We start from the raw sequence: 144,179 nt of genomic DNA on the forward strand, positions 1-144,179 counted from the left end.
AGTTAGCATTAGTCAGTCAGTGGGCTAATAAGATTAGTTTTTTTTTTTATTTTATTTTATCTTTATAGTTGTGTATATACAATGCCACATTCAATTTAAAACCTTTATTCAGTTTGCTTGTTGAGGGCTTTGGTCATGTGACAAATCCAGTGAACATCCGTCATGTTCAGTTTGAAGAGTTCTTTTAAACATCGGGTGTAGCATTTGTTGTACCGGAAAAATATTTGAAAATGTGATTGATCCATACTATATTATAATCATATGTGAATATTTTAGCCATACTAAAATAATAAATAAACTATAAATAAATACTAATACGAGAAATAATAATACCAGAAACTATAACAGAAACTTTGCATAAAGTAGCCTGTAGTCATAATTATACAGTTTCATTAAATACAAACATTATTATTTCACTGTCTTAATTATTTTACAATTATCATATATTCTAAATATGAAATAGCCAAGCATTAGTAAGTAAAATGCAGACGTGCTTGTTCAACCAGCTGAGATAGAAACAGAGCTGCAAATGAAAAATCACAGAAGAGAATAATGTGTTAAAAAACACGGCTATCAAAAGTTGCAAAAATAAGTTACTTATGCGGTGTAAATAACCCTGTCATGCTAAAGTTTCTCTTCAATGGACAATGCAGAGTCGTAGACATTTTTTACATGCAGTTACATGCAGTGACCACAAGAGGACAGCAGATTGTTTAATCACGTTTCCCTGTATAAGCTTTCATGTTCAAAATAGAACATGTCCAACACAGAAGAGAGGGAATCAACATAGCTAGGCTAAGAATAGAACACACAGGGATAAATTAAAGTTTTAAGATAATAGACAAAAACCCAACTGGAGAATGCAAATTTTGTGGACAAATAGAGACAGTAACACTTATATTAACAAACTGTAAAATATATGAAAAAGAAAGACAGGAACTCAGAGAAACCATGGAAAAGGATGAAGTAGAATCAGCATCAGAAAACATACTAGGGAAGATGAACTGGAAAATGTAAAAAGTCTGTTAAATTACCTAAACAAAACTGGCCTAGTAGATAAAATTGATGGAAACTTGAGCATTTGTAAGTTGGTCTGAATACGAGTGTCTGCCCAATATATAATACAGTAAATGTAGAGTACAGTAGTTTGGTTTCAAGATACAGTAGATAAATACTGTATGCTTGACCTTAGGTAAGCTCACTCACTTATCATCTCTACTGCTTTATCCCATATACAGGGTCACTATATACTGGAACCTATCCCAAGAGAGGGCACGAGGTGGGATACAACCCTGGATAGGGTTCCAATCCATTGCAGGGCACACACGCATGCACACACTACAGGCAACTTGAGAACCACCAGTTAGCTTAATCTGCAAGTCTTTGGACAGTAAGAGGAAATCCACCAAGCACATGAAGATAACATGAAAACTTCATGCAGGGAGACCCATATTGGGAACTGAACCTGAAACCTGGAGGTGCAAGGCGACAGTGCTAATCACTAAGCCACCATGTCGCCACCTTAGGTAAGCAGATTTTGTATTTTCTTCTCTTTTTTTCTTTAGTGGCAACCTCTGACACAAAAAGTACAACAATAAATAAACATGGCCACAGGTGGAAAGCATTACAAGTTACTTGCTGGTTTCACCCATCCCTCTCTGTCTCGACCGCACCCAAATGACAAACAGGAAGCTAAATAACAGGGTGGGGATTATATGTAAAAGGTGAAGTTGATCTTTGTGATCACTTAATCTTATTGTGCAAGATTAGCACTCAAACCAAAAAGGAGAATTTGAACAGGTATTGGTGAGTAACCAGTACATGGTGTTTAGTTAACGATTATGGGTAAATATCTGGTGTGTGAAATCCCTTTTTTCATTTGAACTGCAAACAGTACCAGGAAAGTGTGTTGGACACAACTAATATCACATAAATTTACAATGACGATTAATAGCTGCAAATGTTTGATGGTACACCCCAGGCTGTAGACAGGAAGTATGTGGTTACTCCTTTCCTCATAGTTTTAAGGAAATATTTGGTGTTTCTCTTTGAACTGCAGATATTAACCTTGTGTACAAACGTTTGACTGGTAGTTTATACAGTATATTGTATATAAAACAGCTAGTACTAGGAAAGACTGTGGTCATTCTTCTTTATTGGTTAGGCATAGCAAAAATAGCTTGTGTTTAATGGGTATGATAGCTACAATATTATATATGCAGGGGCTCATAATTAGTACATAATGTTTTTTACATAACTAAAAATCCACTGCATCATGTTTGTCAAATGATGTCAAATATAATGTAGCTAATCGGAACATGCCACATGTTAAGGATGCATTATTTAATAAACTGTGCATAATAAAACAGATTTCATTGATGTTCATTACAATAGCTTAGCTAAAAGCTAATGCAGGAACAGCGGGGATGAGAAGGCTGACTCAATAGTGAATGTATGAGAGCTGGATGTCTCCTTGTACCTCCATCATATCAATCTGATTGTAAGCCTGGAAACGGTGGTAGAAATTACACATGTGCTGCCCATTGACATACACCTTAAACTTGTCTTCACCACAGCGAATGGAGATCTGCAAATGGCAATGCAAATGAAAGAAAATAAGACTGGTTCTTGATAGATGCTAGCTAGAACAAGTAGAAGGACAAATGAAAACATCAAAATGAATGAATCCTTACCTCAAAGTACTGCCCCTCCATGAAGGGGTTGAAGTTGATATCTATTTCTTCTTCACCCCAGAAGCCACCAATATAGCTGTTACGAACTATCACCCCTTCTGTAATGCGAGGGTTGAGCTGAAAGGCTATGTCTCGTGAGGCTCCAACTAACAAATTAATGCAAAATCTGCAAGGTATAGAAAAAATACAATTATCATGCAAATATATGTCTTTCATTTCCGAAGAAGAGATTTCTTAATGTGTTCTGATTAATTTTTATGGTAGATCACCACACACTAATATTTAGCCTAGGATACAGATATACTGTATAAGGGAAAAATTACAGGTTTTAGCCAAATTTAATGATCTACATACCTGCTAGCTCCGTATGGCACCATGCCTCTAATGATAATGGTCCTTTCAGATACCATTCCACCAGGGATCATATCGGAGTAGGGAATTGCCTAATCATATAAATTAAAACAACAGCTAAGATTTAATATGCTGTACACTTACCTGTTCTTACAAGATGATCTTGTTCATTAATATCACAATGTTATTCCCTCAAGAAATTCTAATGCTGTAACCTTCTATTTAGCTGTTTTTGAATGTCATGAAATACAACCAAAATGTCTGCTTTCATATATTTTTCAAGGTATACCAAACATGGTGTGTGACAGTTGAAACACCATCCAAATAAAACATTTTTTTCTACTTACAGGGTTGAAGATAGGCTGCATTCCCATTACCTAATGGCAAATAAAAGGAAACAAACTGTGTTACTTTGTATGTACATATTATAATACATATGCTTATTTCATGCGCATAATTCTCATATTATAATATACACATAATTAGATCCTCAAATGCATATTTCCTTTAAACTTACTGGCAGATTTCCTCCTTGAAATCCCATGTTTCCCCCCTTTAAGAAACAGGTTTTAATTATTATTACAAATATATCAAGACAAGTACTGGATACGCAAAAATGTCCACAATGATTTTTTTACCATCTGTCACAATGTTTTAACAATCATTAATATATCATTTAATAGATCAGTTACTGTGTAAAGCACTCCTGTCATGTACATAAAAAGATATAAATCCATAAAAAGATTAGGTCACCTGAAATCCAGATCCTGGATAACCTCCCTAACAAAGAAAAAAAACATTATATATATATACAGTATAAAATAGCAAAAAAATGCTTTTAAATGGAATATATATATATATATATATATATATATATATATATATATATATATATAATTTATTTATTTATTTTTATTTGTATTTTTTTTCGGTTGGAATTTTAGGCTGGATGCCCTTTCTGATGCAACCTATTTTATCTGGACCTGGGACCGACACTGCAAACAGTGGCTGGGTGTCATGAGGTGTGGCAACCCACTCACAGTGGGTACTCTTAAAACCTATTTTCTTAGATACTCATTTTGTTACTGTTGTTCTTGTTACCATTTATAATCATAATTATAATTAAGAAAATCTTCCCAGAAATTCTTGCAGGCATTGGAAGGAAATGCAGTTTAAAAGACCCAATTTTGACTAGCAGCTGGACTGCATTTTATAATGAGCGCAGTAATTATTATTGTTATTATTATTATTAGTAGTAGTAGTGGTATATAGAATAATGCATTGGAACCCTGGGTTACGCGCATAATTCGTTCCGGAAGCGGGCTTGTATTCCAAAACACTCATAAACCAAATTTAATTTTCTCATAAGAAATTAGTTTAGCTGTATTAGTTCCACAGCTTAAATAAAATACCTAAAAATAATTAACACAAAATATAAAGTAAAAATAAAACAAATTAACCTGCACTTTACCTTTAAAAAAATCCTAATCCCAACAGATTAGTGTCTGTATTATCCGTTTATGCGCGCAGGCGCTGTCTGTCTGTGTGTGTGTGTGTGAGAGAAGCCCCTGCCGTCCCGGGAGAGAGTGTGTGAACCGGCACGGTGTCAAATTACCCGCATGCACACACGAGAGGCTGAGGGGAAAAAAATGATTTTTAATCTTCTGAGACTTTCTTACACAGTAAACCTTTCTCCTCTCTTATTTGAATTTCACATAAACACACATTAACAGAAAGACGTTTAGTCGGAAAAAATTAGCAAGGAATATCGCTAATGGCGCTCGTGTGAATGCATACTAACGGAATAACTGCTGTATAGTAAAACAAAAACAAATGAACTGGCACTTTACCTTTGAAAAGAATCGCGACAGAGCAGTGTTTCTGTGAAGAGCAGAGAGTGTGTGCACACAAACACACACACACGCACAAAAGGCGAGAGAGTGTGTGATACATAATATCTGGTCTTCGTAAACCAAGACTTGCTCGTTATTCAAGTCAAAATTTCTTAAGAATCTTTGCAAACTGCAAACCGTGTTACTCGCAATCCGAGGTTTCACTGTATAGGTAACATTATACAGTAGCAAATTGCCATTTGTTAAATTTGTACAAATCATGTTTGCACCTAATTAGACACAAGTTTGATTCCAGCTTCCAGCAAGATACAAAAATACAAATAGATATTGATACAGCATGGTAACAGGAAAGAAAGACTTACATCAACTACACCTCCAGGATAACCTCCCTGCAGCAGGTAAGCAGATTAGTAGATATTTATAACTTTTTCATGATTTACATGATGACAATAGTTACAGTTAATCACAGTCAATTATGTCATCAAGTTTGTCTTAATACATGTGCTAATTTAGATATATAGATAAAGATAGATCTCCACTATTTTTTTCTACACTGTGAACCAATGCTGATAGCATCCAAAATATGTAATAATCTCCTTTGAACAGTTAATGTTGAGAAATATCTACTACTTATGATCTGTAACTCCTACATACAATGGGTCTAATTCGAGGTGCTGTTTGTTAATTGGTGATTTCTGAGGCTGGTAACTGGCTGGTAAAGTGACCATTCTCTGTAGCAAAGGTAAGTTTTGGTCTTGCTTTCCTAGGGTGGTCTTCATGAGAGCCAGTTTCATGATGATCCTTTATAGATTTTGCAAGTGCACTTGACAATACTGTTCTTGCATTTCAGAAACTCTGACCTCCATGTCTTAAAATAACAACTGACTCTTGTTGTTGTTTTGTTGTTACATGACTACCTAAATTCCATATGTGTTATTTTATAGTTTTGAAATCTGCAATATTATTGTAGAATGTAAAAATTTAATAACTGAAAAAATTAAGAAATGTGCCAGTGATTCCAAACTTTTAAGCAGTAGTGTATACTAGACTGAACTGAAAGTGAAAAAATTGCCAAAAATGTTCTTCAGGCGGACTAGAGAGCTATTCTTTAAGACTATATTTTAAAAAAAAATCACTTTGCAAAGATGATACAATGAAACTGGCACATTTGTAAAATAAAAAAGCACCAACACAGCCACATGAACCGGGCCAGTATTGTCTAATCTATATTATAATGATAATACTATGTGACTATAAAAAAGTTGGTTTTATATTTCTTTCTTTCTAAACATAGCACTTTTTTGTGGTTTTTACAGTACTTTTACATGACTTACTTAATTTAAATATTATGTTTTATTCTGTATCCTGTATAACTAAATATTCATTTATTTGTCTTGTTCTGTTTATTTTTTAAAGATTACAATAAATTGGAGAATCCTATGCTAAAGAAATAATGTCTGTATGCTTAAAGCTGTAATGACACCCTACAATGCATTGTGCTGACTTTTTATATTGGAATTAAAAATTATATAATTTGAAAGTGCAAGACCTTGAAAAATACTCACCGCCATGCCCTGCATGCCCTAAAAGAAAAAATGTGAATTGTGTAAAGAATCATGTAGTAACAGTTTTGGTACAATTAAACATTTATTAAAATTAAAAAATATATACAATCAATTAATTAATCAGTAAAAAAAAGCATAGTTCATCCTTACACCGATGATGTTGATACTATCAATGGACATATCTCCCCCAATATCCAAGGCACACACCCGTTCCAGAGGTATTCTGTGCTGAAAGAGGTAGAACTCTCGGCCATTCACATTCACCTGTATGTTAATGACAGCCTATGTATGAGTTTTATATGCATATTTCTGATTATTAAATAGAACAAATAAAACCTGACTAAATAATAGCATCCCGAATCTACCATTCCAAAGATAAAAAATGATTTTACAAAAAACACCTGATAGCCCTCCATGCTGACAACAATAACCATCTCGAAATGCTCTCCCTTGTGGAATGGCATGTGATGGACTTTCTCCTCTCCTTCCCATATGCCATTCTGGAAAGTGTTGAAGACCACCTTGTCCCAAAAACGAGGGTTTATGTGCAAAGCAATATCGGATCCATCAAATTCACCACATTTCAGATTCACATGAAACCTGTTAAGTGGTAACATAGAGGGCTAGAATTATTTACTTTCATCAAACATACATACTGACAAAGTGATTAATCCTCTCTTGTGTAACAGACCATACAGTCACCATGGTATAGAAAGCAAGATGAAATCTTTTGCTTATCAGTTCTGTTTTAATGTGAGCTTGGTAGTTTCTTTGTATTTGTTATGTTTGATTATTACCAACGTCATGCTCTCATTGTGATATGAAAAACAAACTGAAACACCTTTTAGTACACAGACTGACTAGTGATTTTGTGGTATTTATATGGAGGTATAATCATTCCTACAGTAGTTTCATAGACACACTATATACAGCATATAATACAGTACACAATATATACATATAACTGCACAATACTGGGTTAGCGTTGGGGTAACTATAATTTTTTGTTATATAAAAAAGACTCTCTTTTATGAAACCAATTATTATTATTGGCAATGATTAAAATAAAAAATATAATGCAATGTAATATAATGGCATGAATACCAACATGTTTTATCTCTCTTTTTTCTTAGAATGCTTACCTGCTAATATGATGATGAATCTTTCCCTGGATGTACAGTGACATTCCTGGCCTGAGACCACCCCAGATTGGACCTATGTATGGGATGGTCTAAATAACACATGAACAAACACACACAAACAATTATATTCTATACAGTTTTTACTAAAGACATTAAATCTACAGAAAATAATTTGACAAAGATAGACATTACATATTTACTCACTGGATTATAAATAGGCTGGTAGCCTGGTGGTGCCACAAAAGCCATGCTTCCTAGATGTTAACTCTATGTCCAGATTCTGGGAACAAAGGAAGAAATGTGCTGCCTGGCACACTGAAACAGGAGCAAACTCAGTAACTTGATTTTATATCTATGCGTAATGGGTGGTACATTGCCCTATGTAACTATATTCACAACCTTATTTGCACTAACACCATTATCAGCATGCTTGACTGACCAGGTAGATAAGCAGACAAAGGTAAGCAGCTGGGGAAACTAGCCAGTTCTTGTATGGGTTTTTTGCGAGGTGTGTCTGTAACATTACATTCACATAGAAAGCGTGGCAACATTTTCACTTATCAATTAATGCATTATTTAGATGTTGGACTACATGCCCATTTCTTTATTGTACACAGAACAGGTACAATTCTAAACATTAGTAAAATTATGATCAATTAATGAATTATTCAGACCTGATCTGACAAAACAGGGCAGAGTTACACAGTTCAAGATTATTATTTATGGGAAAATGTGGGCTGAGTTTTGACAAGGCAGAGAGAATTTACACTCAATTACTGTACATTACGGGGATTGTATCAAACATAGGCTGTTTGGGTTTCAGGTGCACACTCCTGCCAGGTGTACGTCTTGTTTCTTCATTATTCTGTTATTATGTCATAAAGAATTGAGTCTGGATGGAATCTTTAGCCTCCAAGAAAAACGAAGCTGCCATCCATGGGTGCTGGCCGACAGCAAATATTTCCTTGGATGAAATTTCCAGGGTGGTGTAGTAGGACTTCCATATATGGATATACACATACTTCTTATACCTCACTTCCATGCATCCCACCTACTTCTTGTGTTGCCACAGCATGTATACTATTATTCATACCACTTGGATGTGTGTGTCTATACATTTTAATCTGTTTATACATAAAACTATCTCATCTTCTAGAATTCTACCATTATTGCTTCCAAGTGCCAGAGAGTCTGCTTAGAAAGCTTATCAAAAATGAATGGTCATTTAACTGATATGCATTCTGATGTTGCATAATATTATTTAATGATTAGTTTCACTGCCCTGACTTGGTTGTTGCTTAATTTTATGTCAAAGGTGTTAAATACCAAGAACCAGTGACACATCATTTTTTATGAAAAAAATACATTAATTAGATAATTAAAAATAAAACTGGTATTTTAGAAAATATTTGACATCTCTCACTCTTCCCACAGACATGTAAGTAAGTGTGTTACTATGTGATGTTAAAAGACTTCTGTGTTTGTGCTGATTGCATTGAAGTAGTGAATTAGAAATATAGAACAAAATAGTAGAAATATGGAGACTGATTAAGTCATAACAATTGTTTATTTGCACATGATAAAACAGTTTCAGAATGTGGGAAAAAAATCCTATAAAACCCTGCCAGTAATCATAATCATATTAATGTGGACTGCAAAGTTTCATTTTTACAAACAATAAGTAATCACAAAATATATATTTTTTTAAAAAACTGTTTGAATAAAAAAATGTAGCATATAAAAATGTCGCAATAACGCAGCAGCGCCCCCTCGTGGGTAACTCGCAGAAAATTATTATTGGACTGGTTTAAGTTTAAACAGTCTTACCCTCCAAACAAGATCTATTACTGTTTAATACAAAATGCAGTAGTTTAAAAATACAGTACATGGTATGACATCAGACGACAGTAGTGTCCTCAGAGCTCTTTGGAAATCCTGTCATGTTAGCTTGTATCAGCTGATAGTCATTAGCATTGAATATTTTAATCATTCATAGTTATGATTCAAAAATCCTGCCTGTTTAGCCCATATTATTTAAATGGTTAGCATTATCTATAAATCCATGTACTAATTTATGAGAAATCCTGTTAGGTTATCACTGAGAGGATTAGAAATATTACTTAAAAATCTTGTCATAAGTAGCAAAAAAAGGTTTTTAATAATTTTTTATATTACCAAATACCTGTGAGAAACACTGTCCTCTTGGTACAGTTTAGCTATAATAATAGTTTTAGCATGGAGGATAATCTGCTCATATTTTGAACATTGTCTTCAACCTCAACAAAATAATTTTGGGTGGAAAGTTTCAGTAGAATTTTTTTTATTTTTAAGATTTTAAGATTTGCACCCTTTTTAAGGAGTGTGATGCTAAAAATGATGATAGTATCTAATTGTTTTTTTTTTTTTAAACGCATTGCATATCCCCTGTTATTGAAGTCAATTCAATTTAATACACGCTATACCTGAGGAGAAGCATCAAAGAAGCTCATGGGGGTACACTTGTATGGTCTCAATAGGAAAACCTATTTTTCAAAAAATTTATTTCTTGATTACGCAAAGTTGAAACATGGTTTGGATCAAAATGCTATAAAGAAATACAGTGAGGTCAATGAGTATTTGATCACCTTGTGATTTTGCAAGTTCTCTTAGTTAGAAATCATGGAGGGGCCTACAATTTTCACCATAGGTGCATTTCCACTGTGAGAGACAGAATCTAAAAAGAAAAATCCGGAAATCAAAGTAATTTGTTTGTGAATTACTGTGTCAAATAAGTATTTAATTACTTGCTTATCAGCCAGATTTCTGACCCTCAAAGACCAGTTATTTTGCTTTTAAACAGTCCATATGCTTCTTACGGAGCCAGGACCATTGTCATTACCAAATGCCATGTCTGCACAATATATATATATAATATAAATGAGTATGTATTCACCCAGTGAGTGTGTTACCCTCTGCTGCCCAACAATGGAATGTCAGACAGTCACAAACCACTGCATCAGTACACTGGGTTTTAGGGTTTCACCACCTGCCAAATCCCACTGTAACCCCTTTTAATTAGTGTAAAGAATATATTTACCCACACACTCAATTTAAAGGGTCAGCAAAGGAGCACTTAATACCCTTAAAAACACAATAATCACACAATCATATATGAACCAAACCAGGTAATTTTAGGTGAAATATTTTATATTATGCATTTGCTTCTAGTTATTAACTTTCTTCTAAATGTTAATTGGTTAAAACCATTGAATGCACTTTGAATGCACTTTCTGTATACACCTGTAATGTTCAGCAGGGTTACCTTAATTATATTGTATAATCCACAGCTCAAGATTTTAGAAACAAAGAGCTCCTAATGCGAGGTAATGAGTTAGTGAATGTTGTTTGCTTCTATCAGTTTTAGAGCTACATTATCCTAAATTATACAGAATTCTATGCTCCTTGTATATGCCGTATTTAAATGAAAAGATCTTAGCAAAATGGGAAAGAACAGAGAAATGTGGTAGAGCATGGATTTAAGTAACTAAAAGGATAGTGAGGCGTGGGGCTCAGGAGATTTAATGTGTTCTACAGTACCTGTCCTGCATAGAAGCTCATCAGCTCCCTCCATCACCAATCTAACATCAACAATAAAGTTCAAGGTTCTTCAAATTGAACAATGACCCAAGTATAGTTCCAAATGTAAGGAGAATTGACTTAATGACTTAAGTCGTGGTTCTGACCTCAATCCAACAGAAAATTTGTGGAAAGAACTGAAAATGTCAGCTTAGCATCTTTTATCTGTCAGCTTAGCATGTTTTGGCTGTTATGGAATATAAGCAATTTAGAATATCACTTATACATCCTGTCATAAATAATACTGTCAATAAAATTTTTTAAGTAATATAGATATGACTTATAATTCCTTATGGAAATCCTGTCAGGGACATTAGTACATTAGTTAGTAAATTGATAAACATGGATGATTATCTGCCCTTGACACAGTTATAATAATATTGAAGAATAAACAACTGGGAGACACCCGTGGAAGCACAAAGAAACATATTCAATTTACTGCTAATAACAAATGAGACTTTAGGATATTAAAGTACTACCAGAAGAAAGCGTTTTTTCAACATTATTTACCCAGTGTTTTGTCAATCGTGCAACTTTGAGTAAAATTATATGCCAGTTGAGCAACTGTAGAATGTCGTGAGAATGCTAAACATTGTAACAACATGTAGAAATATATCTGAATGAAGTCATGGGAACAGTTACATTAAAATGAGTTATACCTGAATGACAGAGAGATTTAGTTCTCATTAAATGATAAATCTCGACATGTTACACATCCCATATCTGAAAAGTCATGAAGTGATTTAATGGGAAGGTATAGATTACAGCTAGTAGTAGGGACGTCTGTGGTTAGCCACAAGGGTTTTTTTTTTTTTTTTTTTACCAATAGCAAAAGAAAATAGTGTTCAATAGTTATGGTGCATTGTCTCGAATTTAATATTTGCATGTACTAGGTTGTAGCAGAGGCTTGTAATAAATAGCCAGGAAGTCTCTTTGACCTACATTGCTGGCTTCATTGTTATCACTGATTGTTATCACCAGTATAGTAACAAAACAAAAAAAAAAACACTGAAACATGTATGTATCTGTTAAACTAAATTTAATCTAGCTAATCTGAACACACCACACGTATAGGTTGCATTATCTGTGCATAGTAAAACAGGTTTCATTGCTGTTCATTACACTGATGTTGCTACTGTAAAAGCTAACGCAGGAACAGTGAGGTGCACCGAGAAGGCAAATTCAGTAGTGGATGTATGAGAGCTGGACATCTCCCTGTACCTCCAGCATATCAATCTGATTGTAAGCCTGGAATCGGTGGTAGAAATTACACATGTGCTGCCCATTGACATACACCTTAAACTTGTCTTCACCACAGCGAATAGAGATCTGCAAATACCAATGCAAATGAAAGAAAATGAGATTGATTATTGATGGAACTACAACACCGAGAAGAATAAATAAAAAATATCTTGCTTTAGATTCATTACTGTACCTCAAAGTACTGTCCTTCCATGAAGGGGTTGAAGTTGATATCTACTTCTTCTGTACCCCAGAAGCCGCCAATACAGCTGTTACGGACTACCACTCCCTCTCTAATGCGAGGGCTGATGTGAAAAGCTATGTCTCGTGATCCTCCAACTACAAAATTAATGCAAAATCTGCAAAGTACAGCAAAAATATACTCATAACTATTTTATTAGATATGACTAGGTGAGATGATCTAATATTTTATTGCTTGCTTTTTGTTTTGTCACCGGTGTTTTGAGACATTTATGTTGATATACACCTCAGGACCGCATTACTTAGCATACTGTACACTGCACTCCAGCCATGTTATTGTAATTATCTGTACCTGTCTAATTTACTTGATTAGACTGTCTATATATAGTCCTTGTTTAAGTTGGTTTCTTTGTCTTGTGTCTATTTGTCTTGTTTAATTTTTTGTACTGTTGAGTTTTGCTGTTTAGTTTATGTGAATTGTTTATGACTTATGTTGATTAGCATAAGCATTAGCACTAGCCCAGTCCATAGTTTCTAAATTATATATATAATGTTTAGAATATCACTTATAAATCCTGTCATTAATAGTACTGGCAAAGAAATAAATTAAGTAAAATAGATATGATTTTTTAAATTTCTTATTTCTTATTAAACTAAAACTTAATGACTTTCTCCACTTGCATGCTGCCTCTCCTCCATTTGAGAGATTAGAAAAATATGTCTATAATTTCCAAAGAAGCTATATACTTATGTACAGTTTACACTGCTTGACAAATAAATAAATAAATAAATAAATAAATAAATAAATAAATGAATGAATGAATGAATAAATGAATAATAAAAAAGGGTATGTATAATAGTGAAACAGGACTAAACAGCTATCTTGCCTTTAGAGTGAGGTGAGCCTAGATAAAATTATTTTCATGATTATTTTCATATTTTCACATTTTTATGACAATAAAAAATTGGCTAATAAAAGATTTAAAAAAGGACTCAATTTGCTAGGGAGTGTAAAGAATGTACTATAGAGAACTGGTGTGATCTGATGAGTCAAGATTTACCCTGTTCCAGATTAATAGGTGTCTGCATCTCGTGAAAAAAAGAGAGGCCGATGTAGTGATGCACCCATCATGCCTAATGCCAAATATGTTTTTGATCAGGTCTGGGTTTGACAACGTTATGCACCAACGATGAGATTTTTCCATCAAATAATTTTTTTCTTTCCTGATGGCACTGACATATTTAATGATAATGATGCCAGGATTCATTAAGCTTAAACAGTGAAAAAGTTGTTCATGGAGAATGAGACATCTTTTTTACACATGGCCTGTCCCCCATAAGGTGTAGACTTATCTAACCTCATTAAGAATCTTTTATATACAAGATTTTCGCAGAGAAAGTAAAGGTGACTCTGGATGAAAATAAATGTTGTGACATTGATGAGCTTATTAAAATGATTATGTGTGCTAAATATGTGCCACAATCAAAGTCAAAAAGGGCCAACAAAATATTAGTGTGTGTTATTTTTATTTGTATTTTTTTGGGGTGGGCATTGTGGGTCCCCACACAATAATAATTGGCCTAAGATTCAGAAATATAAAGGCAAAAACTGACATGTTTTAACCAAATTCAATTATCTACATACCTCCCCGCTCCATATGGCACAAAGCCTCTAAGGATAATGGTCCTTCTGGATACCATACCACCAGGGATCATATCTGAATAGGGAATGGCCTACATAAAAACAACAGTTAACATTTGACATACACTTGTTATGTAAAGTATATACAGAATATACTGTATTGTTTTATATATAGAAAAAATAATCCATGGTAAAGTCTTTAAGGGCATCAATGGCATGTTTTATGTATTATTACTTTCTAGTTAAGGTGTGAAGGGTTCATCTGCAAACAAACACATAAATGTCATTTAACGTGATCTTTAAAAACATGATCTGACAGTTGTGTACAGTTCTTTATATTTGCCACATTCTGAATCTTAAATCAGATAAGCCATTTTTACTTAATCAAATTTTATGGAACGCCTAATACAAAGTATGATTTGGGACAATTGATAAAAAAAACTATTTGAAAACTGTTTGAATGCTTTTTAAGTAACAGGTTTAGGTAAAGGTTATGGAATGTAATAAAAATGTCTGCTTTTATAGCCTTCATGGCTTTTTTCAAAGTTATTTCAAACATTATCCAAACCAAAAAATAAAACCATGTTTTTCTACGTACAGGGTTGAAGATAGGCTGCATTCCCATTACCTGATGGCAAATAAGCAAAAAATATATATATAGTATGAAATTCCATTAAACAATTTTGACACTGGCTTAAAATAAATCATTTTGCAGTACTGCTGCAACAAAGCAATTTCAAAGATAAGTTGATTTGGGTAGAAGCATCTGCTAAATTCTGTACGTAAATGTAAAGATACAGTATAGGCATTCATAACAGGGTGATGTTTATACTCAAGACTGAAATAAACCTCCAGTAGCATTTAGGTAAATTTTCATGTTTTCTTAAAATAAACTTGAGTGTATCCTTTAGTTGCAAAATAAATGAAAATCATACATAACATAATAATTATACATGGATATTTCTGACAAGGTCCAAGTTTTGGCTTCTGTTACGTGTTATACATATACTGTAGTATGTTGTGGTGCTGCACCTTTCACATACTGTAGATTCACACATCCGTTAACAGACCGGCATATCTACATACAACAGCTGCTAAGGGTGTGAGAACATGAGACAGCGAGAACATGCAAACTCCATGCACACAGACCAAGGTGAAATTCGAACCTGGACCCTGGAGGTGCAAGGTGACAGTGCTAACCACTAGGACATTGTGCCACCAGATGTAATAAATAAATAAATAGATAAATAAATAAATAAAAAGCACTGCCTGAATTCAATTAAGCAAATAATTAAGAGCCTTTTACTGGACATTATTAAGGCGATTAATATAGTTCAGCTTTAAAGAAACTACTTAATCCTAAATGATGCAGCAAGTAGCTTCTTATTTCTTAAGCAACCATGTCAGAAGCTATAAAAACACATTTTTAAAACCTGGAAGGAAAGTGGTAAACCATCATCTTAGATACTGTATGTTATTGGAAAAACATGTACTTACTGGCAGATTTGCTCCTGGAAACCCCATGCTTCCTCCCTTCAAGAATTTTTTTTTAGTTATTACAAATATATTAAAACAAGTACTGAATGTCTGTTTTGACAATCAATTAATACATAATTTGATAAACCAATTACTGTGTGGTGGATACCATGAATATAAACAGATAAACATTTATAGAAATCTCAGCTTACCTGAAATCCAGGTCCTGGATAACTTTCCTAAAAAAAGGGAAAAAAAGAAACAAAAATAATACATACATACATATATACATAGATACATAGTGTATCTAAAAAAAACGTTGTTTTTTTTTTTTCTCTGACTTAATATATGAAACTATCATATAGACCTAAAATCTATAGATGCAAAGTGAAATGTTTCAAGCCTTTGTTTTAATTTTAATGACTTACAGTTTAAAAATCCAATATATCAAAATACCTAAATGTTTTATTTTGAGTGGGTTACTATTCATACAGTATAAATACTTTATGAATGTCACGAGGGTGCCTGGGTTGGGCAGGCTGAAGGACTCAAAAGCAGACAGAACAGTAATGAATACAGTTCAGTATTCCAATTTATACAGTCACATTGAAGAGTTTAAGGTCAAGCCACATAATCTTAATCTAAGTCTAAACGTTGACTAGGCCACTCCAAAATCTTGATTTTTAATAGTTTAACGGAACGCACACCATCCAAAAGGTTCTACTATTTTTCCATCTATTCAATCTGAATATTTTGCCTAAAGTCTTAAGTATAAGAAAGATATTTCTGGCAAATATGAGACAGGAAATTGTGTTCTTTTTAATCAGCAGTGGATTATGCCCTGGAACTCTCCTATCGATGCCATTTTTGCCCAGTCTCTTTCTTAGTGTTAAATTACGAACACTGACCCTAACTAAGGCAGTTGTGGCCTGCAGTTCTCCTGGATGAGTCGTTGTTGTGCCTTTGGATTAATTTTGGTAGGCCGGCCACTTCTAGGAAGGTTCACCACTGTTCCAGGTTTTCTCCATTTGTGAAGCCTTTTCCAGGCTTATGCACATTAATTACACTTTTAGATTAGATAGATTGCAACATTATGTTGCTTTTTGAGATCTTTTAATATTTTTCATTTAGTCACAGTGGGTGTTTTCTTGATTCTTGGTCTGGCAGAATCAAGCAACCATAATAATTTTTATGAATTTATTTTTCAGTAAGAACACATTTTGTAGCAATTCTGACCAATCCAATTTAAGAACTTAACAGCACTGTCGTATAATTTATGGATTAATGTTATAAACAAACACACACACACACACACACACACACACACACACACACACACACACACACACACACACACACAGCATCTTACCATCATGCCACCCATTCCACCTCCTGGATAGCCTCCCTGCAAGCACAATATGTTAAGTATTTTGGGAGTTCGTTCATGCCTAAATATGAACAACTTATGGTATTATACACATACACACCTCTACTCCACCACCAGGATAATATACCTGTTAAAAATAAGTACTGATTAAAAAATGCCCCATATAAGAAATTCACATAGTATCACATGTCCAATGGGTTTTTTATCCGGGAGGTTTCTTGAAATATTGTACATACCATTTTAAGCACAACTCAAACTCAACTCAACTGATGTTACTGAAAGCTCAAAATCCATAAATTATGAAGCACTTTGGTTCCAATTGTAACCTTACTCTACATATATTGTAAACTGTTTCCAGCATACACATGTTTGCTAAAAAGTAAATTTAGAACAAGATCTAACAGGATAAAAGGAAAATAAATAAATAAATAAATTACTTACTACTTTTTTTCTTCTATATTTCTATATTTTGTAATATTTTTAGTATGCTCTTATTTGTACAGTTTATTTTACCTATTTTCTTTAGTATTTCTTTTTATTATATTTATTTCTAACGTGAACGTTATACGTATACACGGTCGTATAAGCATTTCACTGCATATCGTACTGTGTATAATTGTGTATGTGACAAATAATATTTAAATTTGAATAAAAAACAAGAACAAAAAACAATTTTGTATATTATCATGAGCATACATTAATCCTTACTACACCTGTCAAAAAAAAAAGAAAAAAAAATTAATTGGACCATTCATAAGTGCCCCTCTTTTAATTATTTTTTTTTTGGGTGGTAAAAACGTAATACAAATTATTTAATCACAGAGGTTTAATGTTGTTGTAAGTTTATGTTATTAATGTTAAGACATAATGTTTTTTACTGTGCCATAATTTATTTATTTTTAAAATAACACAAAAAAGAACAAAGATCATGTGGGCCATAGTAAGTAACCCCCTGATACAATAGCTTGTAGGTCCACCTTTAGCAGCAGTAACATGAAGTAATCAATCTCTTATATTATTTTGGTCCATTATTCTTTACAACATTGCTTTAGTTCATTGAGGTTTTTGGGCATTTGCCCATACACAGCTCTGTTAAGGTCCTGCTACAGAATTTTAAGTGGGTTGAGGTCTGAACTTTGACTCGGCAATTTTAGAACCTTGATTATTTCATTTTTTAGCTATTATGATGTGGATTGACTGACGTGCTTCAGATCATTTTCTTGTTGCGTGACCCACTTTCGACTAGCTGTCCACCAAATGGTCTCATATTTGCCTACAGAATACTCTGGTATCCAGAAGACTTCATGGTCGACTTAATGACTGCAACAAACCCAGGTCCTGTGGCTGCAAAAATAAGCCCCAAGCATTACCCCTCCACCGCTGTGTTCAACAGTGTATATGAGATGTTTCTGCTGAAATGCTGGGCATCAAGACAAGGTAACTTCACTTTGGTTTCGTTTTGTCCATAGAACATTGTTTCAGGAGCTTGTGATTTTTTTCAGATGCAGTTTTGTAATTCTTAGTCAGGCTTCCATGTTCCTTTTAGACAGGAGAGGTTCTCTCCCTATACTGAACTTGTTCAGTCTTCTTCTAATTGTGCTGCCATTGTTCCTCTGAAGGTATATTAATTTAATATATTTTTTTTTAATAAAATTAATAAATAAATGAAAAAGCGGGAACTAACTTTTATGCATGACTGTATTTAGGAGTTACAACATTGAAATATTTTAGCAGTGAAGGATGTACAGTATATATATAGAGCAAAAAAAATGAAGCGATTTTCAGCAAAACTTAACATAACTAACTACAACCACTTTTGCTCAATATTTTCAGGGAATAGACTTTTTTTTATTAAAAAAAAAAAGTCTACTCCCTGAAAAGAAAAGTCTAATCCCTGAATATTTTTGTGTGTGCATGGGGTGTTACAGTGCGAATATAATTCTTACAACATGTTTCTTTTAAATTCACAGCCAATTATTATTTATCAGTTTATATGTATGCTTTTGCAATGTTCTGGGAAGGTTTTCTTTTTTAAAAAATAATAATGGGGAATAGTAAGAAAATCTTCACAGAAATTCATGCAGGCGTTATAATGTTTTTTTTTTTTTTTTTTGGAACTTGACCCAAAAACAGGGGTGAATCTTGCCAGGACATTCTATAGAAAATATTGATTAGCCTAAGTTACTCACATAAAAAAAAAAAAAAAAAAAAAACCTAGTATAAGATAAATGATTACTTTCAACTTAATATACAAAAACACAAATGAATAATGATAGTACATTTTACAGATATGGTCATGTTAATTTTAAGGTAACAGAAAAAAATAGACTTACATCAGCGCCACCTCTAGGATAACCTCCCTGCAGCAGGTAAGCAAATTAGTATATAATTATAACATATCCTTGATTTAAATGATAACAAACTCAGACTTAGGCCATTAATTCATGCACTCACCCCCATGCCCATGCCACCTCCCATTCCACCTTGCCATCCTCCCTGTGTAGGCTGAAAAACAGAGAAACATTTTCATACCCTTCTGGCTTGTTACATTTATTCAGTGTCAAGTGCTGTATGTCATCAAGTTATGAAAAAATAATAATAACTCAATTAAACAAATTATTTAGAATTGACCTTTTATCCTGATATTTAGGAAATGTTCAACTTTACTTTCACACATGACTGTTTATCTACTATGTATCATATAAATAGTCATACTGTTCATAAGGATGAACATTACTGTTATTTACACTACCATGAACTCCCACACTTAACAGTATGTACATTTATCTGTTCTGTCTATATTGAATTAGATTCTGAAGCAATAACATCTTTAGGCAAAAAGCTATTATGAAACCCTACAATATATGTGCTGATACATTTTATATCAGCACACCTGTTCTTTTTTCCCCTCACCAAACCTGTTCTGTGACAAACCACAATGACTTTTAAAAGTGCTTTGTTTTAGCTGTGCTTCATGGGCAAGTTTCTTCCCCACCAAATTCGCATTATGAATTTAACTTTATAAAATTTACATAATCCCGAGTTCAAACGCCCCTAAAAAACAAACAAGCAATCAAACTTACCCCCATGCCCTGCATGCCCTAAAAAAAGAAAAATGCATTACAGTTTGTAAAATCTCAGCAGCTTTGGTCTAGTTTAATATTAAAAAATTAGCATACAATCAATCAATCAGAAAAAAAAAAAAAAACAGAGTACATCCTTACCCCAATAATGTTGATACTATCAATGGACATATCTCCAGCAATCTCCAAGACACACACCCGTTCCAAAGGTATTCTGTGCTGAAAGAAATAAAACTCTCGCCCATTCACGGTCACCTGTATATTAATGACAGCATGTCAGCTTTTACATACAAATTTCTGGTTATTATAGTAGAACAAATAAACCCTGATTATATAATAGCATCTACTAATGATGGGAGTTAGTAACCAATCCATAATTTATCATAGGTTTAAAGAAATCAATTGATAATTGACAAATTGTCATAATTGATAGATTGTTTTAGTTTTTCAAGGCTGTCTATTAAAAAAAAATGTAGGTAACTAAAAAAATTTCCACAGCCCCACTTCCGTGCAAATAAAATTGAAAAAGTTCAGCTAAGACTCTTTTGACGCTTCTGCAGCCCCATTGAGCTAAATCAAATTGCTACCTTTAAGAGTTATGTTATAAGTATAAACGTAGTACAAATTTTGTTCTGCACAATTAATCACAAACATTTTAATCACAATATGAACATGTGCAATTAGCTACAGTAACTGCAAAGACTGCAACTTATTACTTATTACAAAACCTGTAAAATCTCTATTTAATGAGGTCATTTCTGTCATTATTTGCTGTTGCCAACATGAATGCATTTAAATGCATTTAATACTGTAGTTACATATCAGAATATGTATCAAATTAATCACACACTATCATATCATGAGCATGCACTATCATATCATGAGCATGCACAGTTATCAACATCGATCGCATACATGTTTCTCTCAATTGATCATCGACTAGAACTAGTGATAGCCCTTTCAATAGCATCTGCCTTATCAGACATTTAAAAATAGCAAAGTTAATAAACGCACCTGATAGCCCTCCATGCTGACAACAATAACCATCTCAAAATGCTCTCCCTTGTGGAATGGCATGTGATGGACTTTCTCCTCTCCTTCCCACATGCCATTCTGGAAAGTGTTAAAGACCACTTTTTCCCAAAAATGAGGGTTTATGTGCAAAGCAATATCGCATCCATCAAATTCACCACATTGCAGATTCACATGAAACCTGTTAGGGGTGACATATACAGCTAGAATTATTTATTTCCATCAAACATAAATAATGATAAAGTAAATAATACTCCATTCTAGCCCATTCAGTCACTATGCTTATAGAAACAGTGATGAAACAAAAATGAAGTTTATCAGTTTTGTATTAATGTGAGCTTGGTAGGTTTATTGTATTTGATTTGTTTTAATATTACCAACGTCATGCTCTCATTGTGATATGAAAAAACAAACTGAAACACCTTTAAGTACACAGAGTGACTAGTGATTTTGTGTGTGGGGGGAGGGATTCTGTGTGGATTCCATGACTGGGTGGCATAAGTGACATAGTGTAAGATAGCCTTTATTAAAACATTTGCAAACATAATACAACAGAAAAGAAATATAATATAACAAAATGCTTGGTCCCTTTTTTTATCTCCTAAAATAATGCCTACCTTCTAATGTGATGATGAATCTTTCCCTGGATATACAGCGACATTCCTGGCCTTAGACCACCCAAGATCGGACCTCTGTGTGGGATGCACTAAAGGAAAAAAAAAAAAACAACACACACACACAGCTAAAACTACAGTAAATAATATTACTACTGTAAGATAGACAGTAAATATTTACTCACTGGATTATAAATAGGCTGGTAGCCTGGTGGTGCCACAAAAGCCATGCTTCCTAAATTTCAACTGTATCTCGAAGAGAGGAAAAACGTGCTGCCTGGCGAATTGAAACAGTAAAATCAGTCACTCACTTTTATATCCATGCCTAATGGGTGGCACATTGTTCTGTTCTCATATACACACTGCTTTATTTGCACTAACACCATTATCAGCATACTAAACTTGACTGACCAGTCTAGATAAGCAGGCAAAGCTGAGCAACTGGGGCAACTAGTCAGTTTCATATGTGTTTTTGCAAAGGTTTCGTTTAATGCGTCATGTACTGTACTGCACGGTACAAAAATCAGTTGCGGTTCAAAAGGTTAGTGGAAATTATGAGCAATTAGTTCATTACTTACACTTGACACTTGATTAATGTAACATTTTTTTCATTGGTAAAATGGCATTTATATCTATCTAAATTCTCTTTAAAAAAATTTTACACTCCTTGAGTAAACATGCCATATACTGTAGCATGCCCGCTCACGAATGCAGAGTTGTACAGGGTCTGAACAGGACAGAGTTACTGAGTTTAAAGTTGCAGCGAGACTTGGCCAAATTACATAAATGACATGAAACACAAGAAAAATCAACAAAGCAACTTGTTTCTATATCAAACTTTAATATATAATTAAGTTTTTATATTTATGTTTATAGATTAATTTTATATTCATAGATTTTTATATTTGTAGATTCTCCTGAATATATGCCTGACGGAGTTACTTATAAACAGTATTTTTAATTGACCTTAACTATATGAATGGGAGAAAGCACTGTAATCATATTTCAGTACTTATCCAGCTAGTTGATAATATTTGTACCATATATAATACAGGTTATTAGGGTCTACAATAACAATACAATATGATTAAATTATATTATAAAAATATGATTAAATAATGGATTAAAACTTTATAGTCATAGGACGGTGTTATGGAATGACAGACTCCACAGACAGGAATATAGTAAACCCGAACGGGCACTTTTATTATTAATTAATATTAACTGTTTTGAATGAGATGTGGGTAAAGAGAGTGAACCAGAAAGTCTTATCTGATATGGTGTCGGAGTTGGTGGACGGATGATGATAAATGGTGGAAATGGTACACAGAACACGGCGACTGGAGAGACGAGGAGACAAGGATACAAGAGGGCAGGAGACACGGCGTGGGAAGATCGTTTTTTGAATCGTGCGGAGCCTGGCATGGACTGGTAATAAAATAAATTGTTATAAGCATGAAACACACACCAAATGCATAAAAATTCATAACTCGCCTGTTCAGAATGTTAGCTAGTTAGTGGAACTGGTTTATGCATGGGTGGCACCATAGATATACAGACACAAATAGAGGTCTTATGGAAAAAGGTAATTTTATTTGGAGATGGGAAGGGAGAGGGTCTAAGGAGTGAGAAAAGTAAAAAAGGGGAAAAAATTGTTAAAGGTGTGCACGTATGGGTCTGGAGGCAGTGCTCAGCTGCCATATGGGCAAAAGCCTGCAGAGCAATGACAGGCGGCAACATTCAGTTCTGCGCCTTTGAAGTACCTGGAGCACATTACATGACCCCACTTACATGCCACTATTCCGTGTTTAGCGGCCACCATTTGACTCTTCTCTGAAGACTTTCAAGACTTCAAGCTATACTCCTTGCCTTGTTTTTATATCGTAGGAAAAAGCCAGAGATCCATTAACATTGAGAAACATCTTACCTCTGTGCAAGGGTTCCTCCATCAAATACCAAATCATGTTTTTCTTGAGGATCAAATACCTATTTTAGTATTTAAAATTGAAGAGGTGTATTTATATCATGCATTTTTTTTTTCTGTATTTTTCATTACAACTCTATCTCTATCCTTTAAATCCATAATAAAAAAATTACAGACCTTTCATTTCTTTGTATAGTAAGCGGGCGAACTGATTCGTAGACTATACTAAATTTATTATGCTGCACTAAATTTATGAAAATGCATTTTTGCTTAATTTGGTGGATTATTATTATATTATTGGGGGGGGGGGGATTTAATAACTTCACCCGTACACCCTTATGTGGTAGATGTCACTAGACCATGATACATTAACGGCCTCCAGACCAGGGCTTTTTACAAATTTCCACAGAATTACTTTTTTATATTTTTATAGTCTTACTGTACTTTTGTTTATGTACTTTTTATAAACAGTCCCTACTTAGTCTTCTCACAAACGGCTTTACATAGAAAGCGATGTTATTTAACCTTACTATAATTATAATGAAGCTTCATTGTTTTTCCGAGCATGGTTTTGTTTGTGAGTTATTAGTCCTGAAACTTCAAGTATTCATTTTTTTTTTTTCACTTTTACCACAGCCCATGTGGGATGCTGCTCATTGTGATATGGTGTGAGTGACAGTGTAAATGCTTATGTTTATATGAGAAAATTGATTCTCTTTTGTGTAATTGTCAAAGTCGAAAGTAACTAATCAATATTTAAAATTGAGGGATGTTTTTATGAAACACAGTTAGTAGAAGTAAAAAGTATTGCCTATGGAAAATCCTCAAGTAATGTACATATACACAAAAAATACTTGTAGTTGTACTACAGTACAGTACATCACTTGCCAACTCTGTTAATGGGTATTGAGGTAAATAATTTCTTAGCTGAAATTTCCAAAATAGCATCAATACATAGATTAAAACCAGATTTTAAATGTTTTATACCTATCTTATTAAATCCAAATAACATCACTGTGTAAGATTTTTGCACATCTTAAATTACATGGAAGTTAATTAATGGTTTACATTAATTGTACATTTTAGATTATAATCTGGAGAACAGTACTTATTAAAAAAAACTCTCACCCTCCAGATTTCTTACTTCCAAGAGCCCAGGAGTTTGCTTATTAAGCTTATCAAATGATTGGCAGTTTATATGTTACATAGTATTGATAAAATGATTATTTCCATTGCCCTCACTGTTGTGTTCCGCTGTGTACATCTTCTGCGAAGTTTAATGGAACTTTAAGTTTTTATTTACACTATACAGTATGTCTGCATTTGCACTACTCTGTCTGGTTTGCACTCTCTGCCATGTGCCCTTACTTGTATATTGTATATTTTTTTTTATATTATATGTATAATTGTATTTATTCATATTTTTCTTTGTATTTTTAAAATTCTACTTTTAAAATACAAAATTAGTTCTACTATGTATATAATGTTATCTGTTATCCATCAAGGGTCTGAGAGTAATTTCAATACTCTGTATGTCCTGTACATGTGGCAGAATTGACAATAAAGTTGACTTTGACTTTAATAAGTTCTTATATAGTATATATTCTTATAAAATATGTTTGTTTTGCAAATACGATACACATCAGTAACGTTAATCCGTGGGAGATCCTGGAGACAGCGGGTGTAGAACGTAGCCATTGCTAAACCGGAACTGACTGAGCCCTATTGAAAAGAACGCGGAAGTATGTGTGCAAGTAGTGCATTGAAGTACATTATGTTCCAGGTGCATCTGATTGTTTTATCAGGTAAATATGCTGTAAAGTGTGCCAGTTGCATCAAAATAATGTGTTAGCAATGTTCAAAAGTGTGGTATACAGAAATACTGTTGGATGTTAGTGGCTAATATTGTTATTTATGTTGGATGTCAACATGAAATGTTTAAAATATGACTCACGAGAAGTCTGCCACAAGATAACCTGTGCATAAGTGTATTTACTAAACAGTTTTAATAAAAAAAATTTGCGTTCATTGTTGTAAAGTACTTTTTATACAAACACTGTGATATGTAAGATTGTTGACAGTGGAATGTGTCATTTCTGTTGTTTTATCAGGGAGAGCAACAACAGTTATTTTTGTATGTCTTTAATGAACAGCGTTTTTTTTTTTTTCTTTCTTTCTTTTTTCTTTTGCGAGGCTCAGCTTCGAGTACAAATACAAAAACCCAAAAGACATTACTGTGTCCTGTGCGGGTTCACTCTTGCCAGGCTACATCAGTGTACTGTATGTATTAATTCCTTTAACAAAGATGTTGGACTTCAAGAATCAGTGACATAACGGGTTGTTGTTTTTTTTTAATGAAAAAAATAGAGTGAATCAGAAGTGCTCCTAAAATATTATTTTATTGAAACACAGTGAGATTTAAAGAAAAGAAATCTCTATTCTTCACACATTGGACACCCTTTCACACTTCCCGCAAACATGGAAAGTAAGTGTGTTTCCATGTGTGTGTGTCTGTGTATAGTGTGGCTTACTTTTAAAACACAAATAATAAAGATCTAATATCATTAATTTCGCTAATGTGAAAAAAAAGATATGCAATTGATTTAAAAGTAAGACCAGAAGTGTTTTGGCACAATCAAAAATGATGTCTGTTTGCAAAATGGATGCTTTTTTCATCATTTTTTTCCATCTTTTACTTTAATCAGTACTTTTTTTTGTTGTTTGTAATTATCCCAAAAAAATTACTCAATATATATATTTACCTAAAACAGAAAGGTGGACTGCATCTGTTATATTCCAATGCTCCAACAAAAAATATATGTATTTATACATCTATATATTTTTGTTAAAATAAGTTAATTAAATCTACAGTATTTAAAGTTCTTCTTGTCATAGACATAAATGACAGGATGGGAACGCCGGCTGTACTCTATACATCCAAGTAGAAAACAGGTGACGCAGTGTAATTCCATTCTCAACTAGCATTCATTTGTTCCTTATCCGTTAACAGTGTTTCTATGCAGGTTAAAAAAATCTTCTCCTGTAAAGATGGCGTTGTACAGCTGAGTTTCAGAAACTCTGTGTGAGTGAACATGGCACAGAAACGATCTCATCCTAAGACTTTGCAGTGCACAAAAGTTCATTAAACATTCATACAAAGTTTGGGTTAGTTTTGTAGAACATATAAAATTGTCTCAAGAAATGAATAGTGGGAAAAGGCCTTTGGTTAGGTTCCTCTCAAAGGATCACATGTTAATGTTTTATAGTGGTAGAGCAAGACTTAAGCAGTGATATGGCTCTGTTTCTGTTGCTCTAGTATGTATTTGTGTAAATACACTGTAACCTCAGCTTTAACATACATAACAGAAAAAAACGTCATATATTACATGTACATTCAATCTGATTTCTCTCCTAATCAAACTAGGCAAACTATTTTAAAAAATCAATACTGACATCCTATAAAGCAGTATCACCATACCCGCCATTATTGTAGTTATTTCAGGAATAGGCACTGTAATGTTTTAAGATCCATAAAAAAACATACATACAAGACAGAGAGATGGCAGCCTCGAGCATTTTTTGAAACGTTGTTTACATTCAGGATTTTAACTTTCCATCTATTGCTTTCTCTCTCACACGGACAGAAACACTAATACACACACTTTGCATATTCATCTTTCTCTTATTCTGACAACACAAGTAAATGAAAGGCTTGGGGTGTAAATGTGTGCTCAAGTTTGTTCTTAAATTGCCACACTGAAACAGACCCGTTTGCATCCATCACCGTCTGAATTTCCAAGCAAACACAATCATTCACTAACACACGCACTAGTGCACTGGCCATGGCAAAACTAGCCGAGCTGATCCTCATATTGCTTTCTGAAACAGTCACCAGCTGGAAAGAAGTCCCAGCATCGCTCCTGGTACATTTTCCACACATAGGATTCCTAAAGGGATGAAAAATGAAGATTAAAGAAAATAAGAAAGGTGAGAGTAGAAAAAAAAGACCTATGCAGTGTGACACCAACCTGTCCAGTATGTTCCGTTTCATCTTTATTAATTAGATACATTAGGAAGAACCTATTAAGACAAGACAAAACAAAACAGAGATCAAAACAGAGATGACATGATCTATATACAAGTATAGACAAATCCTGAAACCTAAAGGTAGCACTGACATCTCTTTTAATAATAATAATAAAACAAATTAGGTAACATTATGGGCTCAGGTGGATTTCTGATGGATAAAAAAATACAAATTTATGATTGCAGCAAGGGTCCCAGTCTGGGGGATATGGAGGTCGGACTAGTGGTCTTGCAACTTTTTGCCTGCTTGACCCTGTGGACTTAAGCAGGTGGGCTGTGGTGCACTGGGTGCTCTAGTGTCTTGGCCAGCATAAAATTTTTGTTTGTGATTTGTGCTGCATTAGCTTTTCTGTGGAATTAGACCAAACAGTCTGGCCATTGGCCCCCACAGACATAAATCCTTGTCACCAGTTTATATTGATAATCAGTCTTATTGTTATGCAGTATTAATGTTTTCTTTTCAGTGTATGTACAGTATTCTCTCTCTCACTCTCTGTATATGTTTATATATATATATATATATATATATATATATATATATATATATATATATATATATAATAGTTGGCAATATAGTCAGAATGCATCAATATTCTGAATGCATCCCATTTAAACCAATCAGATTTTAGAAATTCACATTGCTGTGGTATACTGTGGTTTCTTACATTGTATGTTATAATTATTATTTTTATTAATCTATTACATGGTAATGCATCTGGATTCAACTTTAGAATGAACAATGTTATTTAGTTGTTCTTAATCCTAAAAATATAGATTATAAAAGTCTTCTTATAAAGGTTATTGATAATTTGAGTCTTGGACCATTGGAAATGCAGGATTTTTAAAAGGTTTTTGGTGCCCTGAACTAATACCACCTCCACCCCTATCTTCTTAGTTCAGTGCAAATGTGGCATCTATAAACCACAGAATTGTTTTACTCACATGTAATTGGCTAAGTTGTGCTCCTCCATTGTATGCGTCTCGAAACCATGCGGAGTTGTGTCAAAGTAGTCACTTCCAATTCCGCAAATGAAGCACTTGGTCTAAGCATGTACAGTAATAAGCATTTAGAGATTCATTAGTGTGCCACTTATTATATTCACACTTCTCCAATTTACAATTCCTCACAGCGTATAAAAGAACAATTAATACAAAATGTAGAAAAGACGTACCTCCATGTCCTCTCTGACCTGTTCCTGCTGATCTCTCAGTTCACCAAAGGCGTCAATGATCAGACCTATACAGCATATACATACAGTGGGTAACACTGACATCTATACTGGTTTGTTGATAGTCATGATAATAATAATAATAATAATCTAATGACACATACGCATAATAATTTGCTTAAAATTTATATTACTAACTAATGTGGAGTAACCATAGTACACCTGATGTTTTATAATTTACAGTGTATGGCATGCTTACTTTTTATATTTAAAAAAAAAATTGCCTGACATTATATTAAACAGCAGCAGTGAAGGTATTTTATTAACCTAGGATAAATGCTCCAGCAGAAACGTTATTGTGCTTCAAACCAGTTCATAGTTTATATAACTAATGTTCTGTTAAACTTTACATTAACGTGAATGCTTTTAACAATAAAAATTAAAAAACACAAAACATAGAAATAATGTCAGCTTCTGGTTAACTATGTGTTCTACTGATGGAAATTTCAAGAGACAAAAAACCCTATTTTTACAATTAATTTAAAGCGTGAGGAACTGTGAACAGGACAAACAAAAGGAACAAAAGTCAGTCACATGCATATGTTTTTCTTCCCCAAACTGTTCCCACATCCTTGGTAGCAAACAATTACTTAAAATGTCTTTGTATGCTTTAGCATTACAGTTTCTCTTTACTGAGACTAAGAGGACCAAATCTGTTCCTGCATGACAATGACCCTGTGACAATGAGATTTTCATAAAAGCATAGATTGCAAAGGTTGGACAAACTAAAAGCAATAATATAAACCTTTTTGAATTGCTAGAATAGCAACTGACTTCATCAGTGCGTAACCTCACTAACGCTCTTGTGGCAGGAACTTGTGAAATGAGCACAATTTCCCACAGCCATGCTCCAGATTCTAGTGGGAATCTAGTCCGAGGACTAAATCTAGAATTAGATGTTCAAAAAGCACATATTGGTGTGATAATCAGGTGTCAACAAACCTTTGGTGCTATACTGTATTTAACTGTATATGTAAATGCGTCCCTGTAATAATATAAATGGAATAGCTCTTCCTTTGCTGTGCATAAATGAGACTGTGTACATTCTCACCCTGAATGATGGCCAACAGAATGACAATGACGAAAAAGAAGAAAGTGATGTCAAAGACGACACGGTACAGCTCGTATTCATCTCCAGCCGGATCCTCAATCTCATCACCTATTCCTCCGCCGGCTCTCACTCCCACATACATGTGGAAGAGGTAGCACTGAGAAGGGCATGAAAACAGAATTAGTGTCAACTACTGTATATAACAGCTTAATCGTAAATCTTTTTTTAGTAGCTACTTACAGTCATCATGTCATCACACTTCATGTCTGGCTCATCCTCGTCTTCACTCTTGTTGTAGAACTTGCGGAAGAAGTTAAAGGCTACGACAGTGTACAGGTACACGACTACAGCTAGCAAGCCCACCGTCATCACAAGCTGCACCCAAAACAGATGTTAAAGATAACAGCAGGAAAAACAATACTTTAACAAAAAAAAAAATATATATAATTTTTTAAAATTTTAAATCCCTTAACATATGTAATGGCATTCTTGCCATTGATAGTTGTTGCTATAGCAACAGGTGAGGCAAAAACGATTAGTGGCAAAAATCTACACAATACAAATTTCAGAACCTTAAAACACAAAAATCTTCTATCACCAGTATGTTTGAAAGATTTTAAAACTTTTAGTTTCCTATTTATTTTCAATATCCACTTATATCCACTTAAACCATAATTCTGCTGTACCTGCTTGCCATTGTGTGTGACAGAAGACAGGATGGTACGTAACGTTTTGACACCCATGGCAATGTCCAGCAGGTGACAGGCAAAGAAGAAGTTGTTGTAGTGACCGAGAAAGGACATGACCAAGTACCACACCAGGTAAAGGAAAGTCTGGAATAAGATTTAACCCAAGTTAGTGGATTATGGTAAATCCAGCCAGAAAGATAGTAACACACACATGTGGGCAAAACGTACATTATCTGTGAAAACAACTCCAAACTTCCAGATTTGATACTTGATGTCGATGGCGGTCAGCCTGAAAATGAAAGAATATATTTTCTAGTGCATCAAATTAAGTAAACACCTGTGTTTTCAAGTACGGTAAGTGTAGTGATTTGTACCAGGTGAACATGGAGTTGTCAGGTTTATGCTTTTTCTCATGCGTCATTGCACTGACATCCAGTGATGCCAGGTCCATTCCCAGCAGCTCAGCAATCCTCTCTCTGCCATAGATATCCCCATACTTCTCTAACACCTGCCAGTGCACAAAAATGTGTGAATTTGTATGAAAATTTACTGTATGTTGTGTGAATGTGTAATTAATGTTGTTTTCCAGTCTTTTGTTTTTTCTTGTGGCAAATTAATTAATAAGAGCGGTTATGAACAAATAAAACTCACCTTTCTCTTTACAAACTTATCCCAGTAGTTGTTTGGGAAGGTTCTGTATATAAAAAAAAAGAATTTTGAAATGCCATATAATTAATACATTTATGTTGAGTGTTATTACTATATTTAAGGCTTATTCTCTTCTTAATAAATTCTGCACATGTGCAGGTACACATAATGATAATGATACAGAAACCCATATCTTACGGTGTATTTAGGACCAGTCTGTCCCACTGGCCTTTGATGTCATCATCTTCCGGCTGTTCAGTCACATAAAGACCATCAAATTCCAGCTTACGAGCCAGCTCCTTCTCTCTTTTAAAAATAACCAAGGGAACCTACACCACATACAAAAGAAAGAGTATTTGTGGGGTGCACAGGTAAGCATTCTTGTATGTTGCTACACCCAAATTCAGACAAAAAGGAAAAAAGATTTTAAAAATAATATTAAAAAAACAACAACATATATCTGATAGACTTTGTAAACAGGTCTAAAAAGCAATTTGTCATCTTATGTATAATTTACGTTTATGTCATCCACAAATTCAGTGTCAATCCGTGATCCTTGATGCTTCATGGCATTTAGACATAGCCACCTCAAACCATAACACCCAGTCTGCACACTCACTGTCCATTTCCATCAACCTGATTAAGGATGACGTACTCATATGAATACACAAAATACTCCAAAGATTCCCATATGATGTCCCAAGATTTGTTTACAGTGTAGAATTAAGTAGTTTATCATTCTTCATTTTTGGAGGCAGCGGTGGCTCAGGTGATTGAGACTCTAAGTTGCTGGTCAGAAACTCAGGATTTTGAGCCCTGCCACTGCCGGGTCTCCATGGTTGGATCCTTGGGCAAGACCCTTAACCCAACTATCCATACAACCCAGCCATAGCATGCAGTGACAGTCCCAAGCCGGGTTAGAAAAATCCAAGAATGTGCAAAATATATAATGAAAGAAAATGTGATGTTTATATTTTTTCCCTCAGGCTGCATATTTACCCGTTTTGCATTAAGTGACAAATTTATGGTAAAATGTACTTGCAAACTTTAAAACAGACCATCATGAACTGTCTAAATTGCTCTAATTTATAAATAGGCAACTGCATGTCCCATTTTTTTTAAGTAGCAGGCTAGTTTTAAATAAACTTAAATGAACCTTAAAGTCTAAATTTACAGTATATTTAGGCGGAACAAAGGTTACTTTGCTGCACATACAAAAGTATTTCCATGTATTGAATTAAATGCAGAGCGCTTACACACAGCTATAAGAGTCAAAACATTTTGTGCCTCACTGACCTTTAGACAGTTGTAGCCTATAATGCAGAGGAAAGATATGATGGTGTGTAAAATGCCGAGGAATGCCATTGCAGGTTCCATGTAACCAGTGCTCTCTTCCAGGAAGTAATAGAGAGGCCCATCTTCATCATCTTCTTCTCCATTTTCCTCCATTCCAGAACCCTCTGGTTCACCCCCAGAGCCGTCATCCATTGCAGAGCCCTCAAACATGCCTGAGCCTTCAAACTCCATACCTGGGGGGCTACTGGACACCTGAGAGTGTGGGAGTGAAGGAGAGAGAGAGCAAGAGAGAGAGAGAGAGAGCATGCACAGGAACAGATTTATCAAGGCACAATTGATTCAGTTTGAGTGTAAATTCTTATCTGTTCATACTGACCTTGTAAAAGAGCAGGATGAAGTTTAGAGCAAAGGCGATGAACAGAGCCAGAAAACGCAGGTTGTAGAAGTTGCGAGACAAGTAGTTCTAAAATTACGAAAATATTTATAGCGTCAATCAATAAAAAGAAACTTTCCAAATTTCCAAACTCTTAAAGATAAAATAAAACCTTACCATGAATTTGATTCTCTGCACCTCCAATTCATTCCAGAGCTCAAAGCCATCTCCAGCTGTGTGTTTTTCTTTCTTGGCTTTGGCTTTTACTTTAATCTCCTCTTTCTCATCCACTTTCTCTTCTGGCTCTGCCTCAGCTTCTTTTTCTGCTTTCTCCCCATTTTCAGTACTTTGATAAATTTTACAATACAATATTGCCTTTCATTATTTCAGCTGACATGAAAGATTCAGCATTTAGGTATTTCATAAACCAAACTTGTGAACTGAAAGGACTAAAAGGTGGATTTTACAACAAATAAATCACACTTATGCATTTTTGACTTCTCAGACTGCTTGAACATTGCATTGTTTTTAATACTCACTCTGCCTTCTCTGGTTCTGGGGCTGGCTCTTCTTTTGGCGGCTCTTCTTCCACCACTTCCTCTCCCTCTCCTCCTTCACCCAGCTAAATTAACAAGAGGCAAGAATATAATAAATACATTACAGATTAAGACTGAAATTTAATAACAAACAATACAGAATAATAGGATATTAAGAATTTCTTAATGGGGTTCACCAGTTTCCTCTTCAGCAGTGGGGAACCCTCTGGTGTTGGGGGCTCCTCAGGCTCAGTTTCTCCCATGTCTCCTAGACCTCCAGGTGTGTCAAATCCAGGTCTACCTCCTCCTTCTGCCTCTTGCCCATCCTCATCTTCTACCTCTCCACCACCTGCTTCCTCTCCATCTCCTGATCCACCTGCTTCCTGAACCTTTCTAGCACTAGGCTCAGCTGCTTGATCACCATGCACCTCTTCCTGAGTTGGATCAGGCATGTTGGTAAGAATTTCGGTTAATGTCATCTTTTTAGCTCCCTCCACAAGGCCGCCTCCAAACAGTGTTTTCCATATCAGCAAGAAAAAGCCTTTGCATATGCTGTAGATAAAATGAAGGATTCCCATGATGATTGTATAGAAAAAGGTAGCCAGACCTACAATCATTTCCTTTATAGTCATTTTCCGAAGTCTGCGATAGCGTCGCCTGAGGTTGCGGAAGGTAAACATATTAAAAAAGTTGACTACGCTCTTGATAAAGTCTGCGAATGCCGAACTAGACTCAGCTGGAGTCTCATCTCCATTCCCTTCTTCTCCTTCTCCCCCATCACCATTTGCCCCTCCACCACTTTCCTCTTCTTCTTCTTCATCCTCATCTCCAATTCCTTCTTCCTCTTGCTCAGAGATCTGGGAGGCAATGTTCATCTCAAAGATGGTATCCTCACAAAAGTTGACAAATAGCTCCATCTTCTCAGATTCACCACCTTCATTGACCACATCAAATATAAACTGCCTTTTAGATTCTCTGACCTGAGGCATTTCCCACTGGTTTCTGTTGGCCTCACTGATCTCAAAGTAAATTCGCTCAATCCTCCGACTTGCGCCCATAATTTCGATGCGGCCCAGGAAGGGGCGGAAATAGTTCAGGACACTTTCAGCTTGCTCTAAGAAATTCTGCAGACGTGTGTCATGGGGAACATGCTCTGAAAGATTGGTGAGTAGCACAGCAATGTTGAAACCAATGTCCTTGGCTGGCTCCTGGAAACGATCTGCAAACTCTTCAAAGTTGATCATTTCATTCTCATCAGCCTCAGAACATGACAGAAGAAACTGGATCTCAGATGTAGAGTACTGCTTTTGGCTGTCCATGGCTTTGGAAAAGTCCTTCTTAGAGATTAGGCCACGTGGATCCGTCACATAGTCCCGGAATGCATCAGATGCCACAATGTCCTTCAGCTTAAGGAACATGTCAAAAAACTTGAGGATCATCTCAACATTGCTAGATGACTCCACCAACATGTCTACCATCTGGCGAGCAATGGTGCCATTCACAATGTTGCCTGATGAAAACAACATACAATTCATAAATGTTGCAGCAGTACAGCTTGGCTTTTATAACTGCATAAGCTGTTAAGCTCTTCTATGTCAATGTTAAACAAAATACAACATAATACTCTCGGATCTCGAGCCCATCTATTCTTACATATCGCATATCATTATTACATTAACAGTAAACTGGACTTTGCATTGATGCAGCGCACACAATACATACATACACACAATACATGTATTTTTCTTGTGGTTTGTATCCCCCCCCCCCCCCCGCCCTATATTCTCTATATCCTACCTCACATAGCCATTATTGTTATTGCATTGCTGCACTATGGTTGCACTTTATTACATTGAATTGAATTAAATGTGGTGTTTTATAATCCACCACAGGCTGTCATGTGGGCTGAAACTTGAACTTCACAAAACAGCATATCCCAAGGTTTTTTGTTTTTTTTTATACCATAACAATTCTTTAAATTGATTAATTAAGGACATTCATTAATAAATCATACTTTTAACCATTCATAGTTGCTTTTAATGTTGCTGAACAGTTTTGTTTTATAACATATAAAAGAAGCAATTCCTTTACCAGCCTCACATTTAATCTTAAAGTTAAGTATACAAAAATAAATAAATAAATAAATAAATAAATAAATAAATAATGAATGAATAAATAGATAGATAAACAAATAAAAATTGCAAAAAAAAAGAGTCTACATTCACATAATCAGAGTGATGTGACTCAAATCTGTTTTTTTTTTTTTTTTTTTTTTTCCCTAATGTAAAACATATTTTTTAGGGCTGCCTGGATGCACACATCTGTCATTAGTCAGCACCGGCATTACAGGGATTAAATATCAGTGCTAGCAATCACTGTTAAAACAGCGACAGTAAGGTATCTACCTTTATTTTACTAAACTTCAACAAATACAGCAGACTAACTGCTGAGTAAAATGTCAAGCATGTTTTTGCTAAAATCACATGCATTGTTTAAAATGAATTAACAGTTGCACAAATATGATGTGTTAAACCCAGATAGAGCAAGCAAAGAAGTAAAGATGTCAGAGCCAAAAAAAAAGTCTCTTGTAAATTGGAATGTGAACAGTCATGACAGGCAAATTTTATCTGGCCAAAAAAATTTATAGAGCAATGTTGCTTGTAATGCGAATATGTTCAAAGCCTTTATATTTCTAGTTTATTAATCTAGTTTATTTTTTGGAAAATGTTCCATATAGTATTGTTTTCCATTTTAAAAGTAAAAACAGTACAAGGTTTAAACATGTATCATACCCTCCAGAAGAGAAAGCAGCATAACCACCATGTCTTTCTGAAGATCTAGAAGTTCCTTTAGAAGACCAATCTGACTGGAATCCTAGGAATGACAAACACACACACAAACACACACACACACATCAAAAGGAATGAAACATGTTAAAGGGCATTTAATAAGTCCGACGATCATTCAAATTGTCTGAATATAAAGGCAGCATTTTGTTAAGGCATGCCATTCACTTTTATTAGACCTCCCAACTTGCAAACAGGAGCTTAACACCCACTTCTCTTTCCTCATTAGAAAGCTTAAAAAAGCTTAAAAAATATTTTAAGTTGACCAGTCAATAAAATTACACTGAACAGCATTTTATCAACTTTATATGTCACAACTTAAACGTATGACTATAACCTTACCTCTGGGTGTGTTTTACTCCAGAATTGATCCTGGGTTTGCATTTATCAACAACAGATACAACTAAAACATTATACATTGGGTGTATTTTTTATTGTACGGCAGAAGATATGGATGAATATGTGGAGAAAAACACACAGGTGGAACTTAAAAATAAAAAAGAAGCAAGTGGAAAAAGTAGTGCTGAAGTAGAAATAAAGTAAAGCAGCCAACATGGGTTACCTTATCTACCCAAACTACATGATATGATTAAGCGTTATAATATGCCTTTTTTTTTTTTTTTTTGCCCGTGTTATAAATGGACGGATGTCTTTATCTACATGCATCCTCTACTTATTTGGATATATGGCAGGCATTCTTGATAATGTCCGGAAATTTAGGTTATATGCACAGGATAGCATGTGTATTGTAACTTGAAACCAGGCACACACAAATCAATGGGTTAACTGCTGCTGCAAAGTGCATGCTTAGTATCTATCCTTGTAATCTGTCTATTCCTATGCACAGCGTATACAATGCACCCTAATGTTTTTTTTAATAATTTAATTCAAAAAGTGAAACTTATATATTCTAGATTTATTACACATCAAGTGAAATATGTTAAGCCATTTATTTTTTTTTTTAATTTTTGATGATTACAGCTTATAGATAATGAAAATAAAATAAGAATAATTTTTAAATAAATTACTCTAGAATATGTGACAGTTTCACCTAAATTAAGTTACAAAAAAATTTTTTTACCTTCAACATACTTTCACAAACTTTCCACAAATTGTGTGTGTTTATTTATATAGTTATAAAATTTTTATTCTATGAGGTTTAAGAACAGGGCTAAAGCTGTTAATCATAAAACAGGAAGCACTTCTCTCATTCCCTCATGATAAAAAATAAAAAGAATGCAGAACACGTTTAACAATGAATGAAGCACAAAATATTCTGCTTTAAAATCTACAGATGCAAGGCACATAAACTGGAGAGCACTGTCCTGTTAGTTTATGGTTAAACTAATAGAGACAAACCTACTGTAACTAAAGACAAAACTGATCTCGGTGTTCGTGTAGAAACTGACACTAAAACAATGACAGTACACTTCAGGAAATGTGAAAAGTTTGACAGCAAAACACAATGAACACCATTTTCAGACCTTTACATATTTTTGCAGATTATTATTTTCTGACACACATTCAATTCAATTCAATTCAATTTTATTTGTATAGCGCTTTTAGCAATTTTCATTGCCGCAAAGCAGCTTTACATAGTCAATGGGGTTCTATAACAAAGTGTTTAATTTGAAAACTGCTATACAACTTTATATATATATATATATATATATATATATATATATATATATATATATATAATTTGTTTTACAGTAATATTTTTAAATAAATAGTAACTCTTGTTTTGTTTTCTTGTTTTGTTAACTCTTTTTTAATTTGCTGCCACTACTGTCTGTTTGACTCACTACAAAATAATATACTTTATTTTTAATTTAATTTTAACCAACATCTTACTAATTACTTTATCATAAACACAACTGCAGGTTGGCTGATCCATTGTGCCCAAAGTTCTAGCCCTTAGCAAAATCACACAAAATTCAAACTGATATAACCCAAACCAATTTAATGTAATATTTTAACATTTGTGCTTTTAAACATTGTTGTAACTTGAAGAAAACATATACAAAATATTCTCTTTTTTATCAGTCTGTGATGCTTCTTATTTTTTTTTATTTATTCATTTTTTAAATGTAAAAATGTAAAAATTGGATTTACATCATTTTGCTGTCAAACCGTTCATGTGCAGCCAGAACATTTCACAAAACTGCTGGAAGCTGGGGGATGGCATGTGTTGTGTGTTAAGCAGCAGATAATTAACAGATAATATAATGCGAAATACAAATCCTTACGCCATTCCGAAGTCCTGGATCAGGGTGCATCTGGCAAGGTTACACATCAGAATAAAAAATGTTATCCAACATTTTTCACTCATTTTTGTATTTATGCTTTCTCTCCTTTGTGTATGCACTTCTAGGTCAATGAAAGTGTATTTTTTTTAATTGGGCGAAATGTTTAGCTACGTGTCTGATTCTTCATACTGATAATTTAAACTCTTTGCAGCCAAGATGCAGAATTGATGACTAAGCATACTGCTGTCAGTCCCTAATTTTCTTTTTGATTCTGCAAAGCTGCTTTGCGACAATGACCATTGTTAAAAGCGCAATATAAATAAATATTAAACATAATCCTCAGTAATATTAAGGTTTTTTTCTTCCTTTTTTTTTCTCTTTTCTTCCATGTGTGGACACTTGTTGAAATGGTGGTTTTGAACATAATCATTATATTTCTAATTCATTTAAGATAAAATCTAGGAGAGAATAAAATACAAAAATGCATTGGATAAAAGGAGATGTGTACCACACTCAGAAACAAGAGAGCAAACCAAGACCATAACAAATTGAAAGGGTTAAAAGAAATAAGAGGTAATTAAATATTACACTATTTTAATTTGGTTAATTATGTTTTAGCTGTATCAGTATGCAAAACACACTCTTATTACATCTACAAACAAGGCAGAAAACTATCAGTTAGTGTCCACACTATCAAAAAGCAGAAAGCAACAAGATTACAAAATGAGGAAACTAAAAATATTATATACACAGGAAATGGAAATACTAAAGGATTTAAAAATACATAAGTAAGTAAATAAAATACATACTTTACTCTGCAGTCACCATGTAAAAAGAATTCATATAATTATTACAAAAAGTCAGAAAAAAAACAGTATAAAATGTTTGATTACAGTACAGACATTGGTCTTAAAAAAAGACTAACCAAAGAAAAGCTCAGCATAACACTTACAAATGATATGCAAGTATCACTGTATATCATGCGCACTGTGATTTACTTGCATACAACAATTAAGAAAAATACATGCAGGACACAGAAACCGCTTAAATCATTGTGCTTTTATTCATTTATTATTGTTGCCTTTTTGTTTTTCTCAAAAGCATACTAGCATGCCAGACAGAGTTGTTCTTATAAAATATCTATCTATCTATCTATCTATCTATCTATCTATCTATCTATCTATCTATCTATCTATCTATCTAACCATTCATCCATCCATCCATCCATCCATCCATCCGTCTATCTGTCTGTCTGTCTGTCTGTCTGTCGACTGTGGTGATGAGTATGTTGTTTGCTTTTGCAATAAAATTCCAGGCAAAAAATTAAGAGATCGGGAGAAAATAAACAGTGTACAGTATATGCTTTCATAATTAAATTGTTACGGACACACAGCTTGTTGATGTTTGTGTGTGAGTGTATGTGTATGTGTATGAGAATGTGCATTTGTAGCTTCCTACCTGTGCCAGTTTCATCATCATGTGTGCAAATACATGGAGGAATCCCACCACGGCATCCCACAATCTGCTATGAGCCAGAGACTGCTGGTTCCCAGTGCATGGCCCCTAAGGGACAGCAAAAAAAAAAAAAAAAAAGTTAAAGGCATTCAAAGCTTACAGCCAGGCAAAGCTTTCACAGACAAGTTATGAAAGTTTAAAATCTTACCTGTATGTATTCTGTGAGACTGTTAAAGACTTGCTTGGCTACTGTCATTGCTTTAGAGAAGTTCCTCTTGCCTGGTTCATCAATGATGTCTTTCCCAGAATAATACCAGTAAAAGTCACTGATTGATTCCTTAAAAAGTAAATGAAAAAATCTTTGAGAAAATGATGCATGCTGAAGGAGAAATCAGTACACTGTAATATAGCACTGTAAATGAATAACATAAAACAATTTTCATGATGAGGTCTCAAACATTTTTGACAGGGGTATGCATGGTTAAAAAGTTTGGCACAGTATGGCAAATTAGTCATACTTTTTTGTTGGTTTGTTTTGTTTTTTGAGCCATAAACTAAACAAGCAAATCTACTGCAAAATATGTTATTTAATACTATGAAAGATAATATAGTTGTTGTTGATCTTCCCCACCGCAGCAGACCATTCGAGCCACATACAACTTGTCACAGGTTTTATGCTGGATGCCTTTTCTGACACAACTTTCCCATTTTATTCATGCTTAAGACCAGCACTAAGTATGCCTTGCATTCAAGGGGCTGGGTTTCGAAACAGGTTTTTCACATGGCAGATAAAAAGTCGACCACTGAGCCACCAATGCCCATGAAAGACAAGAGAGTATGAATAAGATCTTATAAATATGTTTACCAGTTATTCACAGTGATTTTGGATTTTTTTTCCTTGCAACTTTTCTGCCAGTAAATTAAATGTTTTTTGCACTGAATGGTTTATAGTATTTAGTTTAAAGAACAACAAGCAAAGTGCTATGAGATTATTAATTTGTGACCACAACATTATATTTCATGAACATGCATTATTTTGTTCCCATGCCTAAGTAAGTTTTGACCACAGATTAATTGATTGATTTTTCCCCTAGAATGACCATTGTTAAAAGCGCTATATAAATAAAATTGAATTGAAGAATTTCACCAAAGAAGCTCTGTAATAAAGAAAAAATTAGCAAAAGTAGGACCTCCACAAGATTTTCTCTTTTAAGCCTGTAAATAGTGTTTGCAAAGCATTACTATTATTATCTCACAGGCTTCTCCTTCTTTTTCTTATAATAATAATAATAATAATAATAATAATAATAATAATAATAATAATAATAATAATATGGTAATATGCCTTATCTATAGGGGTGGGGGGAATTTGGCAAATTACCACCTAAAAGATGCTATACTTATCATTGAAACCAACTTTGATGGATGCTAGCGCAGAGCAATTTACCACATTTAAGGAGGCTTGCAAGCTGTGTCAGAACACACCCTCACATTTTCTTTAGAAACTTTCTCTAGTTAATAACTATCCTTGTTAAATAAATAAATAAATCTACAAAATAGTTTAATTGTATTTAATTATAAAACAGTAGTGGCCTCAGATGCAGGGGGAGTATGGGCTGTTATACCTGAAGTCTCAGCAGGTAGTCCACGGTACAGATAATAATGTTGATGGTGGTCGTGCTGCCAGTCTGGGTGCGCAGGTAGTTCTGGAAATCTGAGGTTTCACAATTGTGCATATAAATTACACGTCAATGTTTTATTTTCAATAACCATGTTGTTTAGAGTTTTATTATTATTATTATTATTATTATTATTATTATTATTATCATACAAGTTTATTTCGAACTTGCCGTTATTGTGACCCTCGCAAAGCAGCTGCAGGAAACGGAAGAGGTCGCATGTGAATTCATCGTCTGCCATCACTTTTTCATCTGCACGTGAACAAACACACGCACGCACACAGGTACACACACACACACACACACACACACACACACACACACACACACACACACACACACACACACACAGAGGCCATTAGACAGTCATAAGTCATAAGCTTAATGTTGGCTTAAGCACTAGAGGTCATGAAGAAGAAGACTTTTTCATGCGATTAAAATTGTTAATGATCTTTGAACCAAAGAACAAAACTAGAAGGGAAGGAATTAAAAGAAAGAAAGCATCATTTTTATTAAGAAGAATTAAAAGTTTTCCTTGGAGATAAAAGGAACTATAAAGAGAATGAGGTATAATAACTTCGACACACGCACACACACACACACACACACATACATACATACACAACCTCTGACACAGCTCAAGACAAGCTGATAATCTCTGACAACATATAAAAAAAAACACTTATATGACAGATAAAACACAAACTCTGGACAAGTATAGGTAAAGGATATGAACATTAACATTAACTTGGTCCGCTGTGGTAATAACATAAAGAAGGATACGTGAATGGAAAGAGCAGGGAAGACTTATACACACGTACTGTAAATACACATTCATGCAAGACAGATCTACTGCAACTCTCCTGAATAACACTGCTGTGTGTGTTGGTTGGGATGTGGAGAAGAACCAGACAGACACAACATTTGTTTATTTGTTTTTTTTTCCCCATATGGGCTTGACAGAATGCTCTTTTCCTTTAAAGGTCTTGCTTAAATTATTATGTTGGAAGCACTTTGCTCTAAACCCCTGCCCACAGATAGATTTCGCACCGATGGTGGGTAAGTTTAAATAAAAATTGACTAAACTTGTGAAAATCGTTGTGGTTAGTACCTGTGTAAATGATAAAAGAAAACAAAAATCTCTCTCAAAAACATCTTAACAAATAATTAAATGATACCACAGGTAAATCTGTAAGATTAAAATAAATCTTAACTGCACAAATACTTGAAGCAAAGTAAAAATGTCAGTTAGCAACAAATAAAAATGTAAAAATAAAAAAGAATTATGGTATAAGTCAGACCTGTGCTACATTTTAGAACTTGTTTATGTAAAAAACTTAAAACCCAGGTGGCACACAGCATAGGTTAATACTGAAGCAATTGAAAAAAAAAAAAAAAAAAAAAAAATATATATATATATATATATATATATATATATATATGCGTTCATATAGGAGCCTTGCCAGTGTGTGTTCTCGGGAAGACTTCAGACAATTAACTGTGCATTTGGGTTTTTTGGATGTGCCAGGTAGAATAAAAGTTATCAATACTTTTTTTAACATGCAAATTTTAGCATTACTGAAAAATGGACATAGTGTCACAAAAATGTAGTCTGAACAAGAGCATATTATTGTAATTATGTTATAGATGTTATAGTTCTATGTCATATAAACAACCAAATACAACAAGAACAAGCATGTGAGAATGTGTATCTGTGCTCAAGTATATTTCTTTGCTTATGTTTTTTTTTGTTTTGTTTTTTGCTCAGTCATATCTCTATATAACTCTTATATAACTCACCATAGTTTTGCAATAAATTGTTTCAACACACTTTACAACATGTATTTTTATAAAAAAAAAATTGGCCAAGATCTTTTATTGATTAAACAACTTCATAAATTCTTCCACAGCAAATCCAAAAAAAAATTAAACGGAGTTAAGATCTTCAAACTTTGTGGGAAATCTTGCCATTCTCATTTTGGAATCAAGGAAGAAAAAAATTATTAGGGTAGAGAAAAAAATCTGTGGTTGGTGTAACATGGTCATCCAGTGCATTGAGGTAGTGTAAGGGTCCGCCACTAGAGGCCACTGTTTTTATTTTGTAGTTTTGTTGGCCGACTCAGTTTCCCAGCAGGCACCTCGGTCAGGTGATGCGGGTGCACACCTGAACCGAGGTAGCCATCAATCAATCTATAAATAGCTGCTTAGACTGGGAAACTGGGTCGAGCATTTTTGGTACCACCACTGTCATTTATGTGGGCATTTTGGTTTGTTCTGTTTTGTTATCTGTTTAGTTTGTACCTTGATTTTAGTTGTGTTGACTTGGGCTCTCTTATTGGCAATGTTTCTGTGTGTCTGTGTTAGTGGAGCTGATTCAGTCCTGTCCTCCTGTGTTCTTGTGGTTAGCTAGAGCAGGTAAGTAGTTAGGTGTGTGTTTGGCTAGGAGCGTGTTTAGCTAAGATCTATATTGTGTTACAGTAACTAGCATGCTTCTAGCCATAGCCCCTCTGTGTCTCTAGCTGTCCTGTGTTTCCTCTCCCCCTAGTGTCCCAGTGCGCCTAGATTTAGAGTGTTGTCCCTCCTGGCTGGGGAGTAACGACTAGCTTGTGAGTGCCGCCTCGCTTAGTCTGGGAGGGCTGCCTCGCCTAGCCACTGGGTATCCTTTGTCTATGTTTCTGAGCCCCTATTCCCTAGTGTGTTTAAGCTATTAGGTAAGTGTAGCTTAGTGCATGTTGGGGCTAAAGACATGCTTAGCTAGGTGTATGTGTAGCTAACTGCCATGGTTAAGCTTAGCTTAACCATGTTTAGCTAAAAGCCATGCCTAGCTGATTGCCATGTCTTTAGCCCTCGTCCCGTCCCTCTCTTGGTCTCTCGTCTCTAGTCTTTACGTGTCTCCCGTTCTCTCTAGTGTCTCCCGTTCTCTCTAGTGTCTCCCGTTCTCTCTAGTGTCTCCCGTTCTCTCTAGTGTCTCCCGTTCTCTCTAGTGTCTCCCGTTCTCTCTAGTGTCTCCCGTTCTCTCTAGTGTCTCCCGTTCTCTCTAGTGTCTCCCGTTCTCTCTAGTGTCTCCCGTTCTCTCTAGTGTCTCCCGTTCTCTCTAGTGTCTCCCGTTCTCTCTAGTGTCTAGTTTCAGCTCCACGCCTCGTTTATGTCCTGTTATGTGTTTGTCCCCCTGCCTGTGTCTCGCCACAGGGCTTGTTTAGTGTCTCCCCCTGCCTGTGTCTCGCCACAGGGCGTGTTTAGTGTCTTCCCCTGCCTGTGTCTTGCCAGAGAGCCCCTGTTAGCACAAAGTTAAGTATGGTTAGAGTTTGTTTGTCTCTTTATTTATACTTTGTGTTTTAACTATTATTAAAAAGAATCTTTTGGGTTACACCACCCCTCTGCCTTTATGCCTGCTCCTTCCGCCCACGGCGTTCAACACCTGCCACAACACCCCGTTCATGACAGGTAGACAGCTGAATTTATTTTATTGTTGTATAACATTTCTGAGCCTAAACCTGACCAACTGAAGCAAGAGCAGATCACAAAACTGCATTCAGAGGCTTGTACAATCAGCACTATACTGATTTCTACTGTCAAATTTTCCAATGTCACTTTTTAAAGTTTCCTAATGAACTGGGCAGTCATTTTTTAATTTTTTATTATTCCAATAATTTTAGTTATACTAAGATCTCCTTAGTTCTGTTCTTGGCTGGAACAGTATTGTCAAGTGCAAAACCCATTAAGCACCATGATAAAACTAGCGCTCACGAATACCATCCCAGGAAAGCAAGACCAAAACTTACCCCTGCTGAAGAGGAGACGTTCATTTAGAGTCACCAGCATCAAATATAACCAATTAACAAACAGCACCCCAGATTAGAGCCATTATGAAGGCTTTACAGAGCATAAGCATCCCCAAATCCTAATAAGTATCTCAATAGCAACTGGTTAAAGTAGATTATTGCATTTTTTTTAAACGGATTCAGGATTGTTTTATAATGTAAAAAAAAAAAAAATCAGGAAAGACCATGATATTAGAAGGCGTGCCCAATTTTTTTTTACTGGTAATGTTTATCTTCTGTAGTCTGCATTTTCCATGCCCTATTTTTCCCTAGGCTATGGAGGTTTGGTTTGTATGATGCCATAACGAACAAACCACCCAATAAAAAAAAATAAAGTTTGGTAAAATATGTGGGGGTTTTTTGTGGGTTTTCCAAAGTAAGGGGAAATTTTCTCTATCTGCAAATCATTTCATAGTTATAGGTGACACCAGCTACCACAGGTCTCTGTGATCTCTTAAAGGAAAACTGATCAGAAAAGAGAGAACAAGAGTCTTTCTTTCCTTACAGCCATTCAAAGAGAACTCGAGTTACAGTAGATCTGTGACAGGGCACTCAAGGGAGGAAATAGGGAAAGAAATATTTCAGTTATTGCCCGCATGTTAATTGGACACTAAGCATGCAGTAACATTAAAGTACTTTCCAAGAAATGCATTTTACTTGGAATGTTCATGTCATAGTTTTTGTTGAAAATTGACAAATGGCATGGTTTTGTTAAAGCTTATATAATAAATCAGACAGTATGACAATAACTGAAAAGTTCTTTTCTATTTTCCCTTGGGCGCGAAATGAAATGCAGTCAAAACTACACGTCACAAAGTAAAAGTGTAAGTCTAAACAATAAGGAGAAGAAGACAGAAGGAGAATGGGACAGATGGGAGGAAAGAGCAAAAAAACCAAAAAAAAACGATATTGACAAAAATTATTTACCCCGTTCTAGCTTGATATCTGAGAACCGAAAAAAGGGGGCAAAAAAGGAGAGGAAAAATAATCAACACATGAAAAGATACACTGCAGTAGCTTTGTACGGAATAGGAAAAATATATACACAGTGCTAATACAGTATATGCTATACATAAAATGAGCAAGTGATTAAACCACACACTGTAAAGTACAGTATATACCGCAGAAGTAAATATTGTAATGTAAGAACTGTGATGTAAGAATTCATTGATATAATATTATAAATGTGCATTATTGTAGCAGTGTATTGGCTAACAGTTTTATGTTACTGTTATGTTATGTTACAGTCTGGTGACTCACTTGTGCCTTCCTCTGAAACCATGCCCAGGCCTTCTGCTTTATTCTGCCTCTCAAATGCATTCAAGTCCAGAACACTGCAACACACAAAATAATCCCAAAAAGTTTAGTTCGTAAAGATAGTTCATCTCATTAATTTGTAATGAAATAATTAGGATATATAAATAGATAAATACAGAACTCTATATAGATAAATAATAAGCCACACCTGGCAATGGAACTGATATGCAGTATAACAGCATGACCCTTATACTGCTTTTATAAACACTATTTACTATACACATCTTATGATTTGTTTGTTTATTTACAGGTATTTGGTTCTGCCAGCACATATCCTGGCATAGCTGGCGACTGACATTTAGCGACAGACAGTTAGTGTAGTTTCCAGAAGCAAAAGTATTTTTAAGTTCTTTCTAGGACTATGCAGCTTAAAATTTGGGAGAATAAACCTGAAAAACTTGGAGATTTGAGATTTGCTTTATTTTCCATTTATTCCATTTTAAAGCATTAGCCAACTTCTGGAATTCCAGAAGTCCCAATTAGCCTAAAATGGAAAGCTTATGCGCTAGGAGTGTAGTATTCCAAAAACTAAGAAGTTAATTAGCTTTGTAGCTCACATTGTCCATGAATATCCATGGTTCAGAAGCAGTTCAGAAAAACTTATCAGAATGCTTTTCTTGTTAAAGTGCTTCCAAGACTAGTTTTAAATGTGGGTTTTGGCAGGCATCTTCTCTTCCCTCTTTCTAGCACTGGTGACCGTAACAAAATACTTTTCCCCATGCCTGTGACCGACAGTGCAATTACGCATTAGAAACACCTGCGATGCAAAGTGAGACATAAAGTTCTGTTCTCCTCTAGACGAGTGGTCCCCAACTCAAAAAAAAAATTCTGTAAGTAGAATCAGTTTCCAACTATGTGTTGACCCAGAACACGTGGTGTCACAAAATAGTTTAAGCTGGCACCTGGTTTATGTTAATGGATGGAATAAATGGACTTTTACATTTACTAATACCATAAGAGACATGACCTACCTGCAGGTCTGCATTAGAGCCTGCAAGCTCAGGAAGAAACCAACGTCTTTCTTATCCTTAAGATAATCCAGCATTCTCTGCGACCAAGAAGGACAAAACGCATTAAAACCCCTGGTTTCTCAGTAAAATGTATTCATACTGTAGTCATATTGCACTTTTTAACACATTTAAAGTTAAAACAAATAATAGAAAAAGAAATAATGTAAGTCATAGTCTTTCCAAGTTAAGTCATATTTAGTGTACATTCCATGATAATTACAAAATAAAAGACTAAACTCCAATTTAATTGTGTTCTCTGCATGAGCTGCAGGAGTGTAAGTGAAGCTGACCTGCTGAACATCACAGTTCCCTCCATTAAGGATGGAGATGCCCAGTTTAAGAGTGGATGACACCATGGCTCCAGGCTCACCTGGTACCAAACACACAAAATAACACAATTAACAAAACAACAAAATTGTCACAAACCTATTTATTTAACTATTCTAGCATTAATACATACACTGTTACTGACTAACTGTTCCACATTTTATTTCCCATCCCACTATTTGGATGTCTGTATTTTTTTTTTTTTTACCTTTGCAAGCGCTTATCATCTGCAGTACCATCTCAGCTGCTCCACGGTTATGGAGTCGGGACTGCTGGTACAAGAGCCTCTGCTTCTCCATCTCCTTCTCCTGTTTATCAGAGAACAGCCAAATGAGGCACTACCCTTGATTCCTATCTCCAAACCCCAATTACAACACACACACACACACACACACACACACACACAAAAACACTTTTTTCATTTAAAAATGTATTTAATTTTAATGTTGATAATATTCTTTCGCGTTGACTTTGTTGGTTTTTTTTTTACTAAAATACTTTTATACGTATTTCTCATTATTCATTTCTGTTTTTTTTCTCTTATATTTACTTTCATTTTATTACTGTATTTTCCAGTATGCTTTATTTTACCTGATGTACCTCCACTGCATCATACAACAAATATCTGCACTTTACTACTTATCTGCATGGCGCATCGATACATAACCAGAGTGATATTTAGAATTTGAAGTTGTAATATCAACCACCTGCTGACTATTATGCATAATTGTGTGATTTGCTTTTCTCAAGTGAAACAATAAATCATGCAAGAGGTGTTTAAAATCAGAAGTTGAGACGGTTTCAGACAGCGACAAAACATCACGGCTAGAGAGTGACTATGAGAAACTATGACTGTTATTGTGACTTAAAGGCCACATTAAGCTAATGCAAGTTCAGTTTTTTAAATGTAAATAGGGAAGTAAAAATGGAAATAGAAATGTTTACATGAAAAACTTATACTTTAGAAATATTGCACCTAGGTTATGACAAAAACGTGGAATATGATTACGCCTTTTTACAGGATTTGCCCACCTCTGCTTATTATTTTTCCTATTACACAAAATAATTACTTACACTCACTAATTATATATTTAATTAAACTTTATTGCCATTAATTACAATTAGTTTTGATTAAGGCTATGCATTTTAATAAGAAAGTAATTAATCACATTAAATGTGCTCTCGTGTATGATATGTGATAAACTTATTTTGGCCCTGAAATTTGACCTGTTGTATTCCTTTAATTAAAACCAAACAGACAAATGAACGAACAAACAAATATCTATCAATCATAACAATATGACCACCTCCTTATGATTGAGTAGGTCCCTATTTTACCTCCAAAACCTCCAATGACCTGTGTGTTCTGACACCTTTCTAAAGAAAACCAGCATTAACCTTTTCTGCAGTTAGAGCTACAGTTGCTCTTATATTGGATTCGACTACGTGGGGCAGGCTTCACCCCCTTTGTGGATCAATAAGCCTTAGCCGGCCATGACCCTGTTGCAGGTTCACAGGTTTTCATTCCTTGGATGACTTTTGGTACAATATGTGCTGACCACTGCAGACCAGGAACATCCCACAAAAGCTACAGTTTTGTAATTGCTCTCACTCAATCATCTAGCCATCACAATTTTGCCCTTGTTACGGTAACTACAGTTACAATATCTCATGATAATGACATAATAGTGGGTGGGATATATTAGGCAGCAAATGAACTTTTTTGTGCCTAAAGTTGATGTGTTGCAAACAGAAAGAATGGACAAATGTAAGGATTTGAGTGACTTTGACAGCGGCCAAGTTGTAAACTGGCAAAAAGGTCATGGGCAGCTTAATCTCACTGATGCACATAAGATCCTTGTCCTTTGATCTAATTTAAGAGCTACTGTAGCTCTAATTGCTTAAAAGGTTAAAGCTGGTCTTTATAGAAAGGTGTCAGAACACACAAGTCATTGCTGTCATGGTGGCACAAGGTGGACTCAATATTCAGCGGGTGGTCATAATGTTGTGGCTGATCGGTGTACTTTTCTGTTTGTTTATGGGTATTATTAAGGCGAACCACAACCATCCACACACATATATACACAAACACAAACACCACCAACACCATCAGATTGAATGGTGTTAGTTATGATTGTTATTTGAACAGTCCACATCCGATGACGTATGATAATGCACAAACTACAGCAAACAGCCCAGGTCATTCCTATTAAATAGCTAACCTGTAAATAGACATTATAGATAAACACCACCCACTAAAGCCTCACCTAAAGCTACAATCTGTTCTAAAGCTAGTGGGTTTTCACGTCAGATCTTAGCCTTAGCAGAAGAAGCTCTCTGCATATGCAGTGTGAGCATGTGCACCTTGTTGCGAAGAAAAAAATAATATAGAGAGAGAGAAAGCGAGAGAGAGAAAGAGGGAGAGAGAGAGAAAGAGAGAGAGAGGATATGTGTAGGGATACAGGGTGTTTGACTGACTGTGCAGGCCTTTACTGTAGTTCTTGGTGAGTACAGAGAGGAAGTTTAGAGAATCCAATTAGAAATAAAAGACATGAAAAAGCAGCATCATACATGGACTACAACATAACCAGACTTCCTGGATTAGAATTAGGTCATATTGTCATGCTATTATTATTATTTTTTTTTTTATGTATGTATGTATTATTATATAGTACGTGTTAGTAAGCTAATGCAGAAACACAAGCACAAACCTACACACCCACACAGACACGTATAAGGCTGAGTCTGGAGAGGTGGGACAGGACTGCCACTACAGTACATTAGGGGAAAAGTTAAGCAATTTTGTGTGAGTTGCAGCTTGCATGTATGAGAGTGTGATCTGTGTCTCACATACAGATGCACAAACTCTCACACACCCAAACACTAGCATGTACACACATCTAGTTGATCTTGTTGATGTCTTTAAGTGACTGGGGGGCTCATTTAATGGATTGTTGTTTTTTTCAAAAAATATTATTGTTTCCAAACAAAGGTTTAGTGCATTAGTGTCCTAAAAGCAATGCTTGTCTACCAAATGTTTCAGGTCACTCTGAGATTTGGTCACATGTTGTTCTACAGTATGTTCAGGTTGACTCCTATGCTTATATGCTTTCCATCTCTCTGCACTCCCGGTGGACGGACAGAGTAAGCACGGAAAATGGAACAAGAGCAAAATCCAGCGTGCACAAGTCAGTCCACAGAATAAAGTCAATAGGTACAGGGAGAAAGAGAGAGAAAAGGAGAGGGAGGGAGAGAGAGAGAATGAATGAAGAAAAAGGAAGGAAAACAATTGAAGAGTTCTAGGTGCAGGACAGGGTGCAGGTGCAGGATTTTCTTTCTCGCTGTGTTCACTCAGTGCACGGTTTGACGGCTTTCTCCGGTGGCGCGAGAACCCCTTTGGACCCCCCATACCATCTCATTCTGTCGCACCTCAAACGATGGCTCCTCGCCCCCCTCCTCCTCCTCCTCTCCCCCTTTGTCCTCCTCACCAATGTGACAGCTCTGTGGTGGGAGAAAGGAAAGTGACATCCATCGTCCATGACAGACTAAAAACATACCCAGAGCACAGTTAAATCCTTTAGTAGTAGCTGCTTACATTTAATTTTTGAAGTAAGTCAAGTAAAAAGAAAGAAAGAAAGAAAGAAAGAAAGAAAGAAAGAAAGAAATGTACAGCTCACTTTAAAAATTTGTCACATGTACCCTAAAGCACAGTGAATTTTTTTTTTTATTATTCAATTCAATTTAATTAAATTTTTTTTATATAGCACTTTTAACAATGGTTATTGTCTCAAAGCAGCTTCACAAAAATGAAAGAATTTTTTAGAAAAGAAAATATTTGGAAGAGTGTATATGTGAGAAAAATGTGTCTAGATAATAATAAGATGAATAATCCCAGTTAGGAAGGGTCAGAGTAGAGATTCAGTCGGGATAAAGTGCTCCTGGAACAAATAGGGTTAAGGACCTTGGTCAAGGGTTTAACAGTGGCACTTTGGCGGTCCTGGGGCTTAAACCCCCACCCTTCCAATCAGTAACCCACAGCCTTAACCAATTAAGCCACCAAATGTAGATGTTGCCTTATTTTAACAGCTGCAAGAATTTGGTTAGATCGGTAGATAAAAAATTATAATTATAATAATAATTTTAGGTTGCATTATGCAATTAACTTAAAACTTAAAAAGTAGGTAATTATTTATCTAAGCAATATCTGGCTAGTAAAGGCATGACATTAAGTGTAAATATTACTTTTATGCAACAGTTCCACAAACACTGTTTATCATCAACAGATTTTGAATTATGTGTTTATTTAACTAATTATTTTGCTCCTCTTATATTCTTACCAGTACTACCTGTAGTCAAAGGATTAGGAGAATAAACCATGAAGGTGGTGGAAAGTCCTGTACCTCGCCACTTATTCTGCTTTAGCATATCAGCTACATTAACTTCTGGATTTTGGGGTAAAATCCCAAATAGTAAATAGAAAGTTACTATAGTAAGCTATGTAGGGTGTACAGTCCATTGTTGCACACACCAATTAGTGCCCTTGATCAGGGGTTTGCTATTCAACCTTCTTCAAGAAGCTAGTTAGCTTGGTACCTTGGTAACTAAAAGAAATCTGGCAGTTAAGAGGCGATTTGTAACAATTTAGAAGCAGTTGCTAAGGAGAGAAAGTGTTGTTTAAGATGACATAATTTGTTTTCTTGCCAAAAGTGATTGGCTGGTTTTAAATGTGGGTTTTGGTAAGCAGCTGCTCTTCCCTCTGACCTATTAACCTATTAACACAACTTAAGGACTGCATGTCGTCTAATCAGACTCAAACGTTTTATAATAATGTTTTGAACAGTTGGAAGGAATTAGGTGGTTAAAACAGCATGGTTACCTTTGCCATAATATCAGCATATGCCATGTACAGGTGATCTACATCAAGTTTTCTGGAGAGAAAACCAAGTATAAGTGACAGCTACAAAATGATGACAGCAAGGTCTAATAAAAAAAAAATATTGTGTGATAATCAAATGCAGATTTACGTTTTCTCAGTGAGAGCAGTGCGGCTAAAATGAAGAATGAGCTGATGCAGAGGATCTGGCTTGGCCTCGGTCTCTTCTTCTTCTTCCTCCTCTTCCTCCAAAGTTTTCTGTAAAAAAACAAACAAAAAAATAACCTTAAGAAATCTTAGCAAACCATGTCTAACAATGTTCTAAAATACAAATCAAGAACACACTTACAGAAAGATCATCGATCATCTTATCCTCAAATGAGTAGCCCTCGTTCTCCAACCAGTTGCGTTTATAACCATCTAGGAACATATTAGACCCCCGGTGCCTTTTGACAGAACCCAGAGAGATATAAGTAATGCAGTGCATGTTAAATATTGTTGTAATGTCTTTCCGTTAGAGTAGCAAATAGAAGTAAATGTGTGAAGAGAACCTTGGGATGTTATACAACGGAGTCATTCTGAAACATGCCACTACGGCCCGCCGACGCTGCTTGGACAACAGCTTGTGCCAAACCATCTTCTTGGATTTGAAAGGGTGCTCAGTCTAAGAGGAAATAAAGTAATATAGGCCTAAATATTTAGACATACCATGGAGTGCATCATCAAAATTGATTTATGACTACCGTATTATCACGGTAAATAAACCAATAATCATCAAAATTTAGTACTAATTAAATATCTAAGTCTTTGAAAAGTTATGAAGGCATATACTGTTACCCAACTCCACTTCATGGCAGTATAAATTATTATTGTAAGTATTATTAGTTGTATAGGTTTTGACGAATAGTTTTTTTGTTTTTTTGGTCAGTCGAATCCCTGTCACAGTAAAACATTTCTCTCCATTTACTTAATTTAATCTACATAATTTATTGAATTAAATAGGAAGAAATGTCACCATTAGCTATAAAAATGTGCATGTATTCATGTGTCTGTGTACTTGTGTGTGTCCTGCTTACCATTTCAATATGGTAAAGCACAGCAGAAACTTCCTGAACTCTCTTCACAACTTTCTCTGGATTTTCAGCATCCTCCGCCTTCCCTGAGGTTTCCTTATACAGAGCCATCTGCCAGCGCATGGAGGGGTCCTCCACCTACAGACAGCCACAGACAAAATGAGATACTGTATACTCTCACTCACACACACACACACACACACACACACACACGCACACACACACACTCACACACACGCAGAGACACACACACACACACACACACACACACACACACACACACACACACACACACACACAGACACACACACACACACACACACACACACACACACACACACACACACACACACACACACACACAGAGACACACACACACACACAGATACACATCCTCACCTTGCCTTGCAGATGGAGGTTATTCTGTAGGAACTCCCTCACTTCTTCATCTGTGTCTTTCTTTAAAGAGAATTAGAACAAATGATTTTGTTATGACTTATTTTTCTCCTAATTATTTCATCTTCCTCTTATCGAAACCGGTAAAGCTACTTAGCAACTTTTTAGAAAAAAAACAAACACCCTTTTTACAGTGGACTTTGTATGCTGGACAATATTTCCAGTTCTTGGCAGACGTTTATATACTGTACACTCACCATGGCTGTCAAGGCAATATTAGGCTTGCAATATGTTGTTTGAACTTGAACTACACATTCCACACATCTAAAACAGGGTTAATAAAGCAAAAGTTAAAAGTTGGATTGCTTGACCTATTCCATAACTACATTAACTACTGTACATAACTACACATTGACCTGTTGGAAGACTGAATCTAATGTTTTAACAATGTAGCTGCTGAAGTAGTCTGACGTCCTTCTGCTTCTTCATTATTCCACGGACGTTTCCAGTGCACCAGCTTTACTTTCAGCTAAACAGCCCTAAAGAATGGCGCTATAACCACCACCATGCTTCACAACTGCTATAGTGTTCTTGAGGTTGCATCAGTCTTAGCACTCCAAACATGCCTCTGGTTCCTCCAGAATGCTATACTTTGCTTATGAAGGTAGCTATAAAAATTATTGAGCCTTCTTAATTAAATGGCAACCTTTAGGAGTCCATGGTAATGTAAAATTGGCTTGGCTGTAGACAGTGACACTGGTGTTCCAGCAGCTTCCAGTTCATGGTTGGTGGTTCCAAGGTTGACTATCCGTACCAATTTCATCTTAGCTCAGGTTGACAGAGAGTCTTCACCTCTGGCCAGACCCTAGAAAAGTGGCTTTCAATAATTTGTAGTTTTATGTACCATCCATCCATCCATCCATCCATCCAGGAACCAGGGGCCAATGGCAACTTCAATTGTTTTTTATTTACATTTTTACCACCATGGTACCAGGAGGAAACCCACCAAGCACGAGGAGAACATGCAAACTCCATGCATATAGACCCCAAGGTGTGAGTCGAACCTGGACCCTGGAGGGGCAAGATGACAAAGCTAACCACTAAGCCACTGTGCAGTCCTTTTCATGTACATAAATGCATCACAGTTGCGCTTCAAGTTCTTGGGATTTTCTTTCTTTAAAAACAGTTATACAAATGTTTTAAACCAGAAAATGTAAGAAATCATTTAAAGCCCAATATTGCCTTGAAATGCATGTGCATGATGCCTGAATGGAAACTTTTGAAAACAAATGTATAATCATTGATAGGATGATGCTTTCTTTAAGCAGAATCATAATTTACCAACAACAGCACATCCCTGGTTAGTAATTAATTTCAAGTCTTTACCAGAGAATAACGAATCTTGGCCAAGTTGATGAGCTCTTGATCTGCAGGAGAACACATATTTAACCCAATGGGCAGGAGTTTCTTCAGAGCAGCTACAATCAGCGAGGTTTGCACCGAGTAGCGATCACCACGGCGCTTCTTCTTTGTACGTTCTGTATCAGCACCACCACCCTGTAAAGATCTTATAAAGTTAGGTGGAAATCATACATTTTCTTGTGGATTTCTATTCTATGTCCTGTATGAGGTGGTTTATTTTAGCCTGGGATACTGGATGCAAAAAAAGTGGTTAAAAAAAGGAAAATGACAATATAGAAAACGTTTTAATGTATCAGCTATATTTGGGATAGAGATGTATATAATAGTTATCTAAATAGTAGCCTTTATTAAACCTTTATTGCATAATTAAAAAAAAAAAGATTTAAGAAATACTGATAAAATACTGGTAAAAAGCTTTAAAACCCTTATAATTATATTAGCAATTTGTGCCTGAATATAAGACACTAGATTATAAAATATTTCCACATTGCCCATTTTTTTATTTTTGTACGTAGCATGTGGCATTTTTTTTTTTAATAGCTTATTTTACATAAAGAAATGCGGGTGATTTGTGTTGTGGGCAAATGACCTGTGTTACGGAACTATTCTACAAGGTAACACCATGCAAGTCAAAACGTTACGCATTACAGTAAAACTCATTACAAGCTATAAAATGCAGATTGCATATGCAGAGGCAGCAGGAGTTAGAAGTGAAAGAGCATGTTTCAGAAAATGCTGCTATAAACACAACATTGTTCCTGTGTGTTAGTTACCCACCCTCTGGCACAGCACTCTCAAAAACAAGCAGCAGGCTTCAGGAGCCTGCTGTCTCACCCCAAACCCTCGCTCACCTACACACAAACACACATATACGGTACACACACATTCCACTACCGCATGAACATGACCCAATTACTGACTGTGTGAGTGTGTGCTTGTGCTGAAGTGTATTAGGCACGGACAGACCAGAGGAAATCACAGGTAATTCACCTTAAATCAAGAGTATATACGCCCATCAACATTTAATGAGGATTAAGTGGGTGAGCTGGGAACAATTTAGCCCTGCATAATAAGACTGACATAACTGTGTTATACTGTAAACTGTAAAAATAGTCACATGCTGTCATGAGTATATATTATGTTACTATTTGGAATAAATTGGTGACCTGTCACATCAAATCAAATGTAAAAAGTTGTATTTAGGTGATTTGAGTTATTCTTATTTTTAGATTTTGCGTACAATACGCTCCATTTTAATACTAAGCTTATTAGTTATGGTATCATGTCAGTTTGCTGAGATACAGCGAGTGCGAGTTTGTTTGCAAAGAACAACCTAGAAAAATCCATCAAAGTCATATATATATATATATATATATATATATATATATATATATATATATATATATATTTTATATTTAAGTGCTGACTCTGTGACATAGTAAGAAAGAGAGGACATTTAGCCTAGTTTTGTCACCAGGATTTCCCTACTACACCTTAAATAACAGCACAGTTTTATAATGAAAAATGCATGCATTTCTATGGCAACTGGAGTAACCAGATTGGATAGTTTTCAAAAACGTGCATGAAAACAATGCTTGGGATTAAAACTTTCTCAATACTGTTGAAAGTGAATTAAGATATTAATAAATAGATTTTTGACAAATCTGTTTTAATCATTTAGCAAATTTTTATTATTTATTTATTTTATTTATTTTTTTATTTTTTTATTATTAACATTAATGTTATAGTTTTCCTATCACAACTTTATGTACTGTACAAAAAGACTTTAAGAGCAGACATTAAGAGATTATACAGTATGAATATGTGTATCTACTGACATGGTGAAGCTTTCTGTGAAGAGATTCTGTGTGGAGTTTATTTAACACTTTTGGAAGGAATCTCCAGCTGGGCAGTTTCTCTGTAGCATAAAAAAAAAAAAAAAAATTGTCTCAGTGACTTCGAGAGAGAAAAAACAAGAGGGTGGATATGGGAAGGACTGTTTATACCTGGTACAACACTGCAATGTCCATATTCAGTAATGGAGAATGCAAACTAATATCTAAGACATATACTCAAAAGTTGTTTTGGCGCCATGTCCTTTTAACATTTTATAATTTTGTCAACTTTACTAAAATCAGTTAAGTTTGTAAATTACCTAATTCTATATAATGAGTTAAATATAAATGTACCAGTTTTAACTACTGTTTATCACAATTATTTTTTTTACCCAAGTCATTTATTAAACTTGAATAGAAATTTTACTTTTTTTAATTTAAATTAGTTAATACATATTTTTTCAGTAAAAAGTGAACCCCTTGTGAAAGGGAGCAATGCTTAAAATGCATGGTTTTTGTTTTATAACATTCTACTAAAAGATGCAATAATGTTGCATGTTTTAGGAAATTAAAAGGGAAACCTACAGTAAGACGCATGTTTTGTTAATGCTTAGTTTTGCTCTGTCAAAAATGTGTGGTTGAGACCCCATAGCATTTAATCATATCAGTTTGTATTGTGTATATATATTACATCAACTGCTGCAGGACATGTAGTTAGGTGTCTAAATATTTGGACATTTACAAAGTTAGCTAAAAGTCATTAAACAGTTGAAATTAAATGTTGAACGTGAGTTTAAGACACATGTATATCTTTAGGCTATACACATCAAAAATCAGGTAAATGTGTAGGAATTATAGCACTCTTTATATGCAACCCCCCACAAACACACACCTTTCAAAGATGATCATAACTTAAAATATTATTTTAAATACTTGGTGACACATGGCATTTCTTTGTAATTAATCGCTGCCTAAAGGCTCTCTAATCCGCACCTCGTAACAGAATGATCACACCACCTGAAGAGTCTGCAGGCTTGGAGAGGGTGCAAGAAATTGTTAAGGAGCCAAGCAAGAGTGATTGATAAGCACAAGGAAGCCTAAGCACCTTGATTTTGGAGATGCATCGAATTAATAAAAGCCTCGAGCAGATATTTGAGCAGTCACTCAAGGGTTTCCATTGGAGTCGATTCCGAAGTTTGACTCATGCCCTCGGATCAGTGGCTCAATTACCCCCTCTGGTGGCCGAAACTTGACTATCCACTCCCCACCCGAATGCAGGCAAGCCAGAGAGGTGCATTGCCTTTATCCTGCAGTGCTCACTTATATTTCAGCTGCAACCTTCCCAATTTCCAACTAAAAGGGCAAAGTATGGATTTATGATGTCTCTGGGCAAAGGCAGAGCACTAGAGTGGGCCACGGTGATGCACTTAGAGCCACATTCTATCAGCTGTATGCATCTAGCAGTGTAGTGTCGCTCCTGCTTTCCCTTTGTCAAAGGGGGTGATCGGTTGCAGACAAGTTTCAACCCAGAGGTCAAGACCCATCATGCAGGGCTCTTCCTACCAGCTATGCTCCCAGGGGCTGGTCATCGGAGAGCCTGGGTGGAGGATCTCATCAATTCTGGGGCCACAGGAAATTGTATTGATGGCAGGCTAGCTGAGGCACAGGGTAACCCAATCCACAGTATTTTAGACTCTAAGCTACAGACTCTAACACCCAGGTTTGTTGATGGTGAAGTGATTGATCGCTTTACATCTCAGGGACCCCTTATCCCTTTTAGTTATGATGTCATAGTTAGTCCTGCCGGAGTCCCTGCTTGCAGTCTACAGTACATATACATTCACTTTATACATTGTTAGCAGTTAGGTATGGTCACAATCTATCTCTCCTTTTTTTCTGCTCTCTCCTTTCATTTCTCCTCTCTCTCTCCCTTTCTCTTTTTCCCTGTACTTGTCTCTCTGTCGAGCTATACATGTCACTTTTAAGCTGCCGGTGATCCAGACCGCCTCTGCCCCCTGGACCTGTCTGACGCATCCTGGTGTCCTGCTTCTGGTTGGAGATCTTGTCTCATGGATGCCCGTGTGGTCGGCCTGGGATGTGTGTGGTGACTGGAAACGGTTCCACTTTTCCGCAAAGATGGTCCTGTTCTCGCTGATGCAAACAGCTGTTTTCTGAGGACTTGTGACTTCACTTGCTTAATAGTTCAGGACTGGAGTTTCCTACAGTCTATTGCACCTGAGCCTCCAGGAATGAACTGGACTCCATTTTAACTTTAACACATCTCCTGTTATACTGGACTTCCATTCTCACACAGTATGATGCAGAACAAGGCCTGCTATCTGTATCACCCGAATGAGGATGGGTTCCCTGTTGACGCTGGTTCCTCCCAAGGTTTCTTCCGACTGCCATCTCAGGGAGTTTTTCCTTGCCACTGTTGCCGTCGTCCTCGGCTTGCTCATCAGGGACAATCTTATCATTTTGATTCATTAACATTCATATTTTATACAAACTTAAATAATTATTTTGATTGTGTAAAGCTGCTTTGCGACAATGTCAATTGTTAAAAGCGCTATACAAATAAAATTCCATAGAATTAAAATGAAGTAATAATAATAATAATAATACCTAGTTATTTTGCTTTTATAAAAATGAGGGGACCATTCATTAAAAGTGCTGCAACTCCTACATCATTATACTAATTATTTTTCTTAAGCTTATAAAAATTGTGGCTGAAAAAATAAAAATGCGGTATTTAACTGTCCAAATATATAAGGAACTAACAAACATGTCATGCTCATAACCACCCATGACAGCATATGACACATAATATGGTTTAAGATGTGGTTGTGTAAGACTTTGATACAGGTACAGTATAGGTACCAGGTGCACTGTTACCTAAATCTGCCGTACTGTATGTCATTGTAATAGAATAGGGTAATTTCGAAGTTGTATGAATTAGAATGAAGGGGGTCAGTACCAGATGGAAAAGGGGATAAAATTATAAAGTCATGCCCACCCCCTCCACAAAATACCCACATTTTTCATGATGCCACACTTTTAATATATGAACACTGATCAGACATAACTTTAAAAAACATTGACTGCTGAGGCCCATGCATGGCAGGCTGTGGTGCCCTGGGTATACTGGTGTATTTCTATTGTGGCCACTGGTCACTTTTTACTGGTTGTGCTGCATTGACTTTTCTGAGCGATCAGACAAAAGAGTCTAGCCTTTGCTCCCCGTGGGTGTGATGGGCCTTAAGTGCCCATAAGACCAGTTCACTCAATTGTTATTCAATTACCCTGGCAATGGTGTTAATGTTTTGGCTGATCAGTGTATATTATTTTAATCTATGACTATTTAAATGAAGGGCAATGATACTGTACTGTATATTTGTATTAAAAAGTACCTAAAAAGATAATGTGATTAACAGAGAACCCTGCAAGAAAGCTTCACCACCTAGTTGACAAACAAGAAAATGCAAGAGGAAAAGATTCTTTGTTTTGTAAAGAATGAGAAGAAAAGGTAAACTGCAATGATTTGCATCAAACAAGATCCAGCAGGTTGCAAACCCATCAAACTCATCAGCAGGGCAATGGGACTCAAACCCAGCAGCAAATGAGCAGCTGAATAGAGTGCCATGATCCTGTTCCTGCAAAGAAGAGCTGAGAACTTTCATCAAATGTTGATTTTTCAAATGCCTGCTCACACACACACACTGGCAACGAATTATTTCTTAAAATGTGGCATTTACTGTAAAATACATGAAGCATTTGTCCACAGCTGAAGGACATGCTTAAGATAACTGGTTGGCTAAAAAAAAGTCTAAACCACTGTGTATTTTTAATAAGAGTATGTGTGTGGGTGTTTTTTTTCCTGCTGTGCCAGTGCGTGTGTGCGAGTTTGATAGAAAGCCTCGGCAATGTGTTGCCATGCGAAACAGCACAGCATTTTTTTTCGTGCAGAAATGTGGTCTGACCTCTCCATCCCCAGCCTAGAGAACCCGGCGTCCACACCAGGACAGAACGCACACACATACAGAATTCATTGTTACAATCTTGGCTCCGTTTGTATTGAAAATATGCAAAAGATGAAAAGAAAAACAGCAAAAATACCAAAAATACAACAAAGACAAGAACAGAAAATACTGCTGCTGATTACCAACAAGATTTTCCTTAGAATAAAGCAAGAAGGTAACGACAAAAGAGCAACCTCTTGGTTTTTAGCTACTGTATGTTTTACAACATACACAAAATACATACGTTTCTGAGATGAGCGGGAGAACAGTATTAAAAAATTAGGGGTAAATGCTATGAGGAAAGGTCATTATCACACTCTAATTGTATATACAATTATATAGTATATAACAAAATTTAGTTTAGCTTAAAAATAGGACTTATGCAATAGCTAATGTACAGTATGGTGCCTTGCATAAGTATGGCACACCCCAATAGCTTTAGCCTCTTAGCTTTCCTCTGACTACCTTTAAACTGATATGTGGTGGATGGCCTTCTTTGCCCATAGGTTCAGGCCTATATCTTGTGTGTATTCTATAATACGTATAATGACCAACTGCAAGGTGTTTAAAATTTATAGTATTTTCTAATTAGCGTGAACCTTAAACACGCTAAATCCACATTGGCAAACTGGTATGGCCATTAAGTCTCCAATCTCCAACTTAGTTTAATCTTATCACTCACTACGTCTTGGCACTGGCACACACTTATGTTGCACAATCCCCAGTGTCGGATTAATACATTTAGAGTGCATTTGTGACCATTTGGTAATACAGAAACACTCTGGGTATTAATTTAATACTGTGAATTTTGCTGTACAGTTACTACTAAGAGTTACACTGTCTTGCAAAAATATTCATACTGTACCCCAAGAATCATTCCAAATTTTATAATTTTACAACCACAGATATAAATGTAGTTCATTTGGATTTCTAAATGGAAGGTTGGGGGTTCGAGCCCCAGCACCGCCAAGCTGACACTGGTTGAGCCCTTAAGCAAGGCCTTAACCCTATCTGCTCCAGGGATGCTGTATCCACGCTGACCCTATGCTCTGAACCCAGCTTCTTAACTGGGATAAGCAAAAAATAATAATTTCACTGTGCTGTAAGGTACATGTGACATATAATTGCATTTTAATTCTATTTTGTGGTTGTAACGTCACAAAATGTGGAAAAGTTTAAGAAGCATGAATACATTTGCAAAACACTTTATTTTCTGTGTTTCTGACTAACCATTTTTATTTATTTTTTGACCATGTGTCTGTATATTTGTAAAAGCTGAGTGGTTGAAATAGATGAAAGGGGAAATGAGGTCGCTGCTGAGGTTGCTACATAAACAAGCGTTTTTAAAATGTATCTTTAGTTACTTTGCAGTCTCTTGCAGTAACGCATGTGTTTCCATTTCTTTAATTTATTATAGATATATAAAATAATTTTGCTGATTTTATTGTCCTCAAACACCTCCCTTATTATTTGAGGAGGGCATATTTATGCAAGGCATTGTACTGTATATATTTGTGAAATATGTACTGTACATTATATCTTATTTTCTGCCTATAAAAAATAATTAAATGCAAGAGAAGCAAATCGAGATAAAAAATAAATAAATAGAAACACGTTCTCTCACATATTTTACCAAAGTAAAAATATCATCATGTCCAACTCTATTAAGGATAATATTACCAGTTATGCTGTTAGATGACACCTCACCTTGCTCATCTTGCTCTTGCTGTCAGCCGTAAGGAAAGACATGTTATTAATCTCATTCATCACCACAAAGTTCTGCTCCTCACGCTTAAAGTTCTGGAAAGTTGAGATAGGAACAAACAAGTGTAGGTTGCATTTTACAGTGAATGATTATTTCAAACACGATAATGATTAAAAGTAAAGCAAGATATACTGTAATTAAAGATTAGTATGTAGACTCACATGAGATTTCGACCAGAAGATGAAAACTTCTCCCACCATCCTGAACAGGTCTTCAGCATCAGAATCAGGGCACGTTAGCCATCTCGCCCTTAAACAAAAAACAAAAGACAGGAAGTTACATCTACTGTAGGTGTCACTCACTTACATTATATATTTTTTTTCTGTGAAAACTGTCTATACTGTTGTTTTGATTTAAATGTAATACTCTATTTTATGTCCTTCTAAAAATACGGCACAATATTCAGCATAAAATATAACTACGCTCAATGGTACCTGGTTCAGTATGATATTATTATTATTATTATTATTATTATTATTATTATTATTATTATTATTATAGATTTTAAGGTATCAGGTTTATCCCTCTTGTTGTCACCATCTACACTCACGTTATAATCTGCACTTACAGTATGCCATTCCTACAATAGTGATGTCAAGATGAAGCCTTATTTAAGTGTCGAGCCTATACAGCCAATAGTTTCACCAAAAGGTCATTTTAGTACAGTGAACTCATTGTCATGTTCAAGAAACCAATTTAAAATGATTCGAGATTTGTGACATGGTGCATTATCCTGCTGGAAGTAGCCATCAGAGGATGGGTACATGGTGGTCATAAAGGGATGGACATGGTCAGAAACAATGCTCAGGTAGCCCATGGCATTTAAACGATGCCCAATTGGCACTAAGGGGCCTAAAGTTTGCCAAGAAAACATCAAATTGTAGCCTCTTTTTCCTATTTGTAGTGGAGATGAGTGGTACCCGGTGGGTTCTTCTGCTGTTGTAGCCCATCCGCCTTAAGGTTGTGCGTGTTGTGGCTTCACAAATGCTTTGCTGCATACCTCGGTTGTAACAAGTGGTTATTTCAGTCAAAGTTGCTCTTCTATCAGCTTGAATCAGTCGCCCCATTCTCCTCTGACCTCTAGCATCAACAAGGCATTTTCACCCACAGGACTGCCGCACACTGGATGTTTTTCCCTTTTTACACCATTTTTTGTAAACCCTAGAAATGGTTGTGCGTGAAAATCCCAGTAACTGTCTGGGACCAACAACTCAAAATCACTTAAATCACCTTTCTTTCCCATTCTGACATTCGGTTTGGAGTTCAGGAGATTGTCTTGACCAGGACCACACCCCTAAATGCATTGAAGCAATGTGATTGGGCCATGTGATTGGTTGATTAGATAATTGCATTAATGAGAAATTAAACAGGTGTTCCTAGTAAGTGTATATATATATACTACTGTTCAAATGTTTGGGGTCACTTTCTACACTTTCTAACTTTCTGCTACTTCTGCTCTGTAAAGACTTCATAACGCCTTTAATCTGAGGTGCTGTAAATCACTAAACAAAAACAAAGAAATTTGCAAGTAACCCCAAACTTTTGAACGATAGTATATATTTATATATACATATTTCTTTTTTTACATTGTCAGGATTGATCAGAAAGGGTGATTCAGGGAAAATGTGGAATGCAAAGTCAAATAAAGCAGCATGCATCACTGTTATAAATGTATAGTAGTTTTAGTGCAATGTTTTTCTTTGTTAACTTTAGCTGCTGCTTAAGAATGGAGATTAATAGTCAGAGCTGAGATAACCATCTGATAATACACTGCTGCTAACCATGCAACTGTAACATTGTACTGCAACAACCGTAAGATGCAATTCAAATCCGCGATTTGTACAGACGCTCATTGCCCAGCACCTGTTGTTGTCCACATAGCGGATGAGCAGTGGATAGAGGGCGTACAGATCCCTGCAGAGTACAGCAAACTCATCTCGGATTGTGCCTTCTTCACTGTCGACCTCTGTCTTTCCCTCCATACGTAACTGCTCCTCCTCAGCTACTACCTTCCCTGAGCGTTTCTTCAATTTCTCCATAGTGGGGATAAAGTGAGACTTTAGCATCTCCGGCTTGGCCCTGCTAACGATGGGCTGGGCAAAAACTAAGTAAGAAAAAAAAAAAAAAAATTAACATGTAACCTTTGTGACTTTTATTTTGTTCAGATGCAAAAAAATAATGTTGCACTAAAATAAAATCATATCCAAAACAATTTTTTTAGGATGCATAATATTCATCATATATTATATAAATATATATATGGTTTGTTAGCAATTCCATGTTAATGAGAGACAGCATACTAACCAGCCAATCTCTTCATCCAGGAGGCCTCATCAATTCCCAGGTTGTTGACCACTATCTTCATGATGCTGCCTAGTAGCTGGTTGAGGTGTTCAGAAGTGACCTCAGTGCAGACTTGGCCCATCTGCTCTGGGAAGTTCTCAGGCCCTCTTTCCCACCAGCGCGGGAGGTAGTTACACAGCATCGGCAGCGTGATCTCGATCACATGCGGCATCTCTGTGTAACGAGCTCCAGACTCTGCCAGGTCACTAATCTCTTTCATTAGCACGTCCAGCTCTGGGATGTCCAAGCACAACTCTTCCACCTGACTCGGAAGTCCCAGGACTAAAGGTACAAGTACAGATGGGATATACTGTAGGTCCACTGTATAAACATTTTACTCTCTATTTTTGCATTTTTAGCTACAGTAAAGTCTATAAGTCAAGTTTCAAGTCAATTCGACTACATTTTCCAGATCATTAATATTTACTTGTACTTATGCTTAGAATTAAGCACCCTCATTATGAATCAATTTGTGATGAATGCATTATATCCAAGCAGGTTTCACCTTCACAATATACATCAATCTTTACCACCAGGTAAATTGATTAACATTGATTATCAATTATATACCATTAAACTGGTGACAGAATCAAGGGCACCCAAGTTCATCTATGCCTACAGGGACCAAATGGGGTTGATCCCACAAAAAGGCAATGTAGCACAGATTACTAAAAAAAAGTTAATGTTGCCCAGGATGTAAATGCACCCTTTGCACCAGAACCTGCCACATGTGGGGCGTCGCCAGCCAACTAATTCCCCAGATCTCAATCTGACCAAGTATCCATGGAATGCACCAGACAAACAAGTCCAATCCATGCATGCACCCCCTCGCAACCCACAGAACCCACAGAACCCATAGTTAACATCCCAGTCACCACAGCAGGGGCCCTGTGGTGTCATACTCCAAAGGGCCAGATCTACCCTGTTATACACAATGTTTTGTTACTAACCATTTTCCATATTATTGTTGAAGTTTGTAGAAACTTTTTCAATTATTGGGTAAATAATGGCAAAATTATAGCTTGTGTTTGTTTAGGATCTCCATGAAGACAACTATGTGTTTCAGAATATATGGCATGAAATCATTTAATGTAACACTATCATTTTACAGTCCAACATGGCAGCCTGTTAGATGGCTGTTCCAGCACTGACCTGCCATCATACTTATAACAATTTTTAATTTTCCATATTTAAAAAAAACTAAATCATGGTATGGCAATTGTGAAAACAACCCATTTTTGTATGTTTAGCACCTTTCCAAATATCACAATGCACAAAAACTGTATAGTAAAAGACAAGGGATTGATCCACTACTCACTGGCTCTCTCTCTTGGTGTTTTTGTTGTGTAGACTGAGTATGCATTGAACTCATTGAGCTGAGGCTCTAGATAGGCTACAGGCATGGCAGCAGCCAAATGAGCCAGACACTCACCAAGAGCGGGCCTTAACCTGGAAAATCCACATTTTAATGCTTAATACAGTACATGCATATATATACACAAACATCATGCTACTTGAGTGATGGATAAAAATGCTAATTAAATATTATTTCTTTGACTTAAAGGTAAAAGGAGATTTCACCCACTTTTCAGCATGAGGGGTCTTAACTGTACCGACTGAGTAGATACTGCACATAAGACGATAGCAGGATATCTGCAAATCATCCACTGGAAAAAAAATATAGTAGACAGGTTAATATGAATTTTGATGAAGATTTTCCTTCTTTAATTACAATAAAATATTGAATGCATCATGAATCATATGATTGGCTACAAACTTACAGATGACGTCATCACCAAACTGGTGTTGCGCAATGTGGTCAAAGAGTGATGTGAGCACTGGTAGTAGAGCCACGGTAGTGTAGTTAATATTTTGGGACACACCTTTAACCTTTGGAGAACAGAAGAATATGCATACTGAGACAGATCAGTGTTGTGTTTTACAGGTTATCTAAGATTTACTGTAGCTGCAATAACTTAATATAGAGGACGTCTCTTCTGGCATCTTACCTGATTTTTGGTGGAAACCTTGCCAAGTTTAAGATTCTCCACCATCTTCTCAATGTCATCAGCAGCACTCTCAAAGAATGAACGCAGGCCTGCTTTTACAATCTCTGGGCCAGATTTCATCACAGTTCTGCAAAGACATTAAGTTAGTTCAGTGCTTCTCATTGTCAGGTTATATTTTGTTGCTTAACAATTTTCTATTCAATTATTCAAGAAAGATAGATTTACCTCAAATTTATTTACAGCATAATTTACATGTCAACATAATTTTGTGATCAGGCTATTGGAGATTATATAGCAATATAAATTATATAAATTAGCTTGGAAGCTACACACAATTTTATGTGTACCAAAATATAGAAATAAAAGTTTTTAGCTTTAAATAAACCTTAGTTACGTTATTTTTAACCATTCTGTTTTTACATTAAATGGACATGAAATAATTCTAGGTATTGTTTCCTTAAACGTTAGTGGCTTCATTATTATTATTATTATTATTATTATTATTATTATGAATTTAAAAACAAAAAAAATATATAATAATAATAATAATATAAGTCAACAAAAATTGGTTAAGTAGTGGCTTACAGAAATAACTTAAAGTATACAAATTTATTTCAACTTTACCTGGCATCCAGTGAACGAGACAGGATGTGTAAGCAGTTTACTACTGCTGAAGCATCAGTTCCTGTACAAAACACATGCCATAAAAGAAATCAAATGCATAGGGTCCATTAGCAGCGCTTACATTAAGAAGTTTGTATCCAGCGCAGCTTTATTTACTGTTTACTTAATCACATCTCAAATCGAGACAAGTGTTACAGTTAGTGTGTCAGGGCGTTTCTCACAAAACACTAACTTGCAGATTAGTAGGAAGCATTTGTGACAATATGTTCATGCACTATAAAATGTATTATTATTGTTCTTATTGTTGTTTTTATTTTATTTATTTATTTATTAATTTTGATTGAGAACGAGCACACATCGATACTGTTACCAAAATGAGTAACTTCGTTTGCATTATTCAGTCAGTGGTATTTATTTCTTCATTTCAAAAATTGTTCACAATCTGCACATACGTGCATGTCCATCAACATTCTTTAAACAGGTGGATTTTAAATGTGCATTAGCTAGCTATATTTTTGTTCTCAGATTAAATAGGCCTACAATAAAGAAGAGCAAAATCACTTTACGAAAGGGCTTCTGTTCGGCTGCAGATAAGGTTTGTTTAATTGTTCCTCTCATATCAGGGCCGATAGTGATAGCAATGTTTAAACTTTTTCCAAAAGCTGATACCGGGTTTATTTTATTTTATTTATTTATTTGTTGTTTGGTTATAGCTCTTGTATATTTCATACAAAATACATTCTTGTATTTTGTATGAAAGCTGCAGCTGGGTGGGTTACTCTTGTCCCACTCAGACCACAATTTGACGACACAGCATGGAACCACTGCAAAATTAAGACGACACAGCAGAAAACCATCAGCCACTGCCATCGGTGAATGCAAATTTAATTGCAGAGAGACAAAATATATTTTTAGAGTGGATTGCAGACTGGTGTTCTTAGCTTATGAAATATGTTCAGGTAATTATCATACTGTCTGTCATTAGTTCAGCAAAGAAGTCTCCTCTTACAGCTTATATTATCAGGCGGGACCAAACCTTTTCAATCTTGACCAGATCAAGTTATCGGTTTCAATGCACCCTTAATTATAATTTTTTTTAAATCAGAGATAAGAGGGATTGGGGGGAACTGGGCAGCATGGTGATATATATTGTAAGATTATTATGGAATAAAGCTTCGGTTTAAAGTAATTGCTTAACAATGACTACGGTCACAATGGTTGCAATGAAAAAGCACATGCTGAATACTGCAAAGAAAACCAGAGCTGGTTGTCCATTGTTCATTGTCTAAGATTATATTTATAAAACGTTTATTAATGCCAACTTGACTTTATCTTCAAGTGCTTTCAAAGAGTTAAGCGAAACACAGCAAATCACAGCAAGGCCACAGCAACAATGGGAGTGTCTGAATGAGGAGAGGGGGTATTTATAAAGAAAGGAATCAGAAATAGGTCAGGAAGAAAAAGCAAAATGGAAGCTAGTATGAATTAGGATAAGAGAGATGGCCGGTGGCATTAAACCCTCACGCAGGTTTCTTACCAAAAAGGGAAACTCTGTGCCTCACTAGAGCAGCCAACTTACAGAAGATACTGAGGCATGAGGAAAGATAGGAAAAGGGGGAGGAGGGGAAAGAAAAGGGAGAATAAGAAAAACAAAGAGTAGGGATGGAGGAGAAGAAAGAGGTTGAAGTTCGAGCCATGAAAACAGAAGGGAAAAAATTAACATGGTCCAGTAAAAACAATGAGGAGACAGAAAAAACAGAGGGCATTCAGACATGAAGGAGCAGAGGAAGAAGAAAATACAAGGAGCAAATGCATCTTCATCATCATGTAATAGGTTTATAGGGTATCCATTAAATATGCTTATAATTCTAAATACTCATAAAATACACATAAAAAAACTAAAATAATGTGCAGTCTTGTGCAGTCTTTGCTCTGCATTTATCTGTCAGAAATTGAGTTACCTGGCAATCATCTCTTTTTCCTTATTGGAGGCATGACCACCGCTGCCCAGAACTTTGGCAGGAGTGGAAAGGAAGTAGAGACAGTGGTTTTTAAAGTACTGGTTAACCAGTGGCAGCAGGATCTAAAGGTGGAAAAATATAAATCAAAAGAGACAACTCTTTAACCGACACAATCATGGTACTGCGAAGTTTGCAATTAAGGAGACTGACGTTGTCTCACCTTCGCAAAGAATTTGATCTCCTGCTCGTGAGGGGATTTCTCAACCCTTCCACTACTCACAACAGCCTCTGGATTGACATAAACACCAATACACAGACACACATGCCGTATCAACAGAGATTAAAGCGAGGCAAGTACTGTACTGTATGTGTGCACCTCGTGTGTTATCTGAGACTAACCCAGATGTGCAATGAACTCTTGAGCAATCTCCATCCACTTCAGCAACTTCTGGAGGAAGCCGTAAGCGAACCGTTTCTCGATGGAAGAGATCTCCTGCTCCATGTCTTTCAAGCCCCTGCACAAAATTTGTATAGTCAAATGAGGTAAAACATTAAGGGACAAATATTTTAATGACTATTAAAAAATTGCACAACAGAAACAACTTTGTTTTATACTATACAGTACCTAGTAACAGCATATCCTTCAAACTGGAGGAATTTAAGCAGGTCTTGAGCTTTTTCCCTGTCACGGGCTTTCTCCTTAGCCGTCAATGTGTCATAAGGGACAAGCAGAGGATGGGTACCACCACCTACACCAGCACAGTGTTATGAGCAGCATGATTTGATCAATATGGGTTGGGAATTTGTTAGGCTAATTCTCACAAATATAACTTAAATCTTCCAACGTAAAATTACTTTTACTTAATTTGTGTATGCTAACTAAGAAACACACATTTTCTCCAAACTACCTTAAAAAATTAGGCACTCATATCATATAAATTTTTAGGTATGATATTATTTAGGTAAAACCTGTGGTTATAGTAATTACAAATACACCCATCAGCTAGAACAAAGGTGAATTAAATACAGTAACAATAATTATCAAGTATATACGAGTAAACTGGTGACAGGATTGGCAGGGTGGAGCCTCAGGCAGTTGCTGACCTGAGGACTCAGCGTGTGAGCCCTGACACTACTGGGTCGGGTTTTTGGCAATACCCTTAGTACTAGGCTTCAGTAAACCCAAGCACTGCATACAGTTCTGGACCCAAGCCTGGTTAACTAGCGGGGTGGGACAGGAAAGGTATCCAGCCTAAAACATGTGCTGGATAATTACAACACCTCTTTGTAGATCAATTGATCTGATGTGGCAACCGCTAGGATAAAAGGGAAGCCCAAGAAAAAAAAAAATGTTACAAAATTATGGTAACCCAATGATCACTTATTCCTGTGAGGACCAAAGGCCATCCTGCCTGGTGCAATGACATACAAAAGCACAATTTGGCACAAATTGCTGAAAAGTATCAAAGCTGGCTATGAAAAAAAGATATCAGAAAATCCAGTTCAAGATTATTGGTCCAGCCTCCAAATTCAGTCGTGAAAGTTGGTGTTGCAAATGAATCCTACATGAGATTTCCCATCATTTACAGATTTCTCATTTCTCTCACTAACAGACTCCAGATCTTACCTTTGGCCTGGAGTTCCATCTTCTTCTTTCTGCCCCAGGTGTTGTGATAATTTTCAGCCAGTTGCTCTGCCATAGACTAGAGATGAAGGCATACAGAGAGAAACATAGTTGTTTTGTGAAACTCCTTAACAATTTTCCTGTGGACACATAATGATCTGATTGCTTTAAATACCTGCAGCTCTCTGGACAAAGCCATGGTAGTTAAATCCACAGGCTGGGGTGAGTATCCCTGACTAGGATCATAAGTAGCCTGCAGGGACGCACAGATACACCATGATTAGTTCTTATAAAACTTGTTTGATTACTTATGCTCTTGTTTGAACTATGAGTCACCTGAGCAGTTTGAGAGATCTTCCTGGTGGTGGCCTTTTCAATCTTCTCCCCCTCATCTCTAGCTTTCTCTAAAGTCCACTCCCAGGCTAGCATGGCTTTAATGGATTCCTTAATGGGCCAGCGGTAGATCTCCTTATCCTGATAACATAGAGACACAAACCAATCGATAATTCATTGAAAACAAACCTGCAAAAACCCAGTAGTTGTTGGATGAAAATTGATTCATGAACAACTGCATCAACATATTCAAACCTTTTCAGAAAAGGTTTTATAAGGCCGGAGCATAGGATGTGTCTTCCCGATCTCATCCAGTGTCTCTCCATAGGTCCAGTTGTTCTGGATCTGAACACACACAAAACAAAAAGATTTATAATGCAATGTTTCTTCTTCAGGAAGTTAAATATTTAATTTAAATTAATGTTGATGCAACTAACCTTTTCAAAGGCCCACCTATCGTGAGTATGCTCTGCAAATTTGTTGATGAAGGCGTCCAGTTTTTCTGGGATGATGGTGCTGTAAAAACGTATGCAGATGTTAAAGGCATGTCAATTTAATTTTAAAATGCTTTTCTGTTAATATTTTCTGCTGTTTGTTTTTGTATAACCAAGATACCCTGCCAGCATAATACCTACTTGGTAGTCTCCACAGGTCTAGGATCGAAGTTGCCCTCAGCATCAACAGTGGCTTTTTTCTCTGTGGCAGAATAACTGGCATCTACGTAGTCAGGAGGGATGGCACCAGCAATGGCACAGATGCACGGCATGGCGATCTTAAACAGCTCTGCAGAAAATTTCTGCAAAAATATTTCATATGCTTGTCTTAGGTTCTGCACATCTCTGAATTGCCTTTTGCAAACCGTTCTAAAACCCTTTATAGTATGTATGCATCCTACCTTGTGTGCTAGAGACTCAAAGATTCCCCAGAAAAGTTTACGTGAGAGATGCAGCTCTTCCTCTGACGTTGTGCCAAAATTTGCCCAGCCATTGGGTAGGCAGTAGTACTTCCAGCAGCGCTCATAGTGATTAGTCAGCAGCTAGAAATAAAGAAGAAGAAAAAAAAACCTAATGTACAATCCTTAGAGTAAGAAAGAATAAAAGTGTAAAAATAAGCAATGAAGGCATACTTTCAGAGGCATCTTAGCATATTCGTTGAGGATTGGCACATCGAATACAAGTCTCCGTAACAGATGCTGCAGCATTGATGGGTGCAGGTACCTGAAAACAAACAAGGAAGTGAAGACATTGAAACAGATGCTGTGATGCTAACGTTACTGTAAATGCCAAGTGTTTACAAAACCTGAACGGCTATGGCAAAGGCTAACCCTTATGCTCTAACGTCAAAATATTTTAAAATCTCACTTGACTAAAGACATGAGACAGTCCTCTATGACATCACGCTGGGCTTTGGTGAGAGCACGGCCACGGGAGAGTCGGTAGACGGTGTGCAGCATGGAGTCAATCATGATGGCACGGTGGTCAGTGCCCGCAAACAGTGGAGCACACTTGGTCAGAAGTGGCAGCACGGCTGAACACAGATACCGATTGAGTGCCAACGCCATCTCTGTGGTACTGAATGCCACCTAAATCCCAGACAAACAATAACCAACAACGGAATATGTTCAGATCGTATCATTCTTTCCTAAATACCATCACTGTTTTACGATTTTTATTATTTTAGAATTCTTTTCTTTGTTTTTATGCAAACATATGGTGTCTTTATTTGTTATTATCTATATTTGTTAGTATTAGCAAGTTTGGTTATTATAAGTATGTATTTGTTAATATCTATCTATCTATCTATCTATCTATCTATCTATCTATCTATCTATCTATCTATCTATCTATCTACAGTATCAATCTATCCTTAGGTTAAAACAGATTTTTTTTATTTTACCTCAATAGGACACGTATCTTAAGGACTGTATGAATGCAAACATTGTTTTAGATCTAAGCCAATTTTGTACATGGTTGTAGATTGGATCTATATCTGAAACAGGTAGCTTAAGATCCCAGTTCCAGAATTCTTGTTCTGCAGAATCCCACCCCCCAAATGTTTACCCTTAGGTAATATTAGGTCAAATTTGGCACTAACCTGGGATTAGAGTTGAGAGACAAAACATGTCCAATCCCAGAAATTGTTTTTTTTTAAATAACCTCATATGACAAAGCTGGTATACTTTGTGTAATGTACTGTAATTGTACCGTGTCCAGAGAGGCTGCAGCCCTCATGTCTGGAAGGAAGCCGACTTCAAGCACATGCAGCAGAAAGTCTTGGTTATCAATGCCATACACTCTGTCTAGGAATAACACCATGGAGGCCTTGTGGTCCGGTACAAAACTGGCAGACATCTTGGGTTCAACAATCTGTCCATCTAACCATCATGAAGAATGTAAACATTAAATAAGAAGAAGAAAAAAAAAAGAAATAAGAAAAATTAGTTCACAAGTAAATTAAAAAGATAACATACTATAAGGAAGGCTCATAAGTGGTTACTAAATATTTAACAAACTTATTCCGTCCATTGCTAGCATACCTTTTCCATAAGTCGGGATCTGCACAGGAAGACTGATGACTCCCACCAGATCTTCTATAGGAACCAAAGACCTCAAGATAGCTCTGATTCTCAGAGCCTCACCCTTGCCAGCATGGATTAACTGTACCAAGGAAAAGACCAAAATTTACACTACTGTCCTTAAAGGGGGCAAATTCTATTCAGTTATAAATAGAATTCACTAAAACCTGAGCACAGAAATGTGCAGAATTATTTCACATTTATTTCACTTACATGCATCTCAGGGGCACAGCGACCCAGCAAGTCGATGAGTGCCGAGTAGAATGACATGATGGCATTTCCAAGATGCACCCTATTCTCCTCCTGTTGCTCCTCTCCACTAAACCTGAACCATTTACAGTACATAATCCGTGAGAAAAGGATTAGACATTGTGCAATGAAGTTTTTGTTGTTGTGCAAACAAATTTAATAACAACAAAAACAAAATCATTACATGAAGCGTCTGTCTTTCTTCGGAGTCGGCCCATCTCTGGCTGGATCCTCTGAGATCTTAATGGCATCCTCCATCGCAGCCAGCAGCCCAGCTCCACCCTCTCCTCTTAGGGCGGGACCAAAGCACTCAGGACGACGAATTAGCAGACGCACCACCACATTAGCGTTCTCCTCCACGCTCTCACCTGCAAGGGAAGACTCGCCGTTATTCTCAGAAAGAAAAAAAAAGGTAATTGTACTATTTTTAAAACTTGTATTTAAAGTTTACTTGTTATCAGCTAAACTTACCTAGCTGATAGGTTACTAACCCTAACCCTAACCCTAACCCCAAGGACTAAAACAAATCAATTTTGCACTGATTTTGCATTAATTAAAAGATATCATATTACCACGAAACCTACTGTAGGTGCTGATTTAATTCATCCTGCGATTCTGTTAGTATTTAACAGATTTTATAAATATCCTGATTCAATTTTTTTTTTTGTTACAATTCGCATTTTTTGTTACCAAATTTGGCCATACCACACATCTTACTGCACTTTCTGCCAATGTGTGAACAGTTTTTATTGCACCACCTACTCTATAGGATGACAGAGGTATTGCGCAATATTACCACCTCAAATGCAAACATACAGTATATAAATAAAAAAATTATAATAACCTTCGTTATGTAACTGAATACTTTTTTTTCTTACGAATTACGGTGAAATGAGTTGTAGGTGTGCTCGGACCTTATACATCCCACAAATTTTGCCAATGATATTTTCCTCAATAAAAGCTTTACTACATCTGTGACCAACCTTTTTTCATCAGTTCATGTAAAGTGTCCTTGAAACAAGTCCCTGTGTAAGCTGTTAGTACAGAATATATTATATCATAACAAGTGCATTAAAATAAACCTTGCAGCCAGAACTGCTTTCAGAACTGTTATTAGATAAATTTAGTCATCTGACCAATCAGAAGTGAGCATCCATGAAAAGCTGAACAAATAGCTAAGCTTTAAAGTTTTTAAAAAAGATTATGAAAAAAAATGCTAATCTTGAATGTGATTCATCAGAAAGAGTGAAAACACTCACCGTTAACAAACACAGCAAATCGAAGGAAGTCCAGATAGCGCTCACCACCACAGGGGTTCCACCCGATATCAGGGTAGCCCTTAGACAACAGCATTGGGCACATCTGAAGGCCACATCCAGCCAGATACGTCACCACCTAATTGAAAAGTTTAAAAGCATGACAATTTTTTATAGTATGTTCTTTCCCCGTTTTTAGCAATTCCCTTACTGCATGCAAAATGATCTTACCATCTCCAGATCTTGTTCCTGCAGCGCTAAAGCCAGCTCATTGTTGTCAATACAGGAAGCTGCAGCCACATCCAGAGGTGTTGATCCACGCATTCCTGATCAAATAGGCGAGTTTCAGACATGGAGCCCACATCATATATACAGTATATAACATGTTTATAATAAATTTTAAAGCCAGCCTTACCGAGGCCGATGCCACTGTTCTGAAGCAGGTATGAAAGATGATCAAACATGGAGCGTTGGTTCTGACGACTGATACGGCAAAAGTAACACAGGAAGCGGCAGCAGTTCGTCACCATATGGGGGAATCGGATCTCCTTTTAGAAGTCATAAGTAGGTTTTTACAAAGCTGTACTGTTATTATAAAAAAATATATATTATTGTTCTTTTGAGTCACCTTTGAATCTCCACCACCTCCAAGCACATTGACCATGACCTCCATAACCGTCTCATGCATGCCAAGAGCCCTCATTAAGTTAGGATGCTGGTAGAACACCTTATTGTTCATGATATTACTGAGAGACAAAACATAATCAGAGACATTGTCCAACATAAGCCGTAGGAAACCAATAAAAAAAGACTCATGAAACATCATGGTTTAAACAGTGTATCATTCAGCAGTTCTAACCTGATGCTCTGAATCATAAGCCTCTCCTCCTCAGGACCCATCTGAACAATGAGAAGGGAGCGGATCTGGCCCAGGCACTCTAGTAGGTCCATGGTGTCCTGCACAGACACGCCATTGATGGCGTACGCTTTGGGCAGAGCTCGAATCAACTCGCCCAGAGAGTCATACTGCCGGTGAAGTAAGCTGAACATCATTCGTACAAGCTCTGGGTTCTGGATAAATGACTCCTGTGCCCAGTGGATCACTGTGTGAGAAATTAGCTCCTGCAATGTGCCTGAAAAAAAAGGAAATATTAAGTAGAAATCAATAAGTATTTTCTATGTTGCATCACCTATTAACTGTGTCCAAACATTTACGGTTTCTTAAAATCACCATGTATAGTGAAAATAGTTTAATTTCAGTATCCTCAGTTATTACAAATCTAATTATATACAATTGGCAGGGATGTAAATATCTATTTTATGAAAGAAATTTTTATTTAGCAAAATAAATAAAAAAATAATTAATTAATTAATACAGTTTAATGATTATATTTTCCCTCAAGAACTTTAACGTCACTTTGTTATATTAAAAGATTTTGAATATTAAAAAAAAAAAAAAAAAAATATATATATATATATATATATATATATATATATATATATATATATATATAAACTCACTGGGTTTAGGCTCCTCATCTGGTTCAGGTTCTTCTTCTTCTTGCTGCTGTTTACGCAAACTCTTCACTCTTTCCACTAACTTGAGCAGTCTTCCTTTAAGCGACATTTCCACCTCCTCCTCTTCCTCCTCTTCCTCAAGGTGTATACCTGAAATCAAGAAATAGTTTTTTCAAAAATAATGCTTACTGCTACTTTTTTAAAGATTCCGTGTTTATCAGTTTTTCTTAAAAAATCATAAAAATCAATGGAGAACAAAAAGTATAAACGTTCCCAAAAATGTATAGCCAACTTCTATTTTGCATGATATTTAACAAACACAACACAGTTAAGATGCTCCTATGAATTTTTACAAAAAAGTCCAAATTTTTATCCATCCACTCTAGGAAAGGCAGGTTGTTTAGCACTCACCACAGTGATTCAGAAGGTCACTGTGGAAAGTCTGGAGAAGTTCTCGTATTTCATCAGGCACTGGACACTCCTCGTCTTCAGGATTGTGCTTAAAGTGAGTCAGCATAATAACCTGGAAAAAAAACGATATCTCAAATACATACAAATTGCAGGTGATTGTGCGTCTACCATGTACAAAGTGGTATTATGTGGTTAATATGGTGTTTGTTCTGAGATGTGAGTGTGGGTGTGAACCTGCTCTTGTGGAGGAGACCGGAACTCCCGGGTCCTTCGTGCTGTCTCAGCAGCAGTCATGGTGAAAGCTCTCATGAGCTGATTGTAGCGATCACGTTGGTTGGTTTGTAGGTACTGCACAAATGTATCAGAGAAAGCGACAACAGCTTCCACACGGTGCCGCAGCTCACAGTCACAGAAATATTGCAGCAGGATACACATCTGACAGAGAGAGAGAAGCAAAAGAAAAGTGCTAAGAGAACGTGGTGTTCCTGACGGAAAAATTGTGATGGCAAAAAAAATCCTGAAAGGATCTTAAATTATACAAGTTAAATATATCAAAGTTACATATTTAATTTTTTTATTATTTAAATATTATTATTATTATAAGTAGTAGTAGTTGTTGTTGTTGTAGTAGTAATAGAACTCACCTGCAGTTTGACTGATTCAGGAAGTTTCATTTGCAACAGACCTTCCTCTGGTGCCTCCTCCTCTTCCCCAGATCCCTCTTCTCCTCCTTCCTCTGCTTCCTTCTCCTCCTCTGCTTTTTCTCCATCCACTTTTTGTCGTTCCTGCTTTTCTTCCTCTGCCTTCTCCGTCTCATCCCCCTCCTCTCCTTCCTCCTTTTTGAGGGCTTTAAGCTCTTCATCCTCCTCATCTTCTCCTACTCCTTCATCCACTAGCTCTGTCTCTCCTTCTGTTCCCTCCTCTTTCTCTTTGGTTTCCTCCCCTTGCTCTTTAGATGCTGCTTCCTGTGCTTCCCCCTCTTCTTCCTCCTTGGAAGCTGTCTCCTTTGCTGAGCTGAAAACATTGGGGTCAATCATCTTAAGAATGTGCTTGACATCATCATCGTTAAAGATACCCATGATGAGAAGTGTGCTAATGAGTTTAAGAATGGGAACAAAGTGGAACTCGACGCTGCCCCCTACTGGATCACGCATGGCCTGACTCCCGTCCATTACAGCCTCAGTTAGCATGCTCAGAGACTTGGTCTTTAGTTCCTGTAGGGAATCATATAATAGCACATTATACAATATCATGCTGAATATTTATTTAGTTTATACTTGCAGTGTGTTACTGTTATATCCATACCTGCAGAGGGAAGATAGGACTCAGAGTGTACAGGTCTGGATCTGTGCCCACAAAATTAATAGGTGAGAAATGGAGTTTAGGCCTGAGGCAGGTGGTCAGACCCACACCAGGCAGATCATGGGCGGTGTCAGCATCTGGGTACAGAGTGATACTAAGCGTCTCTTTCGTCATGGGCACAATAAACTCACGATTGGTACCCAGACGGTTGCGCTTCGCTGACTCTAGATGGATGCTGATGAGCAGGTCGTAGTAACCGATACGCAATGGCCCAGGAAGGTATGTGTTCTCGATGGCATAGAAAAGCTGTGATTCATCCACATGGCTGCAGAGAGCATGGGCCACGCGGTTGTTGCCCAAAGCGCACACGGCGCAATACAACATCAAAGTGTGGTAGTGGAATTTCAACAAGTCTTGGCGTTCTGACAACTCCAGGATATCAATGCACCTGAAAAGAAAAGAAGAACATACTGTACAGAAGATAAAATCTTTATCTCAATACTACAAAAATGACTTCCAAGGAGCATGAAACAAACTTCTTTCACACCTTTTAATGTGTTAAATTGATTGATTTATTTAAATTATCATTAGAAACGAAAAAATATTATACAGTATACAACAGCTAGTTCCTTCTGAGTAATATTATTGGATAAGAGGTATTCCATATATGATATATATTATTATATTACACTCACTATAATATTACATGTGATATATATGTATCACACTAACTGATGGCGGCCAGGATAGGTTAAAGTAGGTTATATGATCAGCCGTACTGGAAGGAGGGGAAAGTAGCTGCCTGCCAAAACCAACATTTAACATCAGTCACATCTGACAATGTTATTTCATTTTAAGCAACACTTTGTGTCCTTAGTAAAGTTTCTCAGGAATCTTCACCACCTCTATGGTTTATTCTCCTCACCTGGTAAGTGCCGGTAAGTTAATACTACTGTATCTTCACTAACTCTCAGTTTCCAGGTCTGCCAGTCGGGGTAGGTTAGTTAGAAGGTTAGTTGTCAGTTGTGAAGGTTTTGTGCTGAAGATCCAATGAGGGATACTCAACTGATTTATACTTGCTCAGTATAATTGAGCAAGCAGTTTTTCACTTTAAGAGACATAACACCCAGTTTGTGATTAGTTATGTTTGATGTGTTTTTGTGAGTGATTGCATTTTGTTTCCTTTAACTAAATTAAGTTATTTGGAGTCTTCCGAGGCTTCCTGAAGGATCTTACTTTTTGGTTAGTTTTTGTTTCTCGTTTTCAGGCCAGTCCCTGTACCTGACCTTCAGAGAAATCATTTTATTTGGTTTGTTAAATTATTCGGGTATATATATATAAAAAAATAAAAAATAAAAAAAAAACTTGAAAAAAACTGGTCATGAACCAGAGAGAAACAGGCCAGTGATTAGTATACTGGTGATGCTGAGTATTCGAACAGACGAGAGGGGAAATGAGGTTGCTGTTAAAGTGGTTACATAAAAGACAAGGCAAGTTTATTTGTATAGCATATTTCATACACAATGGTAATTCAAAGTGCTTTACATAAAAGAGAAGAACATAATTAGAAAAAAATACTCTTTTTTTGTTGTTTTTCGCAGTTTTTTTTTCCTTTTTTCTTAAATTTAATTCATATCATATCATTTTATTTAATAAAAAACGATGAGGGAACATATTTTCCAAGCAACCAGCCTATAAAAAAATACATCCAGTTTAACATCCAAATCATAATCAGCATAATAAGGAGAGTGTCAGGCTTATTTGCATTTTCTTTCTCTGACCTGTTCTCCTCGGGAATGTGCAATGCCATCATGGTGAGAGGTTCAGTGCATTCTACCATCCATCCGTGCCTCTCACTCACTTTACCCATTTCAGGTTTCAAGAAGTGGTTTGGGACACGGCTCCATATAACTGGCGTGAGCATCTCGACATCAAGACGAGGAGGACACTGAGGCACAGGGTTCTTCCGTTCACTGCGAAACATGGCCGCTGAGAGAGGCATAATGTTCTAGTGGGGAGAAGATGTACGAAAAGAGACAGGATAATTCTCTTTAAAGATAATAGCAAAAAAAGTAAGTTATATCTATGAGGTATGTCAACAACACAACTTATTTTAAAATGGCTAGCAAAACCAAGCCACAGAAACTGACTTGTGTAATCATGATTACGTGTTCAACGGGTTCATCAGTTCAGGGGAAAGTAAAGAATAGAAGTGTCCGGTTAAATAAGAGGAGAGCAGAAAAAGATCATTTTTCGCACTAAATAAACAGCGCATTATATAATGGGAGTATAAAGAGAAAAGAGCCATAATAGCAGGGGCGAATTATACTAAAAGCAGTGCTAGAGGGAGAGAGACAGTAGAAAATGAGGAAGAGTTCTAACCTTTAGCTTTCCCAACTCAAACTGCAGCATGTTCTGGCTAAAGGGCTGAACAAACACGGCAGGGAAAAGCTTGGTGTTGGGCTCCACCTTAGAGAAAAACATACATTATATGTCATTATGCAACAACACAACACTTAGTCGCCGAACATGGTGCGAACAAGAAGTAGAAACATTTATTTGGACTTTGATCCACATGAATGCAAAGGCTATACACGTTTTTAAAGTCTTGCACTCAAAGCTTTCAAAAGAAATATAAATCTCACCTGGTAAAAGGTATTGATTTCCTTCCCATTGGCTGTGAAAGTCATAAGACCAGTGGCCAAGTCAACCAAGCAACCAACAACAAGATCCTCCTGGCTGAAGCGTTGCTGTGAACCGCTGATTAAGTCGCCTCCCCACACCATGTAGCAGTTGCTTCGTTTTATGCTGATGTTATAGTAATGCATATATTTAATAACAGCAAATAACACAACCATTTTTAGCTGCCACAATGTTTCACAATGGCATTTAAGCTCTCACTTTTTGCAAAATGACTATATTTTAAAAATAAAGGACTTAATGCTCTTCAAGGCTTGATTTTTAAATGATGTTCAAAACTACAAAAGATTGACATGTAGGAATTATTTTCCTTTGGTGATTTATGATACCTGGTAAATCTGCCCCTGTTAGAAACACAAAACATCTGCTGTCAATCCTCACCTGTCATGAATGTTGCCCTTGTCATCACCTACAGTCACTGTTACAGTGCGAACTTTGAAGAGGTCGAAGCTAGGATCATACTGATGGTAGTCAGGGGTGACCCAGCCAACCCAAACACCACCAGGCTCTTGGCCAGCAAAGATCCGCACTGAGTAATAATACTAGAGAAGAAGCAAAAAAAAAAAAAAAGATAAATACTGTAAATTAAAAAAAAAGATTTTATATAAAAGCTGTCTTACTGATTAAAAGGGGTCTAAAACCAAACCATGAAATTTGATTGTGCAGAATAACAAAACACAGTTTGAGAGTAAAAACTCCCATTATTTCCCCATGTAATTCTCCTGCTCAATTCTATTAAGGTAAAAAGTTTTGCAGTAGTAAAGAGCCGTGTTCAGATTGCCTGCTTCTCAGCTGAAATGCTGGACTCCCAAGAACTCCTTTAACTGCCAAACATGTGAAAATGGCATGGAGCAAGGTCAGAAGTGATTGTGCGTACAGGTCCTGCAGACGGATGATCCAATGATTTTCAAGGAGCAATTATTCCACTAACTGAATGATCATGGGAATAACTGAAACGGGCTCTGAGCCACCTCAGCCAGGATCATCATTCAAGGACATACAAAGTTCTTTAAAATGTTTGCACTATTGAAGTGTTTTACTGCGGCTAAGCACATCACTATACTCTGCTTGGAGTCTTCAGTTTTACTCCATTCACCAGAAATTTCATCAAGTCCTGTTTCGACTAAAATGCCACCTATTTGTATGTTTGTAGAAAAAGTTAAATGGTTAAAACCAAAAAATAAACTGACCAGCTTTAATGTAAACAGTCATAGTATTATTTCAGGTTGGAGCCCATGTACATGTCTGCCTGTCTTTCTGAGACATCCGAGTTCTGACCAATGTACAGACTAAACCCTTCCTATATATATATATATACACTGTATATAACTTGAATAGAATATAATTGTTTGAAAGGCTCACTGTAGTGGTACTGAGAATGATGTCAGGGTCATCACGATCATCCGGCACCACGTCCTGTACCAAGCGTGGCAAAACAGGGGGAGGAGGGGGAGGAGTAATCATGGCAGCTTTCTTAGCTTTAAACAGGAAACTGAAAAGAAAAGGGAAAGCAATCAGCAATGAGCCCAAATTTGTTCCATAAAAAAAACCTACGGTTACATACACAATGGGAATACATTACAAAAAAAGGTTTGTATCTAGTTCAGCATGATGGATCATTAGTTCAAGACTGCAATTTATAATCACGCTATACTTTTAAACTTTCACTCTATTTACACAAATTACAAATTACTATAAGCCACAAACTGAGTTGCTTAATGTTGTAGGGCACAAGGGCATTCTGAATCACTAGTCTATCCTCACCCTTTCTTTTTGCCTTTCTCAGAAGCAGTGTCCTTGTCATTCTCCTTGACACCAGGTATGTCTCTGGGCACGGACGGTTCCTTTTCTTTGTCCTCCTGCTCCTTCTTGCTGGCTGACTTTTTCAGCACTTCATACTCAGAGTCAGGATCCACCTCCAACACTTCATCCTCTGGGATGGTTAGTGCTCGAGTTAGGGGTGTGGTACCTGCCTGCACTTTAAAAGTCTCATGAAACTCAATTGGTATGCTTAGCCTCAGAAATATCATGTCTGTGTTGGCATTCTGGGACCCAAACGTCTTGTGGGTGAGCTTCAGACAGGGGGCGCTATCCACTGTGCCATCCACACGAGACAACTGTACAATAACAAAATATAATTATAATAATAAAAAAAAATCATCATAATAAATAAAAAACACACTTGTAACCCAATGTAATAGAATATGATATAAATTATACATTTACAAGTGTTCTAATTTCTTTCATTCTTTTCTTAACATTCTATTGTAAATAAAACACCTGACCTCAATATGATTGTGGTTACTGGGCACTGGGAGAAACTGGGGCAAACTCTTGCTGAACCACATGGTAATGTCTCTCTTCATGTTAATGGCAAAAGGTTCAAATCCCTCCTGCAATCCACAAATGGCAAAATAGCGCAGGCTGCTAACATTCTGGCCCAAGTTAATACGGCCAACTTGAGAAAGTCCCAGTGCACAGACAGGGATGAAACCTAACAGACAAGGAACAAGTGAGGAAAAGATGAAACTGGACAAAAGTCAAACATTCAAACAAATTCCCTTTGTGCAGCAGGGGTTTTCCTACTTACCATCTCCAATCTCGATGTCTTTGAAGGCCATCTCTGAGCCTGAGTCACTGATCAGCATCTCTCCATTCAGAGTGAACATGATGTTCATCTCCACCAGGTCAATCATGCATCCCACCACGTCTCCCGACTGCCACTGCCGCCCGAAGGGCTCATTTCCAATGTGCCAGCGTTGAGCCTAGAAAAGAAAGAACAATACATACTTTCAATACACAAATAATGCATTCCTTTTCAGTACAAGACTTCTCTGATGTATCCTATGTCAGTGTTGAAATTACAATAACTGCACAGTTTAAACTATCAAAAGACAGTGGTTTAGTCACGTCCTATATACTAAGTGATTCCTATGCACATCATTCAAGCAATCCAAAGAAAATACCACTATACGTAAAAAAAATAAAGCAGTACTGTATTTACAGTGGGTATAGAAAAGCATCAACCCTCTTATAGACAGTTTTTATTTTATCCAGCTGTATTTACTCAGTGCCTTTTTTAAACAATGAAGTGAAAGCTTTAGGACCATCATGTAAAAAATAGAAAAAAAGGCTGGGCTCTGACTAGGCCCCCCATGGACATTCAGCCTTCTCTCCTTCAACCACTACAGTATATGGTCAGTTTTGCTGAATGCCTTTGTTACTTGCCATGCTGGAAGGTAAACCTGCTTCCAATGGCAAACCTTCTGACAGTGGGCAGTAGATTTTCCTCAAGAATTGGACAGTATTTTTTCCCATGACCTTTCCTTTATTCGGACATGTGCTCCAGTCCCTGCTGAAAAGAAACACCCCCATAACAGGATCTTACCACCTCTATGCTTAACCTATTTGGATGGTGAGATGTATTGGATTTCCGCCAGACATACAGTATCATTTGGTGTTGTGGCCAAATAATTAAATTTCAGTCTCAACTGACCAGCTGCATATTTGCAAAGCCCAGTTGTGACTGAGTGTGGCCTTTCTAGGGGATTGGCTTTTTTATGCACCCCTTAAATACAAGCTGAATTTGTGGAGAACCTGTGATATTGTTTTCATTATTTTCGTGCAACTGCTTCAGTGTTGCTGTAGGTCCCTTGGTAGGCTCCTGGCTGTTTCATGCAGTTTAAAGTGATGTTTTTATCCATGGAGGTTCTGTGTTTTCTCAAATAATTTCCACTTCCTAATAATAGACGTGAACATGCATCTAGGTAGTGATAGAGCCTGATATTTTTTCCATACCCCGACTTGTGCCAACTTGTTTTTTTGGTTTTTTCAAAAAATATTTCTAATATGTTGGTGTTATATCTTTTACTTGGTTTGTTAAAAAAGTAAATACAGCTAGATAAAACTAAAACTGTGTGTCTTCATTCCAGGCCGCAAAGCAACAAAATGTGATTCTTTTAAAGAGGGTGATTTGTTTCTATACCCATTGTAAGTAGGTAATTTTATTTTATTATTGTAACCAAATGCATATAACTCAGAAAATAACTGAAAACTACTATACAAGAGATCATCAGAAACTTATTTGTTATTCTTACATGTTATCCATGTGGAGGGAAGAGAAAGACTATCAGGAAACAGTCATGGAGGCATTACTCTATATCAGACACAAAACCCCATGAAGAACATTTAAATGCCATTCATACCCTGTTTCCATTGAAGACATAAGCCAGTTCATCAGCTCCAAGCTCAGTGCCTGCACGCACGTTAGGTCGAGCCCAGCCTACCCTCATCTCTCCTGTGGTCACTGCTTCAAACTCAAAGTACCATTTTCCTGAAGTTACTGCATACTGCTTCTCTGCTCTGAAGATTCGAACCTTGTCCCCTCGCCCACTCTCCAATGAGTGACCACCTGGACAATAACAGGAGAACAGGTTTGTATACTGTATTACTGACTACAGACTATTTACAGCTGATAGAATATAGCTTTGTTCATCCTTATATAACTAAAAAACATTGGAAACAAAGACTTCATCTTTTTAGCATTCTTTCATTTTTTTGAAATGTCTTTTTTATTGTATAATGCAATTCATCTAACATTGTGACTTTTCGCATGCACTTTTACAACAAAAAAGGAATTAAATGATCATTACTTACTGCTCTCCTGGTCGGGTGGCTCGATGTTGTATCCATAGCCAATAAGGGTGCGTACGGCATTGTTCACACTGTCTCTGTTGGTTTTCTTGGTTCTCTCATCCAGCAAGACGTACGGTACCAGACGAGGGTTACGTTTATTCATAATATCCTATTGATAACATCAAGGCATTACTAAGGACCAGACCATGATTAAAGATGATTTCTCACTTTAAATGAATTTAGCAATAATAAGCTAAATTAAACCATTATAATAAGCCCCACCACAGACCTACAGTACATGGTGCATTAGACACAACAGCAGACCTCCAGTACTTTAAATGCACCATTCTCTGTATGATATTTCATAATGAAATAAAAGCTCTGGCCAGTATGAGCTATTATTATTATTATTATTATTACTGCCAATGCCAAATCCCTGATTATTACCTGCACAATGCTGTAGGTCCAACCCTGCCTCACACGGTCTCGTGCCCACACATTGTGCCCATTCTCCGCCAGCTTCTCCACAAGCTGGTTCTGGTTGGGGGTCAGTTTCACATGGCTGAGATCCAGAGGAGCTGGCTTGTACCCACTGCTCATCACATAGCTGAGACAGAGAAAAAGGCAACAAAAGGACCATAACCTAAGCTATCTTCCTGCAAAGATCATGTTCACAAGTCCGCATGAATAGATCAAAAATCTTAGATAAGTTACTCTCAGGCGGTGTCATAAATAATTAAGTGCACCCTTTTAACAGCAGTAGAACGTTTATGGTTTGGTTGCACATCGAAAAATTTGTCAGCTTTCTTTTTTGCAACATACGTTTTGGGCAGCTTGATCTTTTTCAGATTTTCTTCGGCTTTCTCATCTCCCATACCCACGTGGCACCCTAGAGCCAGAAGTGTCCTAAACAATTTGTGAGCAACAAATATGGTTACAGTCAGTGAAAAAAAAAAAATACAGTCAATAAATAAATAAGATTATTTGGGTAGAAGAACATCATTATTCACTTCAGAGTTTCTCCAGACATCTGCAAGTTGTAGTTTCTCTCAGGTTCGGGCAAGCTCTGGAAGTCCACCAAGCATGGGTGCAGTTTCTTATTATCATCACGGAACTGAGAAAAAGAGTCGACATATTAAGTGTACATCTTTCGCATTAGTGTAGTGTGTGAAGGCAAGAAAGAAACATACTTACTGGACCATAAGTCCAACCCTGCTCTATTCGAGTGACAGCCCACAGCTCATGGATGTTTTCAGCCAGTTTTTCTCTGATGCGCTCCAAGTGAGGGGGCAACACAATCTATACTCAAACACAGATGGAGAAAGACTTCGTGAGGTTTATTTATTTATTTATTTATTTATTTATTTTAATAAAAACATAATTCTGACAAATATGTAGCACAATAAATACTTGAGACAGAGAATCAGAGCTGGAATGTTTGGGTAAAGCACCTGAGCAGTGTCCACAGGACAAGGTGTGAAAGAAGTGTGTGTGAGGGACTGTGTGGGGCCCAGGAGGTTTCTGACTCCATTAAAGTCATGCTTGTACTCTTTGACAGGCTCGATGCGCATCCTCTCTCTGGGCAGGAGAGCCTCGTAACATGGGGCATAGCCAGGTGGAGGTAAGAACTTAAAGTCACCGTGACGTCCACCCAATAGAAATCGCGCTCTATGAAAGTCAATGAAAAATTACAACATGCACATACTTAAGTGTGAACATCTCAATGAAAAATGATACAACATTTACAATTTATCACCATATTAAGAATTCTCACTTGACCCCAGCTGAGCAGCTGATAACGGGAAAGAAGAGGCCATCCAAATTGAAATTTTCAAACATGCCCTGAACAGGATGCCCATTGATACGGAAAGAGATACTGGGTACGCTCAAATCCAGACAGCAGCTTACAACGTCATCAGCTGCCAGGATATGCTGGTTGGGTGATGCAACATGACGAGCCACATGACCTAAAAACAACAATGTCAAAACTGTCTGAGAATTCCCTAGGAACCTAGTCATCAAATGAAACTGTGATGGAAAAAGAACCTTTAGGCATCCACACTCTTTTGACTATTTGAGCCATGCACTCTCACCTGACCAAAGGTGATGTCCATCAAATCCATAGGAGTAAAGGTCATCGCCAACTCCATTGCCCCCCCAACCCTCTCCTCCCCCTGGATAGGGACTGTATCCTTCTGTTAGCGCCCAGCCAACACGCAGATGACTAGGCTGGGCCGTCACAAAAGGCTCCACATAGTCTACAATCATCTCGTAGTACCACTTCTTATACTGTGTTGAACCCTCACATGTGCCTAGGAAGATATTGGGTCTTACACTGAGGGGAAAAAGGAGCGTTTTTTATTAGCAAACAGACTAATTGACATGAGTATGTGTAGATGCAGGGCACAAAACACAACTTGATGTGGATGTAAAATATGTCTGAAATAAATGTTTACATGATTAATTCAGCAGATCAAATAAACAAACTGCAGATGAAACATGCACGTGTATTGAAGGCTAAGTTACAGTTAACAGCCAAAGTGATAAAGCGCTTAAAATCAGAAAATGAATGAATGATAAATTAAGTTGCTTTTATTTTTAAGGGCAATAACATGACTAATATGCAATTTGATAAAAAAAAATAAATAAAAAAAAACTAGGTACTGTTTTATTGGCCAAAACACAGTATTAATGTTGATTTCATTTGTTTATGTTACACAGTACATATAATACAGAACATGTGTGTGCCAATGAAGCTACTTCTGAAGTTTATGCAACATGAAAGTGACCAATATTTATTCAACAATATTAATTTAAAATGCTAATTATTCATATTTCTTTATAAGTATTCATACTAAAGTTGATGTAAGCTTATAGAAACATATGATCTATAAAAACTGTTGCTTGAATTAAAGTATTCCCTATTTTGGAAAAGCTTAAAAAGCAAATATCTGTAGTGTCTGTAAGCTTGTCAATTTCACAGTATCTTAACAATTTTCATTTTAGAATAAAACACTATTTCATGCGAAATCTATATTGGTCAAGTTTCATCTGAATGATAATAAAGATCAGTAAAAAAAATTTAAAAAATTGATAAAAAAAAAAGTTATGGACACTACAAAGGATATGAAATATTTTTTTTTATCAAATTGTGTTTTTTTTAAATCTGATAAACGTGTGTGCATTTACAAAAACAAAGCATCGATCAGAAAATAAGAAGCATTAAATATTATGAAAAATGGTGTTATATGATCCTATCTGAAAATTTACTTTTTCACCCAGGTGTGACTCTTTTTAGCACTAATACCATGTTTCAAAATAAATGGAGCTGTTTGCATACAATTAACCTCTATTTCTGTTAGTTTGTTTGGTTTGGAATATTCACTCTGATTAACTGTGGCACTGGTTTAAATTATGAAATTTTTATTCCAGTTTACCTAGTAACATAATTCACGATGTTGGTCTGGAGCAGAAGCTCACGACGTGGTAGCAAATTTTCCGTGATGAGGTTCTGGTTTGATCTCACAGCCACGCCATTGCATACACACAGAGAGCGCAGCACATCCAATACCTAATAAGTTTTTTTTTTATAAAAAAGATGACATTAGTACATCTGTGAACTACATTCTGAAGAAGCTGGTGTCTTTAAAAAAAATTTTTTTTAATAAAAGCAAATGGATAATGGAAACCCTCACCCACCAACAATCCATAATCCTTCTAACTATACCAAATAAGTCATGTAAATAGTTGGATGCAGACTCAGTAATGATAGTATGCATGTTCAAGCAATTCATGTCTAGCAGACCTTGTGGTTGCGCCCGTGCTTGTCCAAAAGAGAGATGATAGACTTGATGTGGTTCTCCTGGATGATGTTCAGGACTTCAGGGCTTTCAATCAAAATGCAGTACAACACCTCCAGAATGCCTGCGGAGAGGAAGTAACAATGGTAAAACTGGAGAAATTAAGCACCAGGTTATATGATGTCATTCTTAAGGTATGTGAAAGCAGAGAGCTGTGTACCTGAGGAGGCCTCCAAACGGTCCAGTTTACTGACCAACCAATCCAGATTATCGCAGAACAAAGCACAGTTAGCACGATTCCCTCTGATAAGTGATGCTGCATAATTGATAAAAAAAAAACATGTTAAATGAATTCATTATCATGGCAATTATATTATTGGTGTAAAAAATAATATAGAGTAAAAACTACCATTATTTCTCTACATTATCCCCTGTTACACTACTGCACTTGTCCCAGCATTTCACTAGTGCTTGGATACCATCAAGGTAGAAAGTTTTCCCAGTATGCAGGGGCCACGATCAGACTGCCTGCTTTATATCTAAAACCCTGGCCTCCCTAGAACACTCTTAAATTGGCCTAAATATGTGGAAATTTCTTAAGGTAAGGTCAGGACTGTACAGTGGCAATAACTCACAGCTAAGTTCAATGTGCAAGTGGTGTTGGTGATTGATTGTGTGGCGATCAGGTGTTTCACTCGTTGAACAGTCATGGAAAGGACTGCAGTAAGCTTTGAGCCTCCTTACAGGCATTTTCTCTCATGTCAAGTTTATAAGAAAAAAATACAGAATGTCATCTGTGAAGCCCTCTTTCCTGTTTCTGCAACCTTAAAGTTACATCTTAACCTCTGACTGTTTTGAAGCTTGTACACCGGAGGCTCCTTCTAAAACTCTTAAATATCAATCTACGTATCTCTCCTATAAAATGCAGGACTGCTGTAATGAAAAAGGATCAACAACCTGTCCAAGAATTTAGCAGCACTGCGGTATACAATATTTTTATTTGGGTATAAATTTAAATGTAAAAATTAAGTGTAAAAGCGAAATTTATCCAATGGGTCATTTTGAACTTTGTATAGTCTACAAAACTCCATAATTTCTGTGATAGCACCTAACAGCAACCCAGCTGCTCACCCAGCAATTCATAGAGCAGGTTGACAATTTCCTTCCAGGACTCGGCTGCCTCTTCACCAGCGAACTCGGAGAAGTGAGCAGCAGTATTGTACACGTTAAGCCGATCCACACACTCCAACACAATGGTAATCATTCCCTGAAGCACAAGCAGCATTGATTAGAAACATTCAATTCAATCTTTGATTGGTCAGACTATGAGCAAATCTTATCAGTGTTGAAGGATCGTCCAGGTCTATCTGTGCCGGAGACGTTTTTACTATAAAAATATTTAAATGTGAATACATGCTATTAGGCTGTATCACTTTCAATTTGTAACTGTGGCCTGGTAATGCTTAGCACAATCAACATAGAAATACATGCATACTATATACAGTAGTTTTACACATGGTATAATGAGGCACGATGGCTTAGTGGTTAGCACTGCCGCCTTGCACCTCCAGGGTTCCTGGCCAGGTTCGATTCCTGCCTCTGTGTGCATGGAGTTTGCTATTTTTTCCCGTGCTTTTTGGTTTTTTTTCCGGTTACTCCAGTTTTCTCAGGAGTCCAAAAGTCCAAATACATGCAGATTAAGTTAATTGCCAATTCCCAAAATTGCCAATTCCCCAAATGTGTGAATAAGTGTGTGTATGTGTGTGTCCTGCCATGGATTGGCACCCTGTCCAAAGTTTCCTGGGATAGTCTCCAGGCCACCTGCGACCCTGGATACAGGATTAAGTGGTTGACCTAATCGTGGCCACTAGTCACTCCACCACCGTCATCAAGTTTGTGGACGACACTGTCGTGGTGGGCCTGATCACAAACAACAATGAGACGGCCTACCTGGAGGAGATTGGAAATCTGGAGAAATGATGCCAGAGGAACAATCTCCTCCTAAACGTCAGCAAGACAAAGGAGCTGATAGTGGACTTTAGTACAAAGCAGGAGAGGAACTACCAGACCCCCATCATCACCAGGAGCCCAGTGGAGAGAGTGGACAGCTTCAGATACCTCGGTGTTCACATCACGCAGGACCTGTCATGGTCCTGTCACATCAACACCGTGGTGAAAAAGGCCCGGCAGCGTCCCTACCACCTCAGGAGCTAGAGAGACCTCAGACTGCCCTCTAGGGTGCTCAGGAATTTCTACTCCTGCACCATAGAGAGCATCCTAAAGGGAAACATCTTGACTTGGTTTGGAAACAGCACCATGCAGGACAGTGTGCTCTACAGATTCCGCTCCCTGAAGGCCATCACAGAGACACTGAGGAGCAGCTTCTTCCCGCAGGCGATAAGGTCTCTCAATCAGTACACCACACAGGACTAAACCATTTTTAAACATGCACTAGAGACAATGAGTGAGTGAGTGAGTGAGTTTTACACAACAATGAATCATACACACACACATACCTCTTCTTGGAAGAGGTTCTGCCGGTTGCGCAGTGAGCGCAGTTTCGTCTGCTTCTCCTCATGCTCTAGTTCCTCTTCAGGTGGACGAAAGTAGTGGATAAGATCTTGAAGGGAGAGAATCACTCCATCCAGAGGCAGTGAGACTGGACCTGTAGCTCTGTTCTTCCCACTCAGAGAGTCTAGCCCCCTACACATTAACACACATTGAATATGCCGTGATATTTCTCATATTGTTACTTCCAGTTATGTTTAGGTATGATGCACAGGTAAAAAACAAAAACAAAAAAACAATCGGAACAGTTTAGCCCTAAAGCTTTTATTATTTTGACATCTACATAAACGGAACAAATTTACACTTCAGGTTGGAACATTTTGAACATGTCTCTACACTAAACAATATCCCATTATTTTCTCTAAACAGTTTTTACTACTGCTACTTTTGATCTACTTTTAAGATAAGACTTTCTAAAAAAAAAAAAAAAAAAAAACGTAAAATGAGCTTTAACCCTGAGCCGTGGCCTTCAGCAGGTGACCAACATTTTTTTTTTTACAAATGATACACTGGTTCCTCCTTTATTTTGTAATAATAATTATCCACAGGGGTTAGTAAAAAATACCTTCATTTCCCTATGTAATCCCCTGCTATGCTAATGCACCTACACCAGCACTATCCTAGTCATTGAATGCCAGGAAGATGGAAAGTTTTCTCAGTACCCCAGGATGGCCATGTTTGGACAGCCTGCATAACTGAAATGTTGGCTTCCCAAAAACTCCTATGATGGTCCAAACATGTGGAAATGGTTTTTCATTGTTTATCCAGATGTGTTAGAGTGAGGATTCAACATTTATCATAATGGATCTTTGTTAAAAATAATAAAATGGGTAAAGAATACTTTTTTATCATTTATAATAACAAGTATTTTTCTGTATTTTGCAGTCCAAAAAGTAAACCTCACAAGTTCTACTGTGTCTTTTGTAGATAGTAATGTTTATTCATCAGACTACATAAATCTCAGAAATTATTAGGCTGTGAAATATACTGTTTCGTACTTAATGAACAGTTTAAAAAGTCCAGTGGTGCTGTAGATCATGCGGGCTGCCTGAGACTCCTCTGTCTGAGAGCGTGACATCACCAGGGCATCATCCATGTGGCCTTCCTGATGCAGAGTAACCTGAAGGAGTGAGATAAAAAAAGAAAAGAAACATATACCTTTATTACAAAGAAATTTAGATTTTTATTTAGTCATTAAACAAAACACTCTGTTGCGCATTCACCAGTCACAGTATACATTTGGGAGTTAATGTGCTCCCAATAGAGGTACCATACCTTTCTTTTCATAGTACCCAAACGAGCTGCTTTGGCATCAAGGGCAGCATAGGTGAGCCAAAGACCTGTGGAGACATGCTGGACAAAGCACATAGACTCGCCATACTTGATCTCTGGAACCCCCATGCCCTCAACATCACGCTTCTTCACCACCTCCACCTTCTCCTGCTCAGATGCAACAGCAAAACAGTAAAATAAGGTGAAATCAATGGGGTTAAAATAAGAATGGTGCAGCTTATGTTAATCAACTTTATGGCATTCAAGTCAAAAATTTCTTGTGAATCAAGGCATACATAGAATGGCATTTGTTTGACTGAGCCCACAGCAGTCATTGCCATCAACATTCAGGCAAGTACATATAGTGCCTGATCCTCGAAAACTAATGAATAATTTTTCCCATGATTTTAAAATACATAATTGATGTTTGAAAAATATTTGGTTAGGTAAAAAAAAAATATGTTTTAGTTTTAAACAACAATTCAGAAAATATAGAGACCTTGGAGGCACGGAAGCAGAAAGCTGACTGCTTGGTATTTGCCTTCTCGGGATCGAGTACCAACAGACCCTTCTCTTCATCCAAACAAAGATAACGTCCAGTGGTAATGTGGCGTATGCGGAATGGCTGACCCCACTTCATATGACCACCACTCCAGCTACAGAAAGCAAACATTTAGCCTGATTTTAACAACTCATCATTGTTACAGGTGCTTCAGTGGCTGTAAAGTTTTCCTTGCCTGATTCTCAACGGTTCAAGTCTCCACAAAGAGCGTGCTTGACTACAGACAGCTCCTGACTCATACTGTGCAATCCTGACAATACAGCAAACAAAGAAAGACAGAGAGGAGAGACAAAAATATATATAAAAAAGGGAAAGCAAATGTTTTTGTTTTGTGTTTGCTTTTAATGTTTTGTCTGTCTTTGTTTCTCTCTTACTTGCGCTGTTCTTCTCCTTGATCTGGCGGTGATATGGCCAGACACTCGTCCATATGACCGTGGAACAAGCGTAGAACATGGCCCCCCGTTAAAAAACCTATTGAGAAAATGAAAACAGACAATGACTAAACTATAAACTGGCAAAAAATATTGATTGCTTGTAATCAGAAATGTAAATGAGTGTCTTCGTTTACCACTAGAAGTAGAATCAAAATGGATGCCATGAATCAATTGGATAACCAAGTCAAGTCAAGTAGGCTTTTTTGTCATTTCAACCATATACTGTACAATTCAGTACACAGAGAAATGAAACAACGTACTGTACCTCCAAGATCAAGGTGATACAAGCAACATAAATTAAAAACATAAAAAAAAATAAGACATCTAATTAGCTGACTAGCTAAGAGAAAACCAATTAACACCATAAATTAACAAAACTGTCTAAGGACTTTACGAAAGACGAAAAGACAACATACAGTAACATGCAAGTCCAAATGTGCAAACGAGAGCAACCATAGTCATGTAGTTTTTGCAAAGATCCCAATAAGCAGATAAAGAAGATGAAATGTCTTGACCAATGTGGCCCAAATTAAAATGTTGACAAATTAAAAAACACCCTGTGAAAAAAAATAAAAATAAATAAAAGTTGCATGCATTAAGCCAATTGGATTTCTGCTGTTTTTTTTTCTAAGATCATACTGTACTTGCAAGTAAAAAACAATCTGAGTAAGTTCTAGACACCATATCACAAGGCAGTGCTGCCAGCATGAACTGGCTCTCAGGTCTTACATAATTAGAATGGATAATAATGAATAAACAAAGCTCACCTTCTGCTAGCTCACAGCCTGAACACACAGGATTCATGTTCCACAGAGTCTGCATGAACGAGGCATCCACCATCAAGTCCCCACTGGCATAGGACAAATGCTGCAAGGACATAAATTATAAATCATAGGAACTCATACTCAACAACCAACCGAGATACTCTGCTGTAATGTGTGTTATGTATGTGTGTAGCTAAGATTAAAAAAAAAAAAAAAAAAAAACAGAAGCAGAAAAAGATCCTACCAGGTATCTCTCAGATGACACGCTAACCAGGATCAAGTCATCTCCCACTCTGACCTTCTCACCTTCTGACCTCTGCTTGGATGCAGGATGGATGGTCCACCAGCACGCTTCACCTATGGTACAGCCGTGCTACATTTCGTTTACAAAGTCCCCACAAACCACATGTCCACATACTTTATAGTAAAAGCAGGCAAAGAGGTGAAAACTACTTCTTTAAAAAGTATTGATTAGAAGTTAGTGGTATTAAGCAACTGGCATGTTCAAATAAAGGATAATTGACTTTTATATTCCAAAATATCATTATGTGTAAACTGTTAATAAGCATCTTAAATTCCCGGTTCAGCACTAATTTGTGTATAAGTGGCATGTTTTGTAGACATTATAATCACATCTGTAACATAACATATATATCTCCATAAGTGTCCTTACCGATTTTTTTTTTTATTATTTGCTGACTTTAATCTCAAATTTCTGACATTATTTTTGTAATTCTAATATTTTTTCTCCAAATTCTGTTTTTTTTTTTCAATATATATATTTTTTTCTCTGGTGATGTGACGGAACCAAAAACTGCCCTGTGAAAACTTTCAATCATACAGTATAAGAGCCCTAAATGTTTCTGTGTGGGTACCTGTAGAGTCCTCTTGCAAACCCACATCGAAGGCCAGCTTGTCCGTGAGCGAACGTGATGTGGTCAGGCAACTGAGATACTACAATTTAAGTAAATCAGAGTATGTTAGGGAAATATTTAATAAATAATAATTATCATATACAGTGTGAGATTGTGTATGTGTACTATTAAGCGAAGAATGTTTTGTGGCTCACCATGCCAGAGTGGCTGTGTCTCAGCAAGATGGCGTGGCCATACAGCAGGGTTCGATGGCCTCCTCCCTGAGAGGACTGGAAGAAGGAAAAAGAAATGGATTAAACCAAATTAATAATTCATGTGACTGGGTGGTTATAAATGTCTGTGAATGTGTGTGTGTGTGTTTTTTTGTGTGTGTGTTTTTGTGTGCGCACTGTATATGCCAAAGGAACCTCCTTTGAAAATGGATGTCACCTTCAGTCTTCATACATAAAAACAAAGATAAGTAGCAGGACAAACGATGAGAAGGGAATGTAAAACACACATAGAGGATCATGGGGGGAAAAAGAAGGAAGAGAAGCCGCACCAAGGAGGAATGGGCATCTCTTGACCTCCTGTCAAACTTGAAGGAAGTGAGTTACAGTACCACAGGAAGACCACACATGAGTACAAACAAACGTCAAAGGTCAAACAGTTGTCACAGTCCACACCAAACCGAGAGTTCACAAAAGCCTTCCATGAGGACACAAGTCACAATATGTGGTCAGTTTACCTTAAGGTTTAGAAATGAGAAAACACAATGATGATGATTATTGTTATTAGTGATTATCATCACCGACACTATCACTGTAAACATCGTCATCTGTGTCAGTAGCATGGCTCGGGTGAGAGAGAGTATGCACACTGCAGGTCTTTGAGGTTAAGCACACCTTAATCCACCTGTGTGGGTCAGTGTGTTACGCTGCCATCTGTTGTTCTGTTGACATTAGCAGCGAGGGAATTTTCTCGCAGCACCTCAGTGTCAGATTCAATCGTCATTGTAGCACCCCTCCGTCCTGCTGGGACTTCCACGTGACATGCTATTCTCATTATCATGGGTCACTGTAAAAATCTTGCTAATCATACAGACGGGTTCTCTCTCTCTCTCTCTCTCTCTCTTTCTCTCTCTGTCTGCTTTTTTTCTCTTGTAAGTTCAATACCCAAATATTATAAGGGGCATTTAAGTCAAATTTGGATTGTGGAGAATAAAAGAACACGGTTATAAGAGTTTCTACCTCCAGGGTAGAACATTTTCTCAGTCAGGGAAATTAGACTGCCTGCTTCAGGTTTGATAAGCTGGCCTCCCAGGAACTCCTTAAATGGCCCAAAAATGTGGAAATGGCTTGGAGCAAGGTCAGGACTGTATGGGGGATGTGGCAATAACTGCCAGCCGAGTTCCTCTAATGTGCAAGTGATGTTCATGAATGATTGTGTGTACAGTTGACAGTTCTCCCTTTCACAAGCTATCAGTCAATCATTGAGGATCAGGTGTTCCACTTGCTGAATGTTCATGGGAACAACTGCAGTGGGCTCTGACCCAGGGCCGGGATCCGATTAACCTACTGTATGGATTTCAATAGAACGTTTGCAACATTCAAATGTTTTACTGTGGGTAAAAATCTTATCCTGGATTGATTTAAATGCCCCTCATATGTTTAATAAATCGTTACACTAATGTTCTGTCATTTTAACATGAGAAAAACAAACTTAATGAGAATTAGCTAAAAATAATGATACTTTTGTAAATATTGAACAAAAAAGATATCGGGAATATTTGCACTCACTTTTGGAGACTCAAATCCCCCAAAAGATATCAAACGGCTTCTGTTGTTTATATAAATAATGTTACTTTTATAGCTCATTTATGACAGGGGTGGACAAATTAATAGTCATAAACAAGCAGAATTTATGCCTGGGCGTTTTAGTCATGGTTGCTCAGAAATAAGGTAAATCCAACAAACAAAGGTAAAAGAAAAAGACTATAAATATAACATGAGATAGTCTTCCTTAATCGCTGCACCACACACACCAGGAAAGATGTGATTCAGTTCATTTTTTTTCCCCTAGCCAGTTTAATTAATGTGTATGGATCAAAATTTTTTTTTTTTTCAAATCAAAATTAAATCAAAATCATCACACAGATATTTGATGAACACAATGATGGTGCTATTTAAAAACATCAAAATAATAATAATAGTCATAGTATGAAATAAGTACCTGTAGCTTGCCATTATTGCATTGCATCAAATACAACTTTTTAATTCATCCATTCAAGATTATAGCAGAACCAAACCCCTTGCTAATAAAATTATGATTTGTCCACCTCTGTATGAGATAAAAATGCAGTAGTTACTTTACTCCAAATGTAAAACAGGAAGCCTATATCCATTGGTAATTAGTGAACAAAACATGAGGGTTAATCTGTTCCTGGAAGTTGTGAGGAAATGATGGAACAGGCAGGTGATGAGGCAAAGAAGAAGTAATGAGGGCAGAAAAGAAGAAAAGCAATAAACGACCAGAAATGCCATGCTTCATAATTTTGACCTTAAGGAGGATGGTTAATGTTTTAGTAGATTGCATTTAGTAATTGACTTGTTATGAGTTGAAAAAAAGATGGAATGGTTGTTAGTGAAAGTTTGACGGTGCTGCATGAAATGGCGAAGTGGCAGGCGCAAATCCAAAGAAGACCCTGTGTTTCTTTAGAAGATGGCGATGTTAACAAATTATGTTAAGAAAAGCAGGGTTTTCTTTGAATGTTTTTTTTTACTTGCTTAAATATCTTGTAAAAATACAGCCATGGTAAGGTTTATGTGTGTGATGAGCAGGGTACTAAGTTTAAAAAGGAAGTAGCCAAGGATTTGAGTCATTAAATCTCTCTCTCTCTCTCTCTCTCTCTCTCTCTCTCGCTGGCACTAAATCTTGTCGGAAACATCATTTGGAAACCAAATGAGATTCCGGCTGCACGGTCAACATAAGGGACAGATGTGATCGAAGCTGAGGAGGACAATAACTCTGGGACAATAACTGCAGCACCATTTCATTTCATCTAAACCAGACACACTGGGAAAGAAGGACAGGAAGGAGTGGAGGAGAGGTGCTTAGATCAGATCAGGGTAGACAGATAAACAAGAGACATGTGCAAGGACATACCCACTGGTCCAAATCGACTGCCTACAGGCAGCAGAGAAAGGGACAAGGTGTCGGGGAAGAGAGAAAAAGGCAGATGAAATTAAGTTACGCTTATCGAAGCTTTACAGACGGTTTGTCCAAAGGCAAACACATGAACGTAGCTTACTGTACATCACCTCCACATACCCTAATGCCACCTTTAAATCAACTCTAATTAGAAATTAAATAAATAAACAAACAAATAAATTATATCTGCTGATTAGATTATTAGTGAAGCATAGCTTGTAATAAGAGATTACACTAAGAGCTTTGGAACTTCCCAACTTGGAAAATGCCTTTCATAGCTTTATATAGTTCAAGATCAGTTCTTTGATTTAAATTTAGCAGCATGACTATGCCAGGCTTATCACATGACAAGTTTCATGCAAAGACAACAACTAGACAACAAGACTGTGCTTTGCCCATAGATATGCTAATACCAGTCACCTAGCACTTCAGCTAGCCTCTCGTTTCATTCACTCTACCTTTTACCCAATCCTCTGTTCATTAATCTCTTTGAAGATTACCTCCATCTCCATGGTATTGGCAAGCATCTCCTGAAGTGCCCGCACCGAAAGCGACTGCTCCAGGATGAAGGCGCAGATAGCCAAGTCAGGGGGCACATTCTGTACAGGGGACAGAAAAAGTATGTGAAAGCACAACACTGGAAACTCAAACTATGGAACATTCTGTGTTTGGATAATAATAATAATAATAATAATAATAAATTATACTACTACTAAGAATAATATTATTAATAATAAGTATTATTATTATTTTAATAATTATTATAATTATTATAATTATTATTATCATTATTATTATCATTATTATTAATAATAATAATAATAATAATAATAATAATTTATACTACTACTACTACTAATAATAATAATAATAATTATTATTATTATTATTATTAGTAGTAGTAGTAGTAGTAGTAGTAGTATAATTATTATTATTACAGTTCCTTTCCAATCGCTAATAGCACCAATCAATCCATCAATCCCCACAGTGTCCAAAATCAAATGCAAAATAACAATAGCATACAAATTAACACTAGCCACCAAATTAGCTAGCATTAATCTGTAGGCTAAAGCTAATCTAGCTAGGTTGTGGTAACTAAAGGTAAGTAGGCATGTTCCAACCAGCAGCCTGGCTCTGTTTGTTCTGCCTGTTTGCCCATTTATAGAATAACCGGGGTTTAGGTGAAGTCATCTCCTGCCAAGATGGCGATGACCAGTGCTCCAAAAATTGAGCTTTTAAAACCGCTTTAAAAAAAATCTATGGATGATGTCATGAAGGGCCTGTCCAGTTCTTATACAGACTATGGTTTTACTCAAACTCAGCATAACAGTCACATGTTACTGGTTAGCACTTCTTTGTTTGACACAGGAGAACTTTAGACCATCCCTCTCACCCAGACAGCAAGACAATCATGCAGTCCTGCACTCCAAACCATGGACAGCTGTGGCATTTTCAAGATTTGCACTTGTGACCTCCAGACAAAAGTTCAATTGCGTAGGCAAAAGACTTTCTTTAAATATTTCTGGATCTTATGTGACTCTATTATCTTCCACCAGAAGATACCTGGGCGTTGGATGTCGTTTCAAGAAAGCACAGTCGGTTCCCGAAGCCCTCACAAGACAGACACAGCTTGATCTGCTCCTTCAGGACGGTCGCTGTACACTGGAGCACCACCGTGTCATCCTAAGATCACACAACACCATTGAGAAAATTAATGAGGCACTTTAGTAAAAAAAAAAAAAAAAAAATCAATAGCATAAGAAAGCTAAAGCCAGACATCATTATTGAAACTGGTGCATGACAATGGACTTGTGGGTAATTAATTCTCCTAAAGTGGGACATTAATAGGAACTCTATTGAGCTCGTCCAAAATACACACACACACACACACACACACACACACACACACACAGACAGGCCTGTCTAAAGGCATGGCTGGTTGTAAATACACCAATAAACACTCTGGGCTCAACCTGACACAGTGCATTCTCAGCTGTTCTCCTGTCACTCATTATATAAGCATACTATGTATGTATGTTCAAGTCAAACAAGGACTTTTGATAGTGCAGTATGACAGAAAACAATTATTAGAGGAAAACAACCTTCAATTCCCTATATAGTCCCATATAGTTATCCCAGCGTTTAACTAATCCTTGGAAACCATCAAGGGAGAAATATTTCTCAGTAAATCAGATGGACATTTAAATTGTCCATCTTGACTGACATCACAAAAGTTAATATCTTAAACTATCTTTAATAAGACTATTCTCATTTTTATTCACTATTTTAATCTAAATCTAATTCTCTGTTTCCCTAACAGACGTAAAAATTATAATAAATTTTAAATCATTTTAACGACATCATAGTGGCATATTTGCAATGACATTCTCTTACACGATACTAAATATCAAAGACGTCTGTGGGTCCATTAACCCCAACTCCCCCACCCCACACAGCATGTCTAATCTTCTAATGCAGTTTTCATTGGAGTTAGTCCAACATTTATCTTCTGACAGCCCGAATCTGTCTCCTGAACTATTCCACACAAAAGAAATGGGGACAGGGTGCCCTTTATTCTTTTCTACAGCCTCTACCACCTCCCCAAACACGCACACACACAAACACACACAAACACACACACACACACACACACACACACACACACAAACACACACACACACACACACAAACATACACACACACACACACACACACACACACACACACACACACACACACAAAATGTACTGTTTCTAAAGCATTCCAATTAGATGTACCAGAGACCTCTAATTACCCCAGGGTACTTTTATAAAGCACTAAAGTACAGTCTGCAAGTATTTGAGGCTAGCTTTGGTGCTATATATATTATGGCTGATAAATGATTCAGACACTTGGACCATTTGGATTTCAGAAAACAACTCTGTAGTCAATTAAATGAAAAGCTGCATATAGCACTTAAGGCTGAATGTCAACATTGATGTCCTATGTAATAGTGAATATTACAGATGAAAACAAATGCAGTTTTTGTGCCATTCTGTGTGTTTTTGAAGCAGAGAGAGAGAGAAAGAGAGAGAGAGAAAGAGAGAGAGAGAAAAAGAGAGGGAGAGACCTGGCCCTGATATGGAGATGAAGCAGTGCTCTAAATTTCTAAAACGAGCCACCTGCTTTGGTGACTCACGCTCCTCATTGGCTTGAACCTATCAGATAGCACTTGAGACGTGTTACTTTACACTTGAGAAGTAGTACTTCACTTGAGAAGTTTTATTAATGGATACGTTTTACTTTTACTCCACTACATCATACAACAAATACATCTACTTTCCACTTAAACACGTTTGTTCATGGCATTGCATTTAATGGCAACAGGATTGTGGAGCACGTAAAGCAGTAAAATCATCTGTATGTAATTGTGTGATTTGCCTTCCCTCTGTAAAATGTTTAATTATGTAGTAGGTGTTTGAAATCAAGTAATAAAGTGATGAAAACAGTGTTTTCACAATTTGGAAGCACCACCAACACCAACACCATCACTGACCAGCGTAGACATTATTCTTACTCTCTGTTCTTGAACACGCTTTTAAATTTACACTCTCCCAATACAACTGGTGGAATATCAAACAATGTACTGTAAAATGCCACACGCTTACATGCCTTCCTACTTTATCTGCTATGACTGTTTAAGTTAGGTGATGAGATTGCCATGTGCTACTGTATGTGCATATGAAGATTTGGGAGGAGACCCCGAAACCAGTCCCAGGGCCCTAATGTGAAAATACTCAGAGGGACTTGTACTATGACTTAAATGCTACTGTGATCTAATATAAGCTCAGTAATTTTGATAATTGTTAATATAATATAATTTAAATATTCTAATAGAATATTAGAGGAATAGTGCACATAGGACGGTTTAGAGACAAAGTTAGAGAGGGTACTTTAATATGATTTGGACATGTGCAGAGGAGGGATAATGGGTATATTGTAAGGGAAAATGTTAGGGATGGAGCTGCCAGGCAGAAAGAGAAGGAAAAAAAAAAGATGGTCTATGGATTGGCACCCCGTCCAGAATGTACCCCACCTTATGCCTTAAGTTTTTCGGAATAGGCTCCAGGCACCCCATCACCCTGTATGTTTAAACGACGACTCAAGACGCATCTGTTTCTCCAGTACTTGGACTAACCCCCCCCAAAAAAACCTCTTCCCAGTTGTGTTGAACTAATGGCACTTAGTTATTAACCTAGTTAACCCAGTGTAAGTATGTATCCAATGATGTAAACATTAAAGCACTTTTTGTAAGTCGCTCTGGATAAGAGCATCTGCCAAATGCCTAAATGTAAATGTATGCAGGATAAAGCAGTATGGAAGTACATGCTAGTGCCATAGCTACAAAAGAGCATATCAGCAACTTTATTACTGAGACATCCTTGTGCAAAGCTGCAGTCCTGAGCACCCAAACTCACAGACTTAACCCATGATCATACAACTTAACCTAAATCCATCAGGAGACCTGGGGGAATATATGCTGCTTTACATAATGGTTCAAATATAACCAATAGCAATGCAAGACTTCACAGCTCACCCATATTAAGGGGAATAAACATTATATGAATAGAAAAAAGTTTGTATGGGTACGTGCCAAATACAGCCTTGAAAATATTATTCAGCTTATTTATTCAGTTTATCTTATTTAAAGATTAATCAGCTAAGGCAGGTGTAAGATTACAGCTATGCCATATTTAGGACTGGATACAAATAACTTGACACTGAGACGCATAGGCAAAACATGTACAGACAAAAGATTGTCAAAAGATAAAACCACATAAACAAGACTTAACTTCACCAAGACTTTAAGTTTATTTATAATTAAGCTTCGATACCCAAGTCTCCTGGGATAGGCTCCAAGATTTCTGTTACTGAACAAATATGGAAGGAGTCTCCACAGCCCACACCCTGCAACATCGATTGAGGTTTCCATAATGATAAAGTGTTGAGACACACACACACTTTGTCATGGATCAATGCAAGAGACTCCAGAATATACTGAATTCAATGTTTAGTTCTAATGTGAAGTGCTTCGGCTGTCACTACGAGTGCTTGTAAAAACCTCTCAAACACATGGGAAAATGGTAAACTTTAACTCTTCACAGTTTACTACTAAAAAAATGTAATCAATACTACACTGCATATGGTGACCTTAAGTGTGCAGCAGGTCCATACATTCTGTAGTCACAGTAACCATATCCAGGTCATTGTTGACAATTCATAACAAGAGTTAAAAATTCATAGCGAATTGTTAGGTGTTTTAGGTATGTCATAGACAATCGTATATGTTTGTTGACAGTTTAGGAAGGTTTAGCATGAGTTTAATGTAATTGTTGGTGATAACATCATAATTATAATTACGTTGTACCATTTTGTGGCTAAAGCATCGCCAGTGCACAGGGGATTTTGGCATTAACCTTTCACCTTTTTATGTTTTTTCTGCTATAATGTAAGAAGCATTTCCTCCATTCCTAAACCATTTGTGAAGGCATGTCGAGCTATCTTGAATTGAAATTATGTTGATACCTGTGATGCTACATTGTGTACTTACTTACTTACAAATTATCTAAATGTAGCCAATGAATTCTATTGTATTTCATTGAATTCTATCAGTATTTACTGTATGATTGCGGTGTATAGTGTAAGCATCTATAATTCTGGTACAAACTTTGCTCAACCATCACAAATTATAGTACTGGGCAAGATGTCTTGAGCCAATTCTTCTTTCTTTAAATTAAATGAACAATATAAATGAATGATGTAGATGACATTGAAGAATTGAGAACAAAGGATTAACTGTGACAGGCTGCAGAGTGTTTTAAAATACAAGTTAAAAATGTATTGTTTATGTACCAACCTTATTATCAACCTCATTTCCTCTCTCATCTGTATTCAGCATCGCCGGTACAGTAATCACCGGCCGGACTATTTGCGTTTTATCTGCAAGTGTTTGTTGCTGATTTATGCTTATGATTAAGTTAAATGTTTTTTTTTAAGCTTAAATAATTATATCTAGGTTGCCTCTGAAACTGCCCAGGTATAGGGACATGTCATTATAGCCAAAAATGTCCCTAATGAAACCTGGTCAACTATTTCTGAGCTATGACAGGAACTGAAATTCCTCACAAATACATCAGGAACGTAATCTCATTGCAAGCATCCCTAAAACATTAAATGCAGCTAATTTATACAAAATATTGTGTAAATCTAGCGATTAAATTATATATAATTTAATCGCTGGGAAATCTGCAAAACGAGATGAGCAAAACAATTTCAGACATACTCTTGTGGAAAACTAATCAACTTTTGAATTGTAAACATTCATTATTTATAAACGTAATAAAGCTAAGATAAATATTTTTATAAAAGTCTAAAGTCCATTATATTAATGTTTTATTTAAGAACAGCCACACTTGTCATTTCTATATACTCATTTGCTCCCCCTCACTATTTATGCGAGAGACTTTAGGAGGTTAAGAGCCCATGCAGTTTGGATATTCAGCCCACAGTGACTCACCTTAAACTCTGTAGTGTGACTCAACAGGAGCCAGCCAAGGTACTGTGATCTCAGTGGGCGTGTGTGCCCACCGTGCTACTGTCTAAAGAGACATCCAAAGATCAGCAACAGGTGGGTGGCATCAAAGAGACCTAACAAAAGCCAGCTACAGGCTTGTGTCTCAAAAAAAGATATATATATTTTTTAACACCAACCTTTAAAATCACTACAAAATATGAATCCCTATCTAAACAACCACAAGTAAGACAATTGGAAGGCAAAAGACTGAAATAGGAGTTATATGCATAATATAATGATTGAACAATCATGGACACATTCATGCAATACATATTTATATATCTGACCATTGCACATGACACTTTCATAAGTCACATAAGCCATTGTCACTTATATTTTGTATTTTTTTTATTATGCCCTTATCTGTACAGTTTATTTTACTAGTTAAATTTATTTTCTTTCGTATTTCTTTTTATTAATATTTATTCCTTATATATAGTTTTTATTTTTATTTTTAAAGTCACTTGCGGTCGTACAAGCATTTCACTGCATATCGTACTGTGTATGACTGTGTATGTGACAAATAAAATTTAAATTTGAATTTGATTTATAAGTGGTAAGATATCCATGAGTACTTTCTTTACCAATATTTTTTTGACAGATTACTAGATGCTTACCTAACACAACCTGTGACTTATAGTCTGCCCCATGAGACAGTTATAGGATTTCACATAATAAAACATTACGTATATTGTATTGTACACTCATATTTCCATACATCACTTATTGTGTGGAGGTATGGGGGCATACTTACAAAAGTTATTTACACCCAATATCTGTGTTACAGAAAAAAACCCAATAAGGATTGTTAATAAGGTCGATTATTGTGAACATACAAATAAATTGTTTATAAAAATCTAAAGTTTTAAAATTTGTGGATCTAGTTGATTCGTATACTGCACAAATAATGTATAAAGCTTATAATAATTTACTTCCCAGCTGTGTTCAGAGGCTGTTCAAAATAAAAGTCAGCCAGTACTGCCTAAGAGGAATGTTTATGTTTAGTAAAATAAGGGCCAGATCAAATTTAAAGAATAAATGTATTTCTGTTAAAGGGGTTAATTTATGGAATAAATGTGATAAGGAATTAAAATTATGTTATTCACTTCATAGATTAAAAAAAATGTTTAAAGATAAGGTGTTTAGTGAATATATGACATGATATCAATAAATATGATTATTTTCTCTTCCTAATTTCTTTTCTTTTCTTAAGTGAAAGAATAATTCATCTTGACATGTTTTGTTTATGTGTATAAGTGACAATATTCGTTGAGACAATATTTTGTGTCATTTACTGGAAAGTGTCGCTCATTATTTGTTGATGTATAAAGGGTAGGCATAATAAGCAATGCTTTAGCCTACACCTTTTTCAGTGTTAAACTGAAATAAACTGAACTGAACACTTTAGTCCAAAAGCTGATTTAGGTTTTCTCATGCCAAATGTCCAGTTTACCACGGCTGTGTTGATTACAACCCTGACGAGATTGATGCAAAGATAGAAGAGGTGGGTGGATGAGCAGAGGACATTACACAAAGAGTGACGAAAAGATGGAGCAGAGAAAACTGATGCAGGATGAAAAACGGGTTTGATGAGATGACCTTTTTAAAATGATTATTATTTTTTTTATCCCTTGGACCTACCCAAGCTGATAAACTACACTGCTCTTCAAGCAGTTGGTGTGGTATTGCCCTCTATAGCGCAGAAACATTCCAAATGCTTACACCTACATTGCCAACTGTGAACAATTAGAAATGCCAAACTAGACATTTTTTACTCTTACATATGACTCCAACACACAATGCACAATGCTACAGTATTAGCAGATCTCAAGCAATTAAGCACTATATCTTCTTTAAGTGAAAAGGTGTTATGGCTCAATTCTATACTAACTACAATTAAAATGAATTATAACAGTAAAATTAAAGTAATATAATGGTTTACAGTTATATAGCGATGCCTATATCCAAGATTGTAGGCTTGTATCTAAACTATGATTTTACACCTCACAAATCAGAGCAAATTACAACAGAAGCAGGAACAAACCAGACACTTCTATGAGACTCTGCCATACTTACACACAGTTGGAATTTGTGTGAGTGAGAGAGAAAAGACAAGGCCCACAAAAATATCTGGCTTAGTTTGTATGTGCTGAGCGAAGAGGAACCGAGAAAATTGACTCTGATCTTATGGCTTGAACTCTCTACCCCAATCTGTAAGGACTTTTTGTTTCGCTCCATCTCTTGAAGAAAAATGAATCATGCTACTATCACATTTCCAGACGCCAATATCACAATTGTTTGCCAGTTTTCTCAGTTTGAAGTCATTTTTTTTTTCAGATCTCCATCACCTCCTCCTTCTCATTGGTCCTCTGTTCTCTCTCTTTCACTGTCTCTCTTTTTCACTCCTCAACTCTATTTCGGTGACTGCACCTGTCACTCTCGCATTCCTCTGCACTGCTGACTAGCAGATAGTTTGGAGACATGCTCACACCAGCTCAAACGTCCAATCATGAGAAGTACACCACTGACTATACACAACGCTGAGCACGAGTCCAGATACATACAACACCTACTGTATACATATATACAATAAAAAGTAAAATGTAATGTAAATAGTAATGCAATGTAAAAGTAAAAAAAAAAGATATTCTCTATAAATATCTATTTAATGCTCTAAATATTTTTGTTTATATTTAAACATAAGAGATAACAAATGTATCAACCTCAGCTACAATGCCTTGAGGATTTTCAAACAGCTTAATATGCTTTTATTTTTCAAAATATATAGGCTACATAAAAATGTAGCCTCATTTTAAACCACTGTGACCCCGACCAGGCAATGACCATGGATAAATAAACAAACATTAGACGTGTTTTTTTTTGTTTTGTTTTTTTTTCTTGTGGAACACCTACAAAAATGTATATTTATATCAGTATTTGCTTTTGTTTGATTTAATATTTGTTTTCTATTCATTCTTTATATTGTATTTATATTTGGTTACATCATGAATATTCAACCCAATTATTATTGTATTGTGAAATATGTTTAGTAAGCATATTGAAAATAAATTTAGTTATGTTACTATCAGAAAGTAATAACTACTAATAAACATTTTCAACTTTCAAGAAATATTTATCTTTGATAATAAAATTTGTCTAATAAATGCATAAACAAAAAATAAATAAACAAATAAATAAAAAAAATGAATGAATAAATGAATAAATAAATAATCTTTTAAAAGTATTTTTTTAAAGTATTTTTTTTACTCACATTTACTTACTTATTTTATTTAGACATTAACACATTAAGGCCTAATGGTACAGCATCTGTTTATTTAACCTGACATAGTTATGATTATCAATATGGCTTTAAGATCTATGAATGTTGTTTAGTTGATCATTGTTGATCATCTTAGTTGATTTATTTTTTTCCTCTAGAAGAATTTTTTTTTTCGACTCCATGTATCTACAGTTATTTTTTTGTGAAGGCATATGGTGACTTTTACATCAAACAGCTTCCAGCTTCTGATTTGATCTACATGAACAGATGTGGTGGTGAGAATATAACCTAATACCCAGCACTGTAATCTATCTGCTGCTACACACACTGTGTTCATCATGCTATTTTGTATTATGGCAGCTATATACAGTGGGGCAAAAAAAGGATTTAGTCAACCACCAATTGTGCAAGTTCTCCCATTTAGAAAGATGAGAGGGGCCTGTAAATATATGTTTTTTGTAAGTTTTCACAAGGTTTTCACACACTGTTGCTGGTATTTTGGCCCATTCCTCCATGCAGATCTCCTCCAGAGCAGTGATGTTTTGGGGCTGTCGCTGGGTAACACGGACTTTCAACTCCCTCCAAAGATTTTTTTTTATGGGGTTGAGATCTGGAGAGTGGCTAGGCCACTCCAGGAACTTGAAATGCTTCTTACGAAGCCACTCCTTCGTTGCCCGCGTGGTGTGTTTGGGATCATTGTCATGCTGAAAGACCCAGCCACGTTTTCGTTTTCAATGCCCTTGTGGATGGAAGGAGGTTTTAGTCAAAATCTCACGATACATAGCCCCATTTTTTCTCTCCTTTACACGGATCAGTCTTCCTGGTCCCTTTGCAGAAAAACACCCCAAAGCATGATGTTTCCACCCCCATGCTTCACAGTAGGTATGGTGTTCTTTGGATGCAACTCAGCATTTTTCAAGTTCTATTTTGGTTTTTATCTGAACATATGACATTCTCCCAATCCTCTTCTGGATCATCCAAATGCTCTCTAGCAAACTTCAGACAGGCCTGGACATGTACTGGCTTAAGCAGGGGGACACGTCTGGCACTGCAGAATTTGAGTCCCTGGCGGCGCAGTGTGTTACTGATGGTCGCCTTTGTTACTTTGGTCCCAGCTCTCTGCAGGTCATTCACTAGGTCCCCCCGTGTGGTTCTGGGGTTTTTGCTCACAGTTCTTGTGATCATTTTGACCCCACGGGGTGAGATCTTGCATGGAGCCCCAGATCGAGGGAGATTATCAGTGGTCTTGTATGTCTTCCATTTTCTAATAATTGCTCCCACAGTTGATTTCTTCACACCAAGCTGCTTAGCTAATGTAGATTCAGTCTTCCCAGCCTGGTGCAGGTCTACAATCTTGTTTCTGGTGTCCTTTGACAGCTTTTTGGGTATTGGCCATAGTGGAGTTTGGAGTGTGACTGTCTAAGGTTGTGGACAGGTGTCTTTTATACTGATTAACGCGTTCAAACAGATGTTATTAATACAGGTAACGAGTGGAGGACAGAGGAGCCTCTTAAAGCAGTTACAGGTCTGTGAGAGACAGAAATCTTGCTTGTTTGTAGGTGAGGAATATTTATTTTACAAAGGCATGTGCCAATTTTTTTTTTATTTTGTCTCTCATAGTTGAGGTATAACTATGATAAAAATTACAGGCCTCTCTCATCTTTTTAAGTGGGACAACTTGCACGATTGGTGGGTGAATAAATACTTTTTTGCCCCACTGTATATATATATATATATCAACTATCTCTCTCTCTCTCTCTCTCTCTCTCTGTCTCTCACACACACATACAAACACATACTGTAAAAAAAGATTCTACAATTCATACAATACTATGAAATTAGTAAGCATATTTGATGTGTCATCCCGTCTAAGGTACAATTTGTGCAAGTTTGAGTTGGTACAAGTTTTAGGAAATTTGTCACCATTGCTTCATTTTTGTGCATCAAAATACACAAGCTTTTTTTATTTGTATATTTGTTCGTTTAGAAAAAATGGTCTTTTACATACATACAATGTTGCTTTTTTTTCTAGCCAATGGATTAATATTTATTTATTTATTTATTTAGCTGGATACTAATGTTTTAAAAATTATTATTTTTATTATTAAAAAAAATATATTATTATTAAAAAAAACAGTACTGTGTGTGTGTGTGTGTGTGTGTGTGTGTGTGTGTGTGTGTGTGTGTAAGAAGTAGTCTCAGCAGCCATAGTAATAATACTGGTAGTAAGAGTAACAGTAGCAGTAAGAGTAGTAGTAGTAGCAGTTGTAGTAGTACTGTAGTAATAGTAGTAGCAGCAAGAGCAGTGGTGGTAATAGTAGCGGTAAGAGTAGTATTAGTTTTAATAGTTGGTGACTATTATACTACAATATGTGACTATATGTGAAATTATGGATTTTTCATTCTTACACAACAGTCATTAATATAAAATCTAGGTGATTAGGTTTTGCTTATGCTAAAAAAAATTAATAATTAATATTTGTGAATGAAATGATTTTAACTAAATGCAAATCAGATGTGTTTTTTTTCTCACTCGCATAAAAAACAGAAGAGTAATATATAGTGAGTATTAAAATTGTTTAGGGATGTTATTTACATAGCAAATTATTACTTACAAACAGCTGTAGCAGACTGTTACATCATACGCATACAAGACTTAATTACGCACTGACATTAGCAGGTTAAAGGCTGGCATTGTAAAAGCATCTAAAGTAACAGCTGAGAGCACCTGTTTATTGTTTCAGAGCATGACAGACCGGATGAACACCAGTGAAACAGGTGCTTGTACAGTATACAGTATAACCCCCCCCCCCACACACACACACACACACTTTCTCTCTGTCTCACTATACCCTGATCATGTGTGTACTCAGCAAAACCAGAATGTACCACCCAGTCAGAAATAACTGATTATATGACTGAGCTTAAAAGTGCTCTTAAGGAAAACAAGCTATTTTTAAGCACTTTAAAACTTTTAGAGCTGGATATGAATTAATTAAAAACATCCAACTCAACAATACAGACAAGCTGAAAGCTGCCATTAATGCGAACTCCAATGATGCCTCAGCAGTACCACAGGTTGATTGCCTTCATGTCATTGATGCAGTAATGCATACTAAAGGAGCCTCAACCAAGTATTGAGTGCACTGGTGAGCATGCTTTTAGAATGTGTAGAATGGGCAATGCAATCATGCATTTTGGATGAAAGTTATGCGGAACTGTAATTTGCATGGTGATAGTATTTAAAATCGAAAATCTCTGCATTTCAATAAATTAAAATATCATTACAACGTTGATTTATTTTAGTAATTGAGTAATGCATTCCATTAATGCAAGGTAGAAAAATGTACACCAGCCACAGAGATAACCGCAGTCTTGAGAGGATTGTGAAAGGAAGCCCATTCAAGAATTTTGGGGGGAGATTCACATAAAGTTCAATTCAATTCAATTTAATTTTATTTGTATAGCGCTTTTAGCAATTTTCATTGCCGCAAAGCAGCTTTACATAGTCAAAAGAATTATTTAGGTTTGTATGAAATGTGAATTTGTATGAATCAAAATGGTCAGTTTGTCCCTGGTGAGCAAGCCGAGGGCGACAGGGTTAAAGTGGACTACCGCAGCTGTCAGTGTCAGTCAGTGCTTTAAGAGCCGTATCTAGTAAAGAGGTACAACTGTCGCAGTCCTTGTGTCAAGCAACTCTTAAACTAGAGACAACGTCAGAGGCGTCTTACCTGGGCTAAAGACAAAAAGTGTGTTTTATCTGGTCCATGGTCAGTGTAGCCATCTACCAGAAGGTTTTAGCGCACTTCATGCTTCATCCTCTGCTGACTCTCTTTATGGAGATGCTACTTTAATTTTCCAGCAGGACTTGGCCCCTGCACACACTGCCAAAAGTAGTAATACCTGGTTTAAAGTTTGCTAGATTGGCCAGTAAACTCACCCAACCCAAACCACATAGAAAATATATGGAGTATTATAAAGAGGAAGATGTGAGACACCAACAACGCAGAATTTTTTTTTGTTCTCTGTCCTCCTGCAATTAAACTTCAGTACTTAATCGACTGGCATGTTAATATGCCTGCATTCACCTAAGTGTAGATGTTAACTCTATTTGATAAGGAAAAAAAAAAAACATCAATGATCTTGATGGGTTTAACAAAATAAAGAGGTCATTAATTTCATCTCTAGAGTGATTTTAGGGTACTTCACTTTTATGAACATCATTTTGTTCGACCAAGCTTCAGTTACACTTTTTTTTCCTTATGGTGCGAATGTGAACCCTTAAAAAATACCGAGTTAAAATAAACATAAAAGGAGTAATAGGTTAGCATGCCTTTGCAAGAAAAAAGAACCCCACTTCAACACCCTTAGGTTACTAAAACTTTTTATTTCTCTCAGAGCATCATTTTGTTTCTCTCCTTTTTGTGTATTGACATAATTCAATAGCTTAGGTGGACTTTCATAATTCACACCCACTCACACACCCACACACACACACAGAATCCTCCCGAAAGATTCAAGCAACGAAGAAGTAGGACACAAGCTTTCTTGCTCTCCTCCCCCTGAGTGTCAGGCGCTTATAGTAGCAAAACTATAAAAAGAAACGTCTGTAATAACTTGGAGTCCGGACACCCCCTGAAAGCTCGCCAACATTTTTGTTAGGGGTGATCATAACGACAACGTACCAAGATATGGAAATCAGAAACGGTAAACTAGTTAAGCAAGTAATAACAATGGTAAATTAATTGTTTTAAAAAAGGTATTTGAACGAAGCTCCAGCATTTTTAGAAAAGGGTAACCTATATTCCTTTAAAGGACAGACATGCTTAATTAGAGTGAAATCATTTACAAAATTCCAAAAACAATAGTTAAAAATTTAATGATGAAGTGCTACTCCTGTACTGCATGTCATTTCATGCTGAGTGATAAGAAGTTGTCATGGTACATTAACCCCATGTTTTCATAATTAGCAACGCTCCAGGTTTGAAATTTCATTTTCAATACTAACCCCAACCTAATTTACGTCATAGTCCTAAAAACCTTTATTCACACACATCTGCTTGCCCTAAATTGAATATACTGCTATATACTTAAAATATTTGCTCTCATGAAGTCATACAGCTCCGAGAACTGTAATACAAACATTAATATATTCATTACACTGACAATGCAAAAACGTGGGCGTAAACATCACACAGTAGAGAAACTATAACTGCAAGGACACACATGGGCACCATTGAGGCTTTGTCTGTGCTCATCTCCAGAGTATAATGAACTACACAAACAAAGCCCTTTTTCATTGTTCAACAGTTGAAAAAATATATAATTTCTGGTTCTGAATGGCATTTGTGTTATCAGTTTTCAACATGCTTCAACTTTTCATTTTTTAAACAACCATATCGGAGTACCCCAACCCCATACTGCAGTTGTGAAAAGGATGCAACTGTGTAATGCATTATTAAAACCTGGAAAGAAGTAGGTAAACTGTCAAAACAAAACAAAAGTCATAAATGAGCATGAGTGGAGATCACTTAAACGCTTGGTGAAATTAAATCATAACAAACGTTATTGATACTGTAGATTCAGCTGTGGTAAAAATAAAACATTTCCATACGCACAATAAAACAAGAACTCACATGCTTGGGACAAGGCAGCTGTGTGGCCATAAGATAATCATACCCTACGTTAGTGATACTAATTAGAATAACTGGTAAAGACTGGAACATTGGAAAAAAAGTCATGTGTTCTGATGAGTCCAGATTGACCCCATTTCAGGCACATCAGGGTAATGAAGCGATGCACCCATCATGCATAGCGGCCACTGTACACGCCTCTGGAGACAGTGTTATGACCTGGGGTTGCTTCAGTTAGTCAGGTCTAGGCTCTACAACATTATGTGGCAATAAAATGAAGTCAGCTGATAACCTGAATGTACTGATGACCAGGTTATCACATCTATTCAGTTTTTCTTCGCTGATGGTACAGGCATATTCAGAACATGATTTAGAACAAAAAAGACAGAATCATTTTCACACATGAAGTGATCTTAGTCCCATCGAAAGTCTTTGGAATGTGCTTGGAAGATTTTATGGAGTGCTGTAACATTGCTAGTCAAAACAATATTATTTTCATATAAATTGATTAATTGGATTAAATGGATTAATTGATAAATATATAAATGGATAAAATGGATAAATGGAAGATTTTAATTTAAAAATGACAAATTTTATTATTTATAATATTTACAGTATGTATAGTTTTACATCTCAATTGTGTCATGAATAATTATTTCAATATTGGTGAAAAAAATAAATAAAAGAAAATATATAGTACTTTTTTGTTTGTAAGTTTTTCACTTAATAAACTTTAATAATATTAGTATATAAATATATATGATGTAATATATTATATAATTAAACAATAATTTGTGTTTCTTTATAATTATTTAGTTTATTTGTATTATTTCTTTTTCTTCTTTTTTTTCTTAGAATTTTCTCCCAACTGACACTTGTGAAAATATTCATTTTTTAATGTTAACATTGTTTCTTTTGAAGCTCTAAATGATTATTTGTCATCATCATCATCATCATTCAACTTGTTGCTTCTTTCTACTGTCTACTTCGTGTTTAATGCATTGCCTTAAAAAAGAAAAAAAAAAGATTATAAAATATTACAATAAATACCAGAGCGTCTACTGTTTGTGATCACTGCTCAAAAGTTTCTCAAGGTTTAACAGTTTTTTCCATGAATCAGAAAAATGAAAGCTTCGAGCATGTGCTGTAATCTTATGTTAGTGCCTACAGACACTCTGCTGTCGCTCTGTAGACCCAACATCTTGTCCGATGCATCTTACAGCAGTAACCGGATTTCAGCAGATTTCAGTGTTAATGTCTTGTTATTGTTTAGTGTACTGACTTCCAACTCTCACTCCTGACACATTAAGCAGAAGATTGTAGATCAGCTGTCCCCTCCGCCTCCCCTCCCCTCCCCACCTCCCCCACTTCTGAGTCCTCTAAACTGCTTGCTCCATCTTCTCCCCTCAGTCTATAAGTCTCCCCTTTCCTCTCCTCGGGTAAAAATAGATAACGATGCTAACAGATGTATCACCCTTTCCTCACAAGCTCTCAAATGGAAGACGTTTCTGGAAAGAATGTCTGATAGGTTCCATGAGGCATTAAAACGTTGGATACACCTACAGAAACGCACAAGATCCAAGGGGCAACCTAAATATAGGATACTGTCCAAATTGTAAAATAATCAATATACACTTAAAGAATCCGAAGATGGGAAGAAGAAAAGATGAGTTCATTGCAACACTGGGGCAGTGTAAATGGGGTGGATGACATTTCTAAATATCATCCAGTCAAGGAACAAGGTGTCAAACACACTACTCTACTAGAGGAGTGAAAACTTTCGCAATAAAATCACACACACTTGAGATTGGTATATATATCTAATGTAGAAATAATAACGCCAATGCAAAGACTATTATACAAATAAGCCACTATTTACTAGTCGAACACACACACACACACATCAGAAGAAGTAAGGCACACTTACCGTTCGCAGGAACTGGATCTCCTCGTCCCCTCCCTCTCCATCGGCCATCCTGCTCCCAACGTTAGCAGCAGCTTCTCAAGAGAAATCACAAAAATCCTTCCAGTGTTTTTTTTTTTTTTTAAACTCTCTCTCTTCACAGAATCTACCTTTCTCTCGCCGCTCTCTCACACACTCTCTCTCTCAGCTTTGTGTGTAGGTGTGTTGGAGGACACCATGTGTCCTGTGGCTCTCACGGTGGCGTGGGAGAGAGTGACAGCCAATTCACCAACTCCTCTAGTCTCTATCGGTCTCTTTCTTTCTTTTCTCTCAAAGCCTGTCCATATTTGTATAACTGAGCCACCCCTTCTCTAAACCTGGTCCTCCCTCAGGGTCTGGTGGCCTATAAAAGGCATGTGTGTGTGTGTGTGTGTGTGTGTCTTTGAAATGAAATGTGTATGCATATGTCTATGTATGTGGGAGCTTTAAATAATTATAAGAAACATAAATTAAATTATATAACTGATTTCTGGACCAAAAACTCAATAGGGTTCTATGAAATATCAATAATATATAAGATTGCAGTAAAAATACTGAAGCATCAGAATGTTCTATGCTATGTTTCTCTTCCTTAACAACACATGTCCATTATCCTTCTATTTGACTGATAGAATGTTTTATCTAGCAATATCTCACATTATACTGTAATATTTATTCTGAGTATAGAGCGCGTACAATAAAAAAACTATTTACTGTGCACCTCATGAATTCATAAAATATTACTAAAGGAATCACTTAGTTTTCTTGTAGGCAGGGTGGTGTGACGAGGCAGACTTACCATCACCACACCAAAGTTCCAATAAAAGTACAATGAAGAGTTATATTATTACACCAATAAGCCATTAATAAAACTTATAAATGATTAGACCATTAACATTACAACCATCTACAGTAGCTGCTGGTGTCACCGGGGTGGCCCTGTCCCCTGAGCGCATGACTTCACAAGACCTCTAGGAGTGTCCTTTGGGTGCTGTGGGTTACAGCAAGTGACCTCCATGGATTGGACGTTTTTCGTCTAATGCATTTTAAAGGTGCTCGACTAAACTGAGATCTGGAGGGTTTGGACTCAACTCCAGAGCCTTGGATGGTCATGACCTTACTGGTATACAACTGATAATTTGTATGTTTTTTAAATTTATTTTAGAGCTACAATTTTTTTTTCAAATTATTTTGTGGAATGTCCATCAGATGGGTAAATCTAATGAAGCAAAAAAAAAAAAAAAAAAAAAAAAAAAAATATATATATATATATATATATATATATATATATATATATATATATATATATATTATGTTACGAAGAAATCTAAATGTCCAAAATGATCTGTCTTGAAAACTGCTCACTTCTGGAAAAACTGTTACAAAGTGTTGAAACTAGAGATTCCGCCTACAATCGTTAATTAAACAATGTTTATTATATTAATAATCATGCATCTTTATTTAAAACAAACACTTTTAGATCTAGTTCTTGTTGGGATTATGTGGAGCATCTGCAATGCAAGTGGTCTGAATGACCTGTTGCTATAGAAACAACAATTATCAAACCTATGATTTGCCTCATTATAACATTTGCCAGAATTATCACCATTTTCATTCGTCAGAATGAAGAATTCAATAGTGCTGTGGTATAAACTGTTGAAATAATCCAATGTGGAACACTAAGCATAAAAACATCTGCGGCAGAAACTCCATTTTTTAAATATGAAAGACTTAATTTGCTTTTTAAAAATTTGTTACTAGACCTTCAATATTTAAACAGCTTTAAAAATGCCTTTGAAAAATATTGATTCACAATACTGGCATATTTTCTTGTGGTTCCAGGAAAGTTGCATTGGCAGTTAACCTCACAGTTTTTTTTATTTATTTTTTTTTATAACCAAATTCTACATGGTATATTTACATATCTCATTAAAAACATCTATTTATTACAATATGGACGAAATCAATTAAAGATGCCAGTTATTGGCTATGGTAGAATCAAATAAAAGAAAAGTAGGCATACAATCCTTTGCATAAATATTCATACCCTTGATTTGTTTTATTTTTTTATGTCATGGATTTTGTAGCAGTAAAACTAAGAAATCAATCTGTTTATGAATTAATTATTACATATTATTAATTTTTTTAGGTGAACCTGCAAAAAGGCAAAACAAGAAGTTTATAATAATAGAACAACCTGGAAAATAACCTTTTCCAAGTTGTCGTATTCTCAAAATTGAACACCACCATTTACAGTTTATGATTATTTCTAGAGTGTGTGTCAGTCTATGCTTTATTCTACTCCATTAAACGTATTATTATTATTATTATTATTATTTCTATTATTATTATTATTATTATTATTATTATTATTATTATTATTATCATTAATAATGATGATAATAATAATAAAATAATAAAACAAACAATAATAAAAGCACTAAGTTTTTCCTTTTTTCCCCAAACATTTACAGTGCCAACTGTAATAGAACAAAATAATTTTATCATAAAAGGTGACATGGTTAAGCATCATGGCCCCACGGTTTGAATACCGTGTGCAAGGAGTCTGCATGTTCTCCCTGTACTTGATGGGTTTTCTTCGGGTACTCCGGTTTTCTCCCGCAGTCCAAAGACATGCAGGATAGGCTAATTGCCATCTTTTAATTGCCCATAGTGTGTAAATGAGTGCCCCGTGTGCCCCGTGAAGGATTGCCACCCCACCTAGCGATTGGCTCCAGGCTTTCCACAACCCTGTACAGGAAAAGCGGTATACACTATGGAATAAAAGGGGAAAGTGAAAACGTAAATGAGTTCATCATAGAAACTCATGTGATTCAAAATAATTAAGCAGCTGGGTATCAGGCCATTAGCTCAATTACAAAAAAAGAGCAAGAGAATTTTTTTGGAATACAATGTTACTATAATTCTATATCTGAAGAATTAAAAATGGTTGTGCGTGTGTGTGTATGTGTGTGTGTGTGAACACATTTTAGTAATTCATGCAATTATATATGTATACAATACACTCAAAGTAAAACACACACACACACACACACACACACACACACACACACACACACACACACACACACACACGGAGATAGAGGAAGGTAGAGGTAGAGAGAGATAAAGAGACACACCAGTGTCTGTATGCACCGCACCTTCACAATCCCCATCTACGTATCCTCTGTCAGAGCCATCACTTGTTCTGGATGAAGAACAGCTAAAATGCCACCTCTGATCTTTACAGAAGCTCCTTTAGGCAGCCCAGACAGCAAATCAAGCGAGCATGCTCAAAGGTGACATCAGAGGCTGTAGTCTGGGAGGAATGCTGGGAAATGGATTTCTATGAGAGTGCAATGCATTGGGATTTTTTTTTCCAAGAGCAGTGATTGAGTTTGGTCAGTAGATGGCACACACTTCTAATAACTATGTCTTTACATTGTCCAGTGGCATCTCTGGCCCAGAAAGGTTGGGTACATGATACATTAACATGCAAAGTACTGGCTCAGTGAATCCAAATACAAAAGCACCTCATTAATTAAATTACAAGCACATGTTAATGTTATATAAAGCAGGAGTAAGATGAGGTAGAGACAGAGGTATGAGAGGCATTAGCCATAACAGCACTTAAGCTCACAAAACTACTGTAATACTGTAGATTACAGCCTCAGATTACACATCAAAACTGATTAAGCAATAAATGGCCACTGTTAGAAGACATCAAAAGCAACAATTCAGAGAAGGAGATGCTCGCTCCTTAACGACATTTAATTTACAGTCAAAACAAACGTCTTTGCAATATTGCAAAACAGACTCATTAGTGATGTTTATATTAGTGATGTTTCCAGAATAAATAAATAAATAAATTGCATTTTTTTTGTGTGTGTGTGTGTGTGAGTGTATGTGTGTTTTCCTAGCTGAATGATGTTAAAATACCCTGGGTAATGTGGTCCTAAACATTTAAACCGTTTAATAAATTTTTGCTCTAAATCAAACGTTTAATAAATTGTCCAATTGATGTCATAACCCAGGTAGTGACGACTAATATAATAGTTATCTGTTGGTTGAAAAGACCAACAAGACATAACTTATATTGTATTACAGTGTCATATGTAATAAACGCACAACAAAATTAGCAGTAAAGAAAACCATACAGTATATAGTTAGACTAAATTACTGATTATTTTGTGCACTATTCAACAGGGACATCTGGTGGGGCCCATAGGCTTCTGTCTTTTGTAAAGACATTTATAGCATTTTGCGGACACCCATATCCAGAGCGACTTACATTTTTATCTCATCTATTACACATATCTAAAACATATCTAAAAGTTAAAGCTCTACTCAATGGCCCCAACAAAGGCAACATGGTGATTGGGTTTACATCTTCCAGAATTCAAACCTTTGCACCACCTGATGAGTCAGGAACCCAGTGCCTTAACCACTAAGCTCTCCCTGCCCACAGTGAAAATGGAATCTTTTTACTCCTCTCAAAGCATTTTTGCCAGCTTTTTATTTAAATCTTTATTAATTCCTTAAAGATTTGACACGCTTTATGTAAAAAAATTCTTACATTGTTAGAAATGGTACTTGTATTTCAAGTTTTAAACATAAACGTTAAGTTATTAATTGCTTTATTGGGGATCTTGCTCTCCAGGGACACCATAGCCATTTCCTAATTAAGACTATGATGTTACTGTAAGTTCTAGTGCTGGAATTGTTTGCTAAATGTGTAACCATGCATGTGCTGCCATCTTTTGGAATTTATTGAATATTGCATGTGAAATATTTAAAGAAAAATTTTAGTGTATATACTACAACTACTACTACTACTATTACTACTACTACTAATAATAATAATAATAATTATTATTATTATTATTATTATTTATAAATATAATTATATATAATTATTATTATTATTATTATTATTATTATTATTATTATTATTATATTGGTGTCATGGTGGCTTATTGTTTAGCACTGTCGACTTGCACCTCAAGGGTCTGGGATTGATTCCCTCCTTGGGGGTATGTTGGCATGGAGTTTGAATGTTTTGTGGGTTTCCTCAGGTACTCTGGTTTGCTCTCACAGGCCAAAGACATGTATGTTAGACTAACTGGCGTTTCCAAATTGTCCATAATGTGTGAATGTACATGTGAATATTGACCAGAGGTACTTCCATGGTTGTGCGTGAAAATGGAAATAAATACAATGATCACCAATGGCCTCCACGGTCCCTAGTTGAGTTTTCTAGTTGTTTCTAGATGTAATCATCATCATCATCATCATCATCTACTGATTTCTTGCTGGTGGTCAAGTTCTAATACAGTCTGTGATGATGATGATGATGATGATGATGATGATGATGATGATGATGACGATAAGCTCCTGTTGGCCCCTTCATACATGTTTATCAAGCAAATTTTTATGGTCTGTGTACAGGTGATCCAAACTTATCCTGGGAACACTTACAGAACATTATGAATACACAATACTTGGGAAACAAGTTCATCCTAAGTGAACCACACACACACACACACATTTATACACTCATTCCTACCAGGGACAATTAGGCAGAGCCAATATTCCTACCAATATGTTTTTACTGGATATTGGAGGACACTGAACCTGGGAAGTCACACAGACATCCCGTTGACCTTATAAGTTTACATACACTCATGATAAACCTGAGAAGACTTCCCAATGTGTTGGTCATTCTAATAAAGGCTGCCAATTAAATTCTTTTAGCCTTTAGCACAGGGTACTTTGTAGCACTTTGACGAATCCAGCTGGAGTGAACCATAATCTCGAATAGGACGTTCAGATACTGTACCTTGGGCTTGACAAATTAAATCTTTTTTTTTTTTTTTTTTGGACTCTTCAAATTTATAATCTAATTGTCCCTGCCAAAAAAAAAAGAATTTATTACTTTGCTTAAAATTGCTTAAAAAACTTCTGTTAAAGATGTATGTTGTAACATCATTCTGCCCCAGGAAAAGAACGGTTAAACAATTGTTAAACTTTTTACAATTTAACAGGATAAACCCATATCTAATTTCAACTTCTTGGAAACTTTAACAGCAACTAACTAAGAGAGCTAGGCTTTTCTTTATTTGAATCCCACTTTTCAAATTGCCTGTCCAACATTTAAATCCTTACTTTAGTTGATTAAAGAGATTTGACACCAACTTCAACTTCTTATGGGCTGCACTTATGCACTGGAACAATCAGCCTGAAAACAAAAGCTTACTTGTCATCCCTAATGCAACATAATGTTATTAGTCACATAAATCTCTTATATAAGCAGCTCATCTTACCCTGAATCCCACTAGTAGTGCTGTTCTTAAATGAGTCAATTCTTTAAGAATTCCACCTTCACATTTGAATAGCTGTAATTCATCCTGTGACAATTCTCTAATGCTGTCAATTACAAAATGCGATGCAATGTAGTGTGGTGTGTCAGAAAGTGGAATGATAAGATCAATGCATTGAAATATATCCACCTAATTAATGTGTGCTGATTAATATCCACCCACGTAGAATATGTAGGACTATGCGAATCCTCAATTTAATCAAGGTCATCTTTTTGCAAATACTTGCATATGTGAGTGCTAAAGCAAGGAGAGACAGTGGGCTCCATTTGTTAAAGTAATATAATTAATGTTGTCCTGTTGAACCATTAATAAATATTATGTATACATCAATCAGCCATAACATTATGTCCACCTGACTAAAATATTAAGTAGGCCCCGTTGGCCACCATAACAGTGCTGCAAACAGTTGTTTTTTTTTTTGCTTGGATCTCTTTCGGTATAAAAGAGTCCACTGTATGTCCTGTCCACTGTCCACCGCAGACTGGGAACAAGAGCTGCAGTTTTGAAGTTGCTCTGTCCCATCACAATTTCATTCTAGCCATCACAATTTGGCCAATATTAAAGTCAAATTCTTATGCTTGCCCATTTTTTTTCTCCTTCCAACAATCCAAACAGGAAAACTTGCTGTCCCGCAATAGATTGGTGCCCTATCCAGGGTAAACCCCACCTCTAGCCCCAAGTCAACCTGTGTTAGACTAAAGGCTTCCCAGGACACTATACAAAAAAGGCAATATTTAAAAAATGAGTGAGTACAGTAGGTGGGAGAAACAGCAGCTAAAAGTTAAATCTACTAGAACTGAATAATTCACTAATTAGTGTGAGATGTAATCTAGCTCTCACACACACCAGAGGCACCAACAATCACATCTAATTACTTTCAAGCTTTATTTTTCTTTAAAATATATCCCTACACGTTTTACTAAAGATCTAATATTTCTATACATCAAACTGGAAATTAAAACTAATTGCAGGTGGGAACTAAACAAAGGATTATCTGTGTTTCCTGGGAATTTCAGCACGTCTTTATAAATACGTTCCCTATTGACTATAATATTGTCAGTTAATGTGACATGATTTCTCTGCCTCACATGTTTAAACATAATCCTCTCTAGTCCTTAAATTACATGTCAACTCGGAATGCATACAGTAATGCCACAATTTACTGATAAAAATACATGGGAAGAAGTAAAAAAAAAAAAAAAACTGACTTTTATTTCTGAGTTGAGCAAATTGCCCAAAAGAGCTAAAATTGACATCACTAACCAATATCATTAGCACCTTTGGTAATCCTCTGGGGATAATCCATGGCTCACAAATTTCTGACAAATCCTTCAAGGGGCTTTACATGCACGGTCAGATGAGCTGGCTGCCACACTACAACAGTAAGATCAGTCTTTATTGGATGTGGATCTTATTTGGATCCACAAAAGTATAGTAAATATATACAGTATATACACTACTGTTCAAAAGTTTGGGGTCACTTTCTAACTCCATGATCGTTCCTGATTTTTTTATTTCTTTCTACATTGCAAAGGATTGCTGAAGGCGTCCAAAAAATGCATTAATCTCCTTTGAACAGTTGATATTAAGATGTGTCTGCTACTCTGTATAGACTTCATAATGCCTCTAATCTGAGGTGCTGTTAACACTAGAAGTGCCGCGCCAGTGTCACCTACTTTTAACGCGATTCAACGGTCATTTGACCGCCTTTTGTTTTAAATGGGAAGCTGTCGCTGACACACAATGATGGCTAGATGACGCTTTCACCCAAAGCAAATAGTTTAGCTACAGGACCAACTTGCACTTGGACAATGTGCCATTCATTCCTGCGTTGATAATCAGGATTTTTTTTTTCATATTTAACTAAGAAAACCTACTACAGAGTCTCTAAGGGGATAGCGTAAAAAAAATAGGGGAAAAACTAATTTTAAAACGAGAAAATTAATTAGTTCGTTCATTCTATTTGAAGCTTCTCGGATGTGTGTTTAGTGTGAAAGTGCTTTAGATGGAGCAGGAGCAGTGATTTAGTTCTAACCTCGTTTCCGTGAAATTATCGCTAAAACAATGTAATGACCCCTCCTGAGGATATAAAGCTTTATTATCACGTTTGAATAAATCAGATCTACCACAGCAGATAATAAACTATGCTATGTCATAACCGAAGCAAACACTACGATTATGCTTTCGTTCAGTGTTGCTAGGCAACGGACCACGCGCCTAATCATTTAGCTTCACTTTTCCGTTTAGCTCTGAAAAAAAAGCTGTATTTTGTTTGTTTGTTTATATTAAAAATTTTTATAACAGTACAAGAAGATAACAGTTTGGTCTGTGCGGTTAGTGCCCTTCGAGAGGTGGTGCGCGCGCGGTCCACTACACAGCAAAATATGTTAGTATATTATAACTGAAATAAAGCGGCTCACATCGGCGTGCGCTTCGCACAGTGCCACAAAGACAGTGCTTATTTAACACGTGTAAATTTGCGTTTGTTGTATTTCTGGGAAAGAGAAATCTCTTATAAGTTTTCCATATTGACGCGCGATACAGTTGATATTGAGATGTGTCTGCTACTTATGCTCTGTTAAGACTTCGTAACGCCTCTAATCCGATGATCATTATGCTGCTTCACAGATTTTGCAAATGCACTTGACAATACTGATCTTGCAAGAACTATTACAGAAAGGCTGACCTCTGTGTCTTAAAATAACAACTAACTGTGGTTTTTGTTGTTGGTAAATCCCCAGTATTGTTGTAGAATGTAGAAAATAAATCACTAAACCAAAATAAAGAAATTTACAATATGTGTGTGTGAACATATACTGTATATGATATCTACATACATATTTAAACATGATAGATATACACACACTAAATATTGTATACAGTAAGTACTTAATTACAACAAGCCATTACAAACAAATTTGCTATTATACATATTTAAAGAATTTATAAACAATAGTATCACAATATTAAGAATTTGGTTTTTACATTTTCCTCTCAGAAATGTGCACTTTTCCTCCTCTGTTCCGCCACCCAACTATAGGGATTCTTGTCTAAACGCAACATGTTGAGGATCCATGGATCTTTCCGAGCCCCTGCTAAAAACTCCTCCAGTGTAATCTGACCTGTGAGAGAGACACAGGCATGTGATCATGTTGTTGACTGGGGGAAAAAAATCACCTAGCAAAAAAAAAAAAAATCATGATAATATGATAGATCATTACTTGCAGATTGTCCAGACACTCTAAATTAAGTTATGTGTTTAACTCAGTATTTCATTAAGTCCTTGTATCTTTATTTAGATCATATGCATATTTAAATCTTAATTACAACATAATATCTTATAATTATAACTCAGTAATTTGTTATTTAGACTAAATTAATTACCTAGTCATAACCATAAGAAACTTGTAACAAACACTTGTGGCATTACTACTTATTACTAGGTCATAATAAAGATTAATAAAATAACCAGTTAGTAAATTAATTGTTTGGGTAATTAAGTCATACTAACGAGACAATAACATTTTCTCTCAATTTAATGCACAAAGACATAAATAATGATCATGCACGTTAAGATTCACTCACCATCTCCATCCACATCCACCATTTTAAAGATTCTTTCACAGATCTCTTCAGGAGATACTTCTGGATCTTTTCTGCCTACTTTCCTGACATGATTTATAATCTGAAGTGAGATAGTTAGTAGTTTGTAGGTGGAACTGTCTAAAATGTCTAATTAAACAGTTATGAATTATTTCTTGCTTTGTAGTACTTTATTATAAGTCTAGTAATATTTGTTATTGTTAGGCCATCTTCCTTAAAATAAGCTAATAATTATTATTTTGTTATTCTGTAACTAATTTTTATTAATTTAATAATGTAATCAAACTTTATTGAGATCTTCATCTGGTCTAACACTTTTTAAGGAGAGCCCTAAAGAACATAAAAAAGAAATAAGTAGAAGAAAAGTAATAAAAATTACCCACTTCAATAATGGCTTTGAGTTCAGCTTTGTCGATAAAGCCATTGCCATTTTTGTCATAAACTTTGAATGACCATCTGAGCTTGTGCTCTAAATCACCCCTGAACACCAAATTCAGAGCGGCCACAAACTCCAAAAAGTCAATAGTGTTGTCCTAAAGGAAAGACAGGAAATATGGCTTTCATATATTTAAAAAAACAACAACAACAATGAACAAATAGTACTTCAGATTTAACAAATAAACACATTCTCACATTTGCAAAGTTGTAATACATTCGTAAGGTTTACATGGAGTTAGATCTTCCACAAAAAAAAAACATTCCACTATAAATGCATATTAATAGCTCATTTCCCTGATATATAGGTTCCACCTTTACATTCTTAGAAATACTTGTACCAGACTGCACTTCTTTTTGTTGACAGGAGTACATCATTTGGTATATAACTTTAAATCCAGTTTTGGACCTAAAGGATTACTAAAAACTTATTACAGGCACACCACAAAAACATTCCTTGGTGACATAACGTAGATGTAGTAACGGAACTAACAATGTAATTTTGATAATATTCTGAACAAAAAAAGGAAGAAATAAACAATTAACAAATATTTATGATATAAACAAAACAATTAATTTAACAGCAGGGTCTCTAATACATTTTGCAATAAAACATCTGCCAAATGAGTAAACAGGCGACAATGAAATTTCTAAAAGAAAAACAAATGCAGTGATGTAAATAACTTTTAAGTTTAGCATATTTCTAAAAGAATATTATTAATTTTTAATAAAAATTATATATTAACATTTTCATTCCAGTGGGATGATTGTTATGCACAAGCATTAAGAACATACAATAAACATGTGCATGTCTTTATAAAAACCAAAAAAACAGAGCTCTCACCCCATTCTTGTCAAAGGCACGGAACATACTCTCTGCATATTCAGATGCTTCTCCAGATGGTCCCACTCCAAAAAAGTTCTTAAATTCATGCAAAAACAAAAGGCCGCTAGGGCACTCAGTCACAAACTTTTTATACATGTCCTGAAGAGTAATGACATCAATCTCTGCATGCTCAGTTTTCTCAGTGGCCTGAGTTTGTCCCATATTTACTCTTTACAGTGTGTTTTCAGTATCCCATCCTGAAACCTATTTTCATCATGCAGCCAGGTTGCTAAGAAACTTTAATGGAGATTAGTCTGAAGGAGAGGAGGAGGTCCAGTGGAGGTCTCTCTACCTGTTTGAAAACTAAGTGAGGTATTTTGCTTTGTTTAATTTATTTAAGAACAATTAAAGTTATTCCTACCCTCAATAAACTTGGTCCAACTCATTATATCTTATCTTATTTAAGATCCAATACACTTGTTGGTGTGCTGTTATTGGAAAATAATCAAATTGTGTTTTATTACTCTTATAATATGGCAATGTTCAATAATTACTGTGCAATTATTTTTAATTAACTCTTAACCTTGAGTGGCACAGATCCCGGCAAAAAATCTCTTATATGAAAGTCAATGGAGAGGATACAGACATCAAACTGTGTGGCAGAGTGTTTAGATTTTTCGTGTACTGTACAACCAAATTTATCATTGCTTTTAAATCGTGTAAAATTTTAAGGCTACCTAAATAAAGGAATAGTGGTGCAAAAATGTAAAAACATTTATTATGATGATTATTATTATTATTTATAATATTTATAATAATAATATTATTTATAATAATTTACATGCATAATGTAGACATAAACATAAATACTAAAATTTGAATTAAAACTGATAAGGTGCCTGATATTGTCTTTATGAAAGTGCATTAAAAAAACAGTGACTGGGTTTAATGTAATAAATTAAGTTGTTTCACTCGTACAGAAGGTTGATTAACCAGGTTGATTATACCTTATGTCAAGGCTATTTTTAGCACACTCCTCCAAAGGAACAGAGAAACCTGCCATGTGAAGACTAATAGGATTTACATGTGTGTGGGTGTGTGTGTGTGTGGGGGGGGGGAATTATAAAGGGGAAAGATAGCTGAGTAATCCATATAATATTCTGCTTTCCAAAAAGTTACCATGTGGATAATCACATGATTTACTTGTGAGATTTACACATCACTTTGTTGTGGTTCATGTTTTTACATGTAATTGCAGAAAATTTTGAACATGATACATGTGTGTGTGTGATTGCTTGTGGAATGTAACTGTTACACAGTCTGGTTGTTTGGGTCCTCATGCTTTGATACCTTTTTTTCCAGATGGTGGAAGGGTGAAGAGTGTGTGCAGGGCGTCTGTTGTCTTCCACAATGCTGATGGCTTTGTGTCTATCATGGAGGAAAGAGATACCCTGCTGATCTTTTTAGCTGTTCTTATTTACCCCTGCAGGGCCATAGCAGTCCAGATCGTGCAGTTCCCAAACCAGTCAGTGAAACAGCTACTCATGATGCTCTTGATGGTCTCTTATTTAGTCTTCACAGGAAGTACTGCACATACTGTAAATATGCTGCTGGGCTGGAGCTGGTGTTTAGGGACCAGGTGAGGTTCTAAATCAGGTTAACACCAAGAAATGTAGTGCTCTTGATGATCTCCACAGATGAGCTGTTGATGTTTAGTGAGGATTGGTCCTTTTGCGCTCTCCTGATGTGAACAACTATCTTGTCCACTTTCAAGGGAATTAATACTTCTCTCTGTATACTTAAAAAAAATTGCTGATGAGACAGAGCACCATCATGTCATTGGAAAACTTTATGATGTAGTTAGTGCTGTGTATTGTGTGCTATTTAATCAGCAAGGTGAATAGCAGTGGACTGAGCACAGTGGTGATGGAGAAGCTGCTCCTGATCCAGACCGACTGAGGTCTGACAGAGGTCTGACAGAGGGACTAAATGAGGTCAGAAAGCCCAGGATCCAGTTGTCTAGGGAGATGCTCAGCCCCAGCAGGCTCAAGTTTTCGATTAAGTGCTGAAGATTGGCATTCAAGCTTTCGTGTCATTATTGGCCAGATGTGTGAGGGCCAGATGCAGTGTGGTGACAATGGCTTCCTTGAGCAGTAAGAATAATATGCAAACTGCAGGGGATCAAGTGAAGGCAATAGCAGGGTGTTGAAATGCCTCACAGCAAGCCTCTTGAACACTGCATGATGATGGGTATAAGCACAATGAGATGATAGTCATTGAGGCAGAACACTGGAAATACCTTGGTAATCTGGAGCATGGTGGTGACCTTGAAGCAGGTTGAAAAGACAGTGTGCTTGGGGAGATATTAAAGATATCTGTGGAAACATCCATTAGCCAGCCTGCACATCATCTGGGCTTAATTTTCACATGTAATATTCTTTTCTTAATTAAAAACTTTAGTACTGGATCAGTGTAAAGAAGATTGACTTAAAATGCATTCTTACTGTGTAAGTGAAGTTTGACATACTGCCATAAAATTTAATAAAAAAATTATAAAAATTAGGAATATACTTAGAATTAAATTGTATATTGCATTGTTAGAACTATCTTGATTTTTTATGTAATTAATTTATTCCTTAATGACGAAAATAGCAAGCACTGTTATAAAAACTTTATTTATTTATTTATTTTTTATATGAAACCGAACAATAATTATCTAGGAATCAAAAAATAGAGACAAGAAGAAGGCTGTAAAGTAAAATCAATGCTGGTCACCTAGAAACTAGATATTTTGTTAGATATTTAAGTTATTGCTATTAGCAATTATTAAGGATCTTAATTACAGCTTTATTTAAAACATGTGCCCTCAAGTAACAATCAAGCTGCAATCAACAATCTGCTTTTCTTGTTATCAACATGTGAGAATTCAACTAAACATCACCAAGAGGGGGTGCTATCTTACAACATTCACTTAAAACACCCACACTGATGACTGAAAGAGAATGAGACTGTTATAGAGGAAAATACCAAAGTGTGCCCTGTTAGTAAAAAAACTGGTTTTAATCTTGTTAAGATGTAAAATGAGTAAAAAGGAAAGTGCTTTGCATACTAAGTGGGGATATTATGAAAAATGATGTGCTTGTCAGCATTTTCCAGATGTGCTTATAAGATGTTGCTCTACTGTAACGATTGCTGATGCACAGCAAATCGCAAAACTGCTGCATGAGTAAAACATTTTTGTTTACTATTAAAGGACTCAATTCATTGTTTGTTTTTTATTTCTTCTCACAGTGCATTTAATAAAACCATGAAGTCAGAACTAACAGCAAGGGTCAACCATACTGTAGCATGTGTTTTCTATTCATGTGGGTGACACAGAGCCTCGATTTCAATGACAAGTGCTATTGGAATTTATATTTAATTATATGACTTTCATGTAAATTAAGTGTAATTTAATCAGTCCATCAGGTCAAATGATGCCTGGTGTCACTGGTGGAACAAGAACTAATAAAAGTGGTTCCACTTCATACACTTAAGGTGGCAGTGGTGGCTCAGAATCTGAATTGCTAATCAGAGGGTCGGGGTTCCAGCCCTGCAAATTCGTCCTTTTGCAATTAGTATTTAAGCTAAAAGTATTGACTTCGCTCAAATCTTCAGTGTTTAATTTTAAATTCAAATATGGAAGTGTACATACAGAGGCCAAATGGCAAAAACAAACGACTATAGCTTAAACATATTGAATGAGGTTATGCTTGTGACCAAAATTACATATAAATGTCATACAATATTCCTGTGTAATATCAAAAATCAAATATTTATATCATCACATAACATGTGGGGTTTCTATACCCTGCATGTGTAGAAATCACACAAGGATCATGTGATTTTTGATATGTGAAGTTTGTGTGACTTGTTTTCTTTATTTAAATCCGTTTATAGCTCTGTTATACAATAAACATTGTTACAAAGCATAACATTAACATACATCATAAAATGTGATTTAAATTTAAATTTATCCTTAATAAGCAAGCCAGAGTCAGTAATGGGGTTATTAGCATTTAATGAAACAAAATCAGCTTTAGGTGTTACAATGCTTTGGAGATCTTTTAATCTTAAGTAAAACGTATGCAGTTTTCTAAGTAAATTAGCTGATCAGTTTTACTGAGCATCCTGCAGAACCACTGGCAGTTCATCTGAGTACTATTGTTTAAAAATAAGAAATGTTTTTTTTTTTTTACATAACTCAATAATAAAGGCCTAAAATTAACAATAATAATAATGATACTGGAAAATTTGTAATAAAAAAACAATATATACTGACTGTATATGCACACACACACACACACACACACACACACACACACACACTGGAATCTGCCCAGTCCTTCCTGAAAAATTCAAACTAAACTATAAATATGCAATGTTGTCACCATGAGCTTCAATCATCATGATACATTTTTGACAGAAAAGCTGTGCCTTGCCCTGAAGAACTGGATATGTTTAATTAATGTATATGTCAAGGAATTGACTCCACACAAGGTTGCAGAAATAAACCCTCTTTTCTTTGAAGAGCTAACTATTCTTTTTAACCTTCTGAACAGTAAGTATATGTGTAGATCCGCTTTGCTGAAGGCTCACTAGGCCTCACTGAAGGTCATAGGGTGAAATGGGTCTGATGTAAAGCTTCAGAAATCTCGGAGTACGTGATTTCTGAGTGGAGTGTGCTTCTGACAATGGATTTCATCACAGTTTCTCTCAAAGAGACTCAATAATGGACAACAGCACTACTACTAATGGAAAAAGGGTTTTGACTGGCATTGTTATACAGTAAGACTATTTTTTCCTGAATGACCCTGAACAGGATAGATCAGTTATTGAAGGTGAATAAATAAATAAATGATTGTTTCATTGTTACTGAATATTACAGGAAGTTCAAGAACAAATGCAATACATTACTGAGAGCTAAACGACTATTTATTTTTATTCAGTCTATTAGTTGTCTATTTCATACTTCTTGCAAAAAGAGTGATTCTTTTCACTGCTATAGCCTGTTTTATCTGTGCACTTTAATGGTAATAAATAAGAGTAAAGAATGCACTTTACATACACTATTAGTGACATACAGTACATGCTGTAAGCGTTGCCAGGAATGTGCATTATCTAGGATTTCATCTTCCACTTACATACAGTATTATTTTCCATACTACAGCAATTTGGCAATTATTACAATGTTTAATTTACTGATATAAAAATCTCACACAGTTTAAAGTTCCCCAATAATATGCCCTTGTAAACAAGTTAATGCCGTATGTGTCTTAAACAAAAAAATGTGCAAAATCTTATTCTCTTTCCCTAATTTTTTTAATCCCCATTTGCATAAGTGAATTTTACTAGGGAATCAGAATGCAGAGGTTAAAAAACGTTTGGGGGGAAAAATACTAATTTTCAGGACATTATAAGGCATGTTTCACCCATTGTGAGGTTTTTCAACCCATATTTCTGAAAAAAAAAATTCATTATTTATTTATTGTATTTATTATTATTATTTATTAATATTATAATTTTTTTAGCAAGTTATTTATCGTGTGTGGATTTTAGGATGTACTATTTTATGCATCCATCCATTTAGGAACGTCTGTGAGCCAACTAGGGACCATGGAGGCTGGTGATCACCATTGTATTTGTTCTAGGGCTGTCAATATTAATGAATTAATGCATGTAATTAATCTAGAATTTTTTTTACTGCAAACTAATAATATGACCAAGTTTGACCCTAATGGCTTTAAATAACTGCAGCACAGTTATTTGGCTGTGTGTGATAACAACCTGTTTACTGTGAATAATAAGTTGACTGAGGAAACATCAACTGGTTTGCTGAATAAAGTTTTATTATAAAAAGTTTCTAGATTGAAGTTTAGATAAAACCAAAGTTATGTGCTTGAGCTACCTTCGAGGGCAACTATTTTTACAAACATGGATAAACTGTATGAAAGTGAGGCAGTTGGCAGAAACCACATTTATTGCACAGACTTGAGAGCACTGGACATCAGTAAGTAACCATGACTACCTCGGTTTAACAGCACATCTCATCCATGTGGTACATCCCAGTTTAGGGTTGGACCATACAGCAAAAGAATGTCCTTTCTCTGCTTCACACACAAAGACTGATTTTTTTTTAAAGGTAAAGTGCAAGTTAATTCCGTTTTATTTTTTTTACATTTAATTTTTTTATCAATCATTTTATATGAATATTTTTGGGTTTTGAAACAAATAATTGTGGTTTCCATTAGTTTTTATAAGTAAATTTGCTCTGAGACAAAATTTACATTTAGGCATTTGGCAGATGCTCTTATCCAGAGCGACTTACATTTTTTTTCTTATTACACATCTGAGCAGTTGAGGGTTAAGGGCCTTGCTCAAGGGCCCAACAGTGGCAAATTAGTGGTTGTGGGGTTTGAACCTGTGATCTTCTAAACCATAGTCCAATGCCTTAACCACTGCATGTGCTAGCCAATTGCACTAGCCAGGGGTGCGTTTCCCGTACAACGATGTAGCTCTTTGCTTAACCACCGTTGTACGATGCAACGTTGAAGAAAATAACTAACTAGTCACGAGTGTTTCCCAAAACCATAGTACCTGTGTCGCACTTCCATCGTTAGAACCATGTTGGTTTAATCTGTCGTTCTTCTTCTTCTTCGATACTATGGCGGAGTAGTGCCATAGGCACATATCGCCCCCTACTGTTAAGGGTTTTTTCTCTCTCTTCGGCTCCCATTCAATGTGCTTTCGCAGTGACGTTACATAGAAGTGGTGTAATAATGTCACGAACGCAACATTCATTATTTGTATAATAAAACATATATAGGCATACACAGTTTAAATGTGCTCTTTTCGAATAACAAAGTCTATAACTTTTAGTTATATTTCATTTGAACTCATTTTTATTTGTTATTGATACATAAGTACAATTAAAATAAAAAGAAATTATGGGTTTTGAAAATGCTGGGATTGTGTTGTGAACACCTGTTACCTATTTTGCTCAAGATCATTTCCCCTATATAAGTCCCTTTACATAAAGGCATGTTTTAATGAGAGTTGATGTGAAATCAATCAAAATCTTGCTTTTCTCCAAATAAAAAAAAAAAAACACAGTTACAAATTCTGAAAAAAAAAAAAAAAAACATGGAATGAAATCGCACAAAAAAATAATGCTTTTGGAAATGGGTATGAGAGAAGCCCAGAGAAAGTCAGAAACAAGTGGAGGGACTTTGCAAGTGTGACCAAACAAACAAGTCCAGTGATGGCCTGAAACTGAACCCCTCCAAAAGCTGCTATGTAATTGTAGTTACTGCAATTCTCCACAATATTGCAGTCAAGGAAAATGTCCCGCTTTTTGATGAGGTAGAGGGGGTCTCTCTCTCTCTCTCTCTCTCTTTCTCTCTCTCTCTCTCTCTCTATATATATATATATATATATATATATATATATATATATATATATATATATATATAATTTTTTATTTTTTTAAACCTATGAATAGTCCATATTCTACTTCTACTTCTGGGAGCACAACAAAGATACTCACTTAAAAACTCACCTTTTCTTTGCACAAACGAAACGAAGGCTGTGTTCCAACCGGAACATAAATAATGCTTTCGTAGGGCACTTCAAAGGGAGAATAATTGCGATGGTACCGCTGTTATAGCGTTTTAAAGTAAATTGTAATCAAAATAACCGAAAAATTAATAACCTAATATCTGAGCACCAAAGCATTAAGTTGTTCAAATCGCTCAAAGTGGTTGGGAAAATTTTTAGAAACTAATAGGGAGTAGGGTCGTTAACTGTGAATAGAACACACCCAGCCGCGGCAGGGAACTATGCTTCTAACCACAGGTCGAAGGCTGTAGTTTCAACCACGTAAGTTTGCGACGCTGTTTGCGAATGTTCGTTTGAACTATGGTTTCGGGAAACACCGAATTGTTAAACTATGTTGATAACGACGGAACTTGCGACCATAGTTGGCTAACGATGCTTTTGGGAAACGCACCCCAGGTTGAGTTAAATGAGATAACTATTTGCCACCAAAGGAGCAGACAGGGCTCACAATATATTTGTTCCTGGAAGGAGTTTACCATTTAAAAGATTTTAATTTAACATTAATTAAATGTTAATGATTGAGATATTATAAAACTAAATAATCTGTTTCCTCTAGGCAGTTTGTCATTCCAACATTGCACATTTACAATACAAGTAAATCTAATTTATTTTAAAATTGTAATTAATCTTGATTAATCTAAACTAGATAAGATTTTTTAATCGATTGACAGCACAAATTTATTAGCATTTTTACATTTTTGTGTTAGGACCTGCTGGTCAACATTCACAAACGCATCCACACAATATGGAAAATATGGGAATGCCAATTAGCCTAATCTGCATGTCTTTGTACTATGGGAGGAAACCAAATACCCAAAGGAAAACCCATCAGCAATGGCGAGAACATGGAAACTCCACGAACTTCAAAGACGGACTCTAAAAGTGCATAGCTACAGTGCTAACTACTAAGCCACCAATTTTATCAATCTTAAAAAGGAAGGCTATGTTAGCTATAAGCAATAAGCTGTTAATCAACCCATTTTTTCAAGAAACTAGAGATGTGGCTCAATGTTTTTAATTATATATTACAAAAAAAGTTAAAATTGAGGATATCACCATGAAATAGCACTGATATTCATACACACTTGGTCTGTTGCAATGGGGAAAAAATGGCTTTCAAACGGTTATACCAGTTCTCTGACATCTAACTATTCCTCAAAAATACTATGCTGAAAATGTATCCTAATCCAGCATGCACTACAATACGCTTAACAACCAATAAGTTTAAAATAGTACCACTTTTAGCTTTAAGGTGAAGTTGAGTCACAGAGTGTAGGAATAAATCCACAACTGAGTTTTTGTATAAAACAAGCTTGGATTTGTCCCTCATTGAGCATGCAGTCCAATGTTTAAAGTGTAACATGAAATCGATGGCTTTAATTCGCTAAGTGGTATTATTTAAAACACATACCTATGCTGTCTCTTGTGTCTGTTTTAGGCAAATAATATCATTACCCCCCCCCCCCCCCAAGAACCTCAAAACAGCGAAGGATCCTGCCACCTTTTGTTCACTTTTCAGAAAAATTTTAAAAATCATGAAGAATGGATAAATAAAGAAAATAAACAAACGGTGGGATGTGTTTATCATTTTTTTTTTTCATGTTAAATGTAATTTCCCTAATTAGTCTCTTTGAATGTTTTTTAGTTAGACTTATTGTTGTAGAATGTCTGAGAAATCTTTTTTTTTTTTTTTTTAATTTTTATATTATTTTTATATTATTGATATGAAAAACAAAAATTTCCATTTAAACCTCACTTATTTTCTTTACATGTACATTCACATGGATGGCATGACAGTTGACAAGGCTTAGCAGAAATAGCTGAATTCAGCAACAATGGTTCTGGAGCTGAGAGCAAGCAGCATGGAAGCTTATGTCCATCAACAGAGGCTGCTTTGCTACATGACACATTATCATGCTGAGAGAAGCCATTAGAAGCTCAGTAAATTGTGGCCATAAATGAAACACACATGGTCAGCAGGAAAGTCTGGCTGTTTGGTATTAAAGGGGCAATGTGTACAAAGAAAACGTTCCCCATGCAATTATACCACCATGCGAAGCATAAAACGTTGACAACTGGTAGCGACTGTCCAGTTTGCCTCCATCGTAGTCTTCTAATGTGTACGATGACTTTTTTGCTTACAATTACAATTGTGACCTGTCATAATTATTTAATTAAGTACATCTTTAGTTTATGTGTAAAAATCACAGAAGATTCAGATACTTAAGCCATCAGTATGTCTGAATTAAAGTCAATGGAATCACATTTTTTTAAACCATTATGAACTTCTTGATCTGTACCTGCATGGTTTTATGCTTCTTGCTGCTATCTTAAGATTGGCTGATATGATAAGCTCACTGCTTATTATCTTTCCTATTTACATTACCTAAAAGTCAATCGAAATGACTTGTTTATTGACTATTGACTATATGACTATTTTATTTGCATACACATAAAGCTGTGTTTAGCAAGCATTGAACAGATTAGACAGTAATGGCCAGATGGATATCTATTCTCCAGAGAAAGAGAGAGAGAGAGAGGGAGAGAGAGAGAGAGAGAGAGAGAGAGAGAGAGAAAGAGAAAGGGAAAGATTCATCTTATTAGTCTAGTCCAGACTTATTAGCTCTACTTCTGTCCACATTATCTTCAAGACAGATGGCCTCCATGCTGTTATCTTTATTAAACTCACTGCAGTGTCCAGATCTTTATAATGCGAAGCCATCCTACATGACCTCTCACCTGACATCGAAACAAAAGTGATAAAGGGAAAGGGATGATGTTGAGCTTTAGTATAATGCTTAATTGGGAGAAACTTCAAGAATGTAGGATGGAAATTGTCTCTTCTCAAAAGCAACTTGAAGCAAGATAGACAATCCGATATACACAGGCGATAAAACCCACAGTCTCCACTACAGTTTCCCATGGAGTCATGGGTAAGAAAGGTAAAATTATAATTGTAATAGTACAAACAGCAATCTCAATGGCGCTATGGGAAGACCAGAAAAGTTTTTTTTTGTACTTAAAAAATATATACTAAATACCAAATACTATAAGACATGAGCCTCAGTGTATGTGTATGATTTGCTATATTCATGCTCTCAATTTGCTAAATTCTCAGATTAATAAAATTATTTCCTGTTCTAGTTTATTTGTGCATTGTAGCTTAGAAAACAGTGCATCCACTACCCTACTATGATACTCCAAACAGCCACAACACTAACACCACCACCCACTAAATTAAATAACATTAATCGTCAATTATACAGTATACTGGTGAAAGGATCATTTGCTTATTTAGACCTGTGGGGACCAAAGTTACTGCCAGCCATGATAAAAAAGTATCAGAACAACCAGTGCACCACAGCCTTTCGTGCTCCACAGCCTGTCCTTTATGAGACTTAGCAGAAAAGAGTTCAAGGTTGTTGAGCCGGCCTCTAAATTAATTTCCTCTTAGATCTCAATCCGATTAAGCGACCATAAAATGTTCCAAACAAAAAAAAAAAAATCTATAGGGTCCCCATCCCACGACCCTAGGCATCCAAAGGATCTCCTGCTAACATTAAATCTAAAGGAGTCATGCCCTGATGTGCCAGAGCTGCCCAGGTGGCAAAATGGAAACCTAGACAATTCTGGGCCTAATGTTTTGCACTTTAATTTTGTGCCTGTTCTGTGTATATTCAATACAATATTTTGTTTCTGTTAAATAGAATATAATCATGTTAATATGGCGGTGACTTCAGTGCCAAGTAATGCTGCCACAGTAATTTACATAGTAGTATAAAATAGATATTTTATATTATTTATGATGAAACATATAAAGTAAAATAAAAAATATATATACTGCTGGTAATAAAATAGCTTTCACTTGGAGCAGTTTGCCTTTCAGTGGACTTATATATATGTTAGTACATTATATGTTAGTGTTATGTTAGTTCATCATACGTTTTGAAAAAAAGGAAAATCTTTGCTCCTGAAAGTGTACAAATTCATGCACAAGTAGATTAAGGAATGTGAACCTCGCTTGCACTGCATAATTTGCTTTTAATACTTTGCTAGTTCAATTTAATTAAAATGCCACTGTATACAAGCAAAATGGGTCAGTTTGTGCAAACTGGGAAAGTTATCATGTGATGCCCCTAGGAAGTAATGGATATTAAAAGACAGGTTTGATTTTTATTTCTCACTATTTCCCACAGCATCTGGCCAATTTTAAAAAGCTTTGTCATGGTTTGGCCCGCAGTAACAAAGTGATTCTCTTGATGAGTAGTATTGCTTTTTTGTTTACCTGAGTTTTATGTCAAGATTTTTTATTTTTTTATTTCTCAGATTGCACTGGATGGATGACACCAAATTCACCTCTGTAATTTCACTCCACATGTTGGCCTGCTGTGACTCCGATGTATATTCTGTTATATAGACTTTAATTAAAATCTTTAAAAATAAGTCAAAATTGCTGATACAGATGCATTCTTTTTTTTTTTTTTTGGAACATTTACTCCCTATTTTGTGTTTTCACACTATGAACTTGACCTTTATTGAGTTTTGTGGAATTCGCCGAATGCCTTCAGGTAGTCAGCTGACTTAATTTTATTGCCACACAACATTGTTGAGCTTAGATTTGACCACACCATTGCCTCTAAAGGCTTATACAGTGACACTATGCATGATGGGTGCATGGTAAATACATACAATATATTAATAGTTATTATGGCTTTAATAAGAGCAAATAATGTTTTTCTAGTTCTTCTTCTAAACCTATTTCAGCCTTATATTTGCAATTAATTAGTGCTCACTAATATCACAGTTGCTCTCATTCACTGAATCCATCACATGGCACACACATTATGGGCAATTTGGGAATGCTAATCAGCCTTACCTGCATGTCTTTGCGAGGAAACCAGAAAATCCGGTGGAGACCCACCAAGCACGGGGATAACATGCAAACTTCATGCATACAGACCCAATGCAGAATTCGAACATGGACCCTGAATGTCTAAAGCAACGGTGCTAACCACTAAGCCACCATGCCACCCATCACAGTTGCTCATTTATTATTAATTAAAGAGTGCTCTAATAACACTAAACCACAATAAACCACAATAAAGTTGTCTTTCTAAATAATAATTATTATATATATATATATATATATATATATATATATATATATATATATATATACCCTTTGGTATAGATCCTCACACAGCTTGCCTTCGGATAGCACACTTCTTGCAGCACTTATAACAGTGATGAATTTTCTTCCACTTTTCTTCTGGCAGTTGTCCAAAATAGCATGAGCTGCCAGTAGCGTTTAAAGTTAAAGTGAGGGAAAGATTCTGTGTTGGTGGTGAGGGCAAGGGAGTTAGAACAGCTAGAACTTTAACAAAATGTGAAATGGAAAAATAAATAAATAAAATAAATAAATACGAAGGTGAAAAACCAACATGGAGATAAGTTTTAAATACAATATTAAACACAAGGCCAAAATGAAATGTTTCAACAGTCCGCAACAACAGAAAGAGAAAACGATGACAAGGGCAAGAAGTCACCAAACACCACAAGTCTAGTGGATTTTTGGAGTTTAAAAATCAACTGTTTAATGGGAATCACAAGGTGTTTGAAAGGCCTACATTAAAGAAGCTTGTGGTGGTGTCAAATATTCTGCAATCCTGGTGAAATATGATGCCTTATGAAGGATGCTTCGAGAATACTTTGTGGCTTGGATCGAGTTTTATAGACTTAACCATGGATGCCTCTGGCAGAAGGTTAAGCCTTGGTTATACAGTAGAGGAATCATTTATCAAGATACAGTATTGAAGTAGAGCGAATAGTACAAGAGCACTAAATGTTTGACATGGAAGAGTATAGATCATTGTAGAGTTCTATGTCTCTCTAAAGTTGTAGAAATTCCATGGAAAGCATTCTCTCATTATGTTTACGCCTAACTTGTTTATACTTATTTGTTCATTAACTTATATTTGTCATGAGGTAGACGGAACACCAAGGTATCACATGCCACCATGCCTACACACACATAGTCAGCATAGTCAAGGAAATTTAGCACAGCTGAAGCAACTACTGGCATCATTTTGGAGAGAAGGAGGACACCAAAGAACCAAGAGGAAACACCACTTTTACACTGGAAGATGGTGGGTATATGTTACAAGCTGCCATAAGCTACTCAGTAATTGATATATTAAAAAATCTATATATTGACAATCGATTGGCCCATCAACTCTTTTTGACATGATGTATTGAAATTACTTAATGAATATTATGTATTCGCCAGCATTGTACTTTATTGGACTATCGTTTAATATTGCGTGCTGCAAGAACACAGTGGAAGATATACCAGACAATGTAGATAAAATGAAACTTTATTACATTTCTGACATGTCATACAATATAAGCATGCACACATGCAGTATCTTTCAGGAGGGGGTAAATAATTATGATGTTAACTTTAGATTACGAAAGAAAAAGGTAAAAATCATGATAGATAACGAAGATAACTGTGCTGCTTTTTAATGCAAACACTATTGAAATTATAAAATGTGATTACACTACATATACTGCATTACAAATATTTAGTTATTGTGTTTAAAAGAGCGAACCATATCATCTTTTGCGTTGACAAATTTTCAATGCGTAGATCTGAAAGCAGATCTGCGTTGAGGTAAATAAAGTGCATATAAAATGGAAAAAAAAGATAAATAGGTGAAATAGGTGCCGAATTGCTTCATTGTTTCAGTCAGCTGAAAATTCAACAGGTTTTTAAGATATAGAACAATATCTATTAGATGTAAATTTTAAAACTTTAGCGTACAGCGTAAAACACACAGCGGTATTTAATAGATATTTAGTAGATATGGGTCTTAAATACTGCTACAGAACAGTAGTGCAAAACTTCTGTAAATCACTGCAGGTCACAATGTTCTTGTGAGAAACAGAAGGTACTGTATGCTTTAGGTTTTTTTATACCTGGAAACATTAAA

At 36.1% G+C, this 144,179-nt stretch overlaps 4 protein-coding genes across 6 annotated transcripts; all 4 read right to left on the reverse strand.

Moving 5' to 3' along the window:
* Positions 1 to 2,106: 2,106 nt before the first annotated feature.
* On the reverse strand, positions 2,107 to 7,953 carry LOC128528270 (galectin-4-like). The gene is made up of 12 exons (XM_053501040.1): positions 7,809 to 7,953; positions 7,605 to 7,693; positions 6,864 to 7,062; positions 6,613 to 6,726; positions 6,463 to 6,480; positions 5,260 to 5,286; positions 3,798 to 3,824; positions 3,562 to 3,597; positions 3,392 to 3,421; positions 3,048 to 3,136; positions 2,694 to 2,859; positions 2,107 to 2,587 (listed from the first exon to the last, which is right to left on the reverse strand). The coding sequence occupies exons 1-12, from the start codon at positions 7,851 to 7,853 to the stop codon at positions 2,441 to 2,443; spliced, it is 987 nt and encodes a 328-aa protein (XP_053357015.1). The 5' UTR covers positions 7,854 to 7,953; the 3' UTR covers positions 2,107 to 2,440.
* A 4,412-nt stretch (positions 7,954 to 12,365) lies between these two features.
* LOC128528271 (galectin-6-like) lies at positions 12,366 to 22,170 on the reverse strand. The gene is made up of 15 exons (XM_053501041.1): positions 22,082 to 22,170; positions 21,900 to 21,988; positions 21,265 to 21,463; positions 20,392 to 20,505; positions 20,251 to 20,268; positions 19,622 to 19,672; positions 19,501 to 19,527; positions 17,268 to 17,294; positions 17,150 to 17,185; positions 15,993 to 16,019; positions 15,802 to 15,837; positions 14,903 to 14,932; positions 14,308 to 14,396; positions 12,655 to 12,820; positions 12,366 to 12,548 (listed from the first exon to the last, which is right to left on the reverse strand). The coding sequence occupies exons 1-15, from the start codon at positions 22,124 to 22,126 to the stop codon at positions 12,402 to 12,404; spliced, it is 1,101 nt and encodes a 366-aa protein (XP_053357016.1). The 5' UTR covers positions 22,127 to 22,170; the 3' UTR covers positions 12,366 to 12,401.
* A 4,030-nt stretch (positions 22,171 to 26,200) lies between these two features.
* LOC128527421 (ryanodine receptor 1-like) lies at positions 26,201 to 118,447 on the reverse strand. Its single transcript, XM_053499754.1, has 106 exons — positions 118,273 to 118,447; positions 102,383 to 102,502; positions 101,320 to 101,418; positions 97,825 to 97,899; positions 97,631 to 97,709; positions 97,000 to 97,112; positions 96,759 to 96,858; positions 95,932 to 96,028; positions 95,733 to 95,807; positions 95,495 to 95,651; positions 94,999 to 95,163; positions 94,722 to 94,843; positions 93,672 to 93,858; positions 92,287 to 92,422; positions 91,376 to 91,471; positions 91,161 to 91,279; positions 90,793 to 90,926; positions 89,449 to 89,690; positions 89,130 to 89,322; positions 88,807 to 89,023; positions 88,550 to 88,654; positions 88,366 to 88,469; positions 88,178 to 88,261; positions 87,803 to 87,962; positions 87,377 to 87,524; positions 86,926 to 87,131; positions 85,311 to 85,485; positions 85,006 to 85,214; positions 84,485 to 84,837; positions 84,083 to 84,212; positions 83,102 to 83,262; positions 82,666 to 82,828; positions 82,403 to 82,489; positions 81,802 to 82,028; positions 80,024 to 80,468; positions 79,734 to 79,932; positions 79,363 to 79,595; positions 78,953 to 79,153; positions 78,719 to 78,830; positions 78,311 to 78,457; positions 77,649 to 77,922; positions 77,418 to 77,535; positions 77,205 to 77,337; positions 77,021 to 77,115; positions 76,793 to 76,928; positions 75,718 to 75,901; positions 75,498 to 75,609; positions 75,246 to 75,366; positions 74,914 to 75,083; positions 74,071 to 74,291; positions 73,836 to 73,926; positions 73,605 to 73,745; positions 73,345 to 73,505; positions 73,147 to 73,225; positions 72,965 to 73,054; positions 72,713 to 72,850; positions 72,552 to 72,629; positions 72,380 to 72,455; positions 71,378 to 71,501; positions 71,152 to 71,267; positions 70,973 to 71,040; positions 70,753 to 70,874; positions 70,329 to 70,378; positions 68,792 to 68,852; positions 68,168 to 68,294; positions 67,940 to 68,048; positions 67,744 to 67,825; positions 67,477 to 67,607; positions 66,120 to 66,440; positions 65,679 to 65,919; positions 63,977 to 64,064; positions 63,758 to 63,850; positions 56,161 to 56,331; positions 54,778 to 54,837; positions 54,382 to 54,516; positions 53,857 to 53,969; positions 53,655 to 53,751; positions 53,457 to 53,563; positions 53,309 to 53,360; positions 51,862 to 51,933; positions 48,641 to 48,740; positions 48,396 to 48,475; positions 48,067 to 48,143; positions 47,039 to 47,112; positions 46,706 to 46,723; positions 42,129 to 42,209; positions 41,904 to 41,992; positions 40,487 to 40,615; positions 40,282 to 40,386; positions 36,521 to 36,602; positions 33,926 to 35,238; positions 33,732 to 33,814; positions 33,370 to 33,538; positions 33,196 to 33,282; positions 32,820 to 33,071; positions 31,722 to 31,852; positions 31,527 to 31,569; positions 31,250 to 31,383; positions 31,104 to 31,164; positions 30,873 to 31,019; positions 30,427 to 30,561; positions 30,187 to 30,343; positions 29,079 to 29,143; positions 28,849 to 28,949; positions 27,849 to 27,900; positions 26,201 to 27,767 (listed from the first exon to the last, which is right to left on the reverse strand). The coding sequence occupies exons 1-106, from the start codon at positions 118,318 to 118,320 to the stop codon at positions 27,672 to 27,674; spliced, it is 15,042 nt and encodes a 5,013-aa protein (XP_053355729.1). The 5' UTR covers positions 118,321 to 118,447; the 3' UTR covers positions 26,201 to 27,671.
* Positions 118,448 to 126,585: 8,138 nt separating this feature from the next.
* On the reverse strand, positions 126,586 to 129,822 carry LOC128527412 (guanylyl cyclase-activating protein 2-like). 3 transcript variants are annotated; one of them, XM_053499741.1, is made up of 4 exons: positions 129,550 to 129,822; positions 128,654 to 128,803; positions 128,253 to 128,352; positions 126,586 to 127,844 (listed from the first exon to the last, which is right to left on the reverse strand). In XM_053499741.1, the coding sequence occupies exons 1-4, from the start codon at positions 129,751 to 129,753 to the stop codon at positions 127,702 to 127,704; spliced, it is 597 nt and encodes a 198-aa protein (XP_053355716.1). In that variant the 5' UTR covers positions 129,754 to 129,822; the 3' UTR covers positions 126,586 to 127,701. The 3 variants fall into 3 exon arrangements, with proteins under 3 accessions (XP_053355716.1, XP_053355717.1, XP_053355718.1); XM_053499742.1 differs by having other exon boundaries at positions 126,586 to 127,789; positions 129,550 to 129,814; XM_053499743.1 differs by having other exon boundaries at positions 127,661 to 127,839; positions 128,249 to 128,352.
* Between the last annotated feature and the right edge of the window lie 14,357 nt (positions 129,823 to 144,179).

Source organism: Clarias gariepinus, chromosome 7 (genome assembly GCF_024256425.1).
Source record: "Clarias gariepinus isolate MV-2021 ecotype Netherlands chromosome 7, CGAR_prim_01v2, whole genome shotgun sequence".
In the NCBI taxonomy this organism is placed as follows: Eukaryota; Metazoa; Chordata; class Actinopteri; order Siluriformes; family Clariidae; genus Clarias; species Clarias gariepinus.

What these genes read in the sequence shown, in the direction of transcription:
- LOC128527421 (XM_053499754.1), bottom strand. Translation starts at nt 118,320, where the DNA reads ATGGCCGATGGAGAGGGAGGGGACGAGGAGATCCAGTTCCTGCGAACG. An exon ending in GCGAGGAGCCATCGTTTGAG is followed by an intron (nt 48,741 to 51,861) that starts GTGCGACAGAAT and finishes TCTGATAAACAG; the next exon opens with GAGAAGGAGATGGAGAAGCA. An exon ending in ACTACCTGCTGAGACTTCAG is followed by an intron (nt 40,616 to 41,903) that starts GTATAACAGCCC and finishes TTACTTTTTAAG; the next exon opens with GAATCAATCAGTGACTTTTA.
- LOC128527412 (XM_053499741.1), bottom strand. Translation starts at nt 129,753, where the DNA reads ATGGGACAAACTCAGGCCACTGAGAAAACTGAGCATGCAGAGATTGAT. An exon ending in AACTCAAAGCCATTATTGAA is followed by an intron (nt 128,353 to 128,653) that starts GTGGGTAATTTT and finishes ATCTCACTTCAG; the next exon opens with ATTATAAATCATGTCAGGAA. An exon ending in GGTGGATGTGGATGGAGATG is followed by an intron (nt 127,845 to 128,252) that starts GTGAGTGAATCT and finishes TTTTTTTGCTAG; the next exon opens with GTGATTTTTTTCCCCCAGTC.
- LOC128528270 (XM_053501040.1), bottom strand. Translation starts at nt 7,853, where the DNA reads ATGGCTTTTGTGGCACCACCAGGCTACCAGCCTATTTATAATCCA. An exon ending in ATTCATCATCATATTAGCAG is followed by an intron (nt 7,063 to 7,604) that starts GTAAGCATTCTA and finishes ACCACTTAACAG; the next exon opens with GTTTCATGTGAATCTGAAAT. An exon ending in GTGCCATACGGAGCTAGCAG is followed by an intron (nt 2,860 to 3,047) that starts GTATGTAGATCA and finishes TATACCTTGCAG; the next exon opens with ATTTTGCATTAATTTGTTAG.
- LOC128528271 (XM_053501041.1), bottom strand. Translation starts at nt 22,126, where the DNA reads ATGGCTTTTGTGGCACCACCAGGCTACCAGCCTATTTATAATCCA. An exon ending in ATTCATCATCACATTAGAAG is followed by an intron (nt 21,464 to 21,899) that starts GTAGGCATTATT and finishes CACCCCTAACAG; the next exon opens with GTTTCATGTGAATCTGCAAT. An exon ending in GTGCCATATGGAGCGGGGAG is followed by an intron (nt 12,821 to 14,307) that starts GTATGTAGATAA and finishes TGTACTTTGCAG; the next exon opens with ATTTTGCATTAATTTTGTAG.